Source organism: Rhinopithecus roxellana, chromosome 2, assembly GCF_007565055.1.
Source record: "Rhinopithecus roxellana isolate Shanxi Qingling chromosome 2, ASM756505v1, whole genome shotgun sequence".
NCBI lineage: Eukaryota > Metazoa > Chordata > Mammalia > Primates > Cercopithecidae > Rhinopithecus > Rhinopithecus roxellana.
In genome coordinates, this window is record NC_044550.1 from 66,442,582 (window position 1) to 66,586,760 (window position 144,179).

General features: G+C 35.8%; 1 pseudogene; it reads left to right on the forward strand.

The window, feature by feature from the left end:
* The first annotated feature begins 60,364 nt into the window (after positions 1 to 60,364).
* On the forward strand, positions 60,365 to 110,383 carry LOC104655315 (annotated as a pseudogene).
* Positions 110,384 to 144,179: the final 33,796 nt, after the last annotated feature.

Here is a 144,179-nt window from a genome sequence, read left to right on the forward strand (position 1 = left end):
TCTAATAAAACAGACTTTAAACCATCAAAGATCAAAAGAGACAAAGAAGGCCATTTCATAATGGTAAAGGGATCAATTCAACAGGAAGAACTAACTCTCCTAAATATATATGCACCCAATACAGGAGCACCCAGATTCATAAAGCAAGCCCTTAGAGACTTATAAAGAGACTTAGACTACCATACAATAATAATGAGAGACTTCAACATGCCACTGTCAACATTAGACAGATCAATGAGACAGAAAGTTAACAAGGATATCCAGGAATTGAACTCATCTCTGCACCAAGAGGATCTAATAGACATCCACAGAACTCTCCACCCCAACAACAGAATATACATTCTTCTCAGCACCACATCACACTTTTTCCAAAATTGACCATGTAGTTGGAAGTAAAGCACTCCTCAGCAAATGTAAAAGAACAGAAATTATAACAAACTGTCTCTCAGACCACAGTGCAATCAAACTAGAACTCAGGACTAAGAAACTCAATCAAAACAACTCAACTATATGGAAACTGAACAACCTGCTCCTGAATGAGTACTGAGTACATAACGAAATGAAGGCAGAAATAAAGATGTTCTTTGAAACCAATGAGAACAAAGATACAACATACCAGAATCTCTGGGACATATTTAAAGCAGAGTGTAGAGGGAAATTTATAGTACTAAATGCCCACAAGAGAAAGCTGGAAAGATCTAAAATTGACACCCTAACATCACAATTAAAAGAACTAGAGAAGCAAGAGCAAACACATTCAAAAGCTAGCAGAAGGCAAGAAATAACTAAGACCAGAGCAGAACTGAAGGAGATAGAGACACAAAAAAAACCGTCAAAAAATCAGTGAATCCAGGAGTTGGTTTTTTGAAAAGATCAACAAAATTGATAGACTGCTAGCAAGACTAATAAAGAAGAAAAGAGAGAAGAATCAAATAGATGCAATAGAACATGATAAAGGGGATATCACCACCGACCCCACAGAAATACAAACTACCATCAGAGAATACTATAAACACCTCTACGCAAATCAACTAGAAAATCTAGAAGAAATGGATAATTTCCTGGACACTTACACTCTTCCAAGACTAAACCAGGAAGAAGCTGAATCCCTGAATAGACCAATAGCAGGCTCTGAAATTGAGGCAATAATAAATAGCCTACCAACCAAAAAAAGTCCAGGACCAGATGAATACACAGCTGAATTCTACCAGAGGTACAAGGAGGAGCTGGTACCATTTCTTTTGAAACTATTCTAGTCAATAGAAAAAGAGGGAATCCTCCCTAACTCATTTTATGAGGCCAACATCATCCTGATACCAAAGCCTGGCAGAGACACAACAAAAAAAGAGAATTTTAGACCAATATCCCTGATGAACACTGATGCAAGAATCCTCAATGAAATACTGGGAAACCAAATCCAGCAGCACATCAAAAAGCTTATCCACCATGATCAAGTGGGCTTCATCCCTGGGTGCAAGGCTGGTTCAACATTCGCAAATCAATAAACGTAATCCAGCATATAAACAGAACCAAAGACAAAAACCACATGATTATCTCAATAGATGCAGAAAAGTCCTTTGACAAAATTCAACAGCCCTTCATGCTAAAAACTCTCAATAAATTTGGTATTGATGGAACGTATCTCAAAATAATAAGAGCTATTAATGACAAACCCACAGCCAATATCATACTGAATGGGCAAAAACTGGAAGCATTCCCTTTAAAAAGTGGCACAAGACAGGGACGCCCTCTCTCACCACTCCTATTCAACATAGTGTTGGAAGTTCTGGCTAGGGCAATCAGGCAAGAGAAAGAAATAAAGGGTATTCAGTCAGGAAAAGAAGAAGTCAAATTGTCCCTGTTTGCAAATGACATGATTGTATATTTAGAAAACGCCATCATCTCAGCCCAAAATCTCCTTAAGCTGATAAGCTACTTCAGCAAAGTCTCAGGATACAAAATCAATGTGCAAAAAATCACAAGCATTCTTATACACTAGTAACACACAAACAGAGAGCCAAATCATGAATGAACTCCCATTCAGAACTGCTTCAAAGAGAATAAAATACTTAGCAATCTAACTTACAAGGGATGTAAAGGATCTCTTCAAGGAGAACTACAAACCACTGCTCAGTGAAATAAAAGAGGACACAAACAAATGGAAGAACATACCATGCTCATGGATAGGAAGAATCAATATCATAAAAATGGCCATACTGCCCAAGGTAATTTATAGATTCAATGCCATCCCCATCAAGCTACCAACGACTTTCTTCACAGAATTGGACAAAACTACTTTAAAGTTCATATGGAACCAAAAGAAACCCCACATTGCCAGGACAATCCTAAGTCAAAAGAACAAAGCCGGAGGCATCATGCTACCTGACTTCAAACTATACTACAAGGCTACAGTAACCAAAACAGCATGGTACTGGTACCAAAACAGAGATATAGACCAATGGAACAGAACAGAGTCCTCAGAAATAATACCACACATCTACAGTCATCTGGTCTTTGACAAACCTGAGAAAAACAAGAAATGGGGAAAGGATTCCCTATTTAATAAATGATGCTGGGAAAATTGGCTAGCCATAAGTAGAAAGCTGAAACTGGATCCTTTCCTTACTCCTTATATGAAAATTAGTTCAAGATGGATTAGAGACTTAAATTTTAGACGTAATACCATAAAAAACCTAGTAGAAAACCTAGGTAAAACCATTCAGGACATAGGCATGGGCAAGGACTTCATGTCTAAAACACTAAAAGCAATCGCAACGAAAGCCAAAATTGACAAATGGGATCTAATTAAACTAAAGAGCTTCTGCACAACAGAAGAAACTACCATCAGAGTGAACAGGCAACCTACAGAATGGGAGAAAATTTTTGTAATCTACTCATCTGACAAAGGGCTAATATCCAGAACCTACAAAGAACTCAAACAAATTTACAAGAAAAAAACAAACAACCCCATCAAATGTGGGGAAAGTATATGAACAGACAGTTCTCAAAAGAAGACATACATACAGCCAACAGACACATGAAAAAATGCTCATCATCACTCGCCATCAGAGAAATGCAAGTCAAAACCACAATGAGATACCATCTCATTCCAGTTGAATGGCAGTCTTTAAAAAATCAGGAAACAACAGGTGCTGGAGAGGATGTGGAGAAATAGGAACACTTTTACACTGTTGGTGGGACTGTAAACTAGTTCAACCATTGTGAAAAACAGTGTGGCGATTCCTCAAGGATCTAGGACTAGAAATACCATTTGACCCAGCCATCCCATTACTGGGGATATACCCAAAGGATTATAAGTCATGCTGCTGTAAAGACACATGCACACGTATGTTTATTGTGGCACTATTCACAATAGCAAAGACTTGAAATCAACCCAAATGTCCATCGGTGACAGACTGGATTAAGAAAATGTGGCACATGTGCACCATGGAATACCATGCAGCCTTAAAAAAGGATGAGTTTGTGTCCTTTGTAGGGACATGGATACAGCTGGAAACCATCATTCTCAGCAAACTATCTCAAGAACAGAAAACCAAACACCGCATGTTCTCACTCATAGGTGGGAACTGAACAATGAGATCACTTGGACTCGGGAAGGGGAACATCACACACTGGAGCCTATTATGGTGAGTGGGGAGGGGGGAGGGATTGCACTGGGAGTTATATATGATGCAAAGGATGAGTTGATGGGTTCTGATGAGTTGATGGGTGCAGCACACCAACATGACACAAGTATACATATGTAACAAACCTGCATGTTATGCACATGTACCCTAGAACTTAAAGTATAATAATAACAACAACAAAAAGAATTAATTTTAAGAATTAGAATATGTTCAATTTAGGATTGGTAAAGTAAAAAAGTAAATATGATACCTGAAGAAATAGAAACTAAATTGTATGTCACAGTGGCACATTCTTCTGAAGAAGTTCTTAACTTTATGTAATTGTGTAGATAAATCCATCAGAATATTTGTGTTTTTTTCCCCATCCTGATGGGTGAGTCAGGTGTGTCTTTTTCAAGGTACAGGTTCTAAACCATGGTCTCACACTTTTGGATTTACAAAACATGCAATGTGACATTACACGTGAATTGCCTGTTGCAACTGTCATAGGTATCAGCTGAAATTTTCTATCCTTGTAAATTGAAAACCAGTCACACAGACTGTTAAACCCCTGATTTCTGCAGTCTTTATGAAGTTTCTGTGGAAGAATAATGGTGACTTTTCCTTCTCCGTTCTTTTCTATATATCTTCATTTATAAACTCCTAATTCTATTTAGTTAGTCCATGCTGGACCATCTTACCATTTTTCGGGGGACCATTTCAGACAGATATAAAGTATAGCTTTTTTACTATTATCACTATTTCCCATTGAAATTGTCTACAGAAAGCATTTTATGTGTTTCAGACTCTGATGAAGGTTTGGTGAGGTAAATATATTATGCCAACTATGCTGCAGTCCCAATGTATTTCTCTCCTTCTCCAGGCACCTCCATTCCAGCAAACTCAATTTCTTACTTTGTTTTTTAAGAAAGTTGTTCTCCTTGCCCTTCACTTTTCGTCAGTTGACTTCTTAGTATTTAAATATGTATATTAATGGAATTTGTTAATCCTAAGAGAGTATTACGAAATTCACCCCCAGTAGGCACAGAGGAACTGGCAGAGTTTAGTTTCCATTTTAATCATTTTCCTATCCCATGTGTTTCTGTGAGTATAAGGAAAATGGGGGAAAGGGCACTTTTGATATACCACTGATTCTAAAAGTGGATTAATAAATCATACTCAAGCGAATCCAATATTATATCCCGTATTGAACATTACTAAGGATTTCAAGGATACAGACAATAAGGAGGTTCAGATGAAGAAAACAGGGCTATGCGACAAGAAGAGCCTTTTCTGTGTTCATTTCTTCTCACACCAGACACACATCTTTGCCCGGAATACTAAAGGAGATATATGTGAGTTTTTTTTTAAGGTTATTACATCTCATTGCAGAAAGAATATTTAAATTATGTATTATAAACATGAGGAATGTTATTTCCATTTTGTACCCCAGGGAATTGTATAGCTTGCATGACATTCTCTAGGGAGCCAAGCTTCCAATCTGTTTTATTTACTAAAAATAACCCCCAATCAGAAATATTTTGCTAATGGCATTCTATATAAAAGGATTATTTCTTCTAGAAAATATTATTTTTGTCTTTACCTAGAGGTGCAGGTGACAAGAAGATTAAACAAGGTCACTTGTTTTCTTTCCTTCTCTGAAATAAAGGTCAGTCTGGTAATGTGTGTGACTTGCTTATAGGCTGAATGCTTTAATTCCTCTCTTTCTCTCTCTCTCTCTCTCTCTCTCTCTCTCTCTCTCTCTCTCTCTCCAAATGTACATGTATACCTTACTTAATTTTCTGTGGTCCTCTTTAGACTTCATTATCTCACTTTTGACTCACAATAGCTCTGTTAAACCTATACGGCAGGTATAATTGTTTCAACTTTAAAAATAAGATATTTGTGGTTTGAGGGATTTCGTTGCACTCTTCCAAACTGACACAATTTAACATGCTGTCACAGCACACGTTCAATGCACCAGGCATTAATCCGGATACTGGGGATTTAAACAGGGCTAAGACACCACTGGTATGTTCCTGTAACCCTGTATCATTCATTTAAATATGAAATGTTTCCTTTTAGGCCCCATTTTGGATCCACCTTTAGGGTGGTCCAGCCACTGAAGTTTTACATCTGGCTCAGGTGGCTCACATGATTCTACTGCAACTCTGAAAATAGATTCTGTCCATGCAGTTAAGTAATCACTTTCATAAATCTTGCCTCCCAGCCAGTTTTAATAGGGAATAGCCAATTTACAAGGTTAAATGGTGCCCTGCCTGAAACTCTCATCCTGGATGTCGCTGGGCCACCCTTGCAACTTCCCTTCGAGCCTGCCACGGCTCTAAACACAAGCACCTGGCCAGAGCCAAACACCACAACCCTATCACCAGAGCTGGCACATAAGGAGACTACTGTCTCTTGACTAAGTGGCTCCATATATCCTGACAGCCTTCCACTGACTCAGGGTTTTTCCTTTCCCCTCCTCCATCTTTGCCGTTGCTCTTTTGTGGTTACTTGTGGAAACTGTAGTTGTTGCAGCTCTTCGTCTCTGAGTTCCAGAGAAAATCCCAGAAGGCAGTGAGGCTTTTTCCTACTAATAGCCTCAGTCTGAACAGGAACGCCTCAGGATCTGATACGATGTTCTCAGCTGCACAAGCATTTCTGAAACTTGTGTTACACAATTTGGGGAGAGTGGTGAGATCTCAACGCATGATTAAGGACATGTCATTCCTAAGATTTGTGTTCCACTTTCCGCCAGCTGGTTGAAATTTCCCTTTATTTAGTGGTAAGTGATCATTAAAATGAACCTAAGGTCTGCTGGACATTTCATTAGCAATATTCATCTTCATGACTGATTAAAAAGAGAGTTAATGCATATTATAAAGCACTTAATCTGAAGTCTGTTTATAACTTTTTAAATTTTAACTGTTTATAACTATTTATAATCTGTGGTTTGTTTATAACTATTTTATTAGTTATATTTTTAGCTAATTTCATTAATAGATTAACTATAACCATCCTTATTTTACAGATGAGGAAACTGAGGCACTGAGATAGCATCTAAAGCTTACATGGGGGAGTGAGGATTTGACTCCAGGAAGTTAGGCAACGGGATCTGCATTCCTGACATTAAAAATATGATACCATTCCACAAAATACCTCCTCTCATCTGGCCTAACAAAATTGGTTTGCCTTAAAAAAAATTTGAGGTTTGGTTGATGACGTATACCACATTATTTCAAAGTCTTTAATTCCTCCTTGCTTTTTGATATGTGAGTTTCAGTAGTGTCTAGTAGGAGTGGAATATATTTCTCAGCTCTTTTAAAGTTAGACTTAACAGTGTGACTTGCTTTGGTAAATGAAATATAGGTGAAGGTGACAGTGTTATGGTTCCAATAGAGGCCTTTCAGGCATTGCCCTTAGCTGCTTTCTTGGGCTGCTCTGTCATTGCAATGAAAATGTTTCCTGGGTAAGTACTGGTTCCAGAGTAACATTTGACACATGTCGCAGATCTAAACCTAACCCTTAGCTTGAAGCCAAGCCCAGATAATATGCAGCTTGAAACCAAGGTACCCAGATGAATTGACCTAGATCAGCCACAATCATAATGAACCTGCAGAACCAGAAGCAAAAGAGTAAAATGCTTATTTTGGTACAACATTGAGTTGTGGGGTACTTGGTTTGCAACATTATTGCAGTAGAACATGAAAAATACCTTCCATAAAAGATGCATTGAATATATTAAAATAGCAGATACTACTATAAGTATAAAATTCTTAATATAATTATAATTTTTCCACAAAGAAACAAATGAAACTTTGGTGTTATGAATAATATTGCTGATATTAAGAGAAATGGAAACTACAAATAACTTAATATCTATCAAATTTGTGAAGAAGTTTGGAAATTTTTATATTTTTCCTTATGTCCAATCATGACTATGACAGCCATTTCAAACAAATCTGATACCAGCAATTTCTTAAAATCAAAGTGTCTTGAAAATAATTAAAATAGCATAATAAAAAATTAGTACTATCACTCATAACATTTTGATAGTATTTGGTAATATAGTTTAATTTTATTTAGAAAATGAAAGAGAACATAGTTTTAAAGCTTTTGACTTACATATACTGTTGACCCTTGAATAACACTGGTTGGAACTATGTGAGTCACTTATAATTGGAATTTCTTCCCATTCTGCCACCTCTGATATAGCAAGACCAACCCCTCCTTTTTCTCGTCCTTAGCTTACTCAATGTGAAGATGATGAGGATGAAAACCCTTATAATGATCCACTTCCACTAATTATATTTACTGTTCTACTAATGAATGGTAAATATATTTTTCTTTTGATTTTCTTAATAACATTTTCTTTCCTTTGGCTAACTTTATTGTAAAAATACAGTATATGTATAACATATAAAATATGCATTAATCTGCTGTTAAAGTTATCAGTAAGACTTCCAGTCTACAGTAGGCTATTGATAGCTAAGTTTTGAGGAAGGCAAAAGTTATCTGCTGATTTCTGACTACATGAGATCTTGGCACCCTAACCACCATGTTGTTCAAGGGTCAACTCTAAGTTTACATTACCATACCAAGTTTTAAATTCTGGATATTGCCTTAAATAAAAAGAAAAATGACAAATGGCCTTTCCTTGGGGGATTTCACCAGATCATTAGGAAAAGTAGGTATTTAAGAATAAAGTTAAGGGACAAATGAAAATAATACCCAAGACATTGTATGGAATTAACTCATAAAACACTCCCGAGTTATAAACTAAATTGTCTTGTCCTACAATCTTTCTTATCTCAAAAATTTTATGCTACTGAGACTAGTATGCCATTTTTGTATGAGGGGAAATTTATGAATGAATTACTTATATTTTTTATTGTCTTGTCTTGTTCCCATTATCATGTTTTCCTGTCTGATTGGTGGGACTGCATGGAATTGTTTTTTTGGAGTTTGAAGATTATAAAATTTGGAGATTCTCATTAAGATAAAGAACATAAATTTATAAATGTAAAATTCATTTTGAAAGTGAATATTTAAAACAAGTAAAGAAGTTATAGCAAATTAGGCTTAGAGTTTCGGATCCCTTAGGCAATCTATCATGAATGCTCAAACAGAAGAACTTGCCAGTTGCACCCTTCAGTTCTTGCCCTCATAACATATTTGAAAATAGCCACAAAATTTTCCCTCTTTCAGGTGCTGTGCAAGGTGGGAAAAAGAGGACTAGCTTCATAGTACATTTATCTCTATTGGTGACGTTTTTCTTAATCTCCACTTAATTTCTGTACTCTCTCTTTAAAAAAAAAAATGCGCAATTTGTTTTTTACTTGTCCTATATTCATTATGCAACTTCCTAATAAGTTTATTAAATGAACTAAGTATAATAATCAATGCTGTATTCATAGGTACATCTGACATACCTCCTGCCCTCAAGAAGTTTATAGCCTAATAGAAACTTCCATGGAAGTTAAAAATTACAAAAGAATGTAAGTAGTACTGTAGTTGACATTTTCTATAAATATTAGAATTACAAAACAAAGAAAAGAGTAGAAAATTATGCCTAAGATAAAAGTAGAGACTTTGTGGAGGTGAAAAAGCTTGGGTTGAATTGTGAAAGATGAGAAAGTTGTCACTAAGAAGAAAAAAGTAGGAAGGGCATTTTAAGTGGAGCCACGACCCAGGAGTAAAGGTGTGATCAAAAGCACAGAAGCTCAAGAGTTTTGGGCACTGATTAAAAGGAATCATTAGCTAGCATGACTGGAATGAAGTATATTAAAAGGGTCATGGATCTTTTTTTTTATTTTTTATTTTATTATTATTATTATTACTATACTTTAAGTTCTAGGGTACATGTGCATAACGTGCAGGTTTGTTACATATGTATACTTGATCTTATGATAGGAAAATGTGATGCCACTCTAGGAGCCCAAACCTACTGCATAGGAACTATGAATGCAGTCTATTGCGGAAGGAGGCCAGATGTGGCTCTATTTTAGAAAGACAATTCTGGCAGTGATGTTCAGGGAAAATCTGTGAGATGAGGTTTGAAAGAGATGAAGTGGAAAGACCGATTAGGAGACTGTTTTGATCCCAGACAGTTTTCACAGTGCTGCTTGACTTATGAAAATGGAGCCTTTAAAGTAAAGAGAGTCAGTTTGCTAGGAGATAGAGTTCTTTGAAAGTAATATCAAACGGTTTTTAAAACTATTCATTGATTCTAAATGAAACAAAATCACCTTTATTTTATCTTTTGATTAATGTTCAAAAGTGATAGAAAACTACTAATAAGCAAAACCTAAGTATGAAAAAGTTATTCATTCTAATGCTTTTTTTCTGCAAAAAATAATTAGATTTTTATTTTGAAACTGATCATACTCAATATTCATAAGGCTTAAATGATTGAGAAAACAGTGCCAGATTCACATACTAGATTGTCTTCCAGTTGTTCAATGTACCCTGAGTTGAGGTTTATCCTTCCCACCAAGTAACCAAGTATGAAAAGGATAAAATGTCAACAGGAGAGAGGAGGATGGCGGAAGTATGGGGTGAAGAATTACAGGTGGATGGAAGCTCAATAGAAACATCTATGCCAGGTGCAGTGGCTCATGCCTGTAATCCCAGCACTTTGGGAGGTCGAGGCGGTCAGGTCACGAAGTCAGGATATCGAGACTATCCTGGCTAACACGGTGAAACCCCATCTCTACTAAAAATGCACAAAAATTAGCCGGGCGTGGTGGCGGGCACCTGTAGTCCCAGCTACTTGGGAGACTGAGGCAGGAGAATGGCGTGAACCTGAGAGGCGGAGGTTGCAGTGAACTGAGCTCATGCCCCTGAACTCCAGCCTGAGCAACAGAGCAAGACTCTGTCTCAAAAGAAAAAAAAAAAAAAGAAAGAAAGAAAGAAAGAAAGAAAAGAAAAAAGAAACATCTAAGACAAGAGCATGGGGTGATTCAATATCTTGAATAAAAGGGATAATAGATTATTGGGAAGGGACATGAAACATCAAAAGACCGGAGGAATATTATGGTGGAATAATGCTGAAAAAGGCAAAAATCTCCATCATGTAAAAGGTGGGAGAAAAATCAATAGCCTTTGTATGTTGAATAACTGAAATATATGACTGGAAGGACCAGGTTGCACATGATTTCCTATTGACATACATTTTAAACATATATTCAATATCAATTTATTATCTTTTAGTCCTTTAAAATGATGCCAATACACCCAGGGAACCAGTTGCTTGAAGTAATGAGCTGTACTGAGAGTTAGTGGATTAATGTCTGATTAACCAAAACAATGTCCCTTTCCCATCCTGTTTGATTTCTGGTTTATCACAAATCACATCTTGAAACATTTGCCTTAATAGTATATACTGGCTCTGTATAACTCACTCTGATGATAAATTTTGTGCATATCCTCTTACTTGACCTTAGCGCTTTCTTTTGGAAAAGCTGATAACATGTAATCTTTAGACTCACCTACCTTCTGCTCTACTGGACTAACTAGATAGGCCTCCCTTTCAGGCAAGGTAAGCAAATAAAATTTATAAATAGAGTGGAGCTTAGAGTGGGTAAAAAGATAGGAGAAAGACATAGAAATTTTCAGGAAGAAAGAACAAGAAAGACAGAAATTTTCAGGAAGAGAGCACAAGCAAGATAGTTCTTGCACACAAAATAACTTGCAGTCGAGCAAAGGATATGTATAACTAACACCAGATAGTGCAAACATGGCCAAAAACCTGGGGGGAAATGAGTGTTTGCTGAATTGTGATCTAGAATGTTGATTTTTGGGGAAAAGGGACTGCTTTTATATCTCAGAGGCAGAGGACATCTTTTCTCAAGCTTGGGAACAAAAAAGAGAATTGGGTGGGGAGGGCAATAGTTAAGTGTTGTTCCAGCAGTGTATTTCAAGTGGAACATAATCTTCAGTATGAAGGAAGAGATGAGCTTGGTGTTCATTTTCTCTCACACAGCAAGATATTAGAGTGTGTTGTGGTGCTATGAAAAAGCAGGGGTTTTCATTGATTTCAAGTTCTTCATCTTATATTCTGACTTTAGGCAAAGTGTTCTGAATCTCTGATTTTTTCATCTAAGAAAGTAAATATTTAACAATTAGTAGAATAAAATGCGATGAGATAATGTATGCTAGCATGTGGGAAGGATACATAAGTTAAAAAGTAGGCCTTATCTTTCCATAAAAAATATGTTTACAAATATATGTTGTATTCATTCTTTATACAAAGATTAAGTTTTATCAAAGTTATAAGCCAAAATTAAGAGAAACAGATTATATTATATACCCTTTAGGTCATTGTCAGCTTATATTATGCCTAATATGATTCTATTTAAGCATGGACATAATGCTAATTTGTATGGCAGACTGTATGGGGTTCAGGGCAGTCAAATTTTATTTAAAATCCCATGTGTATTACATTAAATATTTTATTCTACTCCAACTAAGGCCATTGATATGTATTATGCATTTTTGTGTGACATTTTGGATGTCATACTTCTTGAAGTTTTCTTTAAGGCAAGACTTAATGTTTATCCTTGGTAGACAATACCTAATATTTATCCTTCTCTTTTGCACAGAGGTGGCCATATCGCACAATTATGACCCATGGGACATAAATGGAAGTCGACTGTGATTTTTCCAAGTCATTGCTTTCTGATAATGAGATATGTTTTTTTTCTTTTCTTTTTCTGTCCTACTAAAAATTACATGTGATTGCCATAGCTGAAACAGCCTTGTTACTTTGAAGAGAAAACAAGTCGTTTGCAAATGTAGTAGCTAGCCCATGTGATACTGCTGAACTAGTGTCAGTACCACCTACTCAGGACCTCTTGCAAAGGGAGATGAAATCTGTTTACACTGTGATCAGCTCTTTGATTATTGGAAGAAAAGGCATTCCTAAGTGACACGGAACTAAACTTAGTATTCCAGGTGTTTTGGCTGATCTTATGTTACTGTTCATTCTTAATCTTGATACATAATATTCACTTAGAAAGACAAATATTGGGTTTCTTTTTTTGATAGCCAGTCTATTTCTGATTGCCCAGTTCATTTTCTTTTCTTGGTCTATCTGACCACTTGAATATGAACAGTATCCTGATAAATGCTGAGCCTGTATACAGAAAAGTTCTCTTTCTCACTCTCTTCCTCTCACCATTACTCTTCATTGTTCTGTAACATACATGAACCAAAATCAAGGTTAAGCTGTTTTGAGATACACTGTCTCCAAATTCTATCATCTTCACTGAAAGATTCTTCTATAAATATAGCCAACTTATGCATTTCTTCAAAAAACCTGATACTTCACAGTAGCAAAAACTGAGATGTTTTAATGTCAGAGAAATATTGGAAGTCTATATTATATGGTATCCTGAAAGCAACAGATTTCAAAATATGTACCCTGTCGAACTGAGGATATAGAACTGAGAGAATACTAAGTACCTTACTCTTTCAGGTTTAGAAGTTTCAGTATTCATTATGCTTTTCCTAAAAAGTTAGTTAAATTAAAGCTTATTTTATGTAGCTACTTAGATCATGACATAGGCCTGTGTTGGCTACTTTTCATAGCATTCATTAAAATCCTAGAGGAAAGGGACAAATTTATGCTGAAGGTGAAAAGAGTTGAGCTTTATGTCTGAAAGAAGAAAATGAACAAATTATAACTTTGTTAAAAGCTAAGAGAGACACAATTTTATGCCTCTAGAGTTAATGTGATCAGGGTCTGTGTTGGGGGTGTTAGCAGGAGATATGATTTAACATAGCATTATCTCCCTTAACATGAGCCCACCTGCAAACATTCCTGTTAAGCTGTCCCTGGCTGAAGAAGACTTCTCTCACTGTGAAGACTGAATTGATACAAAGCAAGGTGCAAGGAGAAGATAATCATTCCCTTCTCATTCAGAGCCAGTGGAGCCTACTTCAATACAGAGGCCATTAAAATGATAGCAGAGATAAAGAAGTACAATGCCAAGAGCCAGATACCCTAGATTCAATGAGACCCTAGGCAATATATCTGGCTGTGGAAATGAGGTAAAGAAAATATACTGAGAGCTAAAAAGGGTATTTTAAAAGAGTTTCTGCTAAAGATACAACCTAGTTTAAAATGTATGTGACTGTTCAAATTCTAAAGCCATACCCAGACTACAAAATTTATACCACAGGAGGAGAGTTGACAAAACTGAACATATCCCAGAGAGATAAACTTCTATGTTGCCAATTACAGGTCTTACTACAGAGGACAATGAACAAGGGAGATCCTACTGCAGGGCTGGATCAGAGGTCAGCAATCTGGCTGCCTAAAGAGCTCTCGCCTCCGCCAAAGTGTCATGGCCCAACAAGGTGTAGATGTACTAGGCAAATGGCTACTGTGTTGTTGCCCATATCCCATTTTTCATATGAAAGTTTTTATAATATTTATTCTAATATCCCCACTTTTGTTTATTATAAGGGGTTGAGGTAGATAATTTGTATTTCATCCACAGGATGCTGGGCCACGAATATGAATTCTGTGATTCAAGGATTTTATAACTGTTCAAGTTGACATTCGACCATGAAAACAACAGGCAATTGTGCTTAAGCAGGCAAGAATCTTCAAGATCCTTTTGTAAAACGATCTTCTTTTTTCATGATGGCAAAAACCAGTCAACCAAGAGATAAAACAAAATATATAAAACTCAAAGAAATTTTATTGAAAGTGAGGAATTTTCTGAGCATTGGAATATTTAAATAAAGAACATACATATGAACGACAGCTGGGGTTAGTTATATAAAGGCTGTAAAACCTAGATAGAATGAAAACTATATCATAAAAATAAAATGGCAATGAGGATAGAAGAAATCTGAGGAAATCCAAGAAGAATTTCCTTATCCTTTAAAGTAGAGCATTAAAGACAATTATCATGTACATAGTGTATCCAGTGTCTTCACATTTTATTTTATTATATTTCCACTTCATTGAGGTATGATTTACAAATAAAAGTTATACATATTCAAGGTATACAACATGATGATTTAAATGTGTATACATTGTGAAATGATTACCACAGTCAAATTAATTATCACATCCATTACGTCACATGGTTACCACTTGTGTATACGTGGTGGGAACACTTAAGATCTACCCCCTTAAGAAATTTCGTGTAAATAATATAATACTAACTACAGTCGCCATGCTGTACATTAGATTCTTAGAGCTTATTCATTTTATAAGTGGAAGTTTGTCTTGATATTTTAAATAATCTTTTTCTTGTAACATTTCAAGAACCATGCAATATCAAATATCTATGTTAAAGACACATTCTCTTTGTATTTTTACATCCTCATGAAATAAATATGCTTAGACATTTGTATGATTTATATTGTTAGGACATAATATGAAATTGAGACTTAACCCTGAGAAAGATATAACTACTGGATAATTTGAAGTAGGAAGCAATTATTCTGGCAGTGTTGGTTGCGGTGGGTGAATTGTAGTATGTTCAAAAATAAGTTAGACAGGTAAGCTTGGTAATAATTAAGGAAATATTAGATGTAAGGGTGGTGAGATTTAGGATATACTTTGAAGAAAGAGCACATAGCTATCAAGCATGAAGGAAGGAGAACTAGGAATAGTTCCTTTTTTTTTTCCTGAAGAATTGTGTGCCTCTTACTGAGATATTAACATTGAATGCTGATATTTATGAAACACTTAATACAAATATATACAGACTCATTTGAATTTCAAATGAATCAAATTAACACTATTGAATAGTGTTGTTATTATTCCCATTTTCCAGATAGAAAACTGAGGAATAGATAGGTTAATAACCATCCACTATATCATACAACCAGTACTAAGTTGCAAAGCCAAGAATTGAACATTTGTAATTTCAATCATGCTTTTAAACAGAATTGTATAAATCATGCTTTTAAACAGAATTCTATAAATGGAAAAGACTATGGAAATAAAAGTTCAAGTTCCATGGTAATGCTCATATGTCTATTAAACATGCAAAGGGCAAGAACTTCAATCTTCTAATATGATGATCAGGAGACAGTCATAAAAAATTAATTAGAAAATATTTATATATTAAAATTTGATATAGGCTGCTTATAGCAGAATGGACTTATGTGTAACTTATCTGACCTCCTTTTGTTTACCATTTAGCCCCTTGGTAGTGTCTCCAATAGATCAAATCATGGAATCAAAATGGATTTTTTTTTTTATCCAAGTGAAGAAACTAAATAAACAGTGCATTATCTCAGGCTATATCACTCTCAAGGAAAGGGGAGATTCTTGTGTGTTTTGGATCTTTTGTCACAATTTGGTTATATCAATAATTACAATTCATACTTTTATATGGTATTTTACTTAGCTTTACTAAGCACATTCTTATACTTTATATCAGTTTGATTTTAAGTCTCACATTAACTCTACGATGAATATAGTACAGACATTATTATTCTGCCTTCAGAAGTGAATCTATTTATCCTCAAATAGGTCAAGTGACTTGTTCAATATCAACCTGAAAATTGGTGGCAGAAATGGGATTGTAACTAGAGTTTCTTTAGTTCATACTGTCGTTCATTCCAAGGACTTTAGGTATAACATTAGAATTGGGAGTTCTGTCTGAATCTAATATGTCCACGTGGCAGCACTATGACTACATATAATTTAAATGTGCTATGGAGTATTTTAATACAAAATTCTATGTGGTTTAAGGGCATACTTGATGATGCTGATTGAGTTTTTGGTTGGTTTTGCATGTATGTGAAGACAGGATTGTTCAAACTTGATCCTCAAACAACATCCTATCACCCCCACAGCATTCTGAGTGAAAATAAACGATTAAGTATGCAGAGACTATGTTTGATCCCAAACCCTATGATCTCCTAGCCTTGAAGTGGCCTGGATTGTGGGCAAACATTCGACTTATTTTAGCCTGCTTTAAACTTAAGCCAATGGTTCTCACAGTTTCTTTCCAGTAATACATCACATTCTACTCGTGCCATTTCCATGACCATATTCAGATTTTAAAGTTCACTCATTGTGGTTGAGGATTTTATTTTTTAAAATTTTATTGATACATAATAGTTGTACAGATTTATGGAGTACCTGTGATATTTTGACATATGGGTACAATATGTGATTATCAAATCAGGGTAATTGGGATATCCACCACCTCAAACATTCATCATTTCTTCATTTCTTTCTGTTAAGAATATTTCTCTCTCTCTCTCTCTTTGTTTTTTATAGAGAGGAGATCTTGCTCTGTCACCTAGTCTGGAACACAATAGCACAATCATACCTCACTACAGCCTCCTACTCCTGGACTCAAATGATCCTCCTGCCTCAGCCTCCTGAGTAGTTGGGACTATAGGCATGTGCCAGCATGCCTGGCTAATTTATTTTTATTTATTTTTATTTTTTTAGAGATGGGATCTTGTTATATTGCCCAGGCTTGTCTCAAACTGGCCTCAAGCGATCTTACTGCCTCAGCCTCCCGAGTAGTTGGGAATATTCTAACTATTCTCTTTCAGCTATTTTGAAATATACAAAAAGTTATTGCTAAAAATAGTTGCCCTACCATGCTAGCAAACACTGGAACTTATTTCCTTTATCTAAGTGTATTTTTGTGCCCATTAACCAAACTGTCTTCATCCCCCAATACTCTGTACTCTTCCCAGAGTTTGTTGCTCTAATTCTTAAACCTGCTTCCTCTTTTGATAAACCTAAACACTTAAGACTTCCCTAAGGACACGACTTTTCTCCCTCTGACCCTGGAAATTATGAAAAGAGCTGTCACTAAACTTCCCACTGGAAATCATTGACCCGTGCTACATGCAGACCTCTTTTGCATCTGGGCTCACAACGTATTCCTATTTCTTACATATTAACATGGCAATGGTGAGAAGAGGCAAGGAATAAAAACCTAAAGGAGAAAAGAGACAAATGAAATAATGGGTTTTCTCCAAAACTTACCAAAGATATGACTAAACCCATTGATTTCACCTATAAGCATCCCCAAGATAAAGATCTCTTCCAAGCTGCAGATAGCTTTTTTCTCCTTGCACACCAATTTCAGGGGAATTTGTAATTCAAAAGAGAACTAAACACTTTTGAAGCAGCATCCCAAAATAAAAAAACATTAAAAAGAAAGCAGGCTACATGGAGGAAAGTGCAGTTAATACTGATAATTAGCATCTAAAAACTGGATACCTTAGTTCCTTGACATCAAGTTTTCTGCTTGACCCAAATGATAACTCGTTCTCCTAGGGGTTGAAGTAGATTAGAGCAAGAAAGTTGTAAAATTAACAGTGGTAAAAACAGAGACATTGCAAACAATGTTCTCTTCGCTTTTTAATGAAAACATTCTAAGCATTTAAATGGTTAAAAAAAAATGCTAGTTATAAGCATGTCTTGCGTTATAGCTTATGTCTTTCCTTGGGGCACATTCTATTCATTTTGCTTACTTGTTCTCTGGTCTGCAGTTTTATACAACCATTGATCACAGAGATCCCTGGGTTAACTAGTGCGGGAAATCATTCTACCTTAAGCATGTTAAGTTTGGATGAAAGCACAGAATTCTAGAAGAAATTGAAACTTACAATTGTGCTTAATTGGCTTTAACCCTTCAACATATTGCGTAGAAGTACATTGGGTAATAATATATACTGTTTCACTATGCATATGTTAACATGAAAAATCCTTTAAATGCAAACAGCACTTGTCACTCCATCAACTATTCAAATTGTCAGAGATGTATCAACCAACGCTAACTACCCTCTGCAGGCAATCTGGAGCCAGCCTGCTGTTTAATAACCAGCATTTAACAAGAAATAACACGTAGATGTGGTGTGTAGTTTAAAACATTGTGTTAAGCGTCATTAAAACTCAGTCTCCTAAGAGCCTTATTAAGAGTCCTTTCCTCACCATAATAAAACATTTCTCTGTGACTGTTTCGATCTAGTTGCTAACAATACAAACAAAATGCCTCTTAATTTAGCATCCCACTAGAGGGCCATTGTGATTGTAGAACTGTAAAGGCAGGGAGAAAAAAAAAAAAAAAAAAAAACCTAAACCACCCTTCCCAAATCCCACCTAATCACTGAAGCGGAAGCACTGGGAGCTGTTGATTTTAGGATTTATTTTTACAGTTTTTTCCCCTTTCCTTACACTCGGTGTGTGGTTATTATTTGGGGCTGTGTCTTTGTTCAGTACTATTATGGAAGTTTGCCGATGACTTAGAAATGGGCCCTGCCTCACAGAGTCAGCAATACGCAGTTGTTGAATGGGCTGATGGTGTTCCCAAGACAATGCATACATGAAACTTCTATAAAAATTCATGTGATCTTGATGCTAACATTTATTTGAAAAGAAAATGAAATTTGCTTACCCTACAATTAGCCTGAAGTTCTCTCATCCTGTTATTACACAAGAAAATACATGCATAATTGTGTCAATTAATAGAGATAGTAATTCAAATCTTCTATGACAGAAACACAGAACAATCCACTTCTGTTTCAGATCCTCCTCCTTTGAAAATGTGTATGCCAGTTTTCTCAGCACAACTATCCTCACTGCTTTATAGAAGTTACAGAGTTAACAAAATCGACAAATCACAAAAATATGTTCATAGAGGATGCTAACAAATTAGATTTAGGGGAATCTCATTCCAATATTTCAATCTATTGAATAGTTCTTCTAAGCCTGCAATACGTAAAGTGAGTTAAGTGAAAATATTTCAAGTGACCAGTTGATTGAACTTGACCTTTGCTTTCTTTTGAAATGGACCACCAAGGAAGAAGAAAGTATTTTATCTCATTTTTAGTTAATCTCGCCTATAAGATTGAGACAATATGTCATGAATGCGTCTATTTTCGTTCATGCTGTTTTTATATAAACGCTGAAAGGAAGAAGTATTTGTACCCCAGACTGTCAAAACTTCCCTAAAATATGGAATAACTCTCAAAGGTTTGTTAAATTCATAGTATTTGCCACTAAAATATATTGAGGTTCAGGAATATAGTGTTTGATATTCAACAGAACATATTAAATCACACTTTTTAGTTAATGGAATATGATTTGCCTTTAAATTAAATTTGAGTAGTTGAAAATATTTGGTATTCCTCACAAACATCAAAGTTGTCTCTTGTTAAAATAAGCACTTGATTTTATGCTGTTTTAGTAATATGAGCTATAAATATTATTCTTAATATGAGTTGGCAGGCCGTATAAATTAGTGAGATCACTCTTGTAAATTTTCTGTAGAAACATTTGGGTTGAACCATATGAAATTTCTATTTTGTAGTTCAAAAATCGTCAACAATCTGTAATTTCATATGATTCAACTGTCTGTCCTTGAGATTAAAGTGGATTTCAAATTCACTTTAATAATGGTATATCTCAATTCAAGGACCATGGTTCAAACAGCCTTTCCTCATGAAAGGATGACTAACACATGCATATTTCTGTAACACATTCTTCCTTAAAAATCAGAGAAAACAAACAAAACCATTGTAAGTGAACTAAGCATTTCTTCAAACAAGTTCTATTTGAAAGTGCATGTTGACAGTGAAGGACAAAAACAATTGAAGATTGAACTACTTACCTATAAAGGTGACATCTCAAAATAGTGCCTAATGTTTATTAGCGGAGACCGGTGTACTTTTTTCTCTCTATCTTATCTCTGAATAGGTAAGACTGTGAATGCACTACCTTCTCACCACATTAAAATTCACTCTGGGCCCAGTAAAATCTGCCAGTTGATTCCCAAGAGGCCCTCTGGGGACAGAGCCATTAGTGAAATGCACAATGTAATTAGAGTGTAGACTGTGAAATTTATTCACAGTTGTACGATATGAGATTTTTACCTGCACTCAACTGTGGTTTTTCTTTTGAAATCCCTCCATATCGTGTTTTTCTGCAGCATTTTTCTTCCATGCCTCTTCTCAAGGTATGTGTTTCAACAATTTAGAGAAGTTACACAATATTCTATTTCAGTAGAAAGTATGTCATCTAAAGTTAGCCCATAATAAAGGTCTTACGGAATTCACAGATTTAATATAAATGAGGTCATTATGTTTTAACTCTTATAAATAAAATTTCAAATAGAGTTTATGATAATTTTCCAGAAATGGAGAATTTCACAAAATAACTTGCTGTGTTCTAATGTATTGATGTGCAGTAAAACAAATTAAATGCTAAATGTGAATTTCCATTCATTTAAAACCGATTTTTTAAAAATACTTCCTGACAGGCTGTACTGGTTATTGTGGATCCAAAAAATGCAAGGATACAGACTTTGCCCTCAGATTATTTACTGCGTAGTGGGTGGTCTGAAAAGCAAACGTAAGCACTAAACATGGTAAAATGCAAAAGGCAGTGGGACCATAAGAGGAACAGGTTTGTTTACCGAGAACATTCTTTTTACTTGTTGAGACTTGAATACTAGGAAAATATCTTCCAGGCGAAAGAGACCAAATAAATAACAAACCCACAATTACAAAACCTTGAACAAATTTGGAATGTTTGAGCACTATAGTTCAGATTGTTGAAGAATTAAGTGCCATAGAGGGAAAAATTGAGAGTAAAGAGCTGGCTAAGTAGTGAGGTCTAGATCTTATAGGACAGTGCATGCCATGAAAAAACATACAAATTTCACTCTTCATAGAAGTGTAAGGCAATTCACGAATTTTGAGCAGTTGAGGGATATAGTACATTTAATTGTGAGTTTGATTTCTCTGATGGTAGTATGGATAAATAAATTGAACAGGGGTGAGACTGAGGGGTGAGGTGTGACTCCAATAGCCCAATAAAGAGATGATAAATGTCCAAACCAGTGCACCTGAAGTCTGTTGGAAGCAGAAGCATGGATAGGAGAGAGATTTAGAAAATGGAGTTGACTGGACTTAACTGATTGAATATGAAGTGCTGGGTAAAAAGAAAAAAAAGATTTAGGATGATGTCTGGTAAGACCCTCACATTTCTTTCAATTCTCATCTATATCCTGGAGGCCATCTAATTATTTCTTCAGCCCATTCTTCTAAATTCGCCATTTTCATTTCTAATATCTACTTCAACACATTGTGCTCCAGAGTTCTCTTGCTCCCAGAGGTGCTCCCGTTTGGATGTACCTTACACATGCCATCATCATTTGTTTCCCTCTTAGCTCCACTATAAACCTGTTTTTCAGGCTTAAATATCATTCTTCTTTATTTCCCATATCCAATAACTATATAGTTCTATACATTTTCTTAAAAATATTTCTGAAATCTCTCTACTACTTTTTATTCCCACTCCCACAAAATTCTTGTGAAATACCATTTTAACTAATCTCCCAGTCTTGCCTTCCTTCTCTCCTGCTCTCCAATTCACACTTCACACTGAAACTAAAAAATGTTTCAGTACGTAACTAGACACACCTGAAATTGTTAAGCATGGTTTTTAAACTTTGATCTCTGCCACCTTCTCAAACCAAATCTCACACCAGTAACTCTGCCTTCCATAAAAGTAATTTCTATAATTTGACTGTACTGGTCTCTCTTCTTGCTTCAGCAACTTCACCATGTGCTTTTCTCACTTTCTGAAATGCTCTTTCTCTTCTCCCACCTCTTAACAAAAATAACTCTAAAGTTTCTGAAGCCAGCTTAGGTATCACTTCCTTAAGGAAGTGTTTGTGATCACTCCAGATTAGAGTAATACCCTAGTCATAAGTTTACATCATTTTGTTGTATCACTGAATAAATACCCTTAACAGGAAATAATGTGAGAGTGTAAAGTTGGAGTGTTATGTTTCTGCAATGGCATGGTCATAGATGAAGGGATAAAGTGGAATGGAGGGAAAGGTAATTAGAATTTAAGAGGTCCAGTATCTGTGAGGTTGGTTTTGTTACATGTGTCAGATACAAGGATATTAAAGAACTGTAAGATAATAGCAAGCCCTAGAGGGGTGACCAATAGGGTAAACTAGGTACAAAACTCTGTAATGAATGCAAAGGAGTTCAATGGAGAGTGACATTAGTCTAATTGTGAGGACATTAAAGAAGGAATTTTTTTTTAATGTGTTGTCCTTGGCTGCTTAATGTTTTTTTATTTCAATAAGTTTTTTGGAACAGGTGGTGTTTGGTTACATGAATAAATTCTTTAGTGGTGATTTCTGAGATTTTGGTGCACCCATCACCCATGCAGTGTACACTGTATCCAATGTGTAGTCTTTTACCCTTGCCACCCCCTACCTTTCTCTGAGTCCCCAAAGTCCAATGTGCCATTCTTATGCCCTTATAGCCTAGATCTCACATATGAGTGAGAACATACGATGTTTGGTTTTCCATTCTTGAGTTACTTCACTTAGAATAATAGCTTCCAATTTCTTCCAGGATGCTGCAGATGCCATTATTTCATTCCTTTTTATGGCTGAGTAGTATTCCATTATACACACACACACACACACACACACACACACACACACCCCACAGTTTCTTTATTCACTTATTAATTGCTGGACATTTGGACTGGTTCCGTATTTTTGTGTGGGGGTACCTTTTTCATATAATGACTTCTTTTCCTTTGGGTAGATACCCAGTAATGGGATTTCTGGATCAAATGATAGATCTACTTTTAGTTATTTAAGGAATCTCCACACTGTTTTCCAAAATGGTTGTTTACATTCCCACAGATAATGTAAATTGTTCCCTTTTCACTGCATCCATGCCAACGTCTATTATTTTTTGATTTTTTGATTATGTCCATTCTTGGGAGGACTGAGGTGTTACCACATTGTGGGTTTGATTTGCATTAGAAGGAATGAATTTTGAAGAAGTGTGTAATGCAATGAGCTAGAAACAGCAATAAACTGCTACTAGGAAGAAGATATGGTATTGACTTCTGAATATAAGAGAGTTCAAATTAAGATGGAGGAATAAACCAAGGAGCTAGAAGTACGGACAAAGGCTGAAATGAAACTAATATAGAAGAAAGATATTAAGAGATAGTTATACTTGGTGAATGGCAATAGATGACAGTAGAAGAAAGGGAATTTCTCATTTCAAAGTTTCTGAATAGAATTTAGATTAAAATTACTCTGATAAAAGAATTGACACAACCTTCCATGTAGGTGGATACGTAGCAATTATCACCTGCTGATGAATCTCAATTGCATTAAAAGGATGAAAGTTAAGTAGGTCTCTATGTCTAACAAGTAGGAAGTGAGGACACAGTGATGCTTATGATCGGTTAGAGGAGAAGTCCACAAACCATAGGCTGTGAGCCAAATCTTGCCCTATAGCTGTTTTTGTGAGAACCATGAATTAAGAATAGTTTTACATTTTTATATGGTTGAAAAAGCATCAAAGAAGAAACTTATTTATGTTCACTGTTTTGACAATAGCCATGCACTGACCCTGTTCTAAACCTTTGCATTTGTTAACTGACTTAAGCCTTACCACGAACTTGTGAAGTAGACACTATCAGTAATTTTTAGATGAAGAAACTGACACTTCTATATAGGTTAAGTAAGTAGTCAAAGATTACAAGTTAGTCAACTGGAACTGAAACCCAAGGAGGGTTCCAGAGAAGCTATGGTTTTAACTTGCTTTCTTATATGAAAGGAAGATTGTGATGGCAATCTATTAAGTTTGAACAAGAGAGAAGCAGGAAACATATTCTGATATAATTCAGAATGAAGAGCACTTGTTTCATTGAAGCAAGGAAAGACTTTGTAGAATGAGACCACGCTTCTACCGTGATGATAGGGAATTAACTTTAAATCCTAATTAATCAAAAATGTTATCTTCCCCCCATAAAAGAATTCTATTGTAATTAGTAGGTCTGTATTACAGAAATTACACTCAATTATTACTATTATTATATTTTGAATTTTGTCAATTAAAATTTTGTGGATGTCTGTTTTTATTTTTTGTTACGTAAGTACTAGAATTTTCTGAATTGTGTTTCTTGACCTGCAAAGTCTAAAAGCTAACATAGTTAGCATGTATTCCTTTATAGAAAAAGTTTAATTACCCCTGTGATATGGTTTGGCTGTGTACCCACCCAAATCTCATTTTGAATTCCTATGTGTTGTGGGAGGGACCCGATGGGAGGTAATTGAATCATGGGGGTAGGTCTTTCCTGTGCTGTTTTCGTGATACTGAGTAAGTCTCAGAAGATCTGATGGTCTTATAAGAGGGACTTTCCCTACACAAATTCTTTCTCTTTGCCTGTCACCATCCACGTAAGATGTGACTTGCTCGTCCTTGTTTTCCACCATAATTGTGAGGCCTCCCCAGCCATGTGGAGCTGTAAGTCCATTAAAACTCTTTGTTTTGTAAATTGCCCAGTCTTGGGTTTGTCTTTATTGGCAGCATGAAAATGGACTAACACACTGTGGCTTAGGGTAATAACCTGCAAGTTACTCATTCCAGTTGAAACATGAGATAAGCATGAATTATATAAAGTCATGTATACCACTAATATTTGTAAGACCATTAAACATTTTTGCATCATATCATGCTTAGACTTCTCTTACCAAAGTCTTTGATCCATTTTTCAATCAATCCCTGTTTCTTACTAACTAAAGAAACCAAACCAGAATGTTTCTCAGTGCAGGGAGTTTGCTTTCTCCATAGGGGATAAGGCCATTGGAAAGTACATCTGTTCTTGCCGTTTGAGGTTTCTTTGTTAGCTTATTCCTCCCCCACAACCAGTATCAATTGTCCCCTGTGCATATACTCATTTCATTTCTGCCAAATCTTGCCAGATGTTAGTTGTGTTACTGAGACAAGAAGATGGCCAATATCCAAAGTCCCAGATCAGGTATCTCCTGCCAATGCTCACCTTAATTTCTAGGGGATACATGTATACAGAAAATCCCACAGTGTAGCAGCTCACAGTGACAATTTCAGTGTCAAGTCAGTTTTATCCTAGTATGCTGTTATATTTGCACATAATAATGGGGTCTAGCATAATATCTTTGCTGTCTCCAAAACCAGGATTATAATATTTTAGTCTTTTTAGTTCATTTTTCTATTTTTTTCACATCTATATGTCTAAGTGAAAATAAATTTGATGGGATTGATGTAAATAGCAAATTGCATTACAACTAGATCATGAATTTCTAATTTAAAAAGTCAGAATGCCAAGAAGAGAACGTTGTATAGATCCCATTGTTTTGAGAAGACTAGTAAAGGACACAGCCAGACAGAGATGAGCTTCCAGGGGGAAGCCAGGAGAATAAATTTGCTTTAATTGCTCCCCTTTCTTCCCCAGATCTCTTCCAAGACGTCTTGATCAACTGACCCCAAAGCCAGAGGGTACCAGGTCAAAAAGCAAGATACTAAGGGGGTTGGGGGTAATTCTGGAATACCTGATAGAAGACATTTCTCATTACTTCCCTTTCAAAATTCAGTCAATGAATACTCACCCATGTTTATGTGACTGTTATTGCACAAAATTTGGATATACTACAGTAAATGAAGCTCACTCATAGTCTAGTCCATGGGTCACCTGGTGGGCAGTGTAGCATTATAGAATGAAAGAGTGAAATCAATAAGTGCTAGTACTAAAGGGCAAGAACATATGCAGAATAAACAGAAATCACAAATGAAGTATTATTCTCTTTTGTTTGTATTTTCACAACAGATGGTTGAATGAAAAACTCCAATAACCACAGAAGACTGACTTAATAATGGAATACTATCAGTAAAGCTCATTTAGAATATGTAATTAGATTTTATCCTTGATTATATGTGCAAATATCTTCTAAGAAAATAACAGTTTAATAACTTAATTTTGGTTTAGAAGCCATTTCCAGACTTTGAATCTAATGTTCTAAATGGTTTCTAAATTTTCATGATATTCTATGAAAACAATATACACTAATAAGTTAAAACTTATTATTTCTTACATTATTCCTAAGAAAATAAACAATACTGACATTAGAGAGAAGAAAAGTTTCTATAAAAAACCTATTACGCCATGGTATAAATCAAGATAAACCTGCAGACATCTGTTTTAGGTATGTATTAAAGTTAATGTAATAAGACTGGCACCCCAAATGCTACTATTAAAATTTTTATATCAATGACAATGCTATTACTACTAATAACAATCTATAAAAATATAAAGATCCTGCTCAAAGTAGATTCTGGATTCTTACGAGAAAAGTTTTAAGTTGAGAATCTCTTCAGTGAGCCTTTGTCTCAAAGATGAATCTACGGGCAAGAAACCAGTAATTAATATAATAGTCATGATTGTTTTAAGCCCCTCAGATTATATAGTCTCTTTGTAATGAGATTAAAAGAGAGACTTGTAGAGCTTGTGTTCAACTAAAATTTTCCAATATATTTTTTCTATTAACTTACTTGAAGCTAAATCTTTCTCTTAAACGTAATTCGAAAAAGAAAACTCTCAAGTTTAGGCATGTTACATTGATTTGTTTTTGTTTTGAGTCATTTATTCTAGTTTATTATATTTTTTATTCACATTAATTCTACCATCTGGTATATTAACTATCCTTTTTCTTTGTGAATGGATCATAACGTTGATGAGAACAAAGTGAATACAGAATCTTGTGTTATATAAGTAGAGACATTTCTTTCAGCTGACAATGATTAATTAATCAACGTCCATTCTGAGTTTATCTAACTGCACAGATTTGGAAACTTCATTTAAAAAAATTATGTCCAATGCATATCCTTAAATGTTTCTAAGCCTTGGCTATGTGAAAGAGACTGGGCCAGGTGATAGAAATACAAAATGAAAACCCTTGATCTCTGCCCACAAAATCTCAACATCTGGCTGAAAAAACTGTCACATTTACAACTGACTTAGTCTGTTTAGTATTGCTGTAAAGGAATGCCTGAGGCTGGGTAATTTATAATTAAAAAAAGGTTTATTTGGTTTGCAGTTTGAAAGTCTGGAAAAGTTCAAGATTGGCTGTCTGCAGCTGGTGAGAGCCTCAGGCTGCTTCCCCTCATGGTGGAAGGTGAAGGGGAGCTGGTGTGTGCAGACATTACATGGTGAGAGAGGAAATAGGAGAGAGAGGGTAGAGATGCCAGACTCTTTTTAACAACCACTTCTCAAGGGAACTAATCACAATCCCCCAACCCCAGGGAGGGAATTAATCCATTTATGAGGAATCTGCCCCCAAGATCAAAACACCTCCCATTAGGCCTCACTTCAAACATTGGGGATCAAATTTCAAGCCACATATTTAAGAAAAATAATTCTAGAATCGGTTAGAAAAGGGAAATGGATGGGCCAGGCATGGTGGCTCATGCTTGTAATTAGAGCAATTTGGGAGGCCGAGGTGGATGGTTCACTTGGTGCCAGGAGTTGGAGACCAGCCTAGTTAGCATGGTGAAACCCCGTCTCTACTAAAAATACAAAAATTAGCCAGACGTTGTGGCAGGTACCTGTAATCCCAGCTACTCGGGAGGCTGAGGCAGGAGAATCGCTTGAACCTAGGAGTCAGAGGTTGCAGTGAGCCGAGATAGTGTCACTGCACTCCGTCCTGGGTGACAGAGTGAGACCCTATCAAAAGAAGAAAGCAAGAAGCAAGCAAGCAAGCAAGCAAGCAAGCAAGCAAGCAAGCAAGCAAGAAAGCAAGAAAGAAAGAAAGAAAGAAAGAAAGAAGAAAGGAAAGAATGGAGAGAAGCATTGAAGGCAACTGGAAAAATTGAGTTTTTGACTTCTGTATTGAGGTGCTGCGGGTCTGAACTAGGGCAAGTTTTCACTCACCCTGATCAGTTCCACCTCCACACACATCACTCCACTTAGTGACTAAGTCACATGAACTCCTCAAAAACATTGTATTTATCTCTTATCTCAGGGAATCCCTTCCAATTGCTACCCACTAAAGTCACTTGCTCTGTGCTGTTTTTGCGGACTGCTACTTTTGATTCCATGCTTACTCATGACAACTGGCACTGTTTCTTGGCATTGTAGACTTTATTCCCCTAAAATACAGATTTGATTTCCTAAAGCCATAGCTCATTCTTTCCCACATTTGCACCAGTTTTATAGCCTATGAATCCCAATGTGAGTCTGAGCACTGAACACTGGATTTGGCCAGGACACTTGAAATGGAGTGGAAGAGATGTTTCAACAAGAAACTTGATCCTTTCCCTCAAAGGTCTCACTGAGTCTCAGAGTAGATTTTGAAGCATCTCTCTTTGCCTCACCTCTTGTAAGTTTCAAAGTCCGTGGGTTTACTTCTACCACACACATTTAAGGCTCTAGAACAATTTACCATACTACCAGGGCTTAATTAGAAATTTTGTGGCCTTAGGTTATGCCTGCTTTAAATATCTCCAGTCAATTTTCCATGAAATGTTTCTTTGTGGCAAATTTGCAATTTTATTCTGTAGTGAGAATATTTATAATGTATTAACTCTTTTACTTGTACACATTCATACATGTGACACCAGGTCTGAAAATGTATTTATTGTGAATAAAAGCCCCATCCTGGCTAGCAGCCATCACAGAGAGAACACAACAGATGAATTCATTTTGATATTTTAAATCATATGCATTATTATAAATTATTTGTTTAATTAACACCTTCTGCCTTAACAAGGGGTGTTAGCATATGGAAGCATCTGTTGAGCCTGCCTCCTCATGTGAAATTCAAGATTGCTGAAATTTTAACATTTGCACAGACATATGAAGACACATTCAATGTCTATAATCAGCATAGCTCCTCAGTTAATGAAATGATTTTGTGGATACAATATAAAAAAATTTACAATTCATGATGAGATAAACCTTTGTTCTCTGTATATTTGTAAATATTACCTTTAGCTCCAGTTTATGATGACCAGTTATTCTGGTCACCACCACAATGGAGTTTGTTAGATAGTTGGATGAACCAGGAAAAGTCAGCATTAATTTGAGAAAGCTTTATGAAAGAAGTGACTTTGTAAAACCAGGTAAGAAAATCTAGTGGAGAAGTAGAAGAGCAGTTCTCTACACATGAGTTGAGATTCAAAATTTGACTTATTTGGCTTAGGACTTGTGATGCCCCATCTATGGGACTTGTAGGAGAAAAAAAAAAAAAAATCACAATATAGAAAATATGTAAGTACAAGGTTATATTTGAGAGATATTAGGATAACATTAATGTACTATTTATGATTAGGAATTTCAGTTTAGTTTGAAAGATAAGGTAGAGTCAGTATAGAAGCCAAAATGAATAAACTGGTTGCAAAGTGTAATTCAGTGGGAGAAGTTGACTATAGTCCAATAGCTCCAGCTACAGTTCAATCATAGAGTGTTTACAAGTGAAATGAGGTCTATGACTGCAGGAGTAAAAAATAAATGCCTAGACACACACAAAAAAAATCTGAAGAAGCAAAGGTTAAAATAAATGAGTCATTATTTTAACCTTCTGAAACTGAGTACTTCAACATCATTAATAATGGAAAAATTTTAGAGAAGCAAAGAGGTCTTGCAACTGAAAGTGGAGAAATAATCAACATGTAAAAATATTAGATTTCAGATATTGATGTACCAGGAGAAATATTTATGAAATAGCAAAAAAATAGAAGTTAATCTTCACCAGTAGAAATATTCAAAAAGTTTGTATATTATTGCCTGACCAGCAAATGAAGCAGATATTGCAAATTTAGAACTCTCCTGTGTGCCTTTTCCAGTTTTATTGTTAAAATTGGCTCTTTTCAAGAGATTCTGGTGTGAGAGTGTATGTGTGTGTGTGCACACGTGCACACGCACACATATGCCATTCCTGCCTTCTTGCCGCTTTTTGTCTATTTTGTGATGCTGAGCATCAGCATTGAAAATCAGGCAACAGAAGGTTGAGTGCTAAATGAAAAGTGTAAAAATAGAAGTAGCAGACTCAATGATGTGGTGAGATCTATAAGACTACAGGATTAAGGGAAGAGAGCAACTGCTCTTTTCCAGCATTTGCTTAAAAAAATGTAATGGAGTAAGGCATAAACATTTCCCATATAATGAAGATAAAAAAATAGCAATCAATCTTTGAACATTGTTAAACTACAGTAACAACCCCATGTTCCCCTGCCCCTGCTCAAAAGTCATTGGAGGATAAGGAAAATGAAGCCATACGGAGAAGTGGGCTCAGACTTTGTGAGTGGGAACTTGGTCATCCGATAATCATAAAACAGTCTTGAGGAGCAAGTAGAAGCAGACAAGAGTAAATGAGTAAAAGACTTAAAGGTCTCAGGGGGTTACAAAAATACACATCTGAATGTCTGTAGGTGAGAATATTACTTGAAAGAAATGCCAGTTCCTGCTACTCAGGTTTTAGCATAAATTCAATTTACTTTATATGTCAGACTAAAGGAACACATGAGAGGAAGCAGCCTTTGGGGGAGGGATAAAGAGAAGCTCAATACCTGACAATCTTGAAATTCCGTGGTTTGTAAAAGTACATTGTAAATTCACAAGAGCCATTGTAACCCTAATTAGAAAAGAATAGAAACCTTAACTACAGAGAAAGGAGCCCTGCCCCTTTACTGAAAGCCTCAAATAAGAGCTAATTATCCAAGTAATTATTTTTCTTGAATTTTGTACTGTTTTCTTTCTTCTAATTCCATATCAAACAAAGTAATTCGTAACAATTGAGAAAATTCATTTTAGTCTAATTTCTTCTGGACAGTTTGTGATAATTTTTCCTTCTTCATTGAGCTCTCTGTTCTCTTATTCTAAGCCTACCTTTGGCTTCTTATTTGATTTTTTAAAAACACTGATTTACTTCCTTTAACACTGACTTTATTTTCACGTTTTAATTTGATGAGTAATAATCCCGTGAAATAATTTCCAAAGTGAACACGGGGCATTCCCTGGGTGACTCAGCCTCCAAATAGCTACCGGGAACTGGAGGTCCTTTTCTGTATCTACCCACCTATTACTTTCCAGGCTTAGGCCCTTTCTCTTCTTGGAAACTCTCCAAGATCACTTGTGGGGTCCCACTTCAAACCCCTCAGCTCCTCCTCAACTCCTCTGCCTTTCTCTTATTTTTAGATAATCCTTCCCTTCTTTTCTGGTTTCCTTCAGTGACACCCTCACATTCATTTCTTCTCAAGTGCAACTGTCCTCTAGTTCTTTTGTGATAGTCTTGAAAGCTCATCTAACCCTGATCTGAATAATTAGTAATTGAAAATGACTTCGACTTTCTTTGAGACTTCTAAAGTTGAACTTCAGGGAGAGAGGAAAAGCATTCTCATTTCATTCTTGTATGATAAATGAAAGAAAAATAAAACAGCAACTTTCAATGTTAAAACAATACAAACATTTAAATCCTGCCACACATTCAGTAATAAAAAGTACTGAGTTATTAATGTATGTGTCTGAAGGCTTCCCTCTTATTACTTTCTAACACAGATGGTGGAAAACCTTCTTGGGATGTTGGGGCAGGCCTGTGGCACAGTTCTGTCCCCATTGGGGAAGAAAGTCATTTGGTGGTGATATGGATTAGGGGTTTCTGGAATGTCTTTTTCCTTCCTTATAAAATGATCAAATGATACTGATCATGGATGTGATACCTGGAGTTGCAGCACCGTCTCTGTGATCATGCAGCAATAAACATGCAGATGGAAAGTCATGCACTGGGCATGATGAAGCAAGAGCATGCAACGATCCTACGTACGGATGATTTCTGAGCAGGAGAGCTGCCACCACTAATGACTTACCTTCTTGTACTTCTTACTGCATAAGATAAATTTATCTGATTCACTGTTTTTCTGTTTTCTATTACTTGCAATTAAAACTCTTTCTGACAAACTGTATTCAAAGTATTTTAACTGCCAAAGCTTCAGACCCATGAGTACATGCTCTGCAGTCATGACTGCAGCAAAGCCAAGTATGTTCCTTAGAGAGAACTCTTTCCCAATCTGTGCTTCTGAATCTCAGCATATTTTGGAGAGAAAAGTTTAACTTCAGCTGCATCTCTAGATTCAGATACAAATCTATAGGGTCAGAAAGAGGAAAAAGTATTGAGCATTGACAAGGTAATACATTTTCCCCTAACCCACAGAAATTACTTGAATAAAACTATTTTCCGTCTATAGCTAAAATCAATCATGCAAACTGGCTCCTTTTTTCTCAATCATTAGTCCAGGAGACATGCTCAAACATATCTGAATTCCTACTTTGTCCAAGTTGGGACGTCTAGTATATTTATTATATCCTTAAAGATTATTTAATTAAACATATTTGGGGTGGCAGTAGGTTGCTCACGAACTTACTACTAGTGATGTAGGCAAGCCCACCTCTTTGATTAGCAAGAGTTGAAAGAGTCATAGATCTCTGTCTGTATTTTGGATAATTAAGTTCCTTTCTCAGAGTTTGTTTTTGCCTCTGGATATCAATGCTAGCTTTTAAGTGAACATCATAGTACTTGTCATTTCTTTTTCTTCCACCATTGACTGTTTTATATTCTTAAATATTCAGACTGTTGGCAGAAACTTCTCTTATAGATTATCATAGCTTTCGTTCTGACTTATTTCCTTTTACACTTTGATTCACTTCATAAAGTCTCCCAGTTTTTCTCTTCATTCAGGGTTTATTTCAACTTTGAAGTTGTTCTCATCTTGAAAATATTCCTTTCTAGTGTTGTAAGACCAAGAAAATGTGTCAAACATAACATATATTACAAATACTAGAGTTTAAACTCAAGTACTTACTTTTAGAAATAGTATGGCTGAAACTATTAATAATGTGTAAGATTTCATATATTTTTAGAATATTTATATACCCAGTTCATACAAATCTGATTTTTGTGTCCCTAAAATTGTACAAAGGGAAAATTTGTGTATCACCAGGGCATAATTGAATTTCTGCCTTTACAGTTATTTTACATAAAACTGAAAACTTTGAATTTCGTGTGTAAAATAATGAAATTATTCAATAATTCTGAAACAATTTGAACTATTTTCAGTTTCAAAAATGTCATATTTCCCATAGCCACAGAGTGCATTGTAACATGTGCAATCATTGGAAGGCTTGAGCTGCTCTCTAGAAGAGTAGAAAGAACATTGGTAGTGTCAAGTTTCACTCTTCTGTATATGGTTTTCCAGCATTCTCAGAACCATTCACTGAATGGGATGTCCTTTCTCCATTATTTTTGTCAACATTGTAGGACATTAGTTGGTTGTAGGTGTGTAGCTTTATTTCTGCGTCTTCTATTTGGTTCCATTGACATTGACCTATGTGTCTATTTTTTTGTGTGTGCCAGTACCATGCTATTTTGGTTAACATAGCTTTGTAGTATAATTTGAAGTCAGGTGATGTGATGCCTCTGGTTTTGTTCTTTTTGCTTAAAATTGCTTTGACTATTCGGGCTCTTTTTTATTTCCTATCTTTTTCCGTTTGCAAAAATTAACTCAAAATGGGTAAAAGACTTAAATGTAAGATCTTAAACTACACAAATCCTATAAGAAACCCTAAGAAATACTCTCTGGATATTGGCCTAGGTAAATAATTTATGACAAAAACAAAAATTGACAATTTGGACCTAAACTAGAGATTATGCAGAGCAAAATAAACTATCAACAGAGTAAACAGACAATCTAAAGAATGGCAGAAAATATTTGCAAGCTATGCATCTGTCAAAGGCCTAATATCCAGGATCTATAAAGAACTAAAACAAATCCACAAGAAAAAAAAAATTAAAAAATAGGCAAAGACTTGTACCCCATAAATGTACACAAATAACATAACTGAATTTGCTTAAAAAAAAAAGAGAACTGGCCTAACATGTGTGAAAAATAAAGCTGGATTCCTAGAGACCTACAGCAAAATAAATTCTAGCTGAAACAAACATATAAACGTATAAAATAAAATCATACATATTATAAAATAGTAGACAAAGGACATAAATGGACACTTCTCAAAAGAGATGTCCAAATGGCCACAAACATGAAAAAATGCTCATCATCACTAACTGTCAGAGAAATGCAAATCAAAACCACAATGAAATATCATCTCACAGCAGTCAGAATGGCTATTTTTGAAAAACGAAGAAATAACAGATGTTGGTGAGGCTGTGGAGAAAAGGGCATGCTTATACATTGTTTGTAGGATTAGTTCAGTCTGTATAGAAAGCAGTTCAGTCTCTATAGAAAGCAGTTTAGAGATTTCTCAAAGAACTAAAAATAGAATTACCATTTAACCCAGCAATCCCATTACTGAGTATATACTCAGAGAAAAATAAATCATTCTACCAAAGGACACATGCAATTGCACGTTGCACCACCATTCACAATTATAAAGACGTAGAGTCAACCTAGGTGTCCCTCAACTGGGATGGGATAAAGAAAATATGGTATATATACACCATGAAATACTGTGCAGCCAGAAAAAAGACTGAAATTATGTGTTTTGCAGCAACATGGATGCATCCGGAGGCCTTTATCCTAAGAGAATTAACACGTAAAAAGAAAGCCATATAGCACATGTTCTAGCTTATAAATAAGAGCCGAGCATTGGTGACACATGAAAATAAATGTGGAAACAATAGATACCAGTAGGGGAGGGAAGAGGTGAAAAACTACTATCAGATACTATGTTCACTATTTGGGTGACAGGTTCAACTGAAGCCCATATCTCAGCATCATCCATTATATCCATGTAACAGACCTTCACAAATATCCCCGAACTGAAATTTTTTAAAAAATTAAAAAAAAAAAGAAAGAGCATTGGCTTTAAAAGCTGACGAACCTGGGCTGAATCATCACCTCTGCCACATTCTGCTTCTGTCCCATTGGGTGTATCATTTTATCTTTCTGTTTCCAAAGCTTAATGGCCTTAATTGTAAATGGTTATAATAACAGCTATTTAATATTTTACAACAGTAGTTTTATAAAACTGTCATTTTTTAAATTCTTCAAATCAACCTTTCTCCATCTCAGAATAATTTTAAAATTTTGGACTAAGGCTATTGTTTTACAGTTGCAATTATTACAACTCTCCTCGCCACCCTCTATGACCTATGGTTTTGGTTATTTGAGATTTGAAAACATATATTGACCACTCTGTTGTAAACTTGTTAGCTTGTTAACTAGCAGCCTAAGATAGATATTTGGTATCTCCTATCATTCTGATACAGGTTATTCCTGCATGATCTGTGTTTTCCAGATTTAAGAATCAAATCAATAGCCATGATTTCTCTCTCGGTTTCAAATGATCATTCTCCTAGGCATTTGGTAGAATCTCTCACAATTAGCATCACCTGTTTACCTTAGTTACATGTGTAAAAATAGTTAAGTATGTATTACATTTCTCTGTTGTCATAACATGTGTTAGATTTCTCTGGTGTCATAACATGACCTGTATTTAAGGTTTCGTGGGCCCTTTGGCACATGGAACCCCTGGACAGGAAAAAGAAACTGGGACAAGGAAAGATGATGCAGCAGAGAGCTTGGGTGCCTGCCTCACATTCCCTTGCACAGATCTGATTTTAGTTGTAGTTTTAGTAGACGGTTTCTTTAAGCTCCAATTCACCTTATGCTGACCCATATGGAGCTGGCGGTATGTATTTTCATTTTCTGCTTAGAGGTTTCTCTGGTAGCACAAGAACCTGTGTAGTCCACCCCACCATCTTTTAGAGGAGCAACTCTAGATTATTTTATTTTTCATGCTCTGAGACTTCAAAGGTTCAAGCCAATCTGTCTCATAGTTGTGACCTCAATACAATTTTTTGTTAACTTTTTTATTCTTCTGTGTCTCAGTCTACCCCCTCCTTTTCTCCTCTTTCTTGAGATCATCTATCAAATAAACTACCTGCACTCAAGTTCTTATCAGAGATTCTGCTTTCAGGGAAATCCAGCCAAGAAAGTATGTGTTCTATGAGTGGCTGCCCTTATGGTTATTCAAGTGGTCCCATCAACAATGCTCGAAAGGCATGGCAAACCAAGGTATGGTGAAGACAAATGTGGGTATGAAAAGGACATTGAATTTTGCTGAGAGGTTAAGGCAGAAAGAAAAAAGGGTGACACAATTTTTTTTTTTTTTTTTTCTGGATAGTCAACCCCATTCACAGTGGGATCCCAGCTGACACCTGGAAAAACAGGATTCTTAATAAGGGTAAGCTGTTGTGGATCCAGTCAGATGGTCTGATGCCAGCATAGGTCTCCTTCTTCACTCATCAGAGGGATACCTTGTTGGCAGAGGGTCTGAATCAGAAACTCAAATGTGACACTGGTTCAACAAGTCAAGATAAAGTGAGGAATGCTGCAGCTCAGAAGCTACATGGGAATCTCAAACTCATTCACAGAACATGGCATACTAAGCCTATGCAATGAAGTGATTCCAAACATTTTAGACTAATTGCCCAAGGTTATATGATATTTTTGTTTCTATTTTCCAAGTGAAAGGAATTGGTCACTTTACCTTCCTGTCTCAGGAAAGTAGGAGCTGATGAAAATAGAACAGAATTTCTCTACATTTTAAAATTTTCTTATGTTTTGTTAATGTAGTGGAGATACTTGGAGGCTAGAGGGTTAAAAGAAGGAAGAGAGATTGCTCCAACCTCTTAATCCTCTTGGAGCATCTGAGTCATTTCCATGGAACCCTTGGTGTTCTGGCTTGATAAGTTTTTGCAGAGACAGGACCCTTGTCTTGTTTGGCTTCTGTACTCCAAAATATCAGCATGGCAAAATGTTTAGAAACTTAACTAACTTCCATAGTGAACAAGGTAAAATGGATAATTCAAGAAGTTATATATATTGCCCAGATTTCTGAAGTAGTTCAGGGTAGAATAAAGAAGAAAACAGTCTTCTTTAATTTTAAAAGTTAGATACAGTATATGAAAGTAACAATGTTGATGGTTTAATTTTTTTTCTGGAAAATAAAGTTGTCATGTGGCACATCTAGAGTTATTTTAGCAGGCTCCAAGTGAAAATTCTGCCATAGAAGCTGACTGAGGTCTTGGGAGTCATAAGTTCTGCATTCAGATCTAAACTCCATCACTTAGTGATACTTTAGTTCCGGCAAGTCACCTGATCTCTCCCTTTCCCTTTCTGCTAAATGAATGGTTAGCGTGAAATAATCTCCGTGGCTTCTTCAAGCACTCACAGTTTCATTCTAGCTCACAAACAGCCCAAATGTTCAAAAACATTCTGGAATTGACAGTGCCATGAGTAATAGGAATCTTAAGTGAACAAAATGAGTCATTTTTGGATATTTACACTAAACATTTAACAATCATTTTATTTCTCTCAAAATGCATATTTAATTTTAGTTTAGGCATTAAGGTGTAGATTTAAGTGTTGTTGGCATGAAGGTTCTGGCCACTTTTATAAAAGAATGATACTCTTGGGGGATTAGAAATTCTAAGATGCAAAAAAGCCTGGGAAATGTAAATTATATTTTAGAGAACCAACTGATTTTGCAATTGTCAAATGCATTTATATTCACATTCACAATAGATTTCATTAGAGATTCTTAGCATATTTTTACCATTTGATTAAAACCTTTACAATGTTTGAAGACATCTCTCTTACAGGAAGAAATGCAATAGAAACAGATAGAGAAATCAAATAATATATGTGATATTTTAAAATTATAAAGTGCTATTTAAATATAAAGTAATATGAAAATTATGTATGATATAGTTACTGAAAGCATGTAAATTATTTCTAGATATTTTAAAAAGCCAGAGTGACATCATACTCTTATTTTTGTTCTTGTGATACTTTTCAGTAGTCTCAATTTAGAATTCCATGCTTCACAGCTTCTGATTTTACTAACATGTTCATCTGGGTTAAAAAATTGCAAAGCTAAATAATTTTTGTGGTGGAAGGCTTCATGGATTTTCTTGGCCACTTCTTGCTGAAGTATTAGCCCTCTATGTAGGATAATGAAATCCCTGAGCTAGGAAGAGTATAATGGGGTAGAAGTGGAGATTGCACTTGTACTGTAAGAATGATGGAATGGGAATTTGGAAGAATTACCCTTGATGGAAAAAGGGATAGCACTGTCAATAGCAGAGACCAAGTCAGTTAAAGAAAAGGCCCTCTTCAGCAGTGTCACGACTGAGAGTGGTTGAGTTGATGTGATAACCTGCAAACCATAGATTTATTAGCTTGCACCGTAAGGCCTGTAGGCTGCCTATAACAACATTCTATTCTCTCCAGGTGAATCTGTAAAGGAGCTCATAATGTTTCTCAGTTAATCCCCGGTACCTGTTTTTCATGAAGATGCAAGTCTTGAGAATGCCAGGAAAAATGAGCATTCTGGTATTGAGTAGGTTTGAGATCATTCTATCGTGATGAGAGAAAATATAATGAGGGTACAACCAATTGTTGCTTATGATGAGTAGGTTAATTCAAATGTTCAGTAAAATCAGTGAATCTACCAGTCTAATAAATATTGAGTCTTAAAAAATATACATACCTTATAAGGGAAGAGTCAGACAAGTAAAATATAATAATGAATTAGAATAAAGAATTCATTTTATAGATGAGCTAATTTATTTCAAAAATTGTTTTGAATCCTGCTCCCAGTTACTTGTATGGGAGCAGGACCATTTTACTCTCTCTCAAGAATCAAACTACTTGTTCTTAGCTTTTCTAGGTCATCATCCTAGGCTTTATTGAAGCATACATTTTTGACATGAGGGTGGCAGCCTTTGCACTGTGTGCATGGCTGAGGAGTTAGGATCTGGAGGGTGATGAAAGGTAAGTTGTACTTGGTAAATGGCATTATCTTTTCTGCAATTCTGGTGGTCTGACTATTTGCCCCATATCAGTCTGCTCCGTATGTGAAGAGGCTAAAATTAGATTAAATGAGGCAATAGAAAAATCAGCATTAGAATACAGATTCCCTAGAGTTACACTCAGTTGCTTGGTTCACTAAGCCATGTTGCTTTTGAGGTGGTTCTGAATCTGTCCTAGTGTCTTAGAGGTATTTCAAACATCTGTCAACTAAGCCTATAAAGGTGATTTGTGTGGACATAACCTTCCAGTCTCTAAACTTCCATTTTGTATACAGATAATTTTAATAATGTAATAAAAATCTACTAAATATATGCTTAGCAATAGCTTATAAAATAATCTCCTAACAAAGAAATAAAACATTGGATAAGATATTCTATGTACATAACTTGAAGGTTTGTAGTCTCATTTTTTCAATAGGATCACCATCTGATTTTCTTCAGCCTATGCAGACTTGTTGTGTGTCTGCATTTGGAGTCAGTGATTATCTTTATGTTGATATAAGAGGTTTTTATTCAAAAAGTTATTAATAGAATGCTTACTTTTCTATTACCCTAAGTCTGGGCTTGATATTCAAATCCTTTCCAAATAAACAGATTTCAAAATAAAAATGACTCTCAACCCTGCTTTCAGTAACATACAACCTTGACAATTTGTAGAGGACTAAATGCTATTTAGCAGCACATTATTTTCTGTTGGTCAATGCCATTGACTTTAGAAAATATCTGAAAACAGAGATCTTAGTTCATTGCCATTTTTTTCCAATTTTCCCACAAAGTTCTCTTTCTTTATTTCATTAAAACCAATTAGGCATATTGCACTGGCAGAGATTAATACTGCTGAATGTCAATTATGTGTCTGCTTCGAAAAAACTATTGAGTTGAAGCGTAAATAGCAATACAATAAAAATGCCCTGACATCTTGCTTGCAGGAAAGCAGAGATCTGTAAGATGGCAGGAAGAGTAAAGGAGATAATAATGGTTGATCACTAAATTGATTTCAGTAGTTTATGTTCCCAGAAAATCAGCTGAATATACTTGCAGAAAACAAGGCAAACCAAAAAGAGAAGATGGAAGGTCATGACTGGTGGGTACAATCTTTAATAAGTGGATGCTCTTGGCAATGTTCTCAAGAATGTGTTGAAAATGAAATAGTGACCTTTCTTCTCTGTGACTCAAAATGTCATTAATTAGCAACATCTTTGAAAAGCCTTGTTGTCCTCCAGGATATGGACTGTGTTGTTCTTTGTTAAAACCAAGTTTCTATAAGAAATCCCTCACTATGCAGCAAAACATCAAACATAACAAAAACACTTTTCCTAGTTGGAAACCAAGGGCACTGGCTAGACCAGGAATCAGCAAACTATGACCAGTGGACCAAATCTGGCCTACCGCCTGTTTCTTTAAGGTTCTTGTGCTAAAAATAATTTTATTTTTATATATTCTTTTAATTTATTTTAATATCCCAGGGCCTCTGAGGTCTTTGTCCCCATCCGCAGCATCATCAGCCATTTGGCGTTTTCTTGGAGAAGAAGCTATTTTCACATTTTTAAATGGCTAAAAAAGAAAAATAAAAGTAGAATAATATTCTGTGATGTGTGAAAATTACATGAAGCTCAAAATATCCACGTCCCTAAGTAAATGTATACACTGTGTGAGAACACAGCCATGTCCGCTCATGTCTGCATTTTCCACAGTGGCCTTTACACTCCAACACCAGAGTTGTATAATTGCAGCAGATACTGTGTGGATGGACTTCAAAGTCTGAAATAGTTCCTACCTGGCCCTTTACAGATAGAGTTTGTGGACCTGAAGGATAGACAATTATCTTAGAATAAGTTTGAGGCTTGAACTTTAATGTTGAATCAGTATTTTTCTTCTATCTTCACCAATAATCAAACATAAGGAAAGGAAGAGAAGCTGGAAAGGGGACAAAAGGAAAGAAAAATACAAAAGTTGAGATTTATTTAAGAATAAAAAATTACTCTATATGTTAGTATTGGTCAGGGTTTTTCAGAGAAACAAATTATCTATCTATCTATCTATCTATCTTTACCTATCTATATATATCTAGAGGTTTATTTCAAGGTATTGTCTTATATGATTGTGGGGAGCTGGTGATATGAAATTTGCAGGACAGGCACCTAGAAATTCCAGTTAACAGTTGATGTTCCAACCCTGAATCTGAAGGCAGACTAGAGGAGAATTGTTTCCTCTTCAGGAGACCTCAGCCTTTCTTTTGAGGCCCTCAACTGATTAGATAAGGCCCACTCACAATATGGAAGGTGATCTGTTTTATTCGAAGTCCATTGATGAAAATGTTAATTACATTTAAAAGTACTTTCACAGCAACATCCATACTAGTGTGGGACCAAATAACTGGGCACTGTGGACTAGCAGTGGTGACATATAAAAATAACTAACATGTTCTGAAATGACATAAATGACATCAGGAAGGGTATTTATCAGGAACACTGGTAAATAACATTTCTATTCAAGCAAAGGCAAATTGAATTCCTCTGCCTTATTTTCAAGTTGGGAAAGCTGAAGCATAAAATTTATTATGCTTGAGGAAGAAGGAATATTTGGAAATGAATTTTAATTCACAATTCAATCTTCATGGATCAATGCACAATTTCATAAACACAGGGCACAAATAAGAGCTTGAAAAAGTTTTCTCCTTCATTTTTCAGGACTGCGTAGACATTATTCAGGATTATAATTTTTCATGTCCTTTGTTATCTCAAATACATACAATGGTAATAGATATGAAAGTTATTTTGATACGTTAATTTGCTGGGGCTTGCATGACATTGTACTGCAGACTAGATGGCATTAATAACAAAAAATTATTTTCCCGAATTCTGAAGACCATAAGTCTAAGACCAAGGTGTCCATTCCACAGAGTAGGTTTCTTTTGAGAACTCTCTTCTTGCCTTGCAATGGCTGTCTTCTCATTGTGTTCTCACATGGTCACTCCTCTCGAGGTCTGTGTGTTGTTTGCATCCTAATTACCTCTGTTTATAAGGACACCAATCATATTAGATTGGAGCCTACCCATATAATTTGATTTTATCTTAATTACTTTTACAAAAGTCTTATATTCTGAGGTACTAGGGGTCAGAACTTCAACATGTAAGTTGGAAGATAGAAATGCAATTTAGCCCATAATACCTGGAAAATATCCAATGAATAGAATGTTTTCTGTCCACTAATGGAAAATTAGTTTATTTGATCTGTTTTTCAAGCTCAAACATTTTCTGCTAATAAAATACCATATTAAAATATTACATATGTGCAGAAAACCCAAAGATAATAAGTGTGCAGCTCAATGCATTATCAAAAACAAACTTGCTCTTGACAAGAAATAGATTATTACCAGAACTCCAGAATCTCCCATCATATTCCCTTCAAATTGCTATACTCATCTCTTCCCACAGCTAACCACTAGCTTGCCCTGTTTTTGAATTTTATATGAATGTAATATTTTATGTCTGGATTCATTCACTCAACATTATGTTTATAAGATTCATCCTTCCTGTATGTGTGGCAGTAGTTTATTTTTATTACTGTAGAATATTTTTATATGATTATATCACAATGTATTCACTTTGTTTCCTGTTATTGATTATTATGAATCACATTGCTAGGAATATTTATCTAAATCTCTAAAAACACTATACACTGTGAGTCACTATGTCAAAATTACTTTTGTTAAAGAAAGGAATAATGAGAAGTACCCTTTCTCACAAGGTTTATATTTGAAAATATTATTATTAAGTTGGTGCAAAAGTAATTGCTGTCTTTGCTATTAAAAGTAATGGCAAAAACTGCAATTACTTTTGCACCAACCTGTTCACAAGTTTTTTTTGTTTTTTACTTGCTTCTTTTGATACATGTATGCCAGGCATTGTGATAAGAGCAATTGTAGATACATTGTTGAGCTCCTTTTAAACTTCTTTGAAGGATTTTGAAGTACAGTGGAGCGGGGCAGTGGTTTGCAAAGTATGGTCTACAGACCAGCAGCTCCTCGTCAGCATCAATTGGGAATTCATTAGGAAAATAAATTCTCATATTACTAAATCATAAACTCCAGGAATGGAACCCAGAAATCTGTGATTTAGCAAGTGCTCCAGGTGATTGTGATACATGCTGAAGTTTCAGAACCATTCTGGTGAAAGAAAGTGAGAAGACAGAAAATGAAAACACAATGCACAGTTTCTTTTATAGAAGCCAAGGGAGTCAGTGGTAGAGCCACTTAAATCAGTGTCAGTTTTTGATAAAGACAGAAGCCTTTTTTAGATGACCTTAACATTTTTTATCATTAGTAGGAACAACATTTACCTGCTGGCTTTTAATTTCCTTCAAGCTTGTCTCAAAATCTGTCACCATCTGTTAGACAAAGGTCACCTATATTGCAGCATTATGTTATCCAGCTACACAGTAAGGGAGCAGCCCAGATTCAACACTTTTATGGTGATATTCCTGCTAACACTGAGGCTTGTCAAACTCCAAACCCTCTTAGCTGGATCTATTATATATGCCAGGTCTTGTCTTACCTATTTAGATGTGAAACAAATAGTCAAACTCTTCCTTAACAAAATATTATAGCATGATGGGAAATAGTACAGGCTCTGAGGAAGAGATTCACATTCTGTTTGCTTCTTAACTGTGTGGCTTTAAACAGATTCCTTAACCCCACTCTATCTCAGTAGTTTCCTCTGTAAAATGGGGATGACAACAATACCTAACTTGCAGTGTTGGAATTAGGATCCAAGGAAGTAATACTCAGAAAACACTTAGACCCATAATTAGTATATTACAATGACTCAATAAATGCTGAAGTTTTCTTAGTGGAATTCACAGTCCTATTTCTTTTTTATTAATATTCTTGCATTAAAGCAACTTTCCAGTGTGACAATTTACTTTAAATAAACAAGTGGGTTGCTTTTTTGAATATGAGTAATTTCGACAGATGAACTGCTGTATATTACATGTACTATTTTACAACATGAAATACATTGCATTCATACAGATTGTTATAACATATATAAAATAGTGTTCCAGAACCAAAGTGTAGATAGATGTCCCTGTTTTTAAGTATTGTGAACTTAGGATCTTCTTTGGAAACATTCACTTCCCTACAAATAATTATACACTTTATTGAAAGAAGTTTAGTGTCAATACATATGTACATCTAAATCTATACATTTGAAGGCTTTTTTCTAGGGTTTCTAGGTTAAGTTTCTTGCAAATGCTGAGAAGGGAGTAGAAATAATTTTCTCCTGGGTTGTCTGAAATTTAGAAATTATAATTATTTTTTCCACTTTTAAGCTATCCAAGACCTTTTTCAGAACTAAATCAGCTCTAGGAGCTTAGTCTCACATCTGTCAAGATGTAATTATTTTAACTATTTTACATCCTTTTAAAAACAGAGTAGACTACTGTCCGCTCTCTTCTCTGGGGATCCATTCCTTTGATGATTGACTATAGGGTGGGAGGGCACAAATTTCCCAACGCAAAAACTCTTTACTTACTACCTTGTAAAATAAATGCATAGACATTTTTTTTAATTAAATAATATTTACTTTTTTTCTACTATGGGGGAGCCCAAATCAGAAACATAAGCTAGACAAAAAGAGAAACAGTTATTGACCTCAGATGTGTGGTTATCATATCCCTTGTGCAATAAATATTAGTATTATTGGATTTAATATATGAGGTTTCGTGCATTTCGGAGTCACTCAGATACTCATGAAATTTAGTAACTTTTACATCTTGAGATATAAATTTTTTGCTGGAAGTTCACAAGTCTTGTAAACAGCAAACCCAACTAAGATAAGCTGTGACTTCTCCAATTCTAAATCTTCTTTCTGGAATCTTTGATATATGCCAGTTTTTGTCTTTTTGCCTATCTAGACATGAAAAAACTCATGAAACATGCCTTAGAAAAGCATTATTGCATGGTACATGATAGTACAGCTTCTGAAGATATTATCTTCACTCACATACTAACTTTGTGCTTCCTTTAAAAAGATTTACTTATCAGTTTATGTAAATCATTTCAGTCATTTATCTTGTTGCCTTCCTCAAGATGGTTCCAGGCTTGGGCTGCATAAAGCAACTCTAGACATTTCTGGTGTGATTATAGCAGTTCTCACAGTCACATACTCATCAAAAGCCAGAGAAAGGGTCTTATATTACCAGCTAAGCCTAAAAGAGTGTTAATATCTCTCAGAATTGGGTCATATCCTCAATGCTGAATCCAAATGTATGTGGTAAAAAGGTTTGATATACAGTTTGATGTACACAATCATAGCCCTTCCTTGGAAATTGGAGTTGAGATAAACTATTCAAAACACACACTGAGGAGGGAAAAAATCTAAGAAAAATTTGCGGTCCTAGTATATGGAAGAAAACGATTTGCTGCAGGGCAGCAAATAGAAGTTCCCATTAAGATCAAAGAGGCTTTCAGACTGTGAATGTGCCCAGTGGAAAGCCAGTATCCACACTCAATCCTGCTCTACATCCTCTGCTTCTCTACAAGCATGCACCACTTCTCGCTCAGTGAAAAGAAACTTTTCCTGGTCGAATATGCTCATGAAACAAGAGCTAAATACCTGTGCTAGGCAGGATGTAAAGAGAAAGCAACAAGGACCAGGAAAGTAAAGGAGTTAACATATTTAGGGAGAAAGGTCTCAGAATTTTCTGTTATGAAGATCAGGGGTTGACTCCGTTACCTTCTTTTCTTTCTGTAGGTGGGAGATTCGACTTTCCAAATAGCTCAAGCCTACTTTTCCCTAGAGGGCGTCTGTCTTTTCAAAAATATTGGAACAGGGTCAATGCTTCCGTAGAACTTTATCCAAACAGAATGCTTATACCAATCATTTAACTCAGTGTTTGCCGATTTTATTTTTTTTATTTTTAGGTGATATTAAAAAAAGGTCTCAAGTGTGTTTAATTATATCTAACCCCTAGGTTAGGTGCTATCCAACCTTTGTATAACAGCTTTTTAATTTAGTATTTGAGAATCCAAGTCACCCTTCAGAATGCTACCAAAATAATCATTACAAAAATCTCAAATGTGCCCAATAAAATAAAATGTTTTTTATTTGGTAAGCAAGATCTCTTTATCCTATTCCTCCAGGTTCCTTTTTAATGTATCTTGCACCATAAGTTTTATCAACACATAGTTACTATAATCTCAACCTGCCTTGCACTTTCATGCCTCCACAAATCTAATAATGGAATTTCCCTAGTTTGAAATGTTTCTTTTCTTCTGCCACTGCCTTCTGTCCATAACTAGTGAACTAATGATCAACCATTTGAGATGATTTTTTTGAATCCCCTAGTCAGAACTCAACTTTGGCCTGGGAGTTCACTTCGTACTTCTGTTGTAGATAGATGTCTGATGTTACAGATGGCATTAAAGTAGTGCTACAGTCAGCCTGCCCACTCCCCATCTGACTATAAACTAGATAACTGAAGAGTGGAGTGATTGGAAGCACAGGTTTGGGAATCACAATTATGTTCACATTGTAACTTTTCCACAGTTGTATTATGTAAGGTGAGTTAATGTAAACCTTTAGTTTTCCCATCAGTTCAATGCCATAGTACAAGGACTTCTGGGTTGGCTCATGTGATTTTCAGCCACCTTCTTTTACATCTTCCCTACCATATCTAAAGAATTTAGCACCATGCAAATACTATGAGCCAATTTTTCCTTCAGAGGACGAGACACAGTGGTCAAAAGGAGAGAAAGAGTTGTCTTCTAAATGAATATTATTAGCAATGGAGGTGATGTTAAAGACTTCTTTATCAGCAATTGGCTGTGATGCATACCTTGTTGCCTGGGTTGGCTTGTTCTTAACTGGGGATGTTTGTTGGTTGACCATATAATTTATTACTGAAACCCAGACACATGTGAAAGTGATGCTATTAATAATTACCCTGTTACAAAAGGACTGAACAACACTGGCACAGACAAGCCTTCCCTGCATGTGCTAGGAGGTTAAGTTGAATTTTCCATCTGAAAATAATGATGTATCCTATAGCAGGCCACTCCCTGATTAGAAACCCAACCTCATCCCAGCACTTTGGGAGGCCGAGACGGGTGGATCACGAGGTCAGGAGATCGAGACCATCCTGGCTAACACAGTGAAACCCCGTCTCTACTAAAAAATACAAAAAACTAGACGGGCGAGGTGGAGGGCGCCTGTAGTCCCAGCTACTCGGGAGCCTGAGGCAGAAGAATGGCGTAAACCCGGGAGGCGGAGCTTGCAGTGAGCTGAGATCCGGCCACTGCACTCCAGCCAGGGCGACAGAGCGAGACTCCGTCTCAAAAAAAAAAAAAAAAAAAAGAAACCCAACCTCTACTAGTACTCCTTCTAATGCTTATATTGTTTTTGGAGCAAGACTTTGCTCTAAAGTCTTTTTCACTGGCTTTTCACTGGCTTCCTTTGCTCCAGGCTCTTACATCAGAATGGAGGGATGAGGGAGGAATAAATTCTCACAACTGTGGAATATGAAGTCTAATTTCTCTTAATCTGATTTAGAAATACACATTTAGTAATATAAATGAAAACTTTTTATTTTCCAAAATCGTACTGAGCTGAATACATATCTCTAGTTTGTTGTCCCTTTTAGTATTTACTACCCCCAAAACTGTCACTATCACTGTTGCTTTTCTTTTAATGGGGCATAAAAAAGAATTTATAGGGAAATTCTTTATATATATGCTTGTACTTATATTATGTTATTTTCCAATATCTAAGGTTACAATGTCCAAAGCAGGATTTAAAGATTCCTTAAAAATAGAGATAATACCTCCCATTCAAAAGAAAAAAGATTAAGATATATATTCCAATTGACATGCTATTGAAGATTAGACCATGTAAATGTGTGGTCAATTAATGATTTTTATTTATTTTTCAGCAAAGGTGCTGCTAGTTACTCTTGGTTCATCTAGCAATAGATGATCTGAATGTTAGGGTTCGCCAAATATTGTTCCTGGGAATTCTTTGCTCTACCTAGTCAACTTTCTCCATGGGTAACGTCCTCCAGTTCCATGGATTAAATTTCATCTGTAAACTAAAATTCCCAAATGTTCATATCTAGGCCCCACCTCAAAAAACTAAATACTTTCTTGCTATCTCCACATGATATACAATACACATTTTTCTAACTTAATATGTTTCAAACTGGCTCTTCTTTTCCTGACACCTCACAGCCCTTTGCTTATTATACCATTCAAATCTTATGCATTAGTCCGTTTTCATGTTGCTGATAAAGACATACTGAAGAGTGGACAATTTACAAAAGAAAGAAGTTTAATAGACTCATAGTTCCATGTGACTGGGGAGGTCTCACAATCATGGCACAAAGTGAAAGGCATGTCTCACATGGCCGCAGACAAAAGAAGAGAGCTTGTGCAGGGAAACTCCCCTTATAAAACCACCAGATCTCATGAGACTTACTCACTATCATGAGAATAGCATGGGGAAAGACCTGCCCCCATTATTCAATTACCTTCCACCAAGTCCCTTCCACAACACATGGGAATTGTGGGAGCTATAATTTAAGATGAGATATGGGTGGGAACACAGCCATCCCCTTAAAGTTTTCTGCCATCCCTCCGGTAGCTTACGCCTAAAGCCTAGGAATAAACCTCAGTTTTGCCCCCTTTTTTCATCTATTTATGCCCTTTAAAAGTGTCTGTTTACCTACTAAAATGAGTCTTTAAATCATTCACGTGTGTTCATATGCATCACCACCATATAATCTTATTACCCAGAGCACTGTCTTCTACGCCCTGCCTCCCAACTCATAGAATCCATTCTTTTTAATGATTCTTTATTTTAGAGAAACAGATGATGCTTCAGTGCTACTTTAAGTGCTCCTTGAACTTCATTTCATTTACTGCAAGGTTTGAATGATCCTGTCCCTCTTACCTCTCTGCCCCATCTTATGCACTTACTCAATATACTCAAGGCACATTGTCTCCCCTTGCTCCCGTGAACATTCTGAGCTCTTCCTGCTTGCTGGCTTTGCTCCCACTATTGCTGTTGGTTAGAATATTTCCTTTTCTCTTTCTGGGACTTGGTGCTTCTTACCTTTTAAGTCTGAGATCTGAGGTTGCCTCATGACGGAAGTCATCCCTCACTATAGTTGTTCTATTTTTGTATCTGGGTTTTTTGTTATAATCTGTCTAACACCTTAAAATGTGATCCTAAATGGACTGCCATGTATCTCTATTCATTAGTATGTCCCTAACACATAGGTGTCTGACTCATAGGAGAAGACAAATAAATATTTTAAATACTCAATGAATATCTTTGATTCGTTAAACTAATATAAATTAAAAACCAAAATAACATTTAATAACTTAAGAAAAATTATTGCTTCCTGTCCATAGACTACATTAATGCATTTGTCTAGGTAGTGCAGCAAAAGCAAACCCATCTGCACTGTCCCCTCTTAGTACTAGAACAAGCTAACAGACTCTAATAACAATTATATTTTCTATGATTTGTGAAAGCGCCAAGTGGTAGCATAAGCGTTTCTTGAGACTTGAAAAAAAAAAAAAAGAAACCAAATGTAAGTGAACAAGGTATTAAATTTTAAGCCAGTATGTGTAGTGTGCAAATTTTAAAGAGTAGTATAGTTTGAATAAACATATCACTAGATCAGCAGATAGATAGCAAAGCAATATTTCCTGAACAATTAAAGAAAGGAATTCAGGATAAGACTTACTTGCCTAAGCAGGTTTTTAATGGAGATAAATTTGGTTTGTTTCAGAAGCAGATGCTATTTAGAAAACTTATTTATTACAGTTAAGAACATTATTTAAATCTATTTTTACCACTTTTTCCACAGAACCCTATTTTCAGTGTCACTAATTTTATAAACAAAAATTCTGTCAACCATATTACTTTTTCTAAGTTATATAAATCTCATAGTTGGAGAAATTGTGCATGTATTTACGTATCTTTGTAACAGGAGTGTTCTACTTCATGATTTAAGGCATACATAAACATTCCTGATCAGCTTACAGAATATAACCATCAAACTATTCATCCACAGGTAAAAGCTGATTTAGTCTAAGAGTCTATCCTGTGCTTCAGGATAGACTCTTTCCACTTTCCATTTAGAAAAAAAGTGGCTCTTTCCACTTTCCATTTAGAAATCTAAGGATCTCCTCTCTTACTTAGACATCATGTCTTGAGCTCAAAGCATCTATTCTTGTCTGAGTCTATCTCCATTCATTGCCTATAGCAATGTCAGACTGGCTGCTGTTTCAAACCAAGCATTGCCTGTGTAAAGCATACCAGCTCAGGAGGCATGCTTGCTAAAGCAGCAGTCACAGGTTAAGGGGTGACATATTGTACAAGTGGTCATAAGCCTTGGAAGGTAAGCAGACTCTTTTTCCATATTAGACTCAATAAAGGGGACTTTGGCCATTGTCAGGGATATTTAGGTTAAAATAATTTCGATTTTCTTTTTTTTTTTTTTTTTTTTTTTTTTTTTTGAGACAGAGTCTGGCTCTGTCGCCCAGGCTGGAGTGCAGTGCGGTGGCCGGATCTCAGCTCACTGCAAGCTCCTCCTCCCAGGTTTACGCCATTCTCCTGCCTCCGCCTCCCAAGTAGCTGGGACTACAGGCGCCCGCCTCGTCGCCCGGCTAGTTTTTTTTTTTTTTTTTTTTTTTTGTATTCTTCAGTAGAGACGGGGTTTCACCGTATTAGCCAGGATGGTCTCGATCTCCTGACCTTGTGATCCGCCCCTCTCGGCCTCCCAAAGTGCTGGGATTACAGGCTTGAGCCACCGCGCCCGGCCTTTTTCTTATTCAGTTACCTTCTGAGGTGTTAGGCCCCTTTAGGATGGCTAACGAAGAGCCTGAGCTAGAGTCAGTACAAGCTTGTGGAGATTCAGGTTTCAGTAATTGATCACTAATTTGATAGACTTTAGACCCTCAAGCAAGACGGGTCACATAAACATATATTTATCTTCCTTTTGACTCAGTTCTAGAAGGAGCTAAATATTCTCTTTGTTTTTGCTCTTCCTTGATCTGGGCCTTAATACATGGCCATTCTATTACATGGCAAATGATCTCTCCATTGCATTTCAGAAATAAGGGTTGGATACATCTTGGTTTATTTTCTTTTAGGGGAGCTGATGCAAGTCACCCTACATTCTCCACCGTGGCCAGCTCTATATTCTAAGAGTTAAAGATAACTTTGGCAAATCCATTACAGACAAACAGCCAAACTAAAGATTATACTAAATTCTTCTTCCAGGAAAATAGGACCTGCCCACCTATGTTTGACAAACTAAATGGGCTTCTAAGAAAATTCTTTATAGGACAAATATCAGTTTCTACCAATTAAAACACAATACCATGCATAAGAAAACATAACAACTTTCAATGTTTATGGGCCTAATAAAAAAGCTTCAAAATACACAAATTAGAATCACATGTAGGTAATCTTGCAAAAGTAATAAATGATTTTAGCAATGCTATTATAGCACTCAGAGAACAACCCAAGACAGCATAGTATTAGTATAAAGACAGACAAATAAATCAATGAAACAGGATAGGAACTTTAGGAAAAGACTCACTATGTAGGACAAATTGATTTTTGGCAAAGGTATCAAGAAAAGTCAATGGTTAAATAAAAGTCTTCCCAGGCAATAGTGCTAAAACAACTGGGTATAGTGGGAAGAGATTAGGGGAAGCAGTAGATAAATGTTAATGCTCACCTCACATCATACACAAAGAAATAACTTAAATGAAATACAGAGCTAAACATAAAAGCTAAACTATAAAAATTCTAGAATAAAATGTGGAAGAAAATCTTTGTCCTTGAAGTAGGCAATGATTTATTTAATAGGGAGCAGAAAACATGGACAATAAAAGGCAGCAGACACATTGGACTTCATCAAAATTTACATCTTTTTTCTTTGAATAATAATATAGTGAAAACTAAAAAGAAAGTCATACACTGAAAGAAAATAATCTTAAAACATACAGCTGACAAAGAATTTCTTTCCAGAATACTTAAAATAATTCTTTTTAAGAAGAACTTTAAGGTTCAGGAGTACAAGTGCAGGTTTGTTACACAGGTAAACATGTGTCATGGGGGTTTGTTGTACAGATTATTTCATCATGCAGTTATTAGTTGTTCTCTAGTTGTTCTTCCTGATCCTCTCCCCTCTCCCAGCCTTCATCCTCTGAAAGGCCCCAGTGTTTGTTGTTCCTCTCTTTGTTTCCATGTGCTCTTATCATTTAGCTCCCATTTACAGTGAGAACATGTAGTATTTGGTTTTCTGTTCCTGTATTAGTTTGCTAAGAATAATGGTCTCCAGCTCCATCCAGCTTCCTGCAAAGGACATGATTTCATTCTTTTTTATGGCTGCATAGTATTCCATGATGTATATATTCCACATTTTCTTTATCCAGTCTATCATTGATGGACATTTAGGTTGATTCCATGTCTTTGCTATTGTGAACAGCTCTGCAGTGAACATATATGTGCATGTGCCTTTATGGTAGAATGATTTATATTCCTGTGGATATACACCCAGTAATGGAATTGTTGAGTCAAACTGTATTTATTGTATTTCTGTCTCAACAAGAGGAAGACAAGTCCATAGAATGACTTGAAGTTTTGAGTGGACACTTCAAAAGAGAAGATATATACTAATACTCAACAAGCACATGAAAGAAGCTCAACATCTTTATTCATCAGAAAAAGTACAAATTAAACTTACAAGAAGAAACCACTATATACACATTAGAATAGTCATACTTTAAAAGATTGAAAAAAATCCAAGTCCTGTGAAGATGTAGAGCAATCAGAATACTCACACACTGTTGCTGGTGGAAAACAACTAGAAAACTGGCATTTCTTTAAATAGCGAAATATGTATTTACTAGAAAAACTGGCTATCAGATTCTTAGATCTTTATCCAAGACAAATGGGCATGTATCTACAAAAAGACTCATATACAGATGATGACAGCAGTTTTAATGATAATAGCCAAAAATAAAAATAACTTGATGGTCCATCAACAGGTGAAACACATGTGGCATAAGTAGACACTGAAATACCACTCTGCAATAAACAGGATCAAGATACTGACAATGGCAACAACAGAGATCCATCTAAAATTCACTATGCTGAGAGAAGCAAACACAAAGGAGTATATACCATATGCTTCCATATATACACAAGCACAGGGAATACAAGGATATTTAGAATGACAAAAAGTTGATCTGTTGTTGACTTTGGATATGGACAGAAGGAAGAATGGACTATGAAAAGGCATGATCTGTCTTGGGAAATGATGAAATTGTTCTATATCTTGACTGTGCATGTGGTTTCACAGGTGTATCTACCAAAATGTATTGAGTTGTACACTTTAAATGGGTGCAGATGATTGCACAAAAGTCATCTCAGTAAAATTTATTTAAAGATAGCAGAATTGGAATTTCAATTCTTAATTGTCTGGATTCAAAACCACTTTATTAGCCAGTATTTAACTTTTCTCTCAGTATGCATATGCAGCTTCATAATTCAAGCTCAGAGTTTTGCTGATGTGGCAGAACCATACTGGATATACTCATTCTTTCTGTCTCCGTGAAAGAGCTACCTCTGCAGTCTCCAGCGAGTCATCTGTGTGCTGTGAAATGCTAGAACTGCTACTTCATGAGGATACGTGATTGGCATTATTCCAGACTGCTTAATCTATTTTTGTTTTCATCATTGTGCACATACCAATAAGCAATTCAAGTTTCTACAATGGAATGAGAAAGGAGCTAAACTAATTTTAGTGGATATTGTCATTTTTTCCCCTTTATTTTCTATCCTTGTCACCCTTGGGCAGTTATATCTTATGCTCATAGAGTCTTCCCATGCCACTTCTTCTTTACTTTATAAAGCATGATTTTACATCGTATAATCCTATAATATAGTCTGGTTAAATATAATTAGTTTATGTCTTGTCAGAGATAATAGGTCCTTAAACTTGTAGGAAGTTATTTATGTGATTGTTGGTTATATATATATTTTTAGACTTTCCCTTTGAAGTTAAATGTGGTGGTCAGTTTTCTTTCCAGTGTCCATTTGTTTCAGGGTTTTAAACATGAGAAAGATCATAGTTTGATTTTAGTAGTTTAAGCAAGGTTTTAATTTTGAAGCTCTTCCTTCTTCCCTTTAACAGAAAAATGAATTAATAGGATTTTTCATGTGACTAAAGAAGACAGAGACTGCAAACCAGGTGGTGACAATTGCCCTGGCGACACCACATTTGTATTTATTCACTTACTGAAATTTCCACCAGATATTTTTCAATGTAGCACATTAAAAACATTTCCGTTTTCCTTTCTCAATTTTATTTATATCACATCTACATGTGTTTAAAATTAACTCTGCTTTTCCACAGAGGACTACGTTGCTCTTTTTGTTGACTATTAAAATTTGTTTTGAGGGTTTCAAACCAACTTTTATCCTTGCAACTTGTTTAAACAGTATATCTGGGAATACACTTTTGTTTCTCATTTTTATTTTTTTCTGATTACCTGATTTTGTAAGAGAACTTACTTAAATTCTGGAAAAATAATTTCCAAATCTTGGTTTTCCAAATTCTTTTTTCCTCATTGCTTGGTTTTCATTTTTAGAATCAATTTCCACAACTTGAGTCCTAATTTTGACTTCATTTTTTACTTGACGTTATCCGTTTTCTCCTTAACCATAGTTTGTCTCCTGCCTAGCACCCATCCTGAGCTGGGAGACATCCTAGTGTAGTAAAAAGAACAAGGACTTTAGACTCACAAAGAAGTGAGCATAAGCCTAATTTCACTACTGCTTAGTTGTGACCATAGGTGATTATGCTGAGGCTTATGTATCACATAGGACTAATAATAGTTAAATTACACTGTGGTTTTGAGTCTAAGGAAAGTGCCCAGACAGTAAGTACTGGTTCCCTGTGCTTAATGCTGTACTTTTCCCAACTACCCCAACCCTGACCCCCATCTCTGGCATTTTCAATTATCCATTGTCAGTCATTTCAAAGGTCACCCTTCCTGACTTGGGGCTGACTTATAGCTGTATGAAGTGTTCTTAGTTCTTACAGTAACTTGCTATCCTGCATTTACCTGTGCTAATTATTTTATTAACCACAAGGTGAGGTTGACCTTTGTGAGGCTCACAGTTCTGATCTTATCCTTCTGTTATTTTCTTTTTTTTTCAGATGTAGCAATAAAACATTTCATTCTGAACTTCCAACATTTAATTAATGTTCCAGAGTTATTATTCACAATCTATTTGTTCAAATAATAGAAAATGAAGTTAGAAATTGAGATAAGATTGATAATATTGATAGAGCAAATCTTCAAAGAACATCGCCTATATTTTATAAATTGTGTTAGTTCCTGAATTACTAATATTTAAAGTTGCATAACTGTCATTATTATACTAGAAAGTATACTATTGGGCAAAAATATGATAAAAGAACCTGAAAATAAATGCTTTATTGAGCTTTATGGAGTAGTATCTCTATGAGTTACAATAATTACTTAATTTAATGTGTGTTATTGTTAAATGTATTCCGTTAATTTGTACTCTAGTTCCTACTTTCATTGTAAATATTTAACTGCCAAATAAGACTTTGGATACAGATTCAGAATAAAAATATTGAAATACTTATTTAAGCATCCACCCTCATCCATGACATGGTATTATTCCTTAACTCAAGCCTATAGCCACTACCTTGAAAGAACACTAGCAGCTTAAATTTAGGGGCTACATGAGCTACTAAGTTTGCGACCTGATTTTCATTAAAAACAATCAAGATAATTCAAAGTAATACTTTTTTCAGATAATAGTTATGAGGAAGCATAGTGTATTTTACAAATGCCGGTTCAACTCATAGGGATAGGGTTACTTGCCTATTTTGTTTGGGATAAAAGAAAACACAAAAAGGAAAGGAGGCCAGATGAATACTTTTTCTGCAATTAGTGGTGATGCATGTAGTGAACTGCTAAGCATCCATGACTAATCGAGATAGACAGGGCTATCCCTTGCTAATCACAAAAGATATTGGCCTGTCCATAAAAGAAAAGAGTGATTATATCAAAAAGAACAGTCAGCCATTACCAGGGCATACTCTGACAAGAGTGTCTGTGAATTATAAGACAAAAAGACAGAGAAAAAAAAAAGGCAGTGTTAATTATCTTTAAATGAGAAGGTGTATTTATGTGTTCATGTATCTCATGGAAAGAGGCATTGCTTTGTTTTCTTTTAGAAGAGATATTTTTTTAAAGGAACTCACTACTTGCTTAAGTCATGGAATTCATTGTCATAAAACTTAGTGGAGTAATTGTTTCTTATAATATTGTAGAACACAAAACACTTTATAATTATTTATTTTAAAGTACCTAAATGATCTTTAAATATTAATTACAACCCAATAGCCAGCAAGTACAGAACAAAAAATGATGCCAAATGAAACCAGTGGGCTGAATTTTTGTGTTATGGCAATGCAGTTCTGCTCGTTTTCAGCTTGCCATTATTTATGTAAACATAGAATTAAGTCTTTGTTTATAATTTATAAATGATGCTTCTCTGCCAAACACAGGTTTAACTTTAAGTTTTTTTGTTATTACTGAGTCTTCTGCTTGGATACTATCTTTGGGTTCAGCAAATACCTTTATCAGGGAATGAGAAGTTGGAAATTAACTTTTATATAAGTTGCCAATCCCCTCTTTGTCTCCTTTTTTGGAACCTTTGGAAATTTCTCTCTTTTCAAGATGACTGCATAGATCTAATTATCCAAAGAGCAATAAACATTCATAAAAGCTCAGTTGTTCAAAAATAACTTTTCAAATTTCAGCGCTCTAATATGTTGAGTATTCTCTATGACTCTGGTATAGCAGACAGTTCAATGGATTGAGGGCTGTGAAAGATTGAGGGCTGTTCAATGGATTGAGGGCTGTTCAGTGAGTGGCAAAGGTTTGGTCAGAGATTTCCCATTGATTTGTTTTTTCCCACCAGCCCTCAGAAACCCACAAACTATGAGAAGATCACAAAGGAGGAAGGGGTTGAGGATATTGAGGCAGTGTGGCTCAAGACAACAATCATCCAAGATGCATAAAGAAGAGAAACTAAAATGACTGTTTTTCAGAGTGAGCTTTTTTTCTGTGGTCCAAGAAGAGATTGGGTTCACATTTAGTTAGAGTGAGATAAGTGAATCTTGAGAAATGCAAGGCTGTCAAGAGTGAAGTCTGAGTTTTCCCAACTAAGATATCGGTAGAGGATGTTAGAACTGGTTTGAATTGTAAAGAGGAATGGTTTTTGAGAGGAAGAGTAATTTGTGGTTTACACATCACATTGGGAAGCCAGGATTTCACTTCCAGGACAGCAGAAAATTTAGCTAATATGTCCATTAGCTGAGTTGGCAGGGGACAGAACGATAATTCAAGCACTATATGGAACACACTCTTCTGCCAGAAGGATGTTTCAGACCTTGTACTTCAAGTGACTTGTCAGAAATCTTCTTTGGATTTAGTTGTAGGCTGTGATGCACATCTAATAAGACTGTGATTGTTTCTGATTTGAAATAGGTAAGAATAGTATGCAATGATTCCAATCAAAATATTTTAAGCACAGGACAAATTGTCAAGATCAACTATATATAAGGCTTCTTATTTCATTGCTTGTAAATTCTGCCAACATCAAGCCTGAAAAAGGAATCATGTTCTCTTACACTGGATCCCTACACTTTTATAATTCCAGCAATATTCTCTTTTACTGTTTCTTATAATTGAAAACCTCTTCGAATATATTATTGGAAGAAACTGGGCAAAGCAGTATAAAATGACTACACAAAAATAATTACACAGTATGGGATATTCCCAGATTTAGTTTATTTGCATCTCTACCAACTTAGTCATATTTTGGCACTAAACACAGTCTTGGTCTACCACTCCTGCCTCCTAAGTATGTCTCAAATGCTTCTATTTCTCCTTGTTCCCATTACCACCACTTTTGCTCCGGACACAATCATCCCTTGTCTAGAATGTTGCAATAGCTACTTTCCTAACTGGTCTCCTTGCTATCTGTCTTATCCACACTTCTAGTTTTCCCCACACTGTATCTGATGGCACTTTTCTAGTGCACAAATGTAGCATTTCTGTTTAATGTATTTTCATTCTACCTTATTTTGCTTAGTAGAAATCTCCAGAACTTTTCTTGATCTCTCTCTCTTGCTCACTCACTGACTCTTGCTCTCACTCTCTGATCTTCTGTGTTTTAGCACTAGTGTCTTTGTCTCTAGGGCTTTGATTAGAAAACTCTTCTGTCCCTCGTCTCTGCCCCATTCCCTGCCAGCTGGAAGATTCCTGATTGCTCCTTCCAGTCTCCCTTTGGATGTCACTCCTATAAGAAGAATTATTCTCTTTAGACTAACACAGGCGTTCCTCCCTTGTGCCCCCAAGCACCCTGTACTTATTTCTGTTATTTAAAAATGTTCAAAAGGTCTTGCCATCACCTGCTTCTTTCAACAAAGTATAAGTTCCTTAAGGACAATGTCCATAATTGTACCTCTAGTGTTTAGTCCAATACTTGGCACAAAGTAAGCAATCAGTATTTACTCGATAAGTTGAAAGTGATTTGACAACGCTCCACAGCAATCTTTCTCAGTCCTCTTGGATAAAGAGGACATGGCAACATCAATTTTAGATGGTTTTCTAGACATAAAGTTTAGTCTTTTCCTGAAATAACCAGAAGGGTGTCTGATATATTAAGCTGATTACTGTGTCTCCCTCAATCAGAAATTTTCCTGATCCAGCTCTTTGGAGACATTCTGCCTACCTTAAATGTCTGCAGTGTGTTTCTCACTCACTCAGAAATTTTCCTGAACCAGCTCTCCAGAGATATTCAACCTGTCTTTAAGCCATCTTTCTCTTGCTTTTAACTCCCCTTATCCTTGGCTTTAACCTTCTGACTCATCACAGTTTCCTTTTGCTCACACACCCACATCCAGATGGATCGAAACCTTTTCTCTAAATACTGTTTTGTTTTCTAGTCAAAATTGGGGTCATCAAACATTTCACATAAAAACCCCCTATTTAACAAATGGACAAACAAATATAAAGCAAAATTGTTGATGCAAATATGTGCATATTTTGGGAAACACATATGTAACCTCAGGGTTAGCAGCTATAGAAAGGATTGTGAGTGATTAGGGAGTAGGCATTGCAGGCAGAAATAGCCCAAAGTCTGTAGCTGCCATTCAAGGTTACTTTAAAATTTAACAGGTGTCTCAAATCATCAATGTCTTTGTATCAAAGATAAATCAAATTCAAAGCAAATAATTGTAGAATTTCAAATATCTTTGAATTTTGTTTGTATTTTAATTACTGATTTAGCAAGTTGTCAAAAGTGAAATTATGTAGTCTCTGTACAAACGCAGTTACAAGTGAGACAAGCAAGAAGTAAGGTTGTAATTTTATACAGGTAGAAGTTTTTCCTTTGTAGCATTGGTATCTTCTTTAGTTCCCCCTGGACAGCCCTTGGATAAGTGACATTTAACAAGTCACCAGAAGACAGAAGACAGCATCTTATTACTTTAGGGTTAATCATTAACAACATGGTTGTACTAGTGACATTGTTTATAGTGTTCAATTAAATGCCAATTTAATGACACTCCACATTTAAACAGCAGTGCTGAGCCTTTATGTAGTTCCAGCCCAGAGGATTGACCAGATGTCCACTCTTGCTGACCCTCCACATGCCATTCCTTCTATTTTTCAAGGATACAGGTAATTGCTAGTCCTGAAGGAGACTGAAACAGGCTATTGTCTGGCTATATCCATGATGCCTTTCTTAATAGGAAATGAATTGGCACTCTTCATAGCATCAAGTTCCCAGCAGAAAACTGGGTTTGGATATTAATGCGGTAGGAACTGTGTTTCATGAAGCCTTGGCTGAATATTATACTGTACATTTGCAGCTTTTTATTTTACCTTGCATTTTGAGAGGAATGATGGCTGCATTACCACCGACTAAGCAGCTGCAGGGTTATCTCTTTCACACAACCAATCCACTTGGGCTTTTGGAAATAGGGTTTTCATACCTGAAAAGTATTCCCTTTCCAAGAGTGAGAGCATACAAGCTCACCAAGCACTAATACTCAGCTATGATGAGACTGCTGGCCCCTGATAATTGCATAAAGAAACCAATTTGAACCAAAATGCTGCTACTGAAATGTGTTTTTCTAATAGACTTCTATAAATATATGAGGTTTTGTGCATTCACATACCCTCAAGTGAATGAAGATAAAGTTAAGGTCTATTTCACCTAGATGATGCACTAGCTACTTATTCAGATACATTCTAGATGAGAATGTATCTTGAAGATATCAATTGTATCCCCCTTCCTACTTTTAACAAATATAGTAGACAGGTGCTTACTACATTATTTTTCTTCATGATAAAGATATTCAAGAGATAGTTTCCATCTAGGAGAACCTCACGGTCTAATGGTAAAGACAGGCATAAACAGAAAAATACAATACAGTGTAGAGGTGGATACGATGTTGATGGTATTGTACTGGGCAATACGGGGATATAAAGGAGACAGACCTGGTCAATACAAGAGAAGAAAAATTAACAAAGAAACCATATACTGAAAAAAAATGTTTTGAATCATCAATATGAGATGATTTCAGCACTTGGTTCATGTAACTCTATTATCAGCTTCTACAATGTAAGTTTTTTAAATATGCCATGTATCACCTAACAGGGACGTCTGTGCTGGTATGTGATATCTGGTGATGAAAATAGTATCAACCTGAGTAAATTGAGAATTAAACATCTCATTTAAACTCCTTAATATGGCACACAGCAACATCTGGCATGTGGCAGTTGTAAACATTCTCTATCATTAATTATTAATGGAAGAGAATCAAATAATTATTTTTAAAGAATATTTATATTTTAATTAAAATTGGTATATATATAGAGAGAAAGAAACAAAGAGACAGAAAGAGAGAAATATTGAGGAAGAGAATCACACATTGTTTATTAGATATTAATACTACAGGAGACCTCTTGAGGAATCCTGCTTTATAACAAACCACACTGAGAAATTCTATTTTAACTAAATTATCAGGATAGGCAAGCTATACTTCAGTACACTGGTTTGTTATGAGTATATGTTTGTTTTTTATGACTTCTAGCTATTCTAGTGAGAATGTAATTAAATGTTCTTACTTGAATAAATAACCTGATAAAGTGAGTTCAGTGATGACTACTGACTGGAGGGGACTGTCTTTGGTGATTGATTGCTCTGAGGATGCAATGCTGAATTTATTTTGCTTTGTATTCCAACTCTTGAGTGGTGTTTGATCTCAGGCACGGACTTTCTGGATCATAACACTGAATCAAAATTCCCAAGAACTCAGGTCAATTATTTGAATTATTAATATTTCTTAATTCGTGAAACATTGTCATCACCACATCATGTACAATTTCTTCCTTATTATATCCTGGTACCTATTTCCCATCCTTTCTTTTTTTTTTTTATTTTTTATTTTTTTTTTGAGACGGAGTCTCGCTGTGTCGCCCAGGCTGGAGTGCAGTGGCGGGATCTCAGCTCACTGCAAGCTCCGCCTCCCGGGTTTACGCCATTCTCCTGCCTCAGCCTCCCGAGTAGCTGGGACTACAGGCGCCCGCCACCACACCCGGCTAGTTTTTTGTATTTTTTTTTTTTTTTAGTAGAGACGGGGTTTCACTGTGTTAGCCAGGATGGTCTCGATCTCCTGACCTCGTGATCCGCCCGTCTCGGCCTCCCAAAGTGCTGGGATTACAGGCTTGAGCCACCGCGCCTGGCCCCATCCCTTCCTTTGTAACCATATAATGAGATCAGTTTAAGTTCTTGAATTTGTGCATATTCTTGAAAAATGTCTAGTGTTTCTGAAGTTACTATTTTCTTCCAGTTTTATGTGTAATTATATATGTGATATTGTACTGTGATCTTTTCTTTCTTCATTGCTTTACTCAACATGAAATTTTGATGTATTCATATAGTTGTGTGTATAACTAGTTCATTTATTCTGAGTGATACATAGTTCCCATTATGTATAGCCAAGAGTGTGAGTATTGTATCATGTGATGTTCACATGCTTAATTTCAAAAAATATTCTCATACTGTTCTCCAGAAGGTTTGTGATGGTTTTTGCTACCATCGGAAATACAGGGTTGATGCCATCAGCCTATTACTTACAAAGAAAAAATTTTTGACACGAAACTTATGTGTAAATTTTGTAATACAGAGAAGTAGAAGTAAATCTCTGTAGTGAATGTTGTGTGATATAAAAGTTAAGCAAAACAAACTGTCATGTCTTGTGTTGAGGAGATGCTCTCTAAATAGTTGTTGAAAAATTGAGCTAAGTGCAGTGGACTTCTGGCTGTGTCACATATGAGCTGTGTCACCTTGAATAAATTACTGAACCTCTTAGTTCTTTCATTTCTAAAATGGATATAATGATACTTATTTTATTGGATTGTTTAAAAGATTAAATGAAATCGTGCTTGAGAAGGTTTAGGTAAGCCTTAAGAAATAATAAACGTTGGCTATTACTGTTGTTATTTTTATTGTTGTCACTATTGTTATTTAGTGATGCCATAGAGGTTCAACTGCAAAGGCAATTTTGAAAAGTAAGGTAAATTCTCCCAACATCTATATCTCTGTTATACTGTTCCCAATAGAGTGCTTTTTGGCTCTTAAACTTTATATAATACATTAACTGTTAGTACACTTACAGCTGATGTTTACATTGGAAATTTTATATTTGCATTTGGAAAACAAAATACAATCTTTTTTTTTTTTTTAAGGCAGGGTCACCCAGGCTGGAGTGCAGTAGTGTGATCACAGCTCACTGCAGCCTTGAACTCTTGGACTCAAGCGATCCTCCTGCCTCAGCCTCCTGAGTAGTTGGGACTATGGGCCTGCACCACCATACCCAGCTAATTTCAAATATTTTTAGTAGAGATGGGATCTCACATTGTTGTTCATGCTGGTCTTGAAGTCCTAGCTTCAGACAACGCTCCTGCCTGGGCCTCTCAAAGTATTGGGATTACAGGCATTAGCCACTGTGCCAGGTCAAAATACAATCATTTTTAGAAAACAGTGTACAGTAAGTACGCAAGTTACATTTTAATTATAATTAATAAGACATGACAATCACATGTAGATATTTTGAAAAAAGCAACATGCATCAACAAAGGAGACATGTACTGGGGATATTTCTGGCTCTAAGAGCCATCACAGTATCATACTCATTGTGAGCTATTCCATGCCTGGCACACTTGTCCTGAGGTGTTTCCAGAATGCCTTTCAAAGTTTAACCACATATTATACAATAAACACCCCCTTCAAATCACGAAAGTATTATTTTGACTTTTTAATAATAGCTGGCCAGGTGTGGTGGCTCCCGTCTGTAATCCCAGCGCTTTGGGAAGCCGAGGCAGGCGGATCACTTGAGGTCAGCCTGGGCAACATGGCAAAACCCCATCTCTACTAAAAGTACAAAAATAAGCTGGGCAATGGGTGGTGTGTGCTTTTAATCCCGTCTGCTTGGGAGGCTGAGACAGGAGAATCTCTTGAACCTGGGAGGTAGAGGTTGCAGTGAGCCGAGATCAAGCCACTGCACTCCAGCCTGGGCAATAGAGCAAGACTCCATCTCAGAAAATAATAATAATAATATCCATTCTGACTGGCGTGAGATGGTACCTCATTGTGGTTTTGATTTCCATTTCTCTAATGATTGGTAATGTGAGCATTTTTTCTTGCTTGTTGGCCACATGTGTGTCTTCTTTTGAAAAGTGTCTGTTCATGTCCTTTGCCCACTTTTTAATGGGGTTGTTTTGTGCTTGTAAATTTGTTTAAGTTCCTTATAGACTCTGGATATTAGACCTTTGTTGGATGAATAGTTTGCGAATATTTTCTCCCATTCTGTAGGCTGTTTACTCTGCTGGTAGTTTCTTTGGCTGTGCAGGATCTCCCTAGTTTAATTAGGTACCCATTGTCTATTTTCTTTTTTGTTGCAATTGCCTTTGGCATTGCTGTCATGAAATCTTAGCCAGGTCTTATGTGTAGAATGGTATTTTCTGGGTTATCTTCTAGGGTTTTAATAGTTTTATGTTTTATATTTAGATAATTAATGCATCTTGTGTTGATTTTTGTATATGGTTAAATGTAGGGGTCCAATTTCAATCGTCTGCATATGGCTTGCCAGTTATCCCAGCACCATTTGTTGAATAGGGAGTCCTTTCTACATTGTGTGTTTTTGCTGACTTTGTCAAAGACCAGATGTTGGCGAGGTTGCAGAGGAAAGGGAATGCTTACACACTGCTGGTGGGAATGTAATTAGTTCAGCCATCATAGAAAGTAGTGTGAAGATTCTGCAAAGCACTTAAAGCAGAATTACTATTTGACCCAGCAATTTCATTCTTGAGTATACATATAAATATAGAACATTCTATCATAAAGACACATGCACACATATGTTCATCGCAGCACTATTCACACATGCAATCAACCTAAATGCCCGTCAGCAGGAGACTGGATAAGGAAAATGTGGCACATATACACCATGGAATAGTATACGACCATAAAAAGAATAAGATTATGTCTTTTCCAGGAACATGGATAGAGCTGGATGCTGTTATCCTAAGCAAACTGATTCAGGAAAAGAAAAACAAATACCACATCTTCTCACTTATGAGTGGTACATAAACAATAACACAGGGACACAAAGAAGGGAACAACAGACACTAGGGTCTACTTGAAGGTGAAGGATGGGAGGAGGGAGAGTATCCGAAAACTACCTATTGAGTTCTATGCTTATTACCTGGGTGATGAAATAATCTGTACACCAAACCCCTGAGACATGCAGTTTACCTATAAGGCAAAGCTGCATATGTACCACCAAACATGAAGTAAAAGTTTTTTTTTTTTTTTTTAAAAAGAAAGTATTAAGGAAACTATGAATAAGAAAACAAGTAAATGAAAAAATAGTAGAATAAAAATAGTAGAATAGATATTTCTATACACAAAAACAACTGTTGCACTAATTATATGAATTATTTGACAATTAGGAAACAATGTTTTATCATTTCACATCTAAGCATCTTTCTATATAGGGGTTTTCCATATTTTATTTACATTTAGGAAATAAGTTAATGGTTCTGTTAGAATGGGTCTAGGTTTTGTAGGAGCTGCAGCTTGTAATATTTGGGAGATCTCCTTTAACTAAAATAATATAAAATTATCTTACATCTATGAACATTACAAATATGCATTGCTAGCTTCTTCCCAGGATCTTGGAAGGGGTTCATGCAAGTGAAGGACTTTGAAGGTTAAGTTTCATCAATTTTATGATAAATCAACTTTTGGAATTTGGAATTGACGTGTAATGTATCATAGTTATTTTTCCATATTAGGAAATAGGTACCCAATTAACATTTTGGCACAGAGTATCTGATCCTCTGAAATGTATTGCTGACTGATATAAAGCAGAATATTCCTCTTCTAAGGTAGAAATAAACTATGAAGAGAAAGAAAAAAGAATTGGAGAAAGGGGGAAAAAAACCCTTCAAGTAATTGTAGATAAAACTTCCTATTTAGTTCTTTGTTACCTGATAAGTCACTACCAATTCTGTTTTTAATTTTGACTTATTTGTTACTAATAAGTGCATCAGCCCTTGAATTATCAATGTAATTGAACTGGTTGTACTTGTAGGGGCAATCACAAGCAATTTTATTTCTATTTCCTTTTGTACTTAAAATACACTATGTGGAGTTATTTTAGTCCCTTGCTTTTGGGTGAAAACTCACACAGATTCCATGACTTTTATCATCATTCTTAAGATGGTAAAAGTCCTCTAGTACTTTGAATTTGAGTCACAATTCAAAATTTAAAACGTCCAGTCCTATGTAGAATAAAAATTTCAAATGTGATCTCCAGTTTATATTTTCCTCCTTCATTTATCCCCTCTACTTTTTTAGATATCCCCTCATGGGTGTTTTCTGACCTCCTCTAAATGTGAAGTATGGGGCAAAAGAACGGATAAGGGGAGGGCGCAAAAAGTCTGAATTCATCGATGCTAGTGTGATGACCCAGAAGGAACAGCTCTTTCTCACCCTATCCCTGAGGTTTTCTCTGCTGTAGTTCCCTGGACAGAGTAAACGAATATCTCTTCAGGACAGTCACTGTTTTTCTCATCTTGTACATTCCTCGACTTCTTTATTTTTTCTCCAGGTTTTTGTTTTTGTTTTCCTTTCAAGGAAGCCATCTCAAACAGGATGTAAGATGACCCTGGATCTACAGTCTGGTGCATGGAAAACATTTATATACTCTTTGCCCTTGTGGACTTTGTTGCCCCACAACTGCACCTTTTTTTTTGTGCAGCTTCAAAGCAAGAAATCACCTTTGCCATATCAATTTTTCAGGCAAAAGTCAGAAGCCAGGCTACTGCATCTCCGAACTGCAAGGAACGCATTTTAAGTTCTCCAAATGGCAAATAATGAAGCAACCCTCATCCCTCATTCTTACGGGTGGTGGGGGTAGGACTCATGAGGGTACCAACTACCAACTATAAAAATCCCCTTCTCTATATTTTCTAGCCTCAATGTTGATAAATGCTTTTAGAGATTTTATGTCTTGTTTCCGACCACCTTTTTTGAAATAGTTTTATCCTTAAATGGAGACTGGCTTGAGATGTGTTTTTATTCTTTTAGTACTTTATCCAAAAACATCCATAAGAAATGAAGAAATGAAATACTTTCGGCAAACCTGCACTTTTTTGGTATTGGTTCTTCTAGCTGTATATTGTAAGTAAATAAAATGTAATATTTAGAGTGGCTCTTTCTGTATTTATAGCATGGCACCTTTAGTCATCTGTTTAAAAGGTTATTAAATATTTACTCTACAAACGTCCTTAGTCATTTTTTCTTAACAATGTTAATCAAAGTCATTTAGATGTTATGAGACTAGTATCTTTCACACAGTATGAAATATGCCATTGGAATTTAGCCCTAACCTGAAACAATGGAGTAAAAATGCCTCAGGGAAACATATTGGTCCTTTAACTGACAAGGAACATGTGAGATTGAGATATTTTGTCCAGTTTTGTTTGAATGTTTTCTGTAAAAATAAAAACGACTTTGGCTTGCTATAAAGTATGTATCCTTTAGGACACTTATGCCAAATATTATGAATGCTATTATTACTGGGAAACAGACACACACACACACACACACACACACACACACACACACAGACACACACACACAACCTTTTTCCTGCGATGCCACAGAAGTATCAAGAAATTAAAAGGAAATACATTGTCAATCAACAAGGCTAAAAGAAAAAAAAAAAAAAAACTCTCCAGAAACCTAACAAATGATGAGAAAGAAAATAAGATTGAATTACAGGGAACATGAGAAGATACTTTTGACCCTCCAAACTTACTGGGATCCTCCACTTATATGATAGAAACTACAGAAAGGAAAATGTTTCCCAAATTATTGATTTATTCTCTTCACAGAGAATACATGTCTAAGTGACTCCCAATATAATTAAAATCAGATACAATTAACGTCTTTGTCTAAGTAAAAATTAATTTTTTTTTTTTTTTTTTTTTTTGAGACGGAGTCTCACTCTGTTGCCCGGGCTGGAGTGCAGTGGCCGGATCTCAGCTCACTGCAAGCTCCGCCTCCCGGGTTTACGCCATTCTCCTGCCTCAGCCTCCCGAGTAGCTGGGACTACAGGCGCCCGCCATCTCGCCCGGCTAGTTTTTTTGTATTTTTTAGTAGAGACGGGGTTTCACCGTGTAGACCAGGATGGTCTCGATCTCCTGACCTCGTGATCCGCCCGTCTCGGCCTCCCAAAGTGCTGGGATTACAGGCTTGAGCCACCGCGCCCGGCCAAAATTAAAATTTTAAATCATTGCCTATATATGGATTAGAGATGGCTTACTTTTAAAAGGCCATATTGTTTCCAGAAGGAAAAACTGATTACATAACAGTGATTCTTTTATTCTGACGTATTCTGTTCAATATGTTAAGCTTAGAATAGATGATGTTTTACTTTGAATATTATTTATTTATTTTCATTATATTTACAACAGCTGACAGTTTTAGTAATAACGGGATTATGGGGGGAGTTTCTGTTTTCAATAGCATCTCTTGGTAGCAATACAAAAATAATAATTCTGATTCAGGACCTGGGTAGATCAAGTAAAAATGCCACAGGTTTACTTCATGTAAGTAATGATGCTTTTATTCTGACCATAATATAGAGCTTAAAACAAACAAACAAACAAACAAACAAACAAAAAAAAAAACTAGTCAAAAGTGGTTGTTGGGGGAGACTTTGTTAAATGAGGTTAACAATAACCCAAGGTGCTCCCACCAACTGGACCAACTAGAGCTTTCATATAGTTAAACACCTTCTGCTGGCATTAGTTTCAGGCTACCTATACATTGCTGATAAGTCCTACTTTGCCTTAGTCACATTCAAGGTATGCTAAAGGAGTGTTTTTAAGTTTTAGGGTTTTTTTTGTTTGTTTGTTTGTTTTTGTTGTTGTTGCTGTTGTTTAAGTTTTTTTTCTTTTCTTTTTTTTTTTTTTTTTTTTCCATTCCAGTGTCTGCTGTGCTGTTTGGAAAACAAAAAATCTTTAACAAAATCAAGAACATCAAATTTGAGACCTGCTTTAACGGCTGTTTCATTTTATAGTGAAAACTCAAACTTAAGTCTTCACTGAGTACATTTCTTGGCTATCACCTTGATCCTTAGGTACATGTAACACAATGCAAAGGTGCAAGTGATATACTTGCTAATTTATTTGAGACCCTTCTCTCCATTAATCCTATGTAGAATTATGATAATCCAACATGACAATTTTTATAAATGCATTAACATTTGGATTACTATCACTGATAAATCTCAGTCTACCTACTTTTCAAAACTACCATTTTGCATTCTTTACACTGGCCTTATGACATTTAAAAATTCCAATGGTATTTGAAATACAAGCATAAAGCTAAGGAATTGAGATCCTAGAGTTCGACTATGAAATTTAAAATCAAGATAAAATAATAATTGAAGGGTAGTTTAGGATAATTGTTTCATTTTCCAGTCAAGAAAATTGAGGTTGTACAGGAGAAACCAATAGGTGACTAGTGTTGGGATAACCAATTAAGACTGAACATCACCACAATACGAGCCTCTCATGTGCCTCTAATCCAGGGCTCTGTCAATCAAGACTGAAACCAAGAATGAAGAAATAAGAAATAAATATGCTTTCCAATCTCAAGTCATCTGAAATTTATTTTAAAAAGCTTAAACTAATAATTTATATTGCTTTAGGCCTGCTACTTTCATTCTTATTCATAAATAACACTTCACACATAGTAAATGCTTGATAAATATTTGCTGAAATGAATTAAATTTATTCAAGGATAAATATAGTGTACCACATCTTTTCAAGGCTTCGCCACATTAATATCAATTCATGAATTTCACAAGCTCTGAGGTTCTACTTACTTGGTAGCAAGTAAATACCTAAAAACTCTGTTACCTAAAAACCTAAAAACTCTGTTAATTCTGAAACTGTAAAGTAGGAGGTCTCCCATGTGCTCAAGGACATATCACCCTGTGCTGTTTTGCTCTAGGTCAAGGAGATCTACTTGTCTCTCTGCCTTTTGCACCCTTCATTTGAATATGTGCCTCCACAGGGCAGTGATATCCTCCTGTGGTGGTCACCTAATCCTTTCACGATGCCAAAGCTATTCTCTGATCAGAGATAGAGGTGAGGAGAATGGTTCTTCCCCTACATTTCTGTGATTCTCTCTCCCTGAGGTCTAAAGCAGCATGGCTAGATCACACATGCTAATAAGCAGAAGAGCTAATATATAAACCTGGTTAGCCCGGCTCCAGATTCCCCATACACTGTGTGGGGTGTGGCACATCTATTTCATACTTTACATTCTCCTGTGCTCTCTGAGGATCATTCATGTGATGTCTACCTTCAGTCTCCAGGCAAATCAACAAAATGTGCACACAAATTAATCAGTTTCTTGGGGAGTGGGTGGGGGTGTGATGGAAAGGGAAAGGACTTTCTCTATCTTCTCTTTCTAGAAGTGTCCCAGTCACATCTCCAGTCTTTCAACTCAACTCATTGTAGTGAAGCAGAAAGGTTTTTTATTCTGTGATACGTATTTTATAATTTTTCTTTGTATTTTTTACTTACTTATTGGTCTAAGACCTATGGTCTCGTTTTGAAAAGCTAGACAGCAGTGTTCAATTGTTTGTTGTTTTTTAAAGTATACTTTTCTCTATAGTGTTCCTGCATCACAAACAATTCTAAAATCTCAGTGTCTTACCACACTATTTCTTGCTCATGCAGTTTTACAGGCCAGCTCTGGCAATGCTGAGCCCAGATGGAGTTAGCTAGGCTTAGATCCAGGCTGCAAGTTAAATCTCAGTGTTTCTTCTCACTCCAGAAGCAATGGCTCTACCCAACATATTCTTCTCATTACAGATGACAAAGACACAAGCAGCCAAGACAGATTATTCAAGTGTATTCATTACCTCTATCTTCATCACATTAAATAACATCCCATCAACCAAAGCAAGTTATCTACATTAGAATGAATATTCCACCTACTCTACTAGAAGGCCCTCCATGAGTCATGAGACAAAAGGTTTGGATGTAATCTTATTACAGTGAGTGGGTGAGGATAGTGAAGAGCTGAAAACCTTCATCCATTTTGCCACAGTTATCAATAATGACAGTAAGAATGGTGATAGTGATGATGATGTAAACAAGTTTTCTTTTCCTCAGCTTTTAACATTAAACTTTATTCACCCTGAGGTTTTTACCCTTAATTTAAAGGCCTAGTAAGTTGGCCTTACAGGAATTTTTTTTCCCCCCATGAGCCATTAAAGAGCACTTTAATAAAGAGAAAAAGAAATTCCTTATGAGTGAAGAGAGGCATGCATTGGAGATGATGTGTTACTGTGAGACAGGGTACAGGATGTGGAAATTTGCTTTGAAAATATGACACCCAAATTAACATCCTGCCTAGCTCCCATAAGGCTGAGTATTAGGGAGAGAGGACTGTAGTCTCAATTGTGTAAATTTAGAAGAGCCATTAAAAAAAATAAAATACAGGCTGTATTATCTTGTTGCTGAAATAATGAGTGTGTCACACTGGGAATGGGGGTTCTTTCTTCCCACTTTTTGGACACTTCTAAAAGCCAGCAGCCTGAGAATGAAGCAGGAACAGTCTGCAAGTGAAATAAAAGCAGGGGAGACTTATGGTTCAGCAACCATAGATAACAGTAGGTGATCCCCATTGTTGAGATGTGATGACTTAACATGATAGATGGAGGGAGGAAAAAACTAGTAGACCCTACGGTGAGTGAACTGGCTTTAGAACATACACACACATCTTACTTGAGAGGAAAATTCAAGGAATAATTTTACTGCCACTGCAGTCTGTTTGTATCCAAACTAGTGTGTTTGAAGGCATTCTGGCTTATATTATTGTTATTGTTGTTGTTGTTATTTATTACCACTATTATTCATATATTAGTGTTTTAACTTCGTTGATGAGACAAGATGATGAACTTTGACAATTCTTTTGTTCATGAAAGGAATACAATTACCCAGTTCCACTTTGCTTAGGCTACGATATAGGAAACAAAATCAGATCTATCCTAAGAAAACAAGAACGAAGAATAGCTTATCAGATCAATAAAAAAATTACTGTCATTTGGATAAGAATTTGCCTGATGTACAAAAATTTGCTTGGTACTCTCAAGTTTTTATGTTTTCATAATATGCTGCATAAGTGCTAGAATTTATTTGTTGCTATCTAGTTAGAAGAAAATAAAAGCTGCCCCATCAGTAACACAAAATTGTATTCCAATACTTTTCATCACATGAGGGACATTCTACAGGCTATGAAATTCTCAATAAAACTGTAAACCTCATTGAATTGTCTCACACTGAGTTGAATATCAATAAAACTACAATTTTATTGGTAACTGCTGGACAGCAGAAATGGGAATCACATTGATTTACATTATCATAGTTTAATATCCTTTAACAGATATTGTTCCTTAGGTTTACTTTTCAAAGATCTTTCTTCTCTCTTTAAACCGACCCTTTCTGTGGGACTTTCTTTCTCAAAAATTTCATCTATTTCCATGCTTTAAGTATGAATGAATCCTGAAAGTTTATCTCTAGACCAGCATTTCAGTCTCCCTGACACTGAGCATTGGATATCTGCAAGGAACTGAAATTTGGCAGGTGAAAAAACAAACCAATTCGTTTTCATACCTCAATATTTCCCAAAACACTCATTTCCTCTAGACTTTTTAATTTCTTCATATAGATTTAGATTTTTTGAACTTGACTCTTATCCCTCCTTTACTTTTTATATTTAACAATGCAAATTCTATTTCTATATCAGTACTTTGTTCTTATATTTCCATCTTTATACCATTTCCTCTAATGCAGAGTCTCTTAATTCTTTCTTTGAAAAGTCCTTCCAAATGTAATTCTCAGGTTTATTTCTCCTGTCTCTTAATTTGTCAAAAGTACCCCACTTCTGATTAGTGTTTTTAAGGTGTAGCCTCTCTGCTACTCTACTTCTTTTGGGGTCCACTTCAAATGCCATTAACTCCATTAGAACTTTTTACAGCTTCATAACTGTATATATAAATATGTATAGTCTCTTGATCATGTTAATTTCTTTGTAAAATGTTTCCCTGAAATATGTTAATAGATTCAATAGAATATGCATCTCTGCACCTCCATCATATAAAGGGCTTTGCTGATTGTCAGGTGTGAATGGCAAGTGTGTGGACAGGTATACTGAGTAACAGGAATTATGTCACCCATGATTAATCTTTTCAAAAATGTAATCAATTTTATGTTTATTCCCTCATTTTCCCCCACCAGATATAAAATTGAGTGCTCTGATGCCAAGGATGGTGAGTTACTCATCTTTCTATTCCAGGCTGTAACTTGCATGAAAAAGATAAACATTAAATACTTGCTAAATTTTATCAATGATTCTACTTAGGCTCTATGGATTTATAATTCAGTTTCCAGCAAAAAGGGAAATATCTATCTATCTATCTATCTATCTATCTATCTATCTATCTATCTATCTATCTATCGATCTATCTATGTATCTATCTACTTACCTATCTATCTGAGTAGCTGCTTACCTATCTGTCTATCAAATATTTTTCTTCCAATGGTGATGCAATTGAAGAATTACTTACGGCCACATCACTACCAGGGAACACAAATGCTCACGAATAACTATTAATATTCTTTTGCTTTGATTTATCGGAAAACATTTTTCCCCTAAACTGGGAAAGACGTTAATGTCGTCTAGTAGGATAAAGTGACTGCTAAAAATATTGCAGGTTCTTTTCACTGAAGACCTAGACTATTGGATCAGAAGCTCCTGCCATTAACAGCCTTAGTGTAAGTGCCTTCCACAAAGTGGATGTTACACACAATTTGAACTAATTACTTTGAATGACTATTGATATTGAAAATGGCATATCTTCAGTGAAATTGAATGAGGCATTCTAATTTGTCTTCAAATTCAGTAAAATTTCAATTAATAGGAAAAAAACAGGGAGATATGCAATTCATATGCCCAATAATTCTTTAGCTAAGTATTCTCTACATTTGCTGTTTTCTATTTCCCTTTATTACCCAGTCTAAACCAACTTCTACTGCTTCTCCCATGATAGCTAGAGTTGAACATTTGTTGAATCTTGTAAGCATGTCTGCTATGAAATTAAAAATAAGTGTGGTTTATTCGAGATGATCTCATATTTTCGTAGTTGCTTTTTGGGATGTGTGGTTCCAAAGCACACACTATCCCCAGCTTCTGTTTCATTAATTGACATTAAATACACTATGAAACTAGTGCTAAAGTGGACAATTCAACAATTAAAGAGACAGTAAATGGAGATAGTATATTTACTTTACTACTGCCTTCATTATTCTAAACTTCCTAACAGCAGCAATAAAATATTCTAGCAAGAGTTTCCAGATGCAATAAGAATTTAATTTTCTTCTCAGAAAGAAGAACTTGTTTATAACTCACTAGAGAAGACTGAGCTTATAAGATGTTTAATTGCTCTTATTGTGATAAAATTTGGGCCCAGAGTAATTTATTTTCCCTTTCAATGTAGAAGATACACATAAAGCTAAATAATTGAAGTAAAAATTACTAGGATTGAGTTACAAATTGTTACTTTGGGAATATTGTAGTGATGGTTTCAATAGAATATACATCTCTGCACCTCCATCATATAAAGGGCTTTGCTGATGGTCATGCATGAGTGGGAAGCACATGGACAGGTATGCTGAGTAATAGGAAGCAACTTTTTTTTTTTTTTTTTGAGATGGAGTTTCCCTCTTGTTGCACTGGATGGAGTGCAGTGGCACAATCTCAGCTCACTGCAACCTCCACGTCCCAGGTTCAAGCGATTCTCCTGCCTCAGCCTCCCAAGTAGCTGGGATTACAGGCATCTGCCACCATGCCTGATAATTTTTTGTATTTTTAATAGAGACGCGGTTTCACCGTGTTGGCCAGGCTGGTCTCGAACTCCTGACCTCAGGTGATCCACCCGCCTCAGCCTCCCAAAGTGCTGGGATTACATGTGCGAGCCACTGCACCCAGCCGGAAGCAACTGTTATCTATACTACATTCACACCGGTGGTGAGGCTAAACACTCCATTTACATATGGGATCTGCTTTTCAGGGAATCACCCTACATCTTTGCTTTTTAAAAGCTACCCTTGTATTGACTATGTAGTTCATTTAGCGTTGCTTACTACAGGGGATTTTTAAGCTATTGGTCATATTGCTTGTAAAGAACTGTTTTTCCCCAATATTATTCAATGTTAGTCACAGTAGCAGAAATTTGAAGAACATAATTTCTTTTTTCTTTGAGATAGGATCTCTTTTTCTGTCACCCAGGCTGGAGTTCAGTGGCTTGATAATAGCTAACTGCAGCCTCAAACTCCAAGAGGGCAATTCTGCCTTGGCCTCCCAGAGTGTTGGTATTACAGGCATGAGCCACTGCTCTTGGCTCATAATTTCCATGTAGCCATTTCCAGTGGTGCCATGCTGTATATGTAGAATTTAATTATTTTTTAAATACTCTTTTTTTTTTAATATTATACAAGTGAGGCATGGATTTAGAAACTTGGAAAATGTTTACAAATGCATAGAACAAAACAACATAATCTTGAAACACGTTGACAACATTTTAATGTATTTTTTGCCACTCTTTTTACTTGCATGTGTGCGATCCTATATGCATGCATTGAATCTTGCATTTCAACATATAATGTGCTGGACAGTGTGGGATGTGTATATACATACACACAACACACACACGCACACAAGCATTTGAATCTTGCATTTTTATGTTATATTGTTACTGGAAATGTCCCCATGCCATTAATTATAACAAAATTACACGAATGGTTGCATAGTAGGCTGATGTTAGATATACTTTAATGCATCTGTTCATTTCTCTATTGTGAAACGTTGATTGTTTTCAGTTTGTATTACCACAAATTCTATTGTAATGAATTAACTTCTAAGGAAAGTTAATATTCTATAAACCACACTGTGATGGTTAATACTGAGTGTCAACTTGGTTGAATTGAGGAATGCAAAGTATTGATCCTGGTGTGTCTGTGAGGGTGTTGCTAAAGGAAATTAACACTTGAGTCAGTGGACTGGAAAAGGCGACCCACCCTCAATCTGGGTGGGCATGAATTAATCATCTGCCAGTGAAGCTAGGATAAAAGCAGGCAGAGGAACGTGGAAAAACTAGACTGACTAAGTCTTCCAGGCTTCATCTTTCTCCCATACTGGATGCTTCCTGCCCTCGAACATTGGACTCCAAGCTCTTCAGCTTTTGGACTCTTGGACTTATCCCAGTTGTTTGCCAGGGGCTGTCAGACCTTGCCCACAGACAAAAGGCTGCACGGTTGGCTTTCACACTTTTGAGGTTTTGACACTTGGACTGGCTTCCTTGCTCCTCAGCTTGCAGAAAGTCTCCTGTGGGACTTCACTTTGTGATCATGTGAGTCAACACTCATTAATAAACTCCCCTTTATGTATACATCTATCCTATTAATTCTGTTCCTCTAGAGAACCCTGACTAATACACGTACTAAACTATCTTCTTTCAGAGTTTACCCTGCATGTTTATCCAGCTGTGTACATACGGCAAAGACAGTTCCTTTTTATTATTTGGTTTCATATTCTAAAATATTCCTAAAACCTAATATTTTTAAATTCCTCACTTGTATCCCACTTACAAAATATTCTATACAAGTTAATTACAAATGAAATTACCCGCTGCTTTAAAAACTATTGGTGCTTTTTTATTTCTCAGTCCTTTTCATCTAGCTGTGGTTTGTTGTTTTTTACCTCTGCTTAAAACCTTCTTTGTAAAACTATTTTCTGTTTTGGTCCCCTCCTTTCAAACTTTGAGCAATACCCAAGATGTACTCAGTCTTCTTTCTGGCCTTTCTCACTTGAGGAACTCCTTTGTTCTAAAGACTTCAACGACAATGCCATGTGAATTAATTCAATTTTTTTTAACACATATCTCTTACTATTGGTGAAAGACCTTTGAATCAGAAAACATGCTGTGTGATTTCTTTCCCTTACTTCATATACTTAATACAATGCTATTATCACACTACTACTGCTACTAATAGCAATGCTCACTGGCCATTTGCTATATAAGGACCAAGTATTGTGAAAAGCACTTTATTTATCTGCAACATGTAAATTAACCTTCAAACTATTCTATGTGATGTATGTTGTAATTATTATTTCACAAATAAATAATATGAGTTCCCAGGGCTCTGTAATTTGACAAGGTCTATATAACCCTAAAGGGCAGATGTAACTTAGTACACAATTCAGTTTCATCATAAACCATATATTGCACATAATACTTTATCATATTTACAAGTAGCTCCTTTGTAAGTCTGTTGTTTGTTTCTTATTGCCTAATCCAAAGTGCAATATAGAGTTTAACCATGGATTTTAGCAGTAGAACTGAGAGAAAACAATTCAGAATTTGAACCTGAAACTTGGGATGAGAAATAGTTCTCTTGTTAAATATGTAGTTCTTTAATCCCTCATTTGGGTCCATCTCTTTTCAACTTGCAAAGTATGTTTTAATTATTATGTTCTAGTATTTCTTGTCCTCCTCAGTCAATGAGGCCTGGATAGTGGACATAGGGTTGGTTATGAAAACTTTCATTGATGAGTGAACAGAGCCACAGATCTCCAGATACGGGGAACTGCAGGGCCAACACGTGCTGGCAATATGAGCCCATTCCAGGAAACATTTTCTGTCTTGGGACTCCTAGCTTTCTATTCACCTGCTTTGTTACTTCTATGGCTTCTTCCTCTTCTATCTTCCCTGTTTCATAAGATTTCTCTCCTGAAAACATATTCTCACAGTTATTCTCCTGATTGAGGAAAAGTTTATGGCTCTTTTGAAGTTTTTCTTCTAGCTAGATTTATTTTCCTGTCAACAACAAAGAAACAACAAAACATTAATTTTTTGGAAAAAAAAAAAAAAAGATATGGTCAAAATTATCCTCTAGGAAGAAGGAAGTCCCAAGCCCACAATCCCAAGCCAGTGTGGTCTCATTGTTGAGATTATGGGCTTTGACTGTAGATCTGATTTCAGTCCCACCTCAGTCACTGGCCAAGTTATTTAATCTTTTAGAGACTTAATTCCTTCATGTTTAAAATTGGAAAATTGCAAAATCCAGTTGTATTTTATATAGCTGCAATGAAAGTCTTTTTTGTTTTGTAGCAATGAACAAAAGAGAAAATGGGGGAAAGATGGAAGTGGAGACAGTAACCGAATACAGTGTTTTCACCTACTCAGCTGGCTAGAGGTGCTGTAGGGAACAGATACAGGGGCAGTAACTGCTTCTAGTTACTGTCAATAAATACGTGCTGGTTGATCGATATCAAGATTATTAGACAAAGGTAATTATTGCATTTGTAAGTAAAAAATGTATTAAAACTGTCATTAACCTTGTCAAATTGCTAAACTTGAAAAATGAGAGTACAATTTTCATTTCAAAAATCAGGTTATTTCCTTGATTCATCTCAGCATTCTTTCTCTTCATAGCTGGTTGCTTAACTACATATTACCTTTTTAATTCTGCGTCCTTGTTTCATAGTATACCTTCATTTGCATTTCTAAAATCAGATGTTCCTTTCACATAACACAGTATCCTAATTAAAATATTAAAAGATGCTTTTCGAATGAAGAGAATTTACATTGCCATAAAAATGTTCAGAGTGATGCAGCATGCTTTTTAAAATATATTTTAATTACACTTTCTTTGTAAGTTATTTCTATTTATTCAGTTAACCCTCGCAGCTTTTTGGGATGGATTAAAAATACGGAAGTGGAACTAGAGGCAAAAAGAATTATGACAAAAAAAAAACCAAAAAAACATTAAAATCACAGTACAATTTTGGGGAAAAATAGGTACTTTTTTTCTATTTAATTCTCACTAAAATTATTTGGTTTTCTTGATCAATTGATTGATTCTTTATTCTTCACATACAAAATAGAGCTAGTCACATTTTTGGTCCACAGCTTATTGTTCTAAATCTGTGAAAATCCATTCTCTTGTTTTATTTTACTTATATCTCCTTCCCTCATCTCCATTTTCATTCCATTCACCCTCTCTGAGATGTTTGAAATACACCCTTAAATATTTATGAATCCCTTAAATATCTATATGTCTATAAGTATTTTAAGCTAACTAAAGAATGCTTTATTCTGTTTCCTGCTCTACTTACTCAACACTATGAATTTGAGTTGTTTATTATTGCTGAAAGTACCTCCAGTTTGTTGCTTTTAACAGAATTAATTTCGTTGTATTCATCATTACATTAGGTTTAGGCAGGGTTTCTTCAACTTTCTGCACCCACCTACCACCACCATGATAAACATCATGGAAGAACCATGTATGAACTTTAGAGTACAAACACTGAGTCACAGAACACACATTTTTAACTTTTCTAAAACTTCCAATATGACTTTCCAGAATGGCTGAACCAGTTTAATCAGTCTAGAGTTACTATCTTTTCTACTTCTTCAGAAACATGCAATGGCATCCCCTCTTTAATTTTTGTTATTCTAATGGGAATAAGTGATAACTCATCAACTTATTTTCTAATTCTATGCACAGTTCATAGGAGACTGCACAGTTGGAACCCAGGCTCCATCACACTCACAAACTGTGGGACTTCAGGTAAGTTTCATAATTCCTGTGCCCTTCAGATCTTCATGAGTAAAAAGAAATATTAATAACACTAGCACTGAATTCATATGGGTGCTGCAAAAGTTCTATGAGCAAAGATAAATAAAAGCACTTAGAACCAGGTCCAACACGTTATAGGCACTATTATGTGTCACTATGATTTCATTCATCAAAATATAAATTCCATGAGGGCAAGATTTCTGTTTATTTATTTTTTACTTTAATCTCAGTGCCTAGAAGAGTGACTTTACATGATGAAGTATGTTGATGATATAGAATTTTTATCACATTCCTGAAAAACTCATAATGTGTCATTTCTAATACATTAAGGGATTTCATTTTTCTAGTGTTTTCCTGTATTAGTGTTATAAACTCAGAAAATCATCCACCAAAGGCAATGTAGCAAAAAAATAGAAAAATATAATTTAAATCCTCTTTCTCACTCTCTCAAGCTAATCTGCCCTCCTCTGCATGGGAGCACTTTGTCTCAACTCTTCCCCAAGGATTTTCTGTAGCCTTTCTAGTTTTTCAGAGTTTCTTCTTAATTCCATAGCATTTCTAGAATTGGGTTATGAAAGGGAGTCAGCAGCCTAGACTAATTTGCTCCTCCTTTTATTAATGTATCAAATTTGCAGATAACCTAATGCAAAGAAGAATCACAAATTTATTCAGTGCAACAATTAAGATTAAAATAATATATATTTGCTAGATCAAAGCAGTGAAATTCAATTTAATATAAACTGAAATGTAAAGTATTGCATTTATAGTTAAAATTCTAATGTCAATATATGCAATATGCAAGAATTAATAGCATGCTATATTAAAATATTAAGAGTAATTAGTTGACCAATAGATTGAATATGAGATAGTAATGCATTGTGGATTCTTTTTTTTTTTTTTTTTTATACTTTAAATTCTAGGGTACATGTGCATAACGTGCAGCTTTGTTACATATGTATATTTGTGCCATGTTGGTGTGCTGCACCCATCAACTCGTCAGCACCCATCAATTCATCATTTACATCATGTATAACTCCCCAATACAATCCCTCCCCCCTTCCCCCTCCCCATGATAGGCCCCAGTGTGTGATGTTCCCCTTCCCGAGTCCAAGTGATCTCATTGTTCAGTTCCCACCTATGAGTGAGAACATGCGGTGTTTGGTTTTCTCTTCTTGTGATAGTTTGCTAAGAATGATGGTTTCCAGCTGCATCCATGTCCCTACAAAGGACGCAAACTCATCCTTTTTTATGGCTGCATAGTATTCCATGGTGTATATGTGCCACATTTTCTTAATCCAGTCTGTCACAGATGGACATTTGGGTTGATTCCAAGTCTTTGCTATTGTGAATAGTGCTGCAGTAAACATACGTGTGCATGTGTCTTTGTAGTAGAATAATTTATAATCCTTTGGGTATATCCCCAGTAGTGGGATGGCTGGGTCATATGGTACATCTAGTTCTAGATCCTTGAGGAATTGCCATACTGTTTTCCATAATGGTTGAACTACTTTACAATCCCACCAACAGTGTAAAAGTGTTCCTATTTTTCCACATCCTCTCCAACAACTGTTGTTTCCTGATTTTTTAATGATTGCCATTCTAACTGGTGTGAGATGGTATCTCATTGTGGTTTTGATTTGCATTTCTCTGATGGTGAGTGATGATGAGCATTTTTTCATGTGTCTGTTGGCTGTATGAATGTCTTCTTTTGAGAAATGTCTGTTCATATCCTTTGCCCACTTTTTGATGGGGTTGTTTGTTTTTTTCTTGTATATTTGTTTGAGTTCTTTGTAGATTCTGGATATTAGCCCTTTGTCAGACAAGTAGATTGCAAAAATTTTCTCCCATTCTGTAGGTTGTCTGTTCACTCTGATGGTAGTTTCTTTTGCTGTGCAGAAGCTCTTTAGTTTAATTAGATCGCATTTGTCAATTTTGGCTTTTGCTGCCATTGCTTTTGGTGTTTTAGACATGAAGTCCTTGCCCATGCCTATGTCCTGAATGGTACTACCTAGATTTTCTTCTAGGGTTTTTATGGTATTAGGTCTAACATTTAAGTCTCTAATCCATCTTGAATTAATCTTCGTATAAGGAGTAAGGAAAGGATCCAGTTTCAGCTTTCTACTTATGGCTAGCCAATTTTCCCAGCACCATTTATTAAATAGGGAATCCTTTCCCCATTTCTTTTTTCTCTCAGGTTTGTCAAAGACCAGATGGCTGTAGATGTGTGGTATTATTTCTGAGGACTCTGTTCTGTTCCATTGGTCTATATCTGTGTTTTGGTACCAGTACCATGCTGTTTTGGTTACTGTAGCCTTGTAGTATAGTTTGAAGTCAGGTAGCGTGACGCCTCCAGCTTTGTCCTTTTGACTTAGGATTGTCTTGGCAATGCGGGCTCTTTTTTGGTTCCATGTGAACTTTGAAGCGGTTTTTTCCAATTCTGTGAAGAAACTCATTGGTAGTTTGATGGCGATGGCATTGAATCTATAAATAACCTTGGGCAGTATGGCCATTTTCATGATATTGATTCTTCCTATCCATGAGCATGGTATGTTCTTCCATTTGTTTGTGTCCTCTTTGATTTCACTGAGCAGTGGTTTGTAGTTCTCCTTGAAGAGGTCCTTGACATCCCTTGTAAGTTGGATTCCTAGGTATTTTATTCTCTTTGAAGCAATTGTGAATGGAAGTTCATTCCTGATTTGGCTCTCTGCTTGTCTGTTACTGGTGTGTAAGAATGCTTGTGATTTTTCCACATTAATTTTGCATCCTGAGACTTTGCTGAAGTTGCTTATCAGCTTAAGGAGATTTTGGGCTGAGACAATGGGGTTTTCTAAATATACAATCATGTCATCTGCAAACAGGGACAATTTGACTTCTTTTCCTAACTGAATACCCTTGATTTCTTTCTCTTGCCTGATTGCCCTAGCCAGAACTTCCAACACTATGTTGAATAGGAGTGATGAGAGAGGGCATCCCTGTCTTGTACCAGTTTTCAAAGGGAATTTTTCCAGTTTTTGCCCATTCAGTATGATATTAGCTGTGGGTTTGTCATAAATAGCTCTTATTATTTTGAGGTACGTTCCATCAATACCGAATTTATTGAGCGTTTTTAGCATGAAGGGCTGTTGAATTTTGTCAAAAGCCTTTTCTGCATCTATTGAGATAATCATGTGGTTCTTGTCTTTGGTTCTGTTTATATGCTGGATTACTTTTATTGATTTGCGAATGTTGATCCAGCCTTGCATCCCAGGGATGAAGCCCACTTGATCATGGTGGATAAGCTTTTTGATGTGCTGCTGAATCCAGTTTGCCAGTATTTTATTGAGGATTTTTGCATCGATGTTCATCAGGGATATTGGTCTAAAATTCTCTTTTTTTGTTGTGTCTCTGCCAGGCTTTGGTATCAGGATGATGTTGGCCTCATAAAATGAGTTAGGGAGGATTCCCTCTTTTTCTGTTGATTGGAATAGTTTCAGAAGGAATGGTACCAGCTCCTCCTTGTACCTCTGGTAGAATTCAGCTGTGAATCCATCTGGTCCTGGACTTTTTTTGGTGGGTAGGCTATTAATTGTTGCCTCAATTTCAGAGGCTGCTATTGGTCTATTCAGGAATTCAACTTCTTCCTGGTTTAGTCTTGGAAGAGTGTAAGTGTCCAGGAAATTATCCATTTCTTCTAGATTTTCTACTTGATTTGCATAGAGGTGTTTATAGTATTCTCTGATAGTAGTTTGTATTTCTGTGGGGTCGGTGGTGATATCCCCTTTATCATTTTTTATTGCGTCTATTTGATTCCTCTCTCTTTTCTTCTTTATTAGTCTTGCTAGTGGTCTGTCAATTTTGTTGATCTTTTCAAAAAACCAACTCCTGGATTCATTGATTTTTTGGAGGGTTTTTTGTGTCTCTATCTCCTTCAGTTCTGCTCTGATCTTAGTTATTTCTTGCCTTCTGCTAGCTTTTGAATGTGTTTGCTCTTGCTTCTCTAGTTCTTTTAATTGTGATGTTAGAGTGTCGATTTTAGATCTTTCCTGCTTTCTCTTGTGGGCATTTAGTGCTATAAATTTCCCTCTACACACTGCTTTAAATGGGTCCCAGAGATTGTGGTATGTTGTATCTTTGTTCTCTTTGGTTTCAAAGAACATCTTTATTTCTGCTTTCATTTCGTTATGTACCCAGTAGTCATTCAGGAGCAGGTTGTTCAGTTTCCATGTAGTTGAGCGGTTTTGATTGAGTTTCTTAGTCCTGAGTTCTAGTTTGATTGCACTGTGGTCTGAGAGACAGTTTGTTATAATTTCTGTTCTTGTACATTTGCTGAGGAGTGCTTTACTTCCAATTATGTGGTCAATTTTGGAATAAGTGCGATGTGGTGCTGAGAAGAATGTATATTCTGTTGATTTGGGGTGGAGAGTTCTATAGATGTCTATTAGGTCCACTTGGTGCAGAGATGAGTTCAATTCCTGGATATCCTTGTTAACTTTCTGTCTCATTGATCTATCTAATGTTGACAGTGGAGTGTTGAAGTCTCCCCTTATTATTGTATGGGAGTCTAAGTCTCTTTGTAAGTCTCTAAGGACTTGCTTTATGAATCTGGGTGCTTCTGTATTGGGTGCATATATATTTAGGATAGTTAGCTCTTCCTGTTGAATTGATCCCTTTACCATTATGTAATGGCCTTCTTTGTCTCTTTTGGTCTTTGGTGGTTTAAAGTCTGTTTTATCAGAGACTAGGATTGCAACCCCTACTTTTTTTTTTCTCCATTTGCTTGGTAGATCTTCCTCCATCCCTTTATTTTAAGCCTATGTATGTCTCTGCATGTGAGATGGTTCTCCTGAATACAGCAGACTGATGGGTCTTGACTCTTTATCCAGTTTGCCAGTCTGTGTCTTTTAATTGGAGCATTTAGTCCATTTACATTTAAGGTTAATATTGTTATGTGTGAACTTGATCCTGCCATTATGATATTAACTGGTTATTTTGATCATTAGTTGATGCAGTTTCTTCCTAGCCTCGATGGTCTTTACATTTTGGCATGTTTTTGCAATGGCTGGTACCGGTTGTTCCTTTCCATGTTTAGGGCTTCCTTCAGGGTCTCTTGTAAGGCAGGCCTGGTGGTGACAAAATCTCTAAGCATTTGCTTATCTGTAAAGGATTTTATTTCTCCTTCACTGATGAAATTTAGTTTGGCTGGATATGAAATTCTGGGTTTAAAATTCTTTTCTTTAAGAACGTTGAATATTGGCCCCCACTCTCTTCTGGCTTGTAGAGTTTCTGCCGAGAGATCTGCTGTTAGTCTGATGGGCTTCCCTTTGTGGGTAACCCGACCTTTCTCTCTGGCTTCCCTTAAGATTTTTTCCTTCATTTCAACTTTGGTGAATCTGGCAATTACGTGTCTTGGAGTTGCTCTTCTGGAGGAGTATCTTTGTGGCGTTCTCTGTATTTCCTGAATTTGAATGTTGGCCTGCCCTACTAGGTTGGGGAAGTTCTCCTGGATGATATCCTGAAGAGTGTTTTCCAACTTGGTTCCATTTTCCCCCTCACTTCCAGGCACCCCAATCGGACCTAGATTTGGTCTTTTTACATAATCCCATACTTCTTGCAGGCTTTGTTCATTTCTTTTTCTTCTTTTTTCTTTTGGTTTCTCTTCTCACTTCATTTCATTTATTTGATCGTCAATCGCTGATACTCTTTCTTCCAGTTGATCGAGTCGGTTACTGAAGCTTGTGCATTTGTCACGTATTTCTTGTGTCATGGTTTTCAACTCTGTCATTTCGTTTATGACCTTCTCTGCATTAATTAGTCTAGCTGTCAATTCTTCCACTCTTTTTTCAAGATTTTTAGTTTCTTTGCGCTGGGTACGTAATTCCTCCTTTAGCTCTGAGAAGTTTGATGGACTGAAGCCTTCTTCTCTCATCTCGTCAAAGTCATTCTCTGACCAGCTTTGATCCGTTGCTGGCAATGGGCTGCGCTCCTTTGCAGGGGGAAATGAGCTCTTATTTTTTGAATTTCCAGCTTTTCTGCCCTGCTTTTTCCCCATCTTTGTGGTTTTATCTGTCTCTGGTCTTTGATGATGGTGACGTACTGATCGGGTTTTCGTATAGGTGTCCTTCCTGTTTGATAGTTTTCCTTCTGACAGTCAGGACCCTCAGCTGTAGGTCTGTTGGAGATTGCTTGAGGTCCACTCCAGACCCTGTTACCTGGGTATCAGCAGCAGAGGTTGCAGAAGATAGAATATTGCTGAGCAGCGAGTGTACCTGTCTGATTCTTACTTTGGAAGCTTCCTCTCAGGGGTGTACTCCACCCTGTGAGGTGTGGGGTGTCAGACTGCCCCTAGTGGGGGATGTCTCCCAGTTAGGCTACTCAGGGGTCAGAGACCCACTTGAGTAGGCAGTCTGTCCGTTCTCAGATCTCAACCTCCATGTTGGGAGAGCCACTGCTCTCTTCAGTGCTATCAGACAGAGATGTTTGCATCTGCAGAGGTTCTGCTGCCTTTTTGTTGTTGTTGTTTTTTTTTTGTTAGCTGTGCCCTGTCCCCAGAGGTGGGGTCTACAGAGACAGGCAGGTTTCCTTTAGCTGCTGTGAGCTCCACCCAGTTTGAGCTTCCTAGCAGCTTTGTTTACCTACTTAAGCCTCAGCAATGGCGGGCACCCCTCCCCCAGCCTTGCTGCTGCCTTGCGGATAGATCGCCACAGACTGCTGTGTTAGCAATGAGGGAGGCTCCGTGGGCATGGGACCCTCCCGGCCAGGTGTGGGATATATTCTCCTGGTGTGCCCGTTTGCTTAAAGCGCAATATTGGGGTGGGAGTTACCCGATTTTCCAGGTGTTGTGTGTCTCAGTTCCCCTGGCTAGGAAAAGGGATTCCCTTCCCCCTTGCGCTTCCCAGGTGAGGCGATGCCTCACCCTGCTTCAGCTCTCGCTGGTCAGGCTGCAGCAGCTGACCAGCACCGATTGTCCGGCACTCCCTAGTGAGATGACCCCAGTACCTCAGTTGAAAATGCAGAAATCACTGTTCTTCTATGTTGCTCGCGCTGGGAGTTGGAGACTGGAGCTGTTCCTATTCGGCCATCTTGCTCCGCCCAGCTAAAATGAATTTTCTTAGAGCCATCTTAAAATTGAAGTCCCAGGGCAAATTGCCACTCTGAAATATGGAGAGACAGGTCAATAGAGAGAATCACAGCCAAGGTCAACTTACCTGAAGCAGAGAAGCCACTGGACCCAGTGACTGGTAGGAACACTTAAATAGTACTTTTGATGATTTGCTAGAGGCTGCTTGTAAACTCAAACACGCAGCCTCTAGTAAACCAGTTTGAATTCACAATCTGCTTGCACATAGTTTGAGAATTAGAAATTCCTGGGAGCCCAGTCTCCCCACTTCTTCTCCTTTTGAGTTAAAGAATTTAGATCTCCAGGGGACTGATTCCCTGACTGAGAATTGAACCTAGGCCACAGTGTTGGAAGTACCAAATCCTAATCACTAGATTACAAGGTGGAGAGGCCTTTGCAGGCCCAGTCTTATGCAAGTCTAGGGAAAAGAAAAGTAACTAAAGTGCCCAGAGCATTCTCCATAATAAAGGCCTGCTCTCTAAATGAAAGTACTTTACCAGAGCCTTATATGACTTGGAAGGAAAAACAATTAGCCAACTGTAGCATTTCTGTCTCCTGTAAGGAGAGAGAATAAATCTAAGAAATGCTGAATGTCAACAGCTTAGAGAAGCTGGCTAAAGACTGAGATTTGATCATAAAATTACAGAATGCTTCCTGTCCCTAACATTTTACCATCACATCAACAGTGCTCCGTTATAAGAATAGTGGATTACCACTGAGAAAGCTGGAAGATACACAGTTTATTGAAGGAGTTCTTACTGAAATCCAAAGACAACAGGAGAAGAAACAGACAACAGAACTAGAAGAAACTGATGCATCTGGCAACTACAGCTTGAACGTCATAGTTCCTAGCAAGATTGACACTGGGCCTCACACTAAAAGCCTAATTACCTCAGTTCCTGTTACCCAATACATCCTGTGTGGCTTTCAACAAAACATTTAAAAAGATGGTAAGAGAGGAACAAAACCTGGAGAAGCAAAGCAAGAATCAGAACCCAATGTGGATATAACATTAATTCTGTAATTAACAGAAAGTGAATTTAAATAAAGATTAAAATGTTAAGGACTATAATAGAAAAAGTAGACAACTTGCAAGAATAGATGAACATTGTAGAGAAATGAAAACTCTGAAAGAGAATTAAAAGGAAATGCAAGAAATAAAAGCTACTGTAATAGAAATGGCAGATGCCTTTGATGGACTTCTAGCTAGAGTGTGCACCACCAATTGAAAAAAAAAAATCAGTGAGCTTCAAGATATGTCCATAAATACTTCCCAAACTGAAATGCAAAGACAAAAGAAAAATGAAGACAAAAATTTTAAACACAATATGCTGAACTCTGGGACAATTACAAAAGGTATATATGCATGTAATAGGAATACCAGAAGGAAAAGAAAAAGTTATTCATTGCTGATGGGAGTGCAAAATGGTATAATGATATTGGAAGACAGTTTGACAATTTCTTGCAAAGCTAAACAGAGTCTTAACCATATGATGCAATAGTCTCATTCTTAGGTATTTACCTAATGAGTTTGAAAATGTATATCTACATATAAACATGCACATAAATGCATATAGCAGCTTTATTTATAATTGCCAAAAACTGGAAAGAAGCAACCAAGACACCTTTCAGTAGGTTGAATGGATTAACAAATACCCTATATATTACATGAAATAGGGTATTATTTGACAATAGGAAGAGATGATCTATTAAGCCACAGAAAGGCATTGAAGAACCTTAAATCATATTGCTAATTTAAAAAAAAAGTCAGTCTGAAAAGCCTGTATATAATATGATTCTGACTCTGTGACATTCTGGAAAAGACAATACTGTAGATAAGGTTAATCTTATCTACAGTGGTTGCCTGAGTTTTGAAAGAGAGAGCGTGGGGTGAAAGGTTAAGCACAGTGGTTTTCCAGGGCAGTGAAATATTCTGTATCAGATTGTAATGGTGGATACAGGACATGCATTTGTGAAAAACATAGAACTGTACAACAAAAAGTGAAACTTAGTATAAATTATGAACTATACTTCATAATAATGTATCAATATATCAATATGTTCATTAATTGTAACAATGTACCACACTAATACAGGATGTTAGTCAGAGGGGAAATTGTGTGTATGTGGTAGGAAGTATGTGGAGACTCTATACAATCTGCACACAGTTTCTGAATTTAAAACAATTCTTAAAATGAGTCCATTAAGTTTTTTGTATAACTTCAACTTTTATTATAGATTTGGGGGTACAAATGCACACTTGTTATATTAGTCTAGTAATTTAAAATTTTATGTCATGTCATATAAAAATTATAATGTTCAACTAATTTTGACTATGAAACCAGCATTTTTATATAGTTTCCATTTTATATTATTAGCTCAATATTAAGATTCCTCAAAAAATACATGTAAAATACATACTACGAAAAAATGATGCATGGATTTTAATTTTTTACACCAAAATAAATTCATATTAACTTGTTATATCATGTCTGAACCTGATCGACTTTGAAGCACTAAGACAGGTAAGACATCAGTTTGAAGAGTCCCCTGTCAGAGCAACATACATTTTGATAAAACTGAAGAACAAATATTAAATTTATGATGAAGCTTGGGTGAAAGAATGGTGAAATAATTGATGCTTTATGAAAAAGTGTATGGGATCAGAGCTCTAAAGTATTAGCAGTCTACAAATGGAGAACTTTTGTAGAAGGGACAAGACAATGTTGATGATTAAGCCACCAATGGTAGACCATCTAACACCAACTTGTGAAAAAAAAAAATTCATCTTGTTTATGTCCTGATTGACAAGGACTAATGACTAACAGGGGGAAAAATAGCCAACACTGTAGACACCTCAGTTGATTCAGTTTACACAATCCTGACTGAAACATTAAAGTTGATCACATTTTCTATTCAGTAGTTGCCAAATCATTGTATCCAGATCAGCTGCAGATGAGAGCAGAGCTTTCAAGGGAAATGGTAAACAAGTGAGATCCAGGTCCTGAAGAATTTCTTGGAAGAACTATAATAGAAGATGAAACATGGCTTTACCAGTATGATCCTGCAGTCAAAGCACAATCAAAGCAGTGGCTATCAAGAGGTAAAAGTGTTTCAGTTAAAGCAAAAGCGAACCAGTCAAGAGCAAAGATCATGCAACAGTTTTTTGGAATATGCAAGGAATATTGTTTGATGACTTTCTGGAGGGCCAAAGAATAATAAAAGTTGCAAATTATGAGTGTCTTGATATCCAAAGCTTTAATAAAGAGATGCCTGGGAAAGCTTCACTAGAGAAGAGTTCTCCACCATCACAGCACTCCTGCTCATTCCTTTCATCTAACAAGGGCAATTTTGTGAGTTTCTGTAGAAAATCATTAGGCATTCACCTTACAGTCCTGATCTGGCTCATTCTGACTTGTTGATGTTTCCTAATCAAAAAAAATTTTTGGAAGGCATCCATTTTTCTTCAGTTAATAACATAAAAAAGACTGCATTGGCATGGTTAAATTCCTAAGACCCTCAGTTTTTTAAGGATGGACTAATGACTGATACATTGCTTACGAAAGTGTCTTAAATAGTGTCTTGATAGAGCTTATGTTGAGAAATTCAGTTTATGTTTGTATTTTTATCTTCAATTTTATTCTCCACAAACTTTTTGAAGTCTCCTCACACACTTGTGTGATACTGCAATAGTATAGTTTAATATTTGAATTTAGATCTAAAACACAACTCCAAAGTATTGTTGAATTTGATTACTATATTGCTCAAATGAACAAATTAGAAAAAAAAAATCTGTTATCTAAATAACCATGTACATATATATATACATATTTACATACACAGAGAGAGTAAATCACAATTTTTCCAAATATTAATAATGCCTTAAAGAATTAGTATTGACTATATGAGTTTCCAAAATTAATAAAATATGAGCATCCTTTGTTAACACTCTTTGGTAATATAAAAATCCATTTCATTTTTATAATGATGAGGGTTCTAATTTTACCAAAGATTTGCTTTACTTCTCTATGATGATAACTTAACCACCTATTAAATGCTAAATAACTGAGGTTCCTCTCTTTTCTGAGTTCTTTCAACCACTAATCTAGTGTTTTATTCTTGCTTTTAGTTTTACTGATACTATCTTGACTTCGAGATTCATATTAGCCAATCATTTCTCAGAGGATCAGATGAAAAGGTAAACACTTACTTATAAAGTGCATGACCATAGCTCAAGTGAATTTTATGTACCACAAGGAGGGACTCACCCATTTGCTGGTTTCAAAGATAATTTCATTACTTCATCTGCAAATAAAGTAACATTTCTAAAATTATTAAATTGTTGATTATTTTTTGCATACTTTTATGATTTAAAAGCAAATAAAGTTTCCATCTAAATATCTTTTCAGTGTTTTAAAAGTAATACTAAGGGGTATACAACAAGGCATCTTTCACATAATTATAGACAATGAACATAAGTGTACTCACATCCTTATGATCAATTTTATTGAGTGGACTAGTAACAACAGACTCATGAGTATTTTGAAGTTAAAGGAGTAAATTTTTGTCCCTGGCTGAAAGTATTAGTCTATATGTAGCAATATTTTAATTTATTCATTTGTTTCATCAGTCATTAAGACTAATTTACTGAATGTACTATATATTAGGCACAAAATGTAGTATAGATACAAAATATTTTGTCATCATACAATTCTCATTTGGAAAGTTATTGTTTATATTGTTTGTTGTACCATTTGAAGTACAAATTAATCCTTGAGATCTTTAAGTACATCCAGTATTTGGGGAAAATTTTAATATTCTAAAAAGTCATGTACATTATTCTATACTAAATATCACAAATACGTCATAAAAATTAGTGATTTAAAAAGTTCCATTATAAATAAACAAACAAAATTGGCACATAACTTCACCTTTCAGAGAAGAACGAAAAGGAATCATGTAGATAGTAGATACTAAATACGTTGACAGAGAAAGAGAGGGACTGAGAGGCTGATTGAGAACAGCTATGAAGAGGGACAACTGGCTTCTTGATTTTCTCCATCTCGGAGTTATCTTAACACTCTATTATATCTAAGTATCTTGTTGCGCCTTGGCCCACTGCCTAAAATGAGCATATAGGTGTACACATTTAACCAGTACATAATTTAGATCTGTTGGAAATTCTTCCTATACAAGTTCTTGTTCTTTATTCTTTCATTAACATCTTTGTACCTAAGTTAACTTATACCCTTTTATTGTTATTTTGTCATCTTAATCTATAATTCATTTTTCCCTTTATAGAAGCTATCTCCACTAAACAGTACCAATTTGAAACATAGAGAAAAATAGAAAAAAAGTGAGATCTGCCGTATATAGTTTTATTCCTAGACATAATCACAGGTAGTAGTAGTCTGACATCTTGTCTATTTTTAAAATTTAATTGAGATGCATTTTATGAGATTTTCCTCCTAGAAGCCTTCCTTGGTTCTTTGATTTAAAATTGTTTTCACACAGTAGTTTCCGAGGCAGCTTGCAACTTCCCCCTTTTAGGAGTTAAAATATTTCCATTAAATATCTGTTTAATTGTCTGCATTCAGCCTCCCACTCCCACACAAACCGATCTAGGTTGTAGGCTCTAAAACAAGAACTCTCTGTCTTAACCATTACTGTACTTCTAGCAACTAACAAAGTACTGTGCACATAGTAGGATCAATAAATACTTGTTCTTACAGAACTAATTGTTGTAAAAGTGTGTATTTTCCTTTTGCAATTAACACAGTAGCGTAAGTATTTCTCCATATTACAGTATTTACTCTTTTAAGTATTTTTTTATGTGGCTCGCCATCTGTTCATTGCATAAAAATCAATTTCAAGATTGTTGGACTCTTTGACTTATGTTTATCACCACTATAAACCAGGGTTCTTAGCAAAGCAATTTCCCACATCAGTTCCTACTTCCTCTTCACTTCTATAAACTGTAACTAAATCTTTGTAAAACAGACAGAAGCAAAGTCTTAACTCAAAGACTAATGAGCATGGCAAATCTAATGAAAAAAATCCTAAAACTTTCTTTATGCCTGTTGGTTTATCTTGTAATTTAATGGCATCACAGTAAGCATTAAGGGATCCTCTTCCTTCTTTTTTAAAAATGTGACTTCTCTTATTCCAATTACATTTAGAAACCCTTTTCTCAATTCAACACTACATTTTACATAAAAGCAATAAATAGGGCATGAAGAAAGTTTCTACATTTAATTTTGTTATATTTGTTATTTTAATATCTGAGGATGATCACATGTTCATTCACTAATATGATTAATATGTTTACTAGGGTGTGACGTACGATACTGAGGCCATAGTTTAGTGGGATGAACAGCCATGTAAACCAAAACTTATTACACACTTCCAAATAAGGGCCATTAACAAAACATGTTAAATATGTAAAGCTAAAAGATCTTTCTTTCCTGTGTTTGGGTTTTCATTTTAGGGAATGCTATCTAAGAAGCTTCTTCAAGAGGGAGCTAACGGGCTAATGCTTAGAGAATCTGCTTGATGTGTAAGGGCAGGTTTATCATATTTAATAAATGCGTATACTTAAAGTATATGGTAAGAACAATATTGTTACCTTTCTGAAAGCAATAAGTATTTCATCAAAATTATTTTGTATAGATTAGATGAGGGAAATTTGAATTAACAGTTAGAATTCTATATTCTTAATATATCAAAATATCTCAAGTTTTCAGTTTAGATAACAAACTATCAAGTGGGCAAATACACGTAAGTATTGCCTCTTGACTCATTTTTAAAGAGCTGTTTGGAAACTTAACGAATTGCTAAGCAATAACAAATTACATATCAAAAGGGGACTTCTGTATACCTTGGAGAAGACTAGTTTGTGTTGTCATCATTGTCTGGCAAAGCATGAATAAGTTTAAAACATGTTTTTCTACATAGAATGATATATCTTTCAGCTGGGAGTTTGGGGTCTTTTATGTAAATCTTTTTACCTGAGTATATTTGAAATTTCCTTTTAGAATCATCTTCAAAGTAAGGACAGATAAAAGTGTCAAGGTGCTAGATCAAAATAAGCAATGCCTTTTAAAAACTCTTACTTTTGCTGTAATTCAAAGAAAGTTAGTAAATATTATCATCTCAACATCATTATAGGAAAATAAACATTTAATATTGGCCCTCATATGCTTACCTTGAACAGCAAGAGGACCTTGTAAAATAAGAAATAGAAAAGCGAGAGACTACATTATTTCATACACAGAACAAAATAGTGGCAAATGTTAGTGTCATCAAAAGCAAATAAAGGTTTCACAAGTGTTTCCACTTTGTGCATACCTCTAGCTTAGCAGTTGTTACATCGAACTGTGGTGATATGCTTATATTTTGTTTTTCTTACTGTACTGTAAACCTCTACAGGAAGGACAATGTCTTATTTATCCTTGTTTCATTAGCACCTAGAAGAAATTATAGCCTCACAATAGTGCCTTAAGAAATGCTTAAATAACTGAAATAATAATAATAATGAACCCTTTGATAATGGGGTGTTTTAAAATAGCTGTGCCATGGACAAGATAGAATAGTTTTGTGAGCAAATTTGTCATATGTCAAGCCTAAAAGAAGTTGTAAATGGACTAATCAGACAACATTTACTCTGGGATATTTTTTCTTTCACTTAAACCATTACTTATGTTTACCTTAGAATATAAAAACAACTCAAAGCAATGCTCTCATATTAAGACATGAAGCTTATTTTAACATTTAGTTTTCTTTAAAAATGCAATCATATTTCACTAATACGACAGAATTCATAAATTGAAGTTAGCCATTAATAATATTTTAATGAATTTCACAAAGCTCCAAATAAAACAGATGCCACCACAGGAGCACGCTTTATATTTTTACATTATTTGTAGAGAACCTGAGTAAAATAGCTAGATTAACGATATTACCAATGGACCGCAAAGTCTAGTCAAGAAAACAGCTTCCTTGTGCTCCAAAAGATCAAAGCCTCAACTAAGGAAAAAAAAAAAAAAAAAAAAAACTCACAAAATAACCATTATAAGACTAACACAAAAACTCAGTTGTCAATGTACACACTTAGTGCAGATGCTCACTATATAAACTGTTGTCAAAGACTGTAGTGTTCAGGATCAACTGTAAATTCAGAAATTCAAGAGAGATGAAAAAAATTCTGCCATTTTCAATTACATTGATCAACCTAATGGCCACTGGGCTAAGTGCAATAAGCTAGACACACAAAAAAGTACTGCATATTCCCACTTACATGTGGAATCTAAAAAAGTCAAAGACATAGAAGTGAGAGTAGAACTGTAGTTACCAGAGGCAAAGAGGTAAGAAAAAAACTGAGAGATGGGCAAAGGGCACAAATGCAGTTGAGCAGGATGAAGTTTAGAGATTCAATGTACAGCATGATGACTACAGTCAGTAATAAATACTGTATTGCACATTAGAAATTTGCTAAGAAAGTAGGTTTCGATTGGGCGTGGTGTCTCACGCCTGTAATTCCATCACTTTGGGAGGCCGAGGCGGGCAGATCACGAGGGCAGTAAATCGAGACCATCCTGGCTAACACGGTGAAACCCCATCTCCAATAAAAATACAAGGAAAAAAAAATTAGGCGGGCGTGGTGGCAGGCGCTTGTAGTCTCAGTCACTCGGGAGGCTGAAGCAGGAGAATGGCATGAACCTGGGAGGTGGAACTTGCAGTGAGCCAAGATGGCGCCACTGCCTGGGAGACAGAACGAGTCTCCATCTCAAAAAAAATTTTAAAAAAAGGAAAAAAAAGGAGATTTCATGTGTTCTCGCCACAAAAAAAGAAAGAAAATGGTGACTGTGTGAGGAGATGGATATGTTAATTTGCATGACTGTAGTAATCATTTCACTATGTATATGAATATATATGAAAACGTCATGCTAAACATCTAAAATACATACAATTATTTAAAAATAATTTTTAAAAACAGACAGATGTGGTAGAATGACATAAAAAGCTGATAGATCCAGAGATATAATGACTCAGAAGATGTTGATAAAATCCTTTCCTATATTCTCCAAATGAAAAGATCTTTAAAAGAGTCAGATCTTTGTGAAGTTATTATGGAAAATGAAAATGGTTTGTAAAGTTTGAAGTTCGAGGCTATTGGGAACTCCACGGAGCAGGAGAGAATGTGAACATATGAGACTGAGCAAAAGATGGGAAATAAGAACTTATTAAGTACCTGCTGTGAGGTATTAGTAGGAAAATTAGCTCTATTGGTTATGGCACAATGTTAATGAGCCCAAGATTGAGTGTTCCCTATTGACTTTGGGGTGGGTTAGGTGTGCTGTTCAGTAGCCTCTGAATCCAAGAAAGCCTTGGCAAGCTTTCCTGTACACGTGTTGCTGGGGCTCGGGGTACAGAAATGATTGTGGGAACTCCATAACTCATCACTTCTGCTGGATGCACACTCTCAAGCCATGCACGTTCCAGTGGCTATTGAAGCATCATTTGGACTCTCTCTTTCTATATATATATATATAAACAAAAATGAGATTCCTTGTTTTTACAGTTATTTTCTTGATATTCTCTTTTGATGCTATTATTGGAGAACGTGGTGACCGTTCAGTGAAGTATTGGTTATTATGTATAAGAAGTAATAAACAGTTTCATATACTTTAATGTAACAATTTATCTTCTGAAAATTTAGTTTAGAAATAATTTGATAACTAAAATAAAGCTCATATCTATAAAAATAAATTGTAGAGTTATTTATGTTAGGCAAAAATCAAATACAAGCTAAATAAAATGTCCAATCATAGAAGAATGCCTCCACAATTTTAGAACATTACTGTATATAATGTTATTCATGAATAAAATAGATATAATTAAGGCAATTGAAAAAGAATATAAGAAAAACTTATGAGACAACGCTGGAAGAAAAAAGCACCATAAAATGTGAAATACATTATGAATACAACTTTTGAGTATTTTAATATGAATACTACAGTTGAAATGCACACACATGCACTCATACACACACATAAAAATAAGAACCTGGTTAAGAAAGAGAAGTTGGATTAAGTAGGGACAGGCAGTATAGATGAGTGCTCACTGCAGATTCTCCAGTCACATTGGCATGGTCTGGATTTTCACTCGTCCATTTACTACCTACATGATCATGAGCAAGTTATTGCAACATTCTGTACCTCAGTATGCTCATCTCTGAATATGGAATGATAGTGGCCCTAGTCTCATAAAGATGTTTCATGGCTGGTCATGGTGCCTCATGCCTGTAATCCCAGCACTTTGGGAGGCTGAGGCAGGCGGATCATGAGGTCAAGAGATCGAGACCATCCTGGCCAATATGGTGAAACTCCATCTCTACTAAAAATACAAAAATTAACTGGGTGTGGTTGCGCACACCTGTAGTCCCAGCTACTCAGGAGGCTAGGGCAGGAGAATCGCTTGAACCTGAGAGGCAGAGGTTGCAGTGAGCAGAGATTGTGCCACTGCACTTCAGCCTGGTGTCAGAGCAAGAGACTCTATCTCAAAAAAATAAATAAATAAAAGATGTTTCACAATTGAATGGCATGATATATGCAAAGGCTGTGATCATATACTGGTACTCAATAAATATGTATTATTATTAGAACAGTGAAAATAGTAATTATTTTTATCATTAATCATTTTGTATTTTTCCAGTTTTCATTTTTAATATTAATAATGATAGCAGGAAATATTTAAATGTTTACCTTTTGCCAGCAGGGGACAAAAATATTTACTTCAAAACTAAGCATACCTGAGTTTGAGAGCAGCTCTGTAACTTTCTAGTTTTCTAGTATCAGAAATCTTAGCCATCTTCTCTATTAGTTTCACCTTCTGTAAACAACCCACTCATGGGGTGTTGCACAGATTAATATATGATGAGGCTTATAAAGCACTTATAAATTATTCAATAAAAGGAAATTATTTCACTTACATTTTGCAATTCCAAAAGATAGTTACATATAGGATCAACCTTATGTATTGCAGTTGAGGAAACCAAGATTTAGAAGTCAAGCGCCTATCCCAGCCACGCTACTAATGAGAGGCTGAATCAGGATTTTAACTCCTAATTGATCCAGTTTACTGTTGCTGTTACGATTTGTAAATAACTTTTCCCTACAGCCACATCAATTTCAGGAAAATAAAGCAGTAAATAGAAGGCTGGAGTCACAGCCCTTTGAATCCTGGCCTAAGGGGAGGGGATGCTGTTGCGGGTGAGGGGTTAATGGAAATCCTTTGAGGTTTTCACAATTCCCATCCTCTTTTTTGCTCTCACTTGGGTCCCCTGGATTGTAGTGCCATGTAATGTCCTGGCTCTGCCATCAAGCAAGCTGCTACAGTGCTAGCTTACCCTCACTGCACTGTTTCTTGTACTTCCTCTCTTCACGCCTCTCCACTCACATTCACATGGCCACGTTTGGGGTAATGTACTCTGACACATCTGAGATATCTGGTTAGCTTGAGATATTGGATGACTTAACTATCTCATTTGCACCTTCTCCAGCTGAGGCGGCCTCAACTGCTTAGATCCCTAGTCCCTTTCCTGGACTGGAATTCCTCACCCCATCCTCCCAAAGCTGTAATCTCCTGAGAGTCTGGGTGTGAGGAGAAGTGGGTAATTGAGACATTCCACCACTAACTGGTATCATGGGCGGAAGGAGAGAGAATTTCATGACATGCCTCTGCAAGGTGACTTTGTGTAAGAAAATGATCGAGTAAATAGCAGTTTCTTGTAATATAGCATAAAAAGACACATGACATTTAAATAAAAATGTTGTTAGTATCTTAGCTTGTTTCAATAAATGTTAAGCAGAAGTATATTTATTCAGGTATTTTCTCCTCTCATATGTTTTGAATCTACAGTCAAATGTTTTTCCTTTATATTCAGTTTCCCATACCTTTTTCCATTTGGAATCATGTCAATCAACTTTATAGGTAAAGACAGTGACATGCTGACAGAAGGTGAACACTACACGGTCCGGTGTCTGATTAAGTTTGCTGGTTAATGCTCTAAAAAGTTGGATAAATTAGTTTTTAAAAAGCTGGTAGTAAAAGCCTCATAAAAATTAATCCCAGTTAATAGTATTGTGGGGAACCCATGATGCTGGAGGTGAATACTACTGAAATCACAAAATCGTGGCTTGAGAAGGAACCAGTTTTCTAATTTGAGGCTGTGTGTGTGTGTGTGTGTGTGTTTATCTTCTTGATGTTTTTGAACCTGTTCTTGGAACTCACTTTCTTCCCATAACTTCATGAGCCATAATGCAATGATTTATTTTTTTTCCTTTCATTCATGAAAGGTCTTTTTTTTTTTTTTCTTTTTGCTTATATATATTTTTGTCTGTTCCTGCACTATTCAGTTCCCACCTCTTGTTTTGAGATTATATTCCCTGCCCTGCATAGTTTATAACTATAAAAATACCAAATCTTCATCCCAATCTCTGAATTCTCCCAAGTAAAACAGTGTTGAATCTCCAAATATCTAGTATAACTGAGTTCTTCATGGTTACCTGAAACTTAACATTGTCAAAACAAAATTGATTAATTTCTCTCCACATCAACTTTATTAATATTTTCATGTCATCACATTTATATCCATATATGCAAAATAACTATATCTTCGAGGCTTATGTATCAGCAGGAACTGAGGCCTACTGCCAATAGCTACATGTGAGGGCTTGGAAATAGATACCACAAGTCTAGTTAAGCCTTTTGATAACTGCAGCTCCAGCAGATAGCTTGTTTGCAGCTTTATAAGAGATCTACTGCTAGAGACAGGTAGCTAAGCTTCTTCCAAGTTCCTGACCTGCAGAATCTGTGTGAGATAATGAATGTTTTTTAAGCTAAGTTTTAGGGTAAATTTTTATGTATCAGAAGATAACTAATGCAATAACTTTCTAATATAAATAGCATATCCATGTGATTAAACTGTTTTTAAAGTAAAAAGAATGGAGAAAGATCCAGCAGAGCTTTACTGGAGTTGTGCCTTCCTGAGAAGTCAGCCTCGGGGTAGAAAAAGGACTTGGTGGTCCTGGAAGCACGGACAAACTATCCTTGAGGTTCTGTTGGAAATCATAAAGGATTTGAGTCATAAGGATGTTAAAGGTCATGTAAATTAAAACTTTCACCTAAAGCAACCATCTCTCCAGTCTTGACAAATAACTGAAAGGATCTGAACTGAAGAGATTCACTTAGGAGGGATGACAATTATATGGTGGCTGTAGTGAGGACCCAAGTCATAGCTCAGGCTCTGGTGAAAGAAAGTGAGAAGTCACTCCTTTACCTTTTAATCTTCTAATTATAAAACATGAATAGACAAACTTTTGCTATACAGATGGCAAATCTGGCAATGCTGCTGCTGGCACTATGCATGAAATAGTTGGTTTACAGGATGTTTTCTACTCTAAAACAAAATATTCTTGCAGTGTTTCATGTTCAAGAGTATATTCATCAAATTCCAAAGAGTTTTGGCCTGACTTCAGTTAACAGGTAAGCCGCCATCAAAGAAAGCAAGAGTTCCTCAGACACAGATTTAGCTGATAAATTGGAAGCATATGCTCGGGATCACGCCACTTTGCAGAATCAAGAGAAGACTAAAGCAGCAGCAGACTCCATGGAAGTTTCAGCTGAGATAACAACATCATTAGCAGTAGCTTTCTGAAGCTTATTACTGACTTTAAGCATGTACTCATAGGATGTGCTCAGAAAGTGTGATGTTATATGTTCCTATGAAGACTGAAGTCAACCTACCATAGTCTTCTGGACTTCTGGAAATAAGAAATTTGCAAATTGTAACACCCTCTTAAGATATGAATTTTTGAAAATTAAGTGCAGTCCAGTTTTCTGATGCAATATATGTGCTCCTTTCATCACACTGGTTTATGAATTGACAGTGAGGAACAACTTGTCCACCCTAAAAGTATTCAACATGAGTATACAAGTTAGAAAGCTTTCCTAGTGGAATAACTTAATGTGTAAAGGAATATCAGAGGCTGGGTGATTTATAAGGAAAATAAATTTATTTGGCTCATGGTTCTGCAGGCTGTATAAGCATGGCATCAGCATTGGTTTAGTTTCTGGTGAGGCCTCAGGAAGCTTTTACTCATGGCAGAAGATGAAAGGGGGCAGTCGTGTCACATGGTGAGACAGGGAGCAAGAGAGAGAGGCAGGAGGTGTCAAACTCTTTAAGAGTTAAATCTCCTGGTAACTAAAAGAATAAAATCTCACTACAGAGAACTAATTACCACAAGGGTGGCACCAAGCCATTCATGAGGGAGCCAACCTCTTGATTCAAATACCTCCCACCAGGCCCCACCTCCAATATTGGGGATCACATTTCAACATGCGATTTGGAGGGGGAAAATATCCAAACTATATAAGATACCAAATGCTTCTGCCTAATATTTCAAAAAGTTTTCCAAAAGTGCATAGGACTTTAATCTTTGAATGAGAGTAGAAGTGGCTGACAAGATGCAATATGTCAAACATGAGTAGCAATGGCAAAAACTATAATTGGAGAAAGATTTACACTCATGCAAAATATAAAACAAAGATAACAGTGGAACCACACGGGAGGCCCATTAACTCATCATTTTGGTTGATTTGAGGTATAAGTCATAGATTCAACATATCTGTTTTTATGAAGAAAGAGGCTAGACATTTTTATACATTTATTTGGTAAGATATAAGGAGTAGACCAGAGTGAAGAATGGGTCGAACAATAAAGGATATTGGAAAATATAGACTCATTAAATCTGTAATATGTGTTGCACTATTAGAAAGGTGCTGGCTGATGGACTTCTAATGATTGAGATCAATAATCTGATTAGCATTGTTATTATGCACTTTGCCCTTATATTTTCTCTCTTGGCTTCTATGATACTAACGTAATTAAAATTACTCCACCCAGAAGTTATACAAAACTTCCTTTTGAGTGTTTTGAAAACTTTAGAGAAACTGAATCCATTATTTAACCAGTAAAACTGTTTCAAAAAGTAAGTTATAAATCAGAGATAACATACAGAAATGATAATAAAAGGAGTAGATTTTATGAAGCCACATTTAGTACACATGGCCACAGCAACTTGAATTATTCATTGTCTCTTAAGGATATATTTTGATGGATGGAAAGGCAATATTGTTCAGTGGATAGAAGGTGAGGCCCTGACCTCTATCCTGCAGCCTTGAGAGACTTTACTCAACGGCAGCCTTGAGTAAAGTACACAGATTCCTCAAAACAGAAAAAAAAAAAGTCTAATCCCAGCAATGCAAAGGATATGAGACAAAAGTTACATTGTATCTAAGGATTCACTAGGAAAGAAATATAATGAAGGCACCTCTGATCAGGAAAACAGTGGCTCTGTCAATTTCTACATTTAAAAAGGCCCATCCACTGGCTCAGAAAAAGCTTCAGAGGGAAATTTTACGCAAAACAAATGTATTACCAACCCAACTGTACCATGGCCTAATGTTCAACAAGTGGATATATCAGTTCTAGATTTGTCTGATGGCTGAGGAAACTGTTTTAGTCAACATAGTGGAAGTATCATTGTATAAAGACAGACCATTTTGTTCTGTATTTGAAGTTTTCAAAGAATTTTTAGTGCTTTATCACTTAGCATTTATGTAGATTGTTAATGATAACAAACAAATTAACTCTTTGATTAAATTATTAATAATTATGGCATCCTAAGGGTTAAAAGAAAATTAAAAATGGGCTTAGCTCGCAGGAACAGAAATAGGGATAGAGGACAGCAAATGTTCTGAGAAACTGGGCCAGCTCTAAATGGCTCACTTGCAACCAAATATTAAACCCAAACCTGTGCCGGGTCCATCCTATAGACTCTGGCCGAGAGATGGATGGAAGGAGTACTCAGATACAGGTATGCAGTGTAAGAGTAGCTATGGGGCTGCTAGTGGCTGAAGAAAAGGGCAGCCTCGAACAGCTTGAGCTGCTTGCTTTTATTCAGTACACATATAATGCTGAAAGCCTGGAGCAAATACAATCTGTGGGTAATTAATATTGTTGCCCCTTTCAGGGAGCAGTCACACACATGGATGATCAAAGGTCAGTTTCCAGACAACAAAAGTAAACAAGCCATTTAAGATAAATCCCCCTACACTCCCTTGTACCTATTCCTCGCCCTCTGCCTCAGGGTAAGAGAACAACTGCCTTCAGCTTATTCTCCCCCAAAGTTATGCAGAGCCTTCCAAACTTTCAAAAGGCCTGCTCCTTTCCCTATAGCTTCTCCCACCACTCTGACTGATCCCCCACATGCTTGTACCCAAGCATCCTGTTTCAAGCATTTAGCCCAAGCAGCATGACCATTTAAAAACCCCTCTAGTCTCCACTTCATCGCAGACAGCCTTCCCTCTGCTGTTTGGCCCATTGCTCTCTTGCAATATATCTCCCCTTTCTCTAATATATCTGCCTTTCTAAACTTATGACTGTCTTGGTAAATTCTTTTTCCACCCATGCTGGCCTCAGGCAGTCATTGACCATGACATTTTGTGATTCTCTCCCCTCTTCCTTTCTGTCTTCCAACTCAGGATCCTCTATGGACAGCACCCAAGATGGAAACAACTGACAGTCTATGGCCAGGGCTATACTCTGGTGAAACTGAAAGTTGTCTGCATGGAAGTGTCTGACTACCACCACCCACTCAGGTGAGGGACCTAAGTTCATTTTCTTTTTTCAGACTTCCAGCAGCCAACATCTAGTAGCGCTCTGGTAACTAGTGGCATCTGACCAGGGCAGCTCCCTGGTGTTGCCAGAAGGCCAAAGGGCAAACGTCTGGCTGCCTTGTCCAGAGGGAGAAAGGTTGTCTCCTATCCTTTCTGGTCAGAGGTCTCCAATCCCTGCATGTTGCAGAATTATCAGCAGCAGCTCCTCTAGGGCAAATCCACATACATTTTGAGAGACATAAACCATCTCTTCCTCTTACTCTAATTCTCACATAAAGGTAGCCAGACCTCTGGCTCCAAATGTTCCCAAATAAGGTGATCTCCAGTGGCCTCAGAGTGATGAGTCTCCCCATTCCCATCCTTTCTCCTGGGGCTGGTTCCAGGCTGAGTTCTCCCTTCACCTTCATACCTCTGACCTGGACAGGCCATCTAGTGCAAGGTCCCAGTAGTATTGTCCCCAGTGCTGGGAGGTCTTTCCGAATAGGTGCAATACACCTCTAGGAAGGACATCTCAGAAGTACCCCAGTAGACTTAAGTGGTATCCTTTCCCCTGTTAGGACACCTTTAGAAAAGTGCACTTCATGCCCCAGCAGACATCAGCCTCCAGTGGCTCATCATTTTCCAGTTCCAGCATAGAGCAAACTTTGTGTATTCCTTCAGACTCACCTCTGGGTTGCATCCTAAAACATTGGGACAAATTTCACTCTCAGACTCTCAAGAAGAATTGCCTGATTTTCTTGTGTAATGTCGTTTGGCCTGTTGATAAACTCTCAGATCAATTAACCTAGACTCTGAATAGGACTTTGGATTTTAATACTCTTTTTCAACTTAATCTGTGTTGTCAAAATTCCTCCAAATGGCCTGAGGTTCCTTATAGCCAGGCTTTTATGTCCCTGGGGTTGGGACCCAGACCTTCAAGGAAACTGTTGAATGTGCCTAGCAAAGTTCTTACCTCCTCCCCCTGACTTCAGACATTTTAGATGAACCCTCTTTCATACTCCCATTGTCAAGATCCTCCCCACCTTCCTCCCCTTCCTCCTCCCCAACAGCGTGTCTACTCCAATGCCTTCCCCTCCTTCCACTCCACCTTCCACCTCCTTCTCTCTGCCTCTCCCCTACCTTGAACTCTTTTCTCCCCTCACATACCGGATAGGGAGCCATTTATTATCCCACTTCAGCCCCAGGAAAAGTTTTGCTACTCTGAGAAGTGGCAAACCATTTCTAAAAACCATCAGAGTCCATGTTCCTTTCCCATTTTGGACTTCTATCAGATACAAGCTAAATTGGCTCCCTTCGGACCAAGGCCAGGACCCTTCTCACTTCATAAAAGAATTTAGAGTACATTTTGTTTCCTCTGATTTCATTCGTCTGGACGTTTATATTGTCTTTACCACCTGTTGTACTCATGAGGAAAGGTCCCACATTTTGTCTCTAGCTCAATGGTGGAAAGATGAAGTTCATGTCCAGAGCCCTTAGGATTCTCCCCCGGGGAGAACAGAGTTCCTGATGTTGATTCTAGATGGACCTACCAAGAGGGAAACACTGGCAGGGAATGCCATAATCATATAATTACTTGTTTAATTGAAGGCATGAAAAAGGCTGCCATAAAACTGGTCAACTAAACCAAGTTAAGAGAGGTAACATAGGGGTCAAATGAAAACCTAGCTCTATTTTACTCCAAGCTGGCTGGAGCCAAGAGAAAATATACTAATGTGGACCCCAAAAGCCCAGAAAACCTAGCTATTTTGGCTGTTTTTTGATTGTTTGTTTGTTTTGTTAGCCAGATGTCTCCAAATATTGGACACAAACTCCAGAAACTAGACCAAAGACCACAAACACCATTCACTGTCTTGCTGGACATGGCCTTCAAGCTCTTTAATAATGGGAGGAAATATCACAGTCTGAATGGGATAGGAAGGATTGAGAAAGAGATGAGTGGCAGACTCACTACCTGGCTGCTGCCATTGCAAACTCTCTGCCCCTACTAAGGGCCCCCGGCCAGCCATCAGCCTGGAGCCTTATGGGCACAAAGGAGCTCACTATCTGCTATTGCTATAATCAGCCAGGGAATATCAGCCAGAACTGCCAAAACCCTCCTCAATCATCTCTTACTTACTGCAAATAAGTGGGGCATTGGAAATGGATTACCTCTCTCTTCCTCATGTAGGAGGGTCATCCCACAACCAGCAACCCAGTTTTGGGAGCCAGTTTGGGAGAACAGCAATGGCAAATGCCCCTAACTCTGTTCCTCAGCTATGAGGAAGCTGATGGAACAGAGAAAGCAGAAAGAGATGACTGATGGGGCTCAGAGGCCATTCAGGCCCCTGTATTTACCATTCTATGGCTGAGCCTCCGGTAACTCTAAATAGAGCAGGAAATAAGATTGAGTTTTTATTCGACACAGGAGCTAATTATTCAGCCCCAATTAATCTTTCTGGGCTTACCTTTTTGGCTTTGATCCTTCTCGCCAGCATAGATGGCAGGCCACAGCAGTGATGCTTTATCTCCCCATAGTATGCACCCTGGGGAAAAATGTTTTCACTCAGTCTTTCCAGGTTCTACCAAGCTACTGTCCTATCCCATTACTTGGGACACAACAACAAACTCCAAACTAGCTTTAAATTCCCTGAGCATGCCTGCCCAATATTGGCATTACTAGCTCCTCCCACCAAAAGCCCCAAGGTCCTAAAATCCTCCATTTTATAAGTTCCTCCAGAGGTATGGAATATCTCCACTGCAGAAAGTTCTTTGTTTGCAGACTCTGTAAATATTCATCTGAATACCTAATATTTTCCCTAGGATCCCATAACATGCCTTAAATCTTGAAGCCCAAATGGGCCTACAGACTCTAATAGAAAAATTATTGGTCATGGGGTTATTAAGTCTTTGCATGTGGCCATAGAACCCTGATGGTAGCTGTTAAAAACTCAGCACATATAAAATGGTACAAGACCTAAGGACCATCAGTGAGGCAGTAATCCCTATATACCCCAGTCGTTTCCAATTCCTACACCCTTTAAGGGTAAATTCTCTCTGGCACTTCGTGGTTCACAGTATTAGATTTTAAAAATGCCTTATTTTGCATTCCAATACATTCAGACTGCCAATTCTTATTTGCCTTTGAATGGGAAAACCCCTCCACCCATGTTTCTCAACAGTTAACCTGGACAGTCCTTCCCCAGGGATTTAGGGATAGCCCACACTTGTTTGGACACACTCTTGTTAAAGACCTGTCCACCCTCCAAATCTTTCCTAATAATGCCCTGCTTCAGTCTAACGGAGAGGAGCCCACAAATCTGCCCCTCTCCTTAAACCCCTTCAAAGATGAGGGACTCTGCCAGGGGAGGACTGGCAACTAGATTTTATACACATGCTTACTTGCTAGTCTTTGTAGATACTGTTACTAGATGAATAAAAGCCTTTCCCACAAAAACGACGGGGCCTTCAAAGTCATCATGGCCCTTTTGGACCAGATCTCCCCATTTTGGGCTCCCTTGTTCCCTACAGTCAGACAATGGCTCCACTTTTATTTCTCAGATAACACAGGGAGTAAATGAAGCTCTTCAAATTAAGTATTACTTACATATATCCTGGCACCCACAATCTCCGGGGAAAGTAGAAAGAGCCAAACAAGTCATAAAAAGATTCCTTAACAAATTACACTATATCTCACTCTGAAATCTGACCAAATTCCCACCGTTGTGGGGGCCTTATCTCAGTTAACACAGTACTGCTCTGAAAATCAGGATTATACTTTATTTGTGTAACTAATGCTTATGTATCCCTGCTTGTTCTCTAGGATATGTAACTCCACCTCCCAACTCTACATTGCTAACTTAACTGAACTAATGCCAATGCTAGGCCTCCAATAGGCTCCCATATACTGAGATGAAAGGGCCTTTCACTTAATTTCCTTTCTTGCCAGCTTAAGTATAACTGGTGCTGCAGTGGCAGGAATTACAGATGTTGTCCTTATCTCCTCTTTCCCCAAGAATTTGCAAAATTCCTGGACACAATCAGAGAAACATTAAATAAAATGAATCAACAAATCAATACCCCTGCTGGAGTAGTCCTACAAAATAGATGAGCCCTTAATCTACTCACAGTAGCCCAGGGAAGGACATGCTTTTTTCTTCAGAAAGAATGTTGTTTCTGTGTAAATCAATCAGGAAATATCCAGCAAAAATCAAGGGAAGTACAGGAGCAGGCCACTTGATTATGAAGAAAACCACTTTAAAATACCTAATTTCTTAAAGAAGGTTCTAGGAGGCTCTATGAGAGCCCTTGCGGGGACCAATTGCATCTATACTGCTACTTCTCTCCAGTACTTGCCTCTCTAATTTACTGGTTAAATTTGTTTTTTTCCAGAATGTGGCAGTTTCATACCAAGCTTCTGATGATGCAAGGGTATCAGTGAATTATCCCCAGAGATCCCAGAGTCTCCTTTAGACTCTGCTAGACATCGGTTCCATAGAAACATGCTCTCTCTCCCAAGACCCATCTTCCAGGTGTGCCCAACCTTTTAAGTCCCATAACCTGAGACAGTGGCCCATGGGGTCCCTCTACCCACCAATAACTGTAGGTAGAGTCAGCTTTATGCCCCAGGGCAGCAGAAAGTAGTTGGAAGATGAGACCTGTGTTGTAATACCTAAGATTTGTCCTTGTTATTCTGTCAGAGAGGGTAGGGGAATGTGGAACCCAAAAGAGTTAAAAGAAAATTAATAAATGGGCTTAGCTGGCAGGAAAGAAACAGCGTTAGACGGGAGTGAATGTTTAAGAAACTGGGCCAACTGCAGATGGCTCACTTTCACCCAAACATCAAACCCAAGCACTCAGCTCACTGCCCACCGGCACCCAAATATCCTGTTTCAAGCATTCAGCTCAAGCAAGGACCCTTTAAAATACTCATCAAGTCCCTGCTTTGTTGCAGACAGCCTTCCCTCTGCTGTACTGCCCACTGCTTTCTTGCAATGCATCTCCTCCTTTCTCTAATAAATCTGCCTTTCTAAACTCATTACTGTCTTGGTAAATTCTTTAACTGCCCTTGCACGGGCCTCAGGCAGTCACTGACCACAACAGTAACCAGATTAAAGAAAATGATAGAAGAGTAGAGTTGTGAATATATAGAGGAACTGAAGATATAAATAAGGCTTTGGGGTACAGGTTGAATATGTGGGGATTTCAGAAGTTATACCACTCATATATCTAATGTGCTTTCCTGTAGAAATATGCAACAGAATCATCATGATTAATTCATCACCTGATTATGAAAGACATAATTAATTTTTAGGGCATTGACATTTTACTACAGCAACGTTTTCCATCTTTACAGAAATATTTTCATTCACTGATTTTCTATTTGGAGTTCTATATAATGCCAGAAAGCACTATAGACTGTTCTATGTTACATATTTTTATATATTATATGTTTATATTTTTATATTGTATATTTGCTATAAATTCAAAATTATCCGAATACTAAAATATTAAATTGGAAACCATCATGGTAGCTGGGACATATCCTGAAAACTAAGGTCCTCATTGCTGTTCAATACAGCGGGGCTCAGGTCTGCGTGCTCTCTGTACTACCTCACTTCAACTCTGACCAAACCAATAGCACCCCTGAATTTATTCACAAATTTCCTGCCGGCAAGGTTCCTGCATTTGAGAGTGACGATGGATTTTGTGTGTTTGAAAGCAATGTCATTGCCTACTATGTCAGCAATGAGGAACAGTGAGAAAGTACTCCATAGACAGCAGCCCAGTTGGTGCAGTGGGTGAGCTCCGCTGATAGCAATGCAGTGCCCCACCTTGGGCATCATGCACTACAACAAACCGGCTACTGAGAATGCAAAGCCGGAGGTGAGGCGAATTCTGGGGGCTGCTGGATGCTCACTTGAAGCCGAGGACTCTTCGTCTGGCTGACATCGCAGTTGTCTGCACTCTGTTGTGGCTCTATAAGCAGGTCCTGGAGCCTTCTTTCTGCCAGGCCTTTCCCAATACCAATGCTGGTTCCTCAACTTCATTAACCAGCCTCAATTCCGGACTGTCTTAGGGAAGATGAGACTGTCTGAGAACATGGCTCAGTTTGATGCTAAAAAGCTTGCAGAAAGCCAATCTGAAAAAGACACCCCGTGGAAAGGGAAAGGTTCACGGGAAAGGAAGCAGTAGCCCCAGGCTGAGCGGAAGGAGGAGGAAAAGGCGGCTGCCCCCGCTCCTGAGGAGGAGATGGACGAACGTTGAGCAGGTGCTGGCTGCTGAGCCCAAGATCAAAGACTTCTTCGCTCACTTTCTCAGGAGTACCTTTGTTTTGGATGAATTTAAACGCAATTACTCCAACGAGGACACACGCTTTGTGGCGCTGCCCTATTTCTGGGAGCACTTTGATAAGGATGATTGGTCCCTGTGGTAATCAGAATATCTCTTCCCTAAAGAACTCACTCAGACCTTTATGACTTGCAATCTCATCACTGGAATGTTCAAGCGACTGGACAAGCTGAGGAAGATGCCTTTGCCAGTGTCGTCCTCTTTGGAACCAACAACAGCAGCTCTATTTCTGGAGTCTGCGACTTCTGAGGCCAGGAGCTTGCCTTTCTACTGAGTCCAGATTGGCAGATGGACTACCAGTCATGCACATGGCAAAAACCGGCTCCTGGCAGCGGGGAGCCTGATTGGAGCGTACTTCTCCTGGAAGGAGACCTTCCAGAATGTGGGCAAAGGGCGATATTGTCAAGTGAACATCTCTTGCCAACGCCTACCTGCCTGCAGGGTGATGGGGGTCATTTAAGGAAAATGAACATTGAAAAATGAAACTAAATTAAAATAAATAATAAAATAAAATAGAGATGGTCGACAAGAGTCTATTTATGGGATCTCATACGCCATGTTGAAGAATCGGGGAAATACATTGTCCTAAGTTGAATTTCTTTTTCTTACTAAAATATACACCCCTTCCCCAGGAATGAAATTCTCTTGTTTTTCTGATGTTTTCCTCAGTCTCTGAAATAGTGTTTGGTATAACCAGATCCCAAAACAGATGTTCTGAATTGCCAGGAAAATAAAATTAAAAGTTGTTTAAAGATAAATTGATTTCACATTTCAAAACATTTCAGCTCTACTTTAAGTATGTCAAATGTGTTAGAAAACTAATCTGCAAGGGAACTTTTTTTATTTTCTTAAAATTGAACACATATGACAGGAATTATCTTTCACTGATTCAGTAATAATTTTAATAATAATAACTGACACGTAATTTTAAACACTTTTTTCATCCAATTTTTTAAAAAAGTTAAAAAGAAATAATGTTTATTTTCTCTATTAAAAAAGTCTAATAAATTGTGACTGAATATGAGAATTTTAGCTTTTCCAGTGAGGAACAGGCACTGAATGTCAAAAATTAACTGCAGATGTTCTAGAAGTGTTGCTGGATCTAAGACTGGACTCTTCAAATGGTAATATTGATCATTTCCTCTGGAATACAGGTAGAGCTAATTACAAATTAGTCAAAGTGATTAACTTCTGCATTCCTCAGCCTCTGAATTACTTTAAAAGATGTCAATGAAAAGCCCAAGGAGACTATTGTTAAGATTTTATTTGAAGCCAAAAAATGCACAGAAAGTTAAAAACTAGCAATTTACTCCTCTAAAATAATTCTTACTTTCTTACTTCTCAGTGAAATAGCATTGCTAACATTCACAGTTTTACTTCATTTTAAGCAAGAGGCATTAATATCATAACGTTGCTACTAGAAATAAAATTTGCTATTTTAAATATGAGTATATGGAACCATATGTTGACATTTTCTGAAACTGACTTTTTGGAGACATAAACACAGTTCAAATCAGCACAAGTTGTTTTTCATTAGTTTTATATATACATATACATATATATATGCAATTTCAGCTGATAAATTAATGGACATATATTCTAAACCAGTGGTCCTCAATGTTTGCAAATTTATAGGCCCCATTCTTGATCTAGTCAATTAGAAAATCACAGTCTAGGCTAGCAATCGTATTTTAAACCAGCCTTCCAAGTGATTCTTATCCATGTTCAAGATAGAAAAGCATTGTCCTAAACCAACATTGTTGAGAAAAACCTGCTATTAAAGATAGCATTATTGTACCTCCCAAATCTGAAACATTGAAGAATGTTTCCATAAAACCAAGTGTCTGTAACACTTTCAAAACAAAGATTGTAAGAGTTTTTGTTTTCAGGGTCAGTGAAGTAAACAAAAATATTGGTTTTCATTACTCATACACAAGAAGTCAATTATAGGGGAACCCTCTGGGGAACTTAAAGAAACATTTAGGGATATGATTTGGTAATTTGTTTTCTTAATTATTCATTTGTAGCCATGTTTTGTTAGCTTCCAAATCTAGAGCAAAATGATATATTGGTTATTTTAGAATTTTCCACTAAACTATGAAATATATATCGGTAACATCACTGCAAAGAGATATCCTTAATTGAGTCCTGTGAACAGCAGTTAAAGGAAGATAAAGAATTCCAAACATCAAAATGAAATTTAAATTTCTGTTGATGAGGAGAATTCTTTAATTCATACTAATAATGAATAGAAAATAACAATGCATAGGACTTTATATCTTAACCATAATTCCAATTATACAATTTAATGGTCCAATCCTCCTTTATAGTTTGAAATGGATTGCTCACCTTGGATCATTTTTGTTGCTGATATAAATTTTGTGGGTATGTGTGGGTTTTATGGAGAATGACAGGGAAGAAGGAGGAGTTTAAAGTCTGTATTTTTTCTTTTTTTTTTTTTTGCTGTGTATGAAGAAAGTTAAAGCTGTTGTTAATATACCATCATATCAATACCTACTTCCATCAATCTTTGTATTGTATTATGTATCTTATATTAATTCATTGATATGGCAAATTATTTTAAAACTTGAAAAAATAGGTTCAACTGAGTTTCTCCTTTAGTTTTTCATTTGAAAAATGTCTAAATAAACTACATTTTTTTTGGATATATAGATCACTATCTCTACAGATTTGATATTTAATTTTTGGGTCAATTGTATAATTTTGAAAAAGTAAAACTCTCATATAACATATACATATAGATATAGATATATAGACATATACCACCAAATTATTCTCCAGAAAATATGGTATAGTGATCTCTAACTACAGAAAGTATATGTACTGTGTATGTGTGTGTGTATATGTGTGTATATATACATATATATAATTATATGTGTAATATCAATTGTATATAACATGTAATTTCTATATCTATATATAATTTTTATATTTAGAGATCACTATACCATATTTTACATATAAATTTATTATATATAATATATAAATTATATATTTTATATTATATAGAGAGAGGGATAGAGAGAGGAAAAAAAACTAAGTATGAAAAATAAATATGTTTGCAAACTACTCCTACAAAATGTAATGGGAATTTTCTTATGAAAAGCTTTCGAACACAAACTATTTTAAACTACACACTTATATATTTTTTTAAACTATGAACAACATAAAAGTGATTTGTTAAATAAAACATTTAGCCCATGCTGTTACCTAAGCTTGCATAATATGCAGAAAATCACTATTTGGCTTTCCTCAGAATAGGAGTTTGTCAGTAAGAACCACAACCACTTTTGAAGGTAACAATTCATAACCAGAATGTCTTTCAAATTTACCTGAGAAATTTAGATACAACACTTAGCTGGACCCCATTCTAGAACTACTAAAGAATAATTTTCAAGATATGAAGTCCGGAACATTTTCTTAATTTATGGTAAGAAATTTTTATCTTAAAGCAAATAATCTAGACAATATGTGATCCACTGGAAAACTGGGGGAAAAAAGGAATCTATACTATGTGGCTGTTTTAGATGTTTTACTTCTGTGGGGTTTGCCTGGGAGGCTCATTAGAAGTATTATTTTGGTTTCCTCAGCTCATTCTCCAACAATTCAATCGATTCTACTTTCCAAGTAAATCTAGAATGTGTGATGGATGATGCTATGGTCTGAATATTTTCATCTCCCCCCAAATTCTATTCTGAAACCTAACCCCATAGGTGATGATATTAAGAGCTGGGGCCTTGGGAAGTAGTTTGGTCATGAAGGCTCAGTTCATAAGGCACAGTGTCCTTACAAAAGAAGTTCAACAGAGCTTGTTCACCCCTTTTCCCATGTAAGGACACATAGAAGACACCATCTATGAGAAACAGGCTCTCACCAGACAGAGAATCTGCTGGCATCTTGAGCTTGGATTTTCCAGCCTACGGAACTATGGACAATAAATTTCTATTGTTTATAAATGACCCATTATTTTGCTATAGCTCTTTGAAAGGACAAAAGCAACTTCCTTTTTCCAACTTCCAGAACAATAATTTCATTCTCTCTTTTGTTCTTGTCCAGTTGTCTATTATTTCAATGTCCCTTTGTTTGTGAAGAGAAGTAGAAACTCGTGCTTAGTCCATCACATTTAACCAAAATGAAAATTAATTTCAGTGATCTAATGTGAGCCATTTTAACCTAGAAAATTTCATTTTCTTTTCTTTGGGGAAAGAAGGTTTTCCTGAAGTATGAGTGTGATTATTGCTTTTGTTCTCATTGACCAAGTCATGTAGCAAAGAGCACAAGTTATTTTTGGTTTGAGTTTATTTTGTTTGTCTTCTGTAGACATTCTCTACTTTTGATTGGTCTTAGTTTTTGACTGCGTTCAAGGAAGAGTTTTGAGGTTGTTCTAACGTGTCCCTGAAACTTCTCTTCAGAATATCCAGTGTCAGCTCTGCCTTTCACTGCCTACAATGTAAACGTCACTTCTGCTGTTTCTGCTCTCCTGCCTTCTGCCTTATCTCTCACCCTGAATTCTTCCCATTTCAGCATATTTTAAAGATGTCTGGCCACAAGTCCTAGAAGTAACACTATATTGTAGCATTAAAATTGGTGATTCATTCTAATATTCCTTAGACTACTATGGCAAATAATTTCCAGAAGTATGCCTATTCTCAGGGTAATAGTTCTTTTGTTCATTATTTCTTTAGGCAAATGTGTTTGTTTCCCTCTACTCATTATTAGAAGAGAGGAGATTACATATCAGACATATACCAATAGATAAGATGACTATGTTGACAGCACTCACATTAGTCTTTTACTCATACCTACTCTTCTTCTCAAATCTGTATTTGAGGTCAGGTTGCCCTGCATAATTCATAGATCAATGTACATAGTCTAATGGAAATAAATTAGTGTATTATTTTTAAAGTTTGAAGTGGGATAGAAAAAAGTAAAAAGGCATATACTGGTTTTCTGACAATTTGAAGTTTTGTTAATGTCAAAAATTCTTTCAGGGTCCCTTTTACTTTTCTACCTATAGTACTTTAATTATTGAGATTTTACCTCCTAAGATTACAATATAAGCCCACTTTTTTTCTGTGTTATTATAAGAATCAACACATTCAAATTGATATATGAGGGTGTGAATGGTTATTTAGACTAGTTCATTGGTCATCTGGAAGATGTTAGCCACATGGCTGAGAAGACTGTGGCATAGAATTTTGATAAGTATAGTCCCTGAATCTTTGACCCAGAGGGAAGACGAAAGAATATGAAACACTAAATTTTGATGGTTTTGAAAGGGTAGGGAGGTAGGAAAGAGGATATTTACCCTGTTTTCTGAGGTTTTGCCTTTAGTGCTACCTCCATAAATTTGGGAGGAATTTGGAATTGGTTATATTAGGAAAATAGACATCATTTTGATAAGGCTAGATAGACTGGATAAAGGAAATGTGATAAATATACATTATGGAATACTATGCAGCCAAAAAAAGAATGAGATTATGTCCTTTGCAGGGACATGGACAGAGCTAGAGGGCATTATCCTTAGCAAACTAACACAGGATGAGAAAGACAAATATTGCATGCTCTTAATTAAAAGTGGGAGGTAAATGATGATAACACATGGACACAAAGAGGGGAACAATACACACTGGGGTCTTTCAGAGGCTGGAGGGTGGGAGGAGGAAGAGGACCAAGAAATAACTAACATGTTCTAGGCTTAATACCTGGGTGATAAAATATGTACAATGGCCAGGCACAGTGGCTCACGCCTGTAATCCCAGCACTTTGGGAGGCCAAGGCTGGTGGATCACGAGGTCAGGAGATCGAGACCATCCTGGCTAACACGGTACAAACCCGTCTCTACTAAAAACACAAAAAAAATTAGCCGGACATGGTGGCGGGCGCCTGTAGTCCCAGCTACTCGTGAGGCTGAGGCAAGAGTATGGTGTGAACCTGGGAGGCAGAGCTGTCAGTGAGCCGAAATCATGCCACTGCACTCCAGCCTGGGCGACACAGTGAGACTCCATCTCAAAAAATTAGATAAATAAATAAAATTTAAAAATCTGTACAACAAACTCCCATGACACAAGTTCACTTATATAACAAACCTACACTTGCACCTCTGAACGTAAAAGTTAAAAAAAGTTAGTATGTACACATCAAAACACACAGGAACATGCTATATTAATAATTGAGTTAATTATTGCTCAAAAGTCTAAAATTTATATTGATTAAGTAATTAACTTTTCTTTTATAAAAATGGCATTCAAGATTGCTTTGCCTAAAATGTTGAGTGAGATCGGCAGTATAACCAGTGTAGTGAAAGATGGGATCTGAATGTTGAGATACTTATTAGGAGATTGGCACTCTTAAAGCATTAAACAAATTTTTTAAAAGAGGACAAGTAATTTCAAATTGACTATTTGCTTTAATGTTGGAAACTTTCTGTTATCCAGTCATTTTTTACTTTCAAAGTAGGAAATTGTGTTTAGAAAGCTTTGAAGTTTCAACATATTCTTGGGCACTTAATACCTTTTGGCTTTCTTGCCAATTCCGCAAATGAACCACGTTCATTCCTGATCAGGTTCTTTGTGCTTACTCCTTCTTCAGATTTCACTACAGATGTCACCTCCCTCATTGTTATGCTTCCTTCCAATATATGTCAAATTATTAATTTCTCAGAGAAGCCTTCCTAGATCAACATGTTTAAAATTGAATTTTCCCAACTGTTTCCCTGTTTAGCTTGATTGTATTTTTCTTTATAACACTGACCAATTTTTATGTTTATTATCTTTTGGTATTATTGGTCTTTCCACTAGAATACACTTTCAGAACAATGATACTTTCAGTTCTAGAATATGAGCAGCACATTGTTTGTTTGTTTGTTTATTTATTTATTTATTATTTTTGAGACAGAGTCTCGCACTGCTGCCCAGGCTGGAGTGCAATTGTGTGATCTCAGCTCACTGCAACATCCGCCTCACACAATTCTCCTGCCTCAGCCTCCCAAGTAGCTGGGATTACAGGCGCACATAACCACATCCGGCTAATTTTTTGTAGTTTTAGTACAGATGGGGTTTCATTATGTTGATCACATTGGTCTCAAACTCCCGACCTTGTGATCAGCTCGCCTCAGCCTCCCAAAGTGCTGGGATTGCAGGTATGAGCCACTGCGACTGGCCACGAGCAGCACATTATTTGTGGTAGTAGACATATATTATGGTACTCAACCAATATGTACAGCATGTATTACATCATAAGTGAATGAATAGCATGACTGACCGACTCGTGTTCGTGATACTTGAGAGGCCTGAGTGGGAGGGCACTACACATGTGTATGGCAAAAACCCCTGGATATAGCAAGGGTAAGGAATTGGAGACATTCATGCATTTAATTACCACATTCATTGTACACATGGAAGGAAGACAGTTTTAGGGCGGACATCTCAAGTCCAGATCATATAAAATATTTCAGAGAATTTATTATGATAATATTATCCCTTGGAAGTCTTTTCCCAAGCATGAAGTTAAAACTGCTGAGTATACTTTGTGTAGAAGCACATCCAGGGAAAAAAAAAAAATCATCTAAGTTTTCATTTTGGTTTTGTTTTTAAAATGAAGTATGTGTAATTTGTTTATTTCTTTAAAGAATATTATAAACATGCACTGCTAATGAGCACTGCTAATGAGAATTTCTTTTTGAGGTGTCAACAAATTCTGAAGTTAGATATTGATAATAGTTACACAACTCTGTGAATATACAAAGAACCACTGAATTGTACTCTTTAAAAGGGTAACTTTTATAGTATGTGAATTAATTTTAATAAAAGTGCAATTGAAATATTTAAAACTAGGAGTATCTTTAATGTTGTTTTATGTATAAATATGAAATTATATTTATTTTATTTAGAAGTTTTGTTTTGTGCTTAAGTTTATAAACAGTAAAGGAAAATTCTTAGTAGTTTTTTTTTTTTCTGTGTAGAATTTTCAATAGTTTCTTAAAACTTATTTTATTACAGTTCTCAGTCAAGTATAACGTAAAACCTTAAAACAAAAGTATAGAAAGAACCAGGGGTTCAAGACTAGCATAGGTAAGATGGTGAGAACCTCCCTTTACAAAAAAAATAATAATAATTATCTGGGTGATTTTTTTGGTGGTGATGTGTGTCTGTAGTTTTGCCTGCTCGGGAGGCTGAGGTGGGAGGATTCCTTGAGTCTAGGGGTTTGAGGAGGCAGTGAGCTATGATCATGCCACTGCATTCCAACCTGGGCACCAGTGTGAGACTCAGTCTCACAAAAAAGCAAACAACAACAAAACACAAACCAAAAACACTAAATGAGATATTGTAATATAAATCAAAGTCCTTGTAAAACATAAAGCTCTATAAAATAAATGTCATTATTATAGTAAAGTAAAAGTGTGTAAGTTTATAATTTGTGAAGTTTCAAATGTACTGTTAAAATCTTTATTGGTTATGTAGGCTTTTCCCTCTCTGAGTTCCTTTAACCATGAGTCATTAAGAGAATAATCATATTTTGATATAAAACATAACATAAGAACACTATAAAGTGCCTATCAAATAGAAGGCACAGTCACTGGGAGAAGATCAGGAATGCATTGAACAGTAGGAAAAGGTTTTGTCTTCAATATTAGAAAAAATTTAATATCTAGACCATAATTGAAAGTTTGTTTTCTGAATTTATTTTTGTCATTGTCTTAGATTCTTTTCACTATGAGTCATTTAATTCTTCAAAAAGATGTTATTTGTGAATTTGATGATGTTATAGCATAAAGTAAATATTTGCATTCTTACATTGTCATGTTACTGTTACGTATTAAATTTTGCAGAATACTTTTTGATGTGACATTCTAATAGGGATCTTGTCATCCACACAAAAGAAAATTTACTGAAATAGGCTTTTTAAACTTATGGTTATGATTCTACAGCATGAGTCTTCCTTTAGTGAGACATATATAAACTAAATATTTCAAATTAAAATTAGTCATTGTGTACATAAGAATTATTTTTAAAAGTGTAATGCGTGTAAATTAAGCTGATAATTTGATCTTATTCTGTCGTTTTCTCAGATTTTTTTAGTACAAATAAATGTCAAAAAATACCAGATTGAATCAGATGAAATTGTCATTTGTAGGCCCGAGATGATTATATATTGGCAATATCCTGTGGTTCAAATAAAAGCGTTACAGATGGAGTGTATATTGTGTTATACAAAGACATACTTAGTGTCATTTCCCCCACAAAACTGTATTTTCCACTTGATAGGAAGATGATATTAAGTAAAACTCCGAATTGGTTGGCATTACATTTTATCATGGTTAAATCCCTCAAGATGACAGGTTCCTGGATACAGAATCAGTATTTCTACTATGCTAATCTCTGTGATTTTATTACTAAGAATAATATAGGGTTTTTGTTTAAGATAATCTATTTACTGTAATCAAAACCTGTGCCATTCTAAATAGTTTTTTCTGGATGACTATCTAATCCATCTTCAGATTCTCTCTCAAAATTAATCTAAACCTGAAAGAATGGGGAAGCAAGCAGAGGGCAGAATATTGTCTTTAATATGAAGATTTATTTTGAAAAGAGTATTTTAGTCATGTAATGTGCTGAGGCCATCATAGAATAAGCTTATCAAGTTTGAAATAGATCATCACCAGAAAACCTGGCTTGAGACAAGGGATTTCTTCTTATTAATACAAGTATTTTAATTTCTTCCTGCATTATTTTTTTGATCTATATAATATCAATCATAATAATATGTTCTTCATTGTAGAATTGCTTTTGAGATTACGTATAGTAATATTCATGAGCATTATTTGAAAAATTTAAAAAGAAAATTAATTTTAATTTTTATGTTTGTATTAACTTAAAATTGCAGTAATGCTATCACTTTAAAAATTGATAAAAATAATCCATGTTTCAATAGGAATCTTAAAGATAGTTATATGGTACTAAATAAGACAAAATAAATGGCTCTATTTTTAAAACATTAACATAATATACTACTTTTATAATAATCCTACAATGTAAAAATCTTTCCTCTAAAATTTTATATACAGGATTGCATTTCAAAAACTTTTTGAAAGAAAGCTCATTCAGTTTTTATTTTCAAATTTATGTACAATCTGAAACACTGTTTTAACCTGAAACACTCTCATAGCCACCTCTTCAATTAACTGAATTAGTTTTATTGTACCACAAAGTGTAGATAGACCTTTGCTATTTATTTTGAAAGCAAGCATGAGATTTCTACTTATTAGTACAAGTATTTTAATTTCTTCCTGTTTTTTTATCTTATAGCAAGTTTTCCTTTGAGAATATATTCTTTATATTAAATATAAAGCAATTTATTGTGTTAGCTGAAATGCCTGTAGCTGAATGCATGACCCAGATTGATTCAATAAAAGAATATTTATTATCTAATACAATAGTAATATACAATTAATCCAGGGTCTTGACACATTGGTCCAATGATGTACTCAAAACTATGAAGTTCTTTTCACCTATCTTCTCTACCATGTTGATTTGGCTTTGTGCTTATGGATACAGGAAGACTGTAGATTCAGATAAAATATCAAAACATGAAAATATCCAGATGAAGAGACTATCTCATCCCATGTTATCTAAGAATTGAAACTTCACACAGGACTTTTGTTCACTTGTATGCTCACTGCTAAACAAGTCACTGCCAAGGGGAATAAGTTTGCCATATTGGCAGAGATAAGTCATTTAGTGTAACAAGAATAATAGAAAGTCAATCACAGAAACCATTCTAATTGTGCATTGTTTTATTAGTCTCATGTAAAGAAGGGTTATCTTATGTATAAATCTTAATATAAAAATAGTCCTTTTAGATTTTTTTTTTTTTTTTTTTTTTTTTTTTTTTTTTTTTGGCCGGATCTCAGCTCACTGCAAGCTCCGCCTCCCGGGTTTACACCATTCTCCTGCCTCAGCCTCCGGAGTAGCTGGGACCACAGGCGCCCGCCACCTCGCCCGGCTAGTTTTTTGTATTTTTAGTAGAGACAGGGTTTCACCGTGTTAGCCAGGATGGTCTCGATCTCCTGACCTCGTGATCCACCCGTCTCGGCCTCCCAAAGTGCTGGGATTACAGGCTTGAGCCACCGCGCCCGGCCTAGATTTCTATTCTTTTTATATTCAGAGGCAAGAGGAAAACTTGTGCTCCAGATTAACACCCAATCGCCCCCAACTGATAAGAAACAAAAACAAAACAAAATGAAAATTTTGTTTATTTCATCTCATCTTATGTGGTGTTGCACGCTTCTTTTTTCTCCACTAGGGTTATCTCTTCATGTCAGAAAATACATTGAGTTACATATTTACTATGAAAGCTTACAAAAGGCAAAATGTGGATTAGGTAGTCCAAAATATGTTCATTTCATTTAATTTCAGAATTTGTAATTAAGGATAGTTGAAAATTTTTTTATATCCTCCCTCTTACATATATATAAATGAACAAGTATCATCAGACATTTGATGAAAGCGTTTACATAAAAGAAGTCTTAACAGAGAAAAAAATAAATGAATTCAGAGGAAACAAAATTTATAGAGAATGCTATATAGAAAGAATATCTTTGTGTATGTGTATAAAGATAAAAATTGAGGAAATTTTTCAGGAAACTAAAGCAGCAAAAGACAAGAAAATACTAGAAAAAATATGTCCAAATTAAAACTATCCATCCAGTAGTACCAACATCTAATAATGTGAATTCCAGAAAAATAAACAATAAAGGAAATAAATTTATATTTTAAATTTAAGCAAATGTTTCATAACTGAATAATAGTTTTCAGAAGGATATGAAGATTATCATGAGCAATGATTTTTAAAAACACCTCCAAAAACAGTCATCTTAAAAATTCACAATAGCTATAAAGTTCCTAAATTATTAAAGAGAGAATAAAGAAAACATGTCACCTACAAAAAATCATACTACAAAATGTCCTCAGACTTCTTACTAGAAGCTAGAAGAATGTGAAATAGTGTCTTAAAAATTCTAAGGCAAGATGGTGTATATTTAACCAGACTATGAAAGAATTGTGAAGGTTGAAGAAAAAGATTTTCATGTCCTCAAGGTTTTGATGTACATGCACATTCTCAGGAAGCTATTGGAGTATGTGCTCTGTTTAGTAGCATGAGAAAAACAAGAAAGAGAAAGAATGAGGACCCTGGAAAGAAGGCCTTCCCACAGAAGAAGAGTGAAAGGAATTCCCGATTTGATGGTCAAGGTAAGAAAGTCCCAGGTTGACCAGTGAGCAATGATTCTGGAAAGCACAGAGTTCAGATTGAAACTGGAGTACAGAAGACTTCAGGAGGGATGTCTCAAAGAAAAGGTTAAACTGAAGAGTTATGTGAATGTGTTTCAATTCATTGAAAAGGTATTTAGAGATTGAGAATAAACTACCGATGGCCATGCTGGAAAGGAAGCAAATGAAAAAATTACCTCCAGGGCAATAAGGAGTTGAGCAAAATATAAACTGTAATGATAATGTAGTGATGCTCTATGGAATATTTTACTTAGCTTAGCTACAAATAATTTTTACAGAGTCACATAATGCAAATATTAGCTATTAACTTAATCAAACCCTTACATAATTCTATTGGAAGAAAGCATGTATGAATGTGTGTGTGTGTGTGTGTGTGTGTGTGTGGGTGTGTGCATATGCATAAGTTTATGCATGTGTTTATGTATATATGCTTTGGCACAAAGAGGGCAGGACACAAAAGGCCAATTTTTCTCTTCTATTTTCCACTTTAGGAGGCCCATAGATATTATGTAGGAATAAATACTTAAAGAAAGAATACACATGTGATTTAGAAAATACAGAAGTAAGTAAAAGAAGGAAGAGGTAGAAATGTTGAATTTGGTTAACTATGGAGACTGACAATCTGGAATATGGAAAAGCAAGAAAATTGCTTTGATGCAAGATTTATACTATTTTCAACAACGGTAGTATGATTTTTATAAAAATGAAAACCAAAGAAAATGTGAATAGATAGAATATTTCTGAAAACAAAAGACACATTTATATTTAGTATCCTCCAAATGGAGAAAGCAAATGGCTATGGAAGCAGTCATGCTTTGCATTTGTCGGTTCTTTTTATACCTATACAAAGTGTGCCATGTGCATTCAAAATTAATATGCTCTATAAAGAGAAAAGAAAAGCCAAGAACTGTGATGATATATAATCACTCACTCCTTAAGTACATAAATAATTTTAATAAAATGGTGTCTGGAGTATGTGGCACAAAATAGACAATAAATATGTATAAAATGTCTTGAAGAGAATGGTATATAATGAAGTTCTGTTTATTTTAATGTCATTCGTTTATGAATACAGAGCTTAGAAATACAAAATAAATATTGAAATTAATATCTCTTTAAAAACTTGTACTGAACACTTACATATCCTTTTAATTTTACATTAAGTGGAAACAAATGATGCTCCATCTTAACAATTACATATTTGATTATTTCTGAAAGTTAATATTTTATATCTGGGTATTTTATGCAATAAGACATTCCTTTTTGAAAAAAATTGTGTTCTACCAAGGGACTTTGTAAATAGAGCATGTATCTATCCCAGGGTAGCAACTGCCTAGTAAACAGGTCCAGATGTTTGGGATAATAACTTTCCACCTGCATGTCTTTAGGATTCCTTTGCCTTCCTCCTCTCTACCTCCCACCAAGTTCCCTTCTGTCATATCTTATTTAATGTAGCAGATGTGGAGTAACTAGAGACAATGGAACAGCTTTTTAGAAATTGAACAATTACATATTTTATCAGCTGGTAGTAAAAAGCTATCATGTCTTTCAAGCTCAGAAGACCAGTCAGTGTTAAAAATTTTTAAATAAGCTTGTAATTTTCAGACTATGATTCACTGGTTTTCAAAGAATACTTCACAGGCCAGCCACAAAGAATATAAGGAGGGAGGATGGATTTTTCTTGCAAAATATATAGTTTAATCTAAATGTTATTGCTGCACTTGAAACCAAGTAGAGTTAGAGAGATGACAAGGTTTAATTTTCTAAGCGAGTGACATAAAGATAGCACTTGTAGGTGAAATACATGTCCTATGTGGTAGAAAAGGAGAGTGTCTTTAGGAAAATCTGTCCTGTCTGAATAAAGGGAACTCCAGTAATATTTTGAATGTACCCAAGGGTTGATCTATTCTCATGCAGATGCAATAACCATGATTTTGTATGGCAAACTCCCTTCCATGCATGATGCTGGCTCCTGTGACAAGCTGCTAAGGGAGAGAAAAATGATTACGTTATATGTCCAATTGATTCTGTCTCTCTTGTGGAGTGTGTCAAATAAATTGCATTTTTCCTGAGCCCATTTAGATAGAGTATTATCCTGCTGTGTTCCTTTGGATCCTGTACAGAATTCTGATTGCTGAATTGTAACACTAATCATAATAATTATCTATGTAATAAGTTCACAATATGAATTGTTACAGATGGTCACATTTTCTATCACAGAGCAATCAAGCCTATTTGTACAATCTACTTGCTTCTAGATAAAACAAAAGGCAACATGTAAGTTTCTGTATGTTCATCACACATTATAAGTGGCAATTTAGGTCTAGTACATCAGAGAGAATGAGACATGATAAGAGCAAGTGCTAAAGAACTTTTCAATAAAAGCATATTTGAATTTTGCTATTAGTTTTACAGATATTATCATTATATATCCAATTAAATACTAAACATTTATTTTTTCACAGCAAGTAATTTATTTTTTTCCTATCTAAAATCTGAAATTCATTTTGACAATAGAGGACATGCAAATGAATTATAATTCAAATACAATAACAATATAAATGTAAGTTATTGAAATAGAATGTGAAACATATTTATGACCTTCGCAAAAATGTTTTTCTAGAGTTGACTACAATTGGCAGCAGTTACTTTCTCTGTTGCTTTAACAGCTGCCATGTGAGGTTTTAGTTAATGAGTTAAATCTGGTCACCATACAGAAGGGATGTCATAACTATAATGTTGAAGAGATTCAGGCATATTTCCTTTATTGCTATTTCCTTTTTTGTACTTTAGAGACACTGCATGTTTTACAATTAAAAGTTTGTGGCAACCTTGCATCTAGTAAGTCTACAGGTGCCACTTTTCCAACAGCATGTTCTCACTTTGTGCCTCTGTCACATTTTGGTAATTCTCACCATATTTTAGATAGTTCATTATTAACATATCTATTTTGATTATCTGGGATCAGTAATTATATAAATTCATTTTGCATTATGAAGGAACATCTGAGGCTGGGTAATATGGTTTGACTGTGTTTCCACTCAAATCTCATCTTGAAGTGTAGTTCCCATAATCCTCATGTATTGTAGGAGGGACCTGGTGGGAGGTAATTGAATCATGGGGGCAGTTACTTCCATCCTGTTCTCATGATAGTGAGTGATTTCTCATGAGATCTGATGGTTTTATAGGGGGCTTTTTTTCCCTTTTACTTGGCACTTCTTGCTGCCACCATGTGAAGAAGGGTATGTTTGCTTCCATTTCTGCCATGATTGTCAGGTTCCTGAGTCTTTCCCGGCCCTGCAGAACTGTGAGTCAATTAAGCCTCTTTCCTTTATAAATTACCCAGTCTCAGGTGTTTCTTCATAGCAGCATGAGAATGGACTAATACAGTAATTTATAAAGAAAAGATGTTTATTTGGCTCACAGTTCTGCAAGCTGCACAAAAAGCATGGCACCAGCATGTGCTTCTGGTGAGGCCCTCGGGAATCTTGCACTCATGGTAGAAGGCAAGGAGGGAACAGTCATGTCATGTGGTGAGAGAAGAAGCAAGATAGAGAGTGGAGAGAGACAGACTCTTCTTAACAAATAAATCTCATGTAAACTCATTACTATAGGGAGGACACCAAGCCATTCATGAGGGATTTGCTCCCATGACTAAAACACATCTCACCAGGCCCCACCCCCAATAGTGGGGATCATATTTCAACATGGGATTTGGAGGGAACAAATATCCTTACCATATCAATGATATTTGATGTTACTATTGTAATTGCTTTGGGGTGCCATGAACCATGCTCGTACATCACCAAACTTAATCGATAAATGTTTTGTGTGTTCTGACTGCTACACTGAGTGGTCGTTCCCCTGTCTCTCTCCATTTCCTTGGGCTTCCTTGTTTCCTGATATATAGCAATATTGAAATCAGGCTAATTCATAACCCTCCAATGGCCTCTAAATGTTCAAATGAAAGAAAGAGTCACGTATCTCCCTTTTTAAATCAAAAGGTAAAAATGATTAAGCTCAGTGAGGAAGGCATATCAAAAACCAAAGTAGGTCAAAGACTAGGCCTCTTAACAGTTCACCAATTTGTGAATGCAAAAAAAAAAAAAAAAAACTTTGAAAGAAATTAAAAATGCTACTCCAGCACACACACGAATGATAAAATGAAGCAGCTTTATTACTGATATCAACAGTTTTAGTGATTATGATAGAAGATCAAACCAACCACAATATTCCTTTGAGTAAAAGCCTAATCTATACCAAGGTCCTAACTCTCTTCGACTCTATGAAGGCTAAGAGAGGTGAAGAAGCTTCAGGACAAAAGTTGGAAGCTAGTGGAGGTTGGTTCATAATGTTTAAGGAAATAAGTCTTCTCTGTGACATAAAAGTGCAAGGTGAAGCAGCAAGTGTTGATGTAGAAGCTGCAGCAAATTATCCAGAATATCTAGGATAGATCATTGAGGAAGGTAATTACACTAAACAGTTTTTTGATGTAGAAGAAACAGCTTTCTATTGTAAGAAGATGTCATCCAAACTTTCCTAACTAAAAAGGAGAAGTCAAAGGTTGGCTTTAAAGCTACAAAGAATAGGCTGACTCTCTCATTAGAGATTAACTCAACTGTTGACTTGGAGTTGAAGCCAATGCTCATTAACCATTGCAAAAATCCTAGGGCTCTTCAAAATTATGCTAAATCAATCATGCCTATGCTCTATAAATGGAACAATAAAGCCTGGATGACAGCATATGTCTTAAGGCATGGTTTACTGAATATTATAAACCTACTGTCAAGATCTACTACTCAGAGGAAAAAAAAAAGATTTCTTTCAAAATATTAGCTGCTCTGTGAGAATGTACCTGTTCACCCAAGAACTCTGATGGAGATGTGCAAGGACGATAGTATTGTTTTCATGCTTGCTAACACAATATCCTTTCTGTAGCCTATGGATCAAGAAGTAATTTCAGCTTTCAAGTCTTATTATTTAAAAAATAATAGCCTTTTATAAGGCTATAACTACCACAGTCAGTCATTTTTCATGGACCTGGGCAAAGTAAATTGAAGATGTTCTGGAAATTATTCACCATTCTAGGAATCATTAAGAATATTTGTGATTCACAGAAAGAGGTCAAAATATTAACATTAACAGGAGTTTGGAAAAAGTTGATTCCATCTCTCATGAATGACTTTGAGGGGTTCAAGACTTCAGTGGAGGAAATAACTGCAGATGTGGTAGAAATAGCAAGATAATTATTAAGAGAAGCAGATATGTCTAAATTGCTACAGTCTCATGATAAAACTAAGGAATGAGGAGTTGTTTTTTATAGATTAGCAAGGAAGTGGTTTCTTGAGATGGAATCTGTTTCTGGTGACAATGCTGTGAAGTTTGTTGAAATGAAAACAAAGGATTTAGAATATTACATAAACTTGGTTGATAAAGCAGCACCAAGATATGAAAGAACTCCAATTCTGAAAGAAGTTCTACTGTGTGTTAAATGATATCAAACAGCAACACATGCTACAGATAAATTTTCTGTGAAAGAAAAAGTCCCTCAGTGAGGCAAACTTCACTGTTGTCTTATTTTAAAAAACTGCCACAGCCACCTCAGCCTTTAGCAACCACCACCTTGATCAGTCATCCATAGCCATCAACATTAAGGCAAGATGCTCCACTGGCAAAAAAATTTATTTGCTGAAAGCTCAGATACCCAATAACATTTATCGGTAGTAAAGCATTTTTAAATTAAATGTATATACATTATCTTAGAGACTATGCTATTGCACACTTAATAAACTATCTTATCATGTAAACATAAAATTTATATGCAGTGAAAAATAAATAAAAAATGTGTGACTCACTTTACTGCAGTATTTGCTTTTTTACAGTGGCCTGGAACCAAATGGTAATATCACCAAGATATGCCTGCATCTTGGTTCTGTTTTCTTGTTGCTTATTCTGAAATGTGGCCCAATTTTGCTGACCAATATTTTCACCTAGTATGTCAAAACATTTCATTGCATCAACGAGACAATTACTTTTCCACTGATTCATTCAATATTTTATCTAAATCAAAGTAGACTTTCACCTGATCAGAGTGGAAGTGTGGAAGAACATGCTTGAAAAGGCTAGCAAACCTAATTATCTTATTCCACCTTGTATCTGTTAATGAACAAATAGTAGACATAAATATACATCATTATTTGTGTATATATACACATATATACACACCTATATGAATATATTGTCTATGTCAATGTATAATCATATAATCTATTCATCTAAAAGTAGGATTATATTCTATTCTCCCGTTCTTTGAGTTCCTTCCTGGTTTTACTAATGTTTAATTTTTGGTCACTAAAAATGTTCACTGTTCCATGCTGAAATAAAACCAGACATGATTTTTGCTTAGTAATTTCACATCAGTTATGGTTACATATTGTACCATTTCCACTGTATTCTCAGTTTTAAAGCAGTTTTTAGAAGTGGCAACAGTGTGATTTTTGAATATCCATTTAATTACACATGTAAGCCTTAATATAATTTAATCTGAATGAAAAAAATTCTTTTGAATAAACATAATAGTTATGTTATCTGAGAAGTGAAGGATTCAAATATTCTTCAAAAAATAAAAACATGTGAAGAGAATCTTTTTTCTTTAGTTTGTCCTTTTCGCTCTAATATCTACCTGATAAGTTTCCTAAAGCTAATGCAATCTTTAACTCTGTATTTTTTTAGCTACAATTCTGATTTCTTTGTATTTTCTGAAAACTTGAATTTTTCATTTTTGTAAAGAATAAGCCCTTAAAATTCCCAACTTTCTAATTTGCAAGCCAAAGGAATGAGAACTCTTCTGGAACAGCCAGAGAAATTACTTAATACATTTAAACTTCAATAGAAAATTAAGAAGACAACAGATAGCATGTTCCTTTTGGTGCCTGACAGATATTCAACTGGATAATTTCAAAGTGTTCAACTATAAATAAACAATTCACAGTCAATATTATTTTTATTAGATATCAAAGTATACATAGGTGCAGAAAAAAACATAAATATGCCACAGAGGTTTCTAAAACCATGTACTTTCTCTCTGGCTCCAAGGGTCTGAATTTTTCCAAGTCTATGTTGTTACATAAATGGTTTTTAGGTTTAGTTACATATTTCTTTTGGTCATTTTTAAGAGTGAAAGTTACAATAACTGACATTTATTGTGTGCTTATTTAGCCATGTATTGTGGTAAGTGCTCTATATGTATTATTTTATTTAATCTTTACAAATTCATGTAGAGGGTACAAATATCATTCCCATAGATCTTGTTTTCAGGAAAAAGATTCCGGGTTATGGAAGATGTAGACATACAAAAGATTCTGTAAATGTCTTTTCTGTTTGTTTGCTTGCTTGTTTTTGAGACAGAGTCGTGCTCTATCGCCAGACTGGAGTGCAGTGGCATGATCTCGACTCACTGTAACCTCCTCCTTCCGTGTTCAAGCAATTCCCTTGCCTCAGCATCCCGAGTAGCTGGGACTAGAGTCATGTGCCACCATGCCTGGCTAAGTTTCATAATTTTTTGGTAGAGACCAGGTTTCACTATGTTGGCCAGGATGGTCTCGATCTCCTGACCTTGTGATACACCCACCTGGGACTCACAAAGCGCTGGAATTACAGGCGTGAGCCACTGCTTTTGGTCTCTGTAAGTATCTTTTCTTACAAAATATTACTTCCAGATCCCAGGTGTCAAAGCATAATTTTCACAACTTAGAATTACCAAAATACAAATACAAAAAAGGATGTTTCCCAAAGATTTATGAACTCCTTAATGATTGAACCAGTAAGAAGGTAAAGTTGTTTCTGAAAGTATTTTGAGGAACTCGGAATTTATAGGTATTTTAAAGTTTAAATATAGAATTGGTTAATGTCTGATAGGACAGTAAAAACTATGTTGGAGGTTATCTTTTTAAAATGAATATTCCTTACATCTTTATCAAACAATAAGAAGTTAATGTATAACTTTGAAAATCTGAACTCTTTAATTAATAGTAAAATTCAAAGAGAAATACATTCCCCTACATAATTAAATAATCTTTGAGTGAGCTTGATAAACAGTGTTTCCATACTCTCTTGACCTTATTTTTGTGTTTTTGATAATTTTTCTTTACACAATTATCAGCCCTAACTCTTGGCACCTTGCTTGTGGTGCTGATGTCATTCACATCCCAAGGCTTGCTTATCCTGAAATCTTTCTATTTAAGCCTTCTTCACTTTCTGATATTCTATAATTCCCCTGCAAAATATAAGTATGGGTTTTTCTTTATCATTTCTCTTTAGAACTTTCAGGGCCCTTTCAAACTGGAACATCTTCTATCAAAAAGAATCTGGAAAATGTATATTCATTATTACTTTGAATATTTATTACTCTTTATTTTTATTTCTTATGTTTTTGAAATAAATATATTATCTAAATATTAGCACTTTGGTTTCTAATCTCCCTATTTCCTAGCTTATCTTTTAATCTTTTACATTTTAAAAATTATTTCTTTCTCTGAGAAGTTTCCTTGAGCTGATCTTCCTGTTTACTAATACATTTCTAATCTCTAGCCATATAAGTTAATTCCACCTATTTCGTTTATCTATTGTATATGGTATATTATATTTATTTAGTATTGTTTCCTACTCTTGTTGCATTTTTATATTATTTTCCCATTTCTTTTTTAGTTTATTATTTGGCTAGTTTTAAATCTTGATGAATATGTTTTAATAACTCTACTTCTGACAAAACCAGTAGTGTCTTTCTTTCTCAAGTGTCTTAATATTTGTATCTAGGAGTTTATTTTCCCTTAGGAATAAAAGCAACTGTCAATGCTTGCGGAAAGTCAGAAATCAAGTGTCAACTCCAATACACTAAAGGAATTTTTAGGGGAAAGGTGGATGGATGAGCCCCAGAGGGGGAAACCCCAGTTATCAATAAGTCATTAATAATGGCTGACCCCATTAAACAAATCCTTAAGTAAATGGTTTCACCCTTTGACTCCCAAGAAGAATTAGCTTTAGAATCAAGGATCTCTGCAATAGATACTAATCCACCAATCCGGGAGTTTGAAGGAGAAGGTATAGGAAAGTAACTGCCCAAATTTATTCCCCATTTTGTCAGCTGCCCATAAGCACAGGATTTCTGTGTTGTTCTGATTTTGTTCTTGAAGATATCTGTATCAGAGCTCTGAATAGGCACAGGTGAGGACAGGAATCTTTTGTTTTAATGTTTCAGGAGAGAAACAGAAGTAGAGCTGCCATAGATCCTTTCTCTTTTTTATGGGCTGACTTCTGCCCAAAGCCACCTCTCACTCTTACCAGTTCAAACTTCTGTTATCGCAAAATTTTCTGTATTTCCTGTTTTTTTGATTTGCTTTGTATTTTTACTTTTATGGTGAACTGTCATATTACATTTAAAATAATACTTTTTTATTCCAAATATACTAATTTTAATATGAAATACATAGGATAAAGTAAAAAAATACGGTTTAAGTACAAAAATTCATTATAGAGTTTCTATGAAACAAAACATAGTTCTTTTAATGGAGTTGTTCTACAGTCTACACATATTTCTTTGCATTATTTTAAGTTAATTGCATGGGTGGAAAGGAAAGCCTGAATATCTTTCTATCTTGACTTTTTGAATAGTGGCTATAACCGAATTATCATTTGAAAATACTCTTATTTTGCAAGGTCAGGAAATGTAGCAAAAATCTTTAACATTAATTTAGAATCAGTTGAAAGGCAGCAAAATCTAGGCCTTTCATCTATTCTTGAATGATTTCTTATTCAAACTCAGCTGGAGTTCTCAGAGCAGAATGTTCTGCTTTCTTGGATCACTTTAGTCAAGGAAACCTTTAACTCACTCTATTTCATAATATATCCAGGTAGAGACAGTTATGACAAAATACATGATGGTGTGCCCTACTTGAGTAGTGGATGACTTTCAATTCTGCAATAATGTATGTTCTCCATTCATTGATTTATTTCAAGTAAAAACATGTAAAACAATATGCTAACTATATATCTCCTGAATCAATTTTAAATATATTTAAGCTATTCTAAGCAATTTTAGGTTAAAGAAAAGTCTGCTGTTTGTGAAGATTATGGGCAACTGAGTTACATACTTATTGTTACAAAAGGGTCATAGCTCAGCTTTTGTGTATTAATTATTTTGCAAGCTGTTAGTATGACTGGCCAAAACATGTGTAGGTTCTTTTTTCTTTTTTTCAAGTTGTAAAACATGCACAGCATGTGATTATCTGAAAAACTGATATAAGTACTCAAGACTTTTGTGGAAAGATAATACTGTGCTTTAAAGTTAAGTTTTAATTGTAAGTTCCATGTCTTAGAACATGGAAGAAAGATAAATTAATAACACACTTCTACAGAATTAAATTGGGAAATGAATTGCATTTGATATGTGAGACAATTACTGCTAACTATGGGAAGACTTGGTTATTACCATCCATAGGATCATAGTTACTGTTTATCAGGATGCTGCCCTCTAGAGCTACTAGTTCATTGGAAGTACTGATGTAAATTTTTGATCTTTTTATAACAGCACTAGATGTGTCTCTTATATCAACTCTGGCAGGAGCAAAAAATTTCCAAAAAAAAGATGTGAATAAAATGGTTTGATCCACAAGTACTTTAAGTACCATTGTTCTTTTGTGTTTCAGGTTATAATGCATGTCCTTAACACAAATCCTATTTTTCACATAATGTGCTGTGAGATAAATTCTGTTATTATGAAAATCCTATTAGCAAGTCCCTATGTACTGTACATGCAGGGCAGATTTATTAACATACCCTCTGTAGTCACTTTCCTAAAAACAGTTTTACCAGCTATGAAATACTAAGCAATAATGCCATTAATAAATGTATCTAATTGCAGTATACAAAAGTGAAACATTGAATAGCTTAAAATGGTTGCTGTGAATGGTGAGATTATTTCAAGTAGATGCATTGAGTAACGGATAACTATGCTCCCCCTTTTTTATACTGCCACATGTCAAGTAATAGATCATTTAAGTGCATAGTCAGGCAGTTGGGCTCACGAGAAAAAGTTGGTTCTTTTATAAAAAGCTGTCAGTAGATGGCAATGTGACTGTTTTATAAGGCATTTTTATTCCATATGGAACTAAAAACTTGAGATCATTCACATTTGCTACCTAAATTACTGTAATTTTCCCCCAAAAAAGAGCTCCAAGAGCCCTTTTAAACTATTCTTTAAATAATTGATAGTTACAAATGAAAAGCCAAGCCTAGAATTTCCAAAGTGATCAAAGTTGTTTTAATTTTCCATTGGTCAGGGTTGAATAAAAATAATGTTACAAACTATACCATCAATAACTAGGAATTGCAGAACCTCCATTTCAAACTGAAGTACTTTTAGCAAATCCATATCATACCCTCACTTAAGCACTGCAGCCAGCTATGGCCCAGTGGTGCTGCACTATTAATACAGACCCAGAGGAATACTGTTGCATTGAGAAAAGTTATTTTGGTATGTTTTCACTGTTTCTTTTATCCTTCCACCCTTCTCCAAATAAATAACCTTTGATGTTTCTAGTGACATGTTATGTAATCATACACTTGCATATATAATAACATATAATGTTAAATATGCCTAAAAACTTAAAGCATGCTAGGCAGTCTGCATATACTTCAAAGGCCATGGCTTCTGAACTTATTGCAGATTGTAAAAACTAAAAAGGAATAATAAATTCTGGAGAGAAATTCTAAGAATTTTGACTAATGGGAAAATTCTGAGAATCAGAAAATATGTTAAAACTCTTGAATACATTTTCACAGAATATACTAAGATATTATTCAGTTCTACAGAATTATTTCAATGTATTGAACCTTAAACTTGTGATTCCATTTTGAGTTATGTGAGAAGTTAAGAGATATACAGTAATTCCCCCTTATGTGTGGTTTTGCTTCCTACTACTTCAGTTACACATGGCAAGCTACAGTCCAAAAATATTAAATGAAAAGTTCCAGAAATAAGGAATTCATGCATTTTACTTTGCACACCTTTCTGAGTAGTGTGATGAAATCTTGTGCTGTCCCACTCTGTCTTGCCCAGGGTACGAATCAACCCTTTGTCCAGTGTAGCCACATGTTCATGCTCCCAGTTCATTTGTCACTTAGTAGCCCTTTTGATGATTAAGTCTACTGTGGTGGCATTGCAGTGTTTGTGTCAAGTAACCTATATTTTACTTAATAATGGCCCCAGAGTGCAAGAGTGATGATACTGGCAATTTGGAGTGCTGAAGAGAATATTTAAAGTGCTTCCTTTAGGTAAAAAAGTTGAAGTTTTTTCTTTTTTTTTTTTCTTTTTATGAGATGGAGTCTTGCTCTATTGCCCAGGCTGGAGTGCAGTGGTGCTATTTTGGCTCACTACAACTTCTGCCTCCCGGGTTCAAGCAATTCTCATGCCTAGCCTCCTAGGTAACTGGGATTACAGATGTGGAACACCATGCCCAGCTAATTTTTGTATTTCTGTTTTTTATAGAGATGGGGTTTCACCATGTTGACCAGGTTCATCTTGCACTCCTGACCTCAGGTGATCTGTCCACTTGGGCCTTCCAAAGTGCTGAGATTACAGGTCTGAGCCACCATGCCCATCCAAAATTTCTTGACTTAATAAAGAAAGAAAGAAGAAAAAAAAATCCTGTGCACAGGTTGCTAAGAACCTTGGTAAGAATCTTCTATCTATAAAATTGTGAAGAAAAACAAAAATTTGCTAGCTTTGCTGTCACACTTCAAACTGAAATTGTTAAATCAAAGTTCATGATAAGTGATTGAAGATGGAATGGGCATTAAATTTGTGGGGAAAAGACATGAACAGACAACGTGTTCCAATTGGTGGCAAGGTGTTCTTCCAGAAAGCACTGAATGTACACAGACTTCAGCAAACAATTCCCTGAAATGAGTGACACCAACCTAGTTATTAGAAGTAAGGAATGGTTACACAGATTCAGGAAGAAGAAGAGTAAATACAGTACATTATTTTGACAGAGAGAGAGACCATATCACATAATTTTTATTTTACTATACTGTTTTAATTGTTCTATTTTATTATTATTGTGGTTAATCACTTATTGTGCCTAATTTATAAATTAAACTTCGTCATAGGTTTGTATGTATAGGGAAAAACATATACAGGATTCGGTACTACAGGGGGTTGCAGGCATCCACTAGGGGGCCTTGGACCCTATCACTTGATAATGGGGATGACTACTGTATTATCAGGAATGAGAGTCTATGAAGGGGCAATGTGGTATAATGAGGAAACATTGTTCAGTTAAGAAATGTAGGTACTAGTCATAGTTTCATCTATGAAACTTCATTAAATAATCTGTGCTACCATTTTATTTGTAAGAAGAATGAAACTAACTCATAGATATCTAATATTTCTTCAGTTTTCATTAGCAACTGAAGGTCTCATCTCATTTTGATCAGCAAGGTACATAAAAAAAGATAAATCCTGGGGATCCTATTCAGTTCAGAATCTCTAAGACTTGATTAGATTTCTCCCTAAATGAACTACTAATCAGTTCAAATCTCAGAAAGCAATAATTACAAGGGATGGCTTCTTTTTTTCCCCCATAATTCCTTAGCATAAGTCTTCTTGAATATGGTAAAGGAAATTTTATAAACTGCAAAGGATCTTTGGATCTGTAACAGAGTAACTTTGACAGTGTTTAAATTAAGAATATCATTGAAACCACATTTGCAAAATTATAACTGAGGAAATGATGTCGGTGAAAGAGGTCAGACCTAACTGTTTTTTCAGTTTCCATTTAACCTCTGAACTTTCTCTTCATTCCTGGGTGTAGGCCGAATTGGCCTTGGGAAGGAATTTCGTTTATAGTTTAAACTCTGAAACAAAATGGATAATAGCTCTTTCCTGAAAAACCCCTTTTTGCCTGGGGACCAGTCTGCCTTTAATAGGATTAACAAGTTAGCTACAAGACTGGATATCTCACGGTTTAGGGGCCATGCAGCCTCTGGCTGCAAGAGTCTAGACCTCCCCAAATTCCTCCTAGGAGTAACATCACTATTGTAAAACCTAAGATCAGGGCCTGAGATATTTTGCAGACCCTGCATTCCGATGCAGCAGATGACACCACTCAGACTGATAATCTGGCTCATCTAGTTCCGCGATCCCACCCAGAGCTCATCAAGAACTCACTTCCACCCTCTGTGATTTCATCTTCAACCCCACCAATCAGCACTGCCCACTTTCTGAGCCCACATCCGCCAAATTATCCTTAAAAACTCTGGTCCCCAAATGCTCCGGGAGACTGATTGGAGTAAATAATAAAACTCTCAGTCTCCGGCACAGCAGACTCCGCGCGAGTTACTCTTTCGCCATTGCCATTCTCCTGTCTTGATGAATCCGCTTTTTCTAGGCAGCGGCAAGGTGAACCCCTTGGGCGGTTACAGCATCTCTTGTGGAAATAATGAATACAGTTTCAAATTTACGTATATTTAAGAATTAAGGGACATAGTAAACTTGCTTTTTAAGTTTGATTTTAATATTTTTTTTAAAAAATCAGTACTTCTCTTTTAATGATTTATTTTCAATAAATCTTAGTAGTTTGTATTGTTAGGACAGATACAAACTAAAAATAAGAGGTTTAATTTTTCCTGTTGGAAATGAAAGATTTTCATCTCTTCTTTGTTTTTTCAGAGCATCTTAGCTTGAAAAAAATGTATATTTTCTCAGCTCTTTGAAATGCATATAAATCCTTTTGAAGACTACATAGACCTTTTTGGCCTTTTATGACCCAATAATGTCTTTCTCAACAGCCTGGGAGCAATCTCTTTAACATACAATCATCCAGGAAGATAGCACCCCTTTCTGCCAGTTTCTGCAGATTGATAGGAACCTGACATCCATGGTGATCACCTTGCCCCAATTGCAAAACTACCTACTGTCATAAGAAAATGGTGTGTGTGTGTGTGTGTGTGTGTGTGTGTGTTTTCAGATAAAGCTATTTAGCTAACACAGGTAGTCATTTTAATTACCAGGTAAAGTTAAGACGGGTTATGTATGACAAATGATGTTTTCAAGTCCTCTTACTTGAGAGCTAGTTATTGTGTATCTTGAAAACATATAGGTAATGGATTGTATCTTCTTGTATATCTATTAATAAAGAGTGAGATTTCTGTTTTTATAATCTCCTAGCAGATTGCCTGTGATGCTCATTACATTCTAGTGTAATGTTTACATATACAATGATAAAAAGGTTTTCTTTCTCTATTACCTTTCTGCAGAGGATTTCTGAACCGGGATAAAATTTTGTTTTCAATTCTGTTTCCCAACAATATTTAACTAGAATTCAGATTTGCTTTCCTTGCTTTGGATTTTCTTCCTATCGATTCAATTCAGCCTTAACTATTGCCCTGGGCAAGAATCATATTTCTATACTAGTTACCAATTACTATTGATATAGTTGCAATTTATCCTCATGCTGTTTTATTCTTTATTGAAGGTAATTGTGCTCTTTATAGTATGACACTTTCTTGAAAATAAAGCAATCAAGTAAAATATAAAGAAATAAGCTAACAGGGAAATGTTAATACTTTTTAAAATAAGGAAGCAAACCCTTCAGATGAATTTTTTTTTTTTTTTTTTTTTTTTTGGAGACGGAGTCTCGCTCTGTCGCCCAGGCTGGAGTGCAGTGGCTGGATCTCAGCTCACTGCAAGCTCCACTTCCCGAGTTTACGCCATTCTCCTGCCTCAGCCTCCCGAGTAGCTGGGACTACAGGCGCCCACCACCTTGCCCAGCTAGTTTTTTTGTATTTTTTTTTTTAATAGAGACGGGGTTTCACCGTGTTAGCCAGGATGGTCTCGATCTCCTGACCTTGTGATCCGCCCGTCTCGGCCTCCCAAAGTGCTGGGATTACAGGCTTGAGCCACCGTGCCCGGCCTAGATGAATTTTCATCTAAAAAATATGTGAAGTTGTAGATGAGATATTTTAGTTAATATGAATGTCTTTGTTTGCCAATATTTGTGGCTAAACAGGTGTTAAAAAGAAATGTAAAGCAAATATAATACTAGTCAGAATTCTATCATTCCATTTGTGAAGAAAATTATACTAATCATTAAAAGGATTTATGCATATTTCCTATTAAAATAGAACTTTCTCTTCAAGGAAAACATGAGAAGACAGAGACTTTTGGATTTCTTTTGGAAGTAGACATTAAAATAATTAAGATCTATATATTTTAAAGTATCTTTCTTTCAAATATCCTTGAAGTTGGTCTTTAATCAGTAGTTTCATTAGACATTTCTCCATCTGCCATCATCACATGCATATGCAAGTGAGAAAACTTGTTCTGTGAAGTGATACTTTAATATTATTTTTAAATCAAGTGTCTAGATGGAAGGTTATACATCTTCAATTTTGCAAGGTTTTCTTAAACACTGACTAAAACACAAAAATGTATTTTTGCTGTATGAATGACAATGTTTTCACCTTGTAAAAACTTAGGCTATTTTTTTTACTATATTAAATAGATTTTGGATGACCATAAAACATTCACAATATTTTTCTAAGTTTTATTCTTGCTGTATTTGGGGTATAAATTCTATACAGAAACATGGAAGTTCATTGACTCACCCTTCCTTTTTTTAATAGAGTTTCAATATGAATCTTAAAGTGTAGATTTGATTTTTCAAGAAGAAGGAGTTAAAAGAATAGCATCTATAATCTGGGTATTCTTAATATCTGAAGTCTACACTAGCTAAGCCTACTAAATGATTAGTGTTGAAGGTTAGATTGCACGTCATTCAAAAGACAATTTTCTTTGAACTGACAATAATATCATAGACTGGCCTAAGACCTCAAAGTCATAAGTTATTATCAATCTGTCTTCAGAAGAGATGTTATCTTACAAAAAAATCTCTGAATTTAAAGGAAAAGAATCAACTTGCATGAAACATATTTTAACTCTCTTGTTTGAGGGACAGTATATGGCACATTTTCTATACACTTATTGTTTCTGGACAATTTCATGATGAATCAATTGTGAAACTCATTACATTTTGAAGATTAACATTTAAACTCTGATTGAGACCAAGTATATTTTCTGCATGCAATCAGACTTCATTGATGTCTATGCTATTCTATGTATTATGCCAGGTGCTATTCAGATGCTAAATAAAAGACTGTCAGGTTATACCATTGAAAATAAAAGCTTCTTGACTCCTGAATATATTTATTCTGATTTACTTACTTAGATTTTTAGATGTAGCTTTCATATCATACTGAGGAGTAAATACCTGAAGGCTAAATGGAATTGTAATCCTCCAGAGTTGAAAGCATTCTAAGAAACTTTTAGTGGGTTTCTTCCTTCAGTCAAAACTACACTATCTCAGATATGCAAAAATAATTCCAAGAATATTTTTAAAATACAACAATTGTTTTACGGTATAAAAACCCTGAATCTAAAAAAAACTGGCTACACAACCAAAACATTTACTGAAGAAAATATTGTATCTTAGATGAGTAGAGTTTTCTGACAGCTTTTTTGATGACATCTAGGACAGTTAATAAGTTATGGCCCTCAATTTCTGGCTTTCCTGTTTGAATAAATACTTTTTTTTCTTATGATTTTACTCATTGGAAGATAAATGTGCTTAAATTAGCTTTAAGAACACATATATGTCAAAATAATATCTTGGTTTCTAATCATGTTCAGGTAAATATACATTGCATTTCTCAGAAAGTCATTTAAGTTTTTAAGCTTGTTTTTTTGTGACTTAAAGAGTCTTTTACAAAAAAAAAAAAAAAAAACACTAATAATTTGCCTCGTTAAGTTTTTTTTTTAAACTAAAATACTCCAGAGCTAAAGTGTATATTTTTAAGTTCTGTAAATTAAGATATTCTTTGGCAGCAAACTTTTTTTATTTGTTCACTTAGATCTATTTATTTTGTAATCAGTACTTTTAAATTTATCATTGTAATAAGACTTCATATATTTAAAAATTATTCTTACTCTGATTTATACCCAGAACAATAATAAAATCATCTGTAACATCTTCAACTAGATTTTACATTCTGATACTGTTACTCTTTGGAGGACAAGTTAGTTTTATACATCATCAATGTGCAATAACTGGAGAAATAATTGTTTATTTACATCTAACTTACTTCCACATAAATTGTGGCAAAATAAAGAGAAAATTGGATTGCTCAAATGAAAAAATTATTAGTATTTTTGTGTGTTGTGAACTCCAAAAACCATTGTGGGGATTATTAATTAGATCCAGTGGTATTTGTTCCTGAGTTTGCAGTGATTTCCACAGTACTCCGCAGGGTCAGTTTTTAAATAATTTTGTATATTTAATTGTTTCATTTCATATGTATTTACAGTAACAATCGGTATTTATTAGCAATGGCCAGGTCTCTATTATGCCCAAAGTTAATGAATACTTAAACATGGCTGTATCCTTTTTTTAGGTAACATAAAAAGGTCCTCATATACAGGTATTTGTCCTGATAGGAAATAATTGATTAATAATGTACAAGGGGATAGTAGCAGCTGAATGGTAAACAAGGAAGTTCAGGAATAGAGCACTTTAAGTAAGAGAGGAAAACTGTGGTTTGGGAATTTCTGTGTCTAAAATGAGTGTAGATTTTAAAATCTATTCATGTGTTCAAATGTCATAGTATTATTGATATTCATATCTTAACCAGATATGTATTCCACAGCTAATATTTACACTATGATTTCATTATTACTTTCATAATTTATATTATTAGATTGGTCCAAAAATTGTTGCGGTTTTAACCAGAAGAATGGCAAAATGCAATTAGTTTTGCACCAACGTAATATTCATTTTAAAAGTCATTGTATGTGGATTATAAGATACTTTGATAACTTCCATTCTGCATTTTGCTAATGCATGCTTATATAGGTGATCAGAAAATATTCTCTCTTACTGATATCTAACTCTAGCATATTTTAACTGTAAAATTTGAGAAAATTAGCTAAGATTTTCCACAGAACTAAGATCTTTAAAAACAATGTTTTATTAAACGTATCATGAATCTGCACTAGAAGTACACAATCTATCATCCACCACTCTGAAATCCAAAAAGCATCAAAATCACAAATCTTTTGGAAAACTATTTTTTTAACATAACCTACCTTTCCCAAATAAATGTATTGCTATTTATAGTGTTTATCTAGCTTAGAGTGTTATGCATACATTTTGCTGCATATATATTAAGATTTGATTACTATGTGAAGTGCTGATCCTACTGTGAGAATTACACAATACACAATATATGCATCAAATTAACCTTATAAAACTTGACAAATTTAGAATTATTAACACATCTAGCCCCAAGAGTTTTGGATATAGAACTGGGACTTGTGTTATTTAAACCAAGGTGAAATTTTAAAATCCTCTCTTCTGAAGTTGCATATCGTAAATTATTTGTGCACTATCAATTTGCTGTGAAGGTCATATAGAAAAGCAAATATTAAGGCTGAAAGGTGCTTAGAACTCATGCACTTCAATACTGCCTTTTTAACACAAAAACATATGGCCAATAACACAATTGCTTTGCTTGAAGTCACGCTGCCAATAAGTGAATGATACAAGGACTGAATCCAACTCTATGTGCTATTATCACCTATTCGAACAAATTCAGGTGAGCACTTGTTTTGTTTTGTTTTGTTTTTGAGACAGAGACTCATTCTGTCACCCAGAATGGAATGCGGTGGTGCAATCTCAGCTCAATGCAGCCTCCACTTCTTGGGTTCAAGAGATTCTCCTGCCTCAGCCTCCTGAGTAGCTGGGATTACAGGCTCACACCACCACACCCAGATAATTTTTTTAAAATTTTTAATAGAGATGGGGTTTTGCCATGTTGGTCAGGCTGGTCTTGAACTCCTGGCCTCAAGTGATCCACCCGCCTCGGCTCCCAAAGTGTTGGAATTATAGCCACCGTGCCTGGTCTAGTGAGCACTTTTATATGCCAGGCATTTCTATGTGGGTGATAGTTGACACTTTAAACTCAGCATACCCTACACTTGATGTGCTTCATCTTCCCCAATTCTTAAACCTTCTCACATACTCCATTCTGATTACAGGCATCACCACCTTACAGCACTCATTTTTAAAACTTTAGTATTGCTTGTGGTCTCTTTTCTTTCTTTGGGCCTGAATCCACTCAGTTAATGAGTACACTAAATTCTATCTCCTTGCTTCTTTCCCTCATTTCTTCTCACTCTTGTTGACATTGCCTCACTTAACACAGGGCTAAGTAGTTTATTGTCTGAATTATCGCAAGAGAGTAAGAGCTGCCTCTAAGCATCCCTACCTACAATCTCTTCATTATCCTCACAGTCATCAACAACTCACATTGACACCTCAGAGAGCAAATTCTGGCAATGGGGCATCCTTTAATGAATAAGTAGTCATTAAAATTCTACTATATGGAAAGCAACATGCCAGCTATTTTGAAGCATTCAAAGAAAGGTAAGGCAGAATTTCTCTCCTTGTCAGAATTAGCTTAGCATCACTAAATTAGACCATCTACTTTAACCAGCATTCCAATGAATTAATGAATCAGTCAACAACAACACAAATAGCTCTATAGGATGCATGCCTTGTAAAATTACGTATGTAAAATAAAATTCTCCCATATTACCTGTGGGCTTCTTGAATGAAAATATACCGGATATTCACATGTTTAATTCCCACAAACGAAGTTTACCACAGGAGTCTTTTTCAGAGAAATCGAACTGGCCCAAAAAGTTAAGAAATAATTTAAAATATTTGTATAACTAAGGGGTTATTATCAAAGGGTAGATATCTCTAGTGTTTTGATTTTTGATATATTCTAGTGTCCCCAAAACTCTCAATGTAAACAAAGAAAGATGAACAGAAATAAGCTTCCATTGCCAATAATAGTTGTTACTATTATAAAACATAAAATTTTATCTCAGTAGTGGGCAGGAGAAACTGGGCACACTGCATTGCAGTTAGAAAATACTTTCCTTAACTGAACAACCTGCTCCTGAATGACTACTGGGTACATAACGAAATGAAAGCGGAAATAAAGATGTTCTTTGAAACCAATGAGAACAAAGATACAACATACCAGAATCTCTGGGACACATTTAAAGCAGTGTGTAGAGGGAAATTTATAGCACTAAATGCCCACAAGAGAAAGCAGGAAAGATCTAAAATTGACACTCTAACATCACAATTAAAAGAACTAGAGAGGCAAGAGCAAACACATTCAAAAGCTAGCAGAAGGCAAGAAATAACTAAGATCAGAGCCGAACTGAAGGAGATAGAGACACAAAAAACCCTCCAAAAAATCAATGAATCCAGGAGTTGGTTTTTTGAAAAGATCAACAAAATTGACAGACCGCTAGCAAGGCTAATAAAGAAGAAAAGAGAGAGGAATCAAATAGATGCAATAAAAAATGATAAAGGGGATATCACCACTGACCCCACAGAAATACAAACTACCATCAGAGAATACTATAAACGCCTCTATGCAAATCAACTAGAAAATCTAGAAGAAATGGATAAATTCCTGGACACTTACACTCTCCCAAGGCTAAACCAGGAAGAAGTTGAATCCCTGAATAGACCAATAGCAGGCTCTGAAATTGAGGCAACAATTAATAGCCTACCCACCAAAAAAAGTCCAGGACCAGATGGATTCACAGCTGAATTCTACCAGAGGTACAAGGAGGAGCTGGGACCATTCCTTCTGAAACTATTCCAATCAATAGAAAAAGAGGGAATCCTCCCTAACTCATTTTATGAGGCCAACATCATCCTGATACCAAAGCCTGGCAGAGACACATCAAAAAAAGAGAATTTTAGACCAATATCCCTGATGAACATTGATGCAAAAATTCTCAATAAA